The sequence below is a fragment of the Oryzias latipes genome, chromosome 17 (genome assembly GCF_053564925.1).
Source record: "Oryzias latipes strain Hd-rR chromosome 17, Olatipes_Hd-rR_3.1".
NCBI lineage: Eukaryota > Metazoa > Chordata > Actinopteri > Beloniformes > Adrianichthyidae > Oryzias > Oryzias latipes.
This window is the reverse complement of record NC_136253.1, coordinates 31,421,904-31,566,082: the sequence shown is the minus strand read 5'-3', so window position 1 is coordinate 31,566,082 and position 144,179 is coordinate 31,421,904. Positions and strand designations below refer to the sequence as shown.

Below are 144,179 nucleotides of genomic sequence, written 5' to 3'. Positions count from 1 at the left end.
TACAATCACTCTGAGATGCTTAAAAGTACCAAAAAGATATGAAACAGTGCCGCAGGTCACAACACCAGACCGGCTAACAGATTAGCAAGCCTTTTGATGCTCTTTGAAGCCCCCGACACTTATGTCTTTAGTGAAGTCAGGGTTTTCTGGGACGACATGGAATGCATTGTACCATGTAGTGCAGCATTACTCAACACAGCCTTGTTTGCAGCCAAATGATTGTTGTCTCATTAATATTCTATTAGTTTCATTCAATCATTCAAACCTCATCAAACGTCCGTGTCACTGCTGTGCCATCTCAATAACGGCGGTAATTAGACTCGTTCACATAAATTATTAAAGAAAAAATGGACTGCAGATGTAAACCGGCATCCTGGAACTGTATGACGCAGCAAAGCCTTTCCAGAGAACTCAGTGATTCTTGTACATTAAACTAACTTAAAATGTATTTGACTTTGTATTTATGGTCGTAAAAAACAAAACCCCTATTTAAAGAAGTGTCCTGTTGTCAGTTACCTTAAGTAGTTGTGTTGTTGTGGTAGCCTGATATGCCATTTCCAATTCAGCAGTGCTTACAAAGCTCTGCATTATTGGTTCTCTGTCTAAAATACTTCCTCGCTTTACACTATTGTTTGCAGTAGCTGCAATCGACTCCAGTCAGTTGGCAAAGGCTTGTGTGATAAAGCATTCTTTCTCCAATTTCATTATTGTGGCCTGGTCTCACCCCGTCTGAATGTCCAAATGTCCTTGATCATGACACTGAACCTTATATTCCACTTCAGTGACTGTAGAGGAAAATAGATCTGCCCTTACAGAACCTTTAAAGAGCCTTAAATGAACAAAACACTGAATTTGATTTGGAGAGTATAAGTAGAGAACTAATAATTCTAGACTCTCATTTACTTTTTATTAGACCTGTGAGGTGGTTTGCCTGTGCCATAGATATTCATTTGACCAATAAATTCTAACAACACCCAAAGGATTATGAAGATAAAAATTCTCAAGTGGAATGGTCACATTGAGTTTATTCCACCCATTTCAACAACATTATGATAGCGGCTGAATGGACCAACCCTCATCATAATTTCTCTAATTTTGGCGCAAATCAGGAAGTGGAAAATGTTGTTTTTAGCAAAAACCACTAGAGGTAGATTGCAGAAAGAATTGAATTCCTGTTCCTAAAATTTCTGTGTTAAAGATGATATTTTACTTAAAGACGGTCCCGTCCACATCTCTGGGAATTTCTGATGCACTTCTGTCTCTCTGCAGAAACTATGTCCAAAAAAACCACAATTTATTTTTTATTTTGGCTAAAAACCGCATAATCATAATTAAAAGATCATTGGGAACACTAAAATTGATTTAAAGAAGATCTGTGGGGACTTAAATATTGCTTTATTTCACTTTACAGCCTTGTAGCCTTAAACCTTATGAAGGAGCTGTCGTGGTGCAGAGGTACAGCGGACAACCTCCTATCGAAGGATTCACAGGTTCACGTGGCCCAACCATCTTGATGCAGTGTCGCGCAGAAAGGCAGGAGGCTTGGGGCTGGCAGGTTTTGGCTCTTGAGGCTCTGTTAGAGACACGTTGGGGCCACTTGATGTTCTCAATGGTCCTGAGAGCCCGGCTGTCGAAGCCATCTATTCTTGCGGCTAAGCTCTTATTTAAAGGCCATGTCTCAGAACCATAAAGCGGGATGGAGAGTACAGCTAGGTTGTAGATCAGGAGCTTTGTCTTGCCCGTGATGTTTTGATGACGCCACAGTGGTTCTTTGAGCGACTGCAGAGCTGATGCTGCCAGTGCCCTTCTACGGGTGATCTCTGGTTTTAGGTCACCGTTCCTGCCCTGCCCATTCATATGTCAAAGTGACCTGTGGATTGCTCCTGCTGATTGAAGAAGACAGTAGTGTAAGGCATCTGAGCTGCCATCAGTGTGTAAATGTGGCTGCGCATTAGTGAATAGAATTTTGACTGTAAAGCAGGTTGGGCTTTAAAAGCAAGATAGAAGAGAGCTATCCAACTATGTGCCATTCACCATTTACTTTGGACTGCCCATTTACCATTTTCATAAACTGCTGTCAACTTGCCCATCTCACAAGAGGCCTTTGCAGTTCACGATCCTATGTTTGATATCAGAGATGATCCATCCAGTAACATATGGACATGGATTGGACTTTTCTTCCAAACAACCTCAGTGAATAAAATCCTCAACCAAAAAGACTGGAGAGAGGCAGTTTTTAGATTTTGCTTTTATTTTTCTTTTGTCTGCAGAGGGACTATTAACATTTGTCAAAAGAAAGTTAAATACCTTAAATCCATTTCCAAGTCATTAGTGAGGATTGTTCCAGGGTTTATAATTTGAGTCAAACCATAGGTTAAGACTGCCAAAAAAACCCAGACAAAATCCAACATGGCAAACACTTTAAAACAGCAGTTAATGACTCTATAGATTACACTGAACTTGGCCTGATGAAAGGAAGCTGAAAACTCCCTGTTCAAAATATACTTTAAATGTCACCCGCAGAATGCTTCAGTGGACTTGATCTGTTGTTGCCACTGCTGTTCTTAAAGCTCCGACATAAACCTTTACAAAAAGCATCAGGGAACTGTCCTCACTCAATGTGCCTTATCTCAGAACCTTTTAAGGCCCTCTTTCAGGGGGCTGTTATGGACTCTAATAGTGCATAGAGTTGTTGCTTGGGCAGCGTTTCTCCTCGGCGTGTGCAAAAATGTTTAATAAAGGATTAAAGAATGTGAAAAGGCGCATAAGGTTTTTGGTTATTGAGTGAAGCCTAGCTGCTTTTGCTGGAAGCTGTTTATATTTGCATGGCAGCCAAAAGAGTATTGATCAGGTAAAAAAAAATATGATTTGAAGATTTCGTCATGTCACATTTGGAACCTGTGGTCCCTACAAAACAAAGTGTGTGTGGTACGAGCCCTACATGCACAGATTTAACTGAAGATGCTCGATAACGATGGTATTGACAGATCCCTGCACCGTGTGTGTGACTTCAAAATCAGACATGGAAGGTGGAGATACAGGCGCAGAGCTCTGCTGGCTCTCTCTTATTTAAATTCATTATATAGATTTGCCCTCACTTGTCAGGAGTCAGGGAAGTATTAGGACTGCTGATGTAAATCTCTGAAAAGAAAAAAAAATCCTCTTATAAACGTTGTAGTGATAGCAGCATGGAAAAGCAAATCAGTCATTCAGACATGTCACTTGCTTGTGAAGCCATGTTTGCATCTTGCTTACAGAAAAAAATGTGGCATCAAGAAAACGTATATTTAATAACCACGCAAATGAATACAGGATCACCAAGCTCCATCAAAACCACCTGATTGTTCGACTCAGTTTGCTCATGCTGACCTTAAATTTCATAAAATAAGATCAAACATAACCGTTAACGAATGTTTAATCATTTGAGACTGAACAGTAGTTTTTCACCGGAGCCACAGCTGCCTGTGTTTAAAGGTCTATTAATCCTGACCATGACTGCTGACAGATGAAACAGCTGGTCATAAACTATCCTGACAATCTTGCGTGTTGTGTGAAAAAAAAGGAGAGAAAAGGACAACTGTAGCGAGGCTCCTGGATTTTCGTTTCCTCTGTCATCACTTGTGCTGCATTTCCGCCACTCTGCCAGACGCATCACATCCACAGAGGAAGGTCACAGAGAATATTTCATTTTCCGACACTTCACTTAGGACTGTTTCTCAGGATTCCTCAAGGACTGTGGGTAGCCCCTCTTTAAGGGTTTAGTGCTTTCTGTTTGCTTCCACTGACATGAAAAATTGAGTGAATGGATTCTGTATGAAACAGCCAAGACATACAGCATGTTTAGTCTCCTGTCTGGAACTTTGTTAAAAAGCAGTAAAACGCCTGCTCATCAGCCAGATAAGAGCTCATGTGAGCTTTTAGCGAGGCATTTGAACGTCGTTTTCCTTCTTCATCCTGAAGGCAGCACCTCTTGGGGGCAGTAGAAGCACCGGGGCTTCCTTTTCATCTCACCCTGGTTGCATGAAAGCAGCAAGGTCAGAGGGGATTTAAGCTTTGCCCAGCACATCTTTCTTCGCCTGCCCAGTCTCGCTTTAGGCCCAGATTATTAGCAGATACTGTAACAATCTACTTCATGGCTGGGGTGATATGAAACCAAAGCCATTTCCTCTACTTCACTGATAAAAAAGTAAACAAACATCATGACATTTAAAGAGCTCCTTAAAGGATTCCCAGGCAAAATGCACATCAACACTGCAGAGCGAGAAACTGCTTAGAGGTTCAGCTTGAAACATTTTATCAGCCAAGATGACATGCTTCTTCTTATTTGTGAACTCTGCTGCTATTTTCTTTTCTATCACATGCTTTCTAGCTGATATAAATTAGTCTTTCGGGGACTGCTTCTCGCACCATTTATCGGGCTGTTTCTACTCAAGCATTCTTCCGAAGACCCTTTAAGGATTTGATGTTTGCAATATAAAGCTGTGGGTGTACTTGGAGAATCCTTTGATGCATACCCCCTTCATGGTGTGAATTTGTTTCGATTGAGTAGATGTATCAAAGACTCTGCAACTCTCTGTAAATGAATTGCATGTGGTTTGATTGTAATGATGATTTTGTGCAGAGTAGAAGCATCGGAGCATGGAGCATAGAGCATTTCTAACAGCGACCCAGATTAATAAACCAGGATAATAGGTTGTTGCAAACAGCACATGTATAAAAGCTCAATGTTTCAAAACAGAAACAATTTGGTTTTGTTCTTTACTTTTTATTTGCTGACACTTTGCTATGGCCCTGTGGCTTAATGTCACCCCAGAATGGATGCTATTGTATTTTCCGGTTTGGGTAAAGCTTTCTTTTCATCTAAACTAATAAGCTTTCTTTACTATAACACAATTTGCCTCCTAAAATAGCCTCAACTTAGTTTAGTTCCGTATTTTAACTAAACAACAATCTCAACAAGTTAAGTTTACTCTCTCCCTTTCTTATCATTTCTCTATTCAAAGACCTCAGCTGATCCGAAACTAGTAGATGATACCATCCATCCATCCATCCATCCATCCATCCATCCATCCATCCATCCATCCATCCATCCATCCATCCATCCATCCATCCATCCATCCATCCATCCATCCATCCATCCATCCATCCATCCATCCATCCATCCATCCATCCACCCGTGTCACCTCTGATTAACCAATCAGGGCAGATATTCTACTGAAATCTTGTTCTGCCTTTGGATTAGATGGAGCTGTCAATCACTTTTAAAGTGTGACATTTTATGACAGACTGGGTTAACAGAAGGATTCAAACTGAAAGAAATCAAACCATTTTGAATAATTAATCTTTTCCCTGTAATTTCATGTTTTTTTTCTTGCATTCTTTGTGTTGCAACTTGAGACAACCTTGGTTTTAAATGGGCGCTTTTTAAATGAAAACGACTAGAGCTTAATTGAAATCTCTGGGACAAAAGTCTCCTGAAAAAAAAAAAAGTCTCCTGACCTCAGTAGTCAGATTCTGCAAGCCTCCTACAAGGAAAGCACGTTGCTTCAGCATTTGTAAAATGTGAAAAAGCACTGTTGAGACAGGATCTATCTTGCGAGGCTCAAGGCTGACTGAGGCCACGACAAAGTGTGTTTGACCCATCGAGATTCTTCGCAAAGTTGCAGACAGGCTAGAGGGGAACATGATTTACTAAATTGCTCTGACATCTGTTAAAAACGAGCTGGATAAAACTGGAAAAAAAAAAACAAAGAAAGTCATTACACCCTTTTCTTTGTGGAAAATGTAATCCCCGTATTGACTAAAAAGATTTGACAATACATGTTATATTTCTTCTAATTATTATTTATGATTGACTGAAAGCAGCTAAATCATCTAGATACAAACAAAACTATTTGTTTGGTCTGATTATCCATAAAGCAGCTGCTACATCAGAGACCATTTTCACTTAACCCTTTTGAAGTCCCAATCCCATCAGTTTTTGTTCTATTTTTAAAGCGTTCCCAGTGGTCTTTTAATTGTTATTATTCCGTTTAAAGCCAAAATCAAAAAACCTCTGTTGTTTCTGCAGAGCGGCAGTTCATTAAAGATTTGCCTCTAAAATGTGGACATTAAACATTTTATGACTGTCAGTAGTGTAAAGCAGCCCCACCCCCCTTTCCCTTCCCATTTCTGAGAGCTCTCTGTTTACACCCTCTCCCGTCAGCTTCTCTGTATTTTAATAATCAATGTAAAACTTAAATTAGTTTTTGCTTTTGCTTGACTTTTTAAAATTATAAAATCAATGTTATTTATTTTTGATTGGTTGATTTGTTTGTTTCAAGCATTAATTGTAGACAGAACATTAAAAAAATCACACAGATTTAAGATTAAGAGTAAGTTATCATTTGTACATGTAAAACAAGTATATTGGAATTTTTTTTTTTGGCAGCTCTCAAGTCAGGCTGAATTACAGAAGGACAACAAAACAACAAAACTAACAAGGGTCATAAATAAGATGAAGAACAGAATTTAAGTAAGAGTAATAGTAGAGTCCCAACCTTTTCATTATTGCGCTTTTGTGGGTGTTACTGGTCCATTGCTCATTGCACTTAGTGTCCCGGCTGGTTAGCATGTTGTGTGGTTCAGTTCAGTCCAGTCTCCCCACTCTTGTGTCTTGTGCTAGCATTCTGACTGCAGCTCATTACAGAAATGATGAAATGCGTAGGTAAATAAAAACAAACAAACAAAATCAAAGACCCACTTGAGTCACATTGGGTTAATTAAATATAGTGATCGTTAACTAAAGTCAAGTAGAGCTTGATTTATTGCTTGAAAAGGAGTGGGAAGAAGCGAGCTCATATAACCCCACCCCTATTGAGTTAATTCATTTTATAGTTTTACATAGTTTTATAATCTGGTTCTGATCAGATCAAGTATAGATGTTTTTAGAGTATAAAATCTAGTGCTTATTGATGATTGATTATCTTCAGAAAATATTCATTTGTGATTTCAGTAAATAGTAACGTGAATCTCACACCATGTAATAGATATGTAATAATCATTGATTATGATCAGAAAATAATTTCATATTAATCCAGATATCATGGCAACACATTGCTGATCAAGTTATCAAGTAACAAAATCGAGTGCTTAAATAATACTGTCTAAAAGAATTCTTACATATTTTCAGTAAACATTAATGATTCACACTTTTGGTCACCAATATGTAATACTCATTGATTATCATTAGAACACATTTTCAAAGCTATGGCAGCTAGGCGCTAATGGAGATGACAGGCGACTAAGGTGATTGAGCTTAATTTTCTTAATATATGTCATATATTATTTAAAAAAGCCACAAGAACATATTAAAAAAGACAAGATTTTCATCTAAGTGAGTCTTCAATACCAGAGCTGTTGCCTGTGACAGCAAAAAACACTCTTTGAACTGCTGAAACTATTGGAGGAGATGGCGCAAAAGCTGCTTTTCTCCACATCAGTTTTCTTTAAATTATACTGATTACCTAAACATTTTATTACTTTTATCACACATCGGCACAAAGCTACTCTTGTCAGCTGCAGAATTTGTCGGAATTATGTAAATTGCAGAAGCGGTTGAAGAGTTACGGTAATTCAAAGACTGTCAATCAATCCACACTGGAGCTAAAGCTCTGACGTTAAAGGGTTGAATGTTTTGGTAAATGCTTTTGTTAAAAAAAATTTAAATGTTGCTACCATTAAGAGATTTTGAAACACCTATCCAACACATAAAGATGGTCAAATCCTAGCCTAACTTTAAAGATATAACTGGTCGAACTAATAATCATTTTTCCTGTTCCTGTTTTGATATTTGAAGTAACTGCGGCTGGCTTGCCGTTTCTGGCTGCCTGGCCGCTCTGGGAGGGGGGGCGCCTACCGCGGCCGGCTGGGGGGCCGGTCGCTCGGGGGAGCCTTCTCCCCCGGTTGTGCCCATCCGCCTGCTCCTCCCCGCTCTCACCCAAACAAATATTGCACACAGGCACATGGGGCTCCGGGATCTGGATGGGAGGGGTATGCTGGCGGGGCTCACTGGGGATGCCCCTCTCTGGGTTCTCGTTGGCACCAGCCCTCCTCCCCGCTTTTTACTTGCATATTAGACACTCTGATTCATCTAGGGCCTTGTGGAGAGGGTCTGGTGGAGGGGGGCACGGTGAAACACCTTTCGCACCTTTCGCTGGCCCCCCCCACAATTTTAACTTTCTCTGTAGACACATACACTGCATGCTAGCAGCACACACGCAGCAAATGCACACCACTCACAGAGGGACCCCGGAGTGGGGGGCTTTGCGGCTTGGCAGCGGTGGAGCCCCCCACACTGGGGACCTCCTATTTTACCTGCAGCACACACACAGCACTCCCACACCTTCATACATGGGTGGGGTCGAGGGGGGGGCGGTCGGTCTTCACCCGCCTGGTCCTCTCAGGGCGGCCGGGCTTATGGGTATCCTGTCAGCTGCGGGAATGGTCGGGCATACGACGCTGGGGGTCGCCCGATTGGGGGGGGGGTTACTGCGTGGCGGCGGGGGGGGGAGGGTAACCGGATGATTGTGAGTATGTGTGCGTGAGTGCATGGGTAGGACGGACCTGGGGGCTGGCTCGCTGGGACCCTCTGGGGCTTTCCCTCCCCATCACAGAGAGGGGAGGGCACTGAGAGAGTTGGGGAGGGGGGCTCAGATATTATGGCGGGGGGGGGGGGGGGGGGTTGTAGTGTGTAGGGTTGTAGGGTTATGGGGGGTGGCTGTGGGTGCGTGGCGATCCCTGGGTTGCTAAGGTCGCGTGCCTGGGCTGGCTTGCGGAGACGGGGCGCCAGTCGGGGGGTGGCCGACTCATGGGTCCCGGGGGCCCTGGCTTCGTCCCTGGCCTTTGTCTCGGTGTCCGGCGCCCGGTGGCCCCCATGGCTGCCGCCTGGTACGGCTAAGCGCTCCTGTCTCGTGGCCTGGGGGCCGGACACTGGGTTCACTTGTGCCTCTGGGCATTGGGGGGGCCCCTGTAGGGGGGCCCTCTCTGTGCCTGGCTGGTGGGGTGGGCGGTCCCCTCCTCCTCCCCTCCCGGGCTGCCTGGGTCCGGGTGCTGGGGGGGCTTCTGGCCTTGGGGGGCTCTCCTCCCCCTCCTGGTCTGGCTGGTCTGGCTGGGTAGGATCTGTTTCCCCTTATGAACACACGGTTCACGTCGACAGCATGCATGTATCTCCACCCCCACGTGCACGTGCACACTGCCACACTGCTCCCTGTCTGCTTCATCCCTCCTCCTTACCTACAGTGTATTGATGGACAGATTTTTTTTTCGCTCATCTTAGTGTCAGATTTTCACCTTTGATGTAACATTCGTCTTTCCAGCAGATCTGGTATAATTGTTACAGCTTAAAATAATAACTTATTCAGATCAGTGCTTGTATCCCCCACCTTTTCACCTTTCTTCCTTTTACTCTCTTCCACCCTCCCCTCACATTCTTCCCCTCTCCCTCCCCACACACACTAAATGTAACAAATAAATAAAAAATAATACGACAAAAAGGGGTTTATACAAATCTACACTCTGGTTTCTCGAAGCTATATAACCTCTTTTTGTGATAGTAAAACCTGTCCAACACAAAAAGCCTTCAGCTCTAATCTGTTTGCTCAGTTGTTGGACAGAACAAGTTAAAAAAAAAAAAAAAAAAAAAAAAAAAAGATATTTGAAGTAAACATACCTTACCCCCTATGATAACAGATGATAAATGGTTCTTACAGATTCCTCCCATAAGAGACCCTAACTAAAGACCATCAAACTATTATTGTTTTATTTATTTCTCAAGAGGCCCAGGAGGGGGGGGAGCAGGCTCTACTAAGAGTCCCAGCACGGTAAGGTCGAAGTCATCCAGCAGTGGCCTCCGTCTGGCATTTTACCCAGAGCACATCCTGTGGGAGCAGGAGCTTTGGAGCCGGCTGTGCGACCACATCAAACAATGGCTTTTTGTTGTAAACAAAGCCAGGGCAGCTTGCCGGGGGCCCACTCTTTCTGTCTCTCCCTTACCGCTTGTGGCCTGGATCCAGTCTGCCTCCATATTTCTGGACTGTCAGACAAGTATGGACCCGTGCACATCAAGCCATTCTATTCCAGTTTTATTTCTAGCATTCTATAAAGATGATAAAGAGGAGAGCAGGAAGAAGGAAAGCACCTGAATACTTTTGACTCGGTGGCACAAAATAAAATGTTCTTCAGTCTGACAATTGGTACCACTGCTGCTGTTTGCGTCAGGGTTATGAGCTGCCAGCGCGCACAAAACAATTTATCAGCAACTGTTTTGCTCCAGCCCTCACACACAAAGAAAAAGTTATTGTGAGCCTTCACCAAGTTCATTCTGAGGTTGACCTTCTTTATGATGAAACCCCAGACTGTATTCTGAGCTTTAAAGCTAAAAAGAGAAACTTTTAGATTGGCTGCCAAATAGTGCTTCAAAAGAAAAAAAAGGACTGAAAACAATTTGAGTTGCTTATTAAAGACCTATTCCAATTAAAATGGTGTTTTCAACATGCTCCTTTGGCATTTTTCTGATGATGGAGGACATACTTAAAGAAAATTAAGCTTAACATAGCATTTCTGAGTATTTCTTTATTCAAATCGGTGTGAATCAGCAGCAGACGAAAAAATGCTGTTTGAAAAAGAGCTTATTTGTGAAAATACACTGAGCTCTCAGTGATGGTGAGGGGAAGTGGGCAGGGTTTGAAAATGGTCCCACCCACAAACTAAAGATGAATTTCCAAAAAACACCTGCCGCTCTACAGAAATTATGTCCAAGAAAATGCCAGTTTTTTTCTTACTTTGGATAAAATCGGCAAAATCTTAATTAAAAGACCACTGGGAATGCTTTTAAAATAGCTCAAAAGATGAGTGGAGTGGGTCTTTAAACCTCTTTCACTTTGTAACACTGATATTTTATGCTTATATATATTTTACCAAACATTTTAAAGAATTTATGCATAAATTAGAACAGGTTAAACTGCTATTGTGATGATTATTTCAACTTCAGTGAGAACTTTTGTGGTTTATGGACTTACCAGCTCTGAAAATACTCCGTAACAAGAATTATTAATCATTTGTTTCTCTGTTTGGTTTGTAGGATCTGAAGAACTTTTCTTGCAAAACATATTTTAAATCTAACATCAGCAGACAAACCGACACAGACAAGGATTCCTTGTTAAGAAAAAACATCAAGTCACTTATTTCACATCCAAACAGTGTTGTGCAAATATCCTGTCTGTGTATTGAGATACTAATGAGAATCCATTTCACTTTGAATCATAAACATGTCAGAAGTGTTTCAGTTTTTGATAACAGTGAGCCCAAATCAACAAATCAGTGCAGCTCTAGTTTTAGCTAAGGTCTGCAAGCTCTCCCTCCTTTACTGCAACCCAAAATTTAAAATAACTGTGGGGATTTTTTTTCATTACGGCAAAGATCAGATTTGAGCGTCAACTCATTTTTTTTCCTCAAAAATGTCTGAACAGCATTTCATTATTGTAGAGCTCCACCATGATGGAGCAGTTAGCACTCTGACTGGTTTAACCAACAAACCACACGCACCGTGAAATTACACTTAATAGGCGCCCAAAGGTGCCTGCGCTGCAGGTCATGTTAGATTGAAAACTCATTTCAGGATCAGGTAGGATTCAAAACATGACCAAAATGTTGCAAACCCTGCAGCTGGGCGCTGGAGCCGTTGGCCCTCGTGCGTCTGGCCTGTGCTTGATCAAACGTGACAGTGCAGAGTGTTTTCCTAGCGGAGTCTGCACTTATCCCCATTATTATCACCAGGTTATCTGAAAGGGTGTTGACAGCACTTGGTTGATGCAGGCCAGTGATCACGCCTTAGCTATGATAATGAAATATTTTAAACACCCAACTGGTTAAAATGGAGGGGGGGGGGGGTGTTGCAAAGCAGCAGCTGGGATTTTGGCTCAGCTGTTACCGCCACTAATAGTTTTGATTGGAAAGGGAAGCAGGAAAGGGAATGGGAGGTCCGTCTATGTCCCCCAGGAGCCCCACACGCGCTATTTCAGTCTGTATTTAGTCAATTAGAAGTCCATACATATATATTTAAAAAAAAACAACTATGTTCTGTCATCAACTGTCAGCAGAGTGGACTTTGGAAAGCCGGTTAATTGCAGGAATTGACGATAATTGTTTCATTAACTCGAGCTTACTTCCATTGTTTCTGGGCCTGTGTGTTGGTCCAAGTCTGCCATGGGCTTGGCAGCGGTTTTTAAACGAAGGGGAAATGGAACAACCTGCTTCACTGCCCCCGCTGATCCCTCGGGTTTAAGCTAGTTTTTCTTCTCTCTCTCATACCTAGACTGTCAAGGGCATTCCCCAATCCAGGCTTCTGGAAACATGCGAAAGGTCAATCATTCCAAAAGCTGGCGGAGGCTCACAGCGGGAGAGCAGATTTATGTTCTCTCTCAATATTCTCTTTGACAAAGTGCCTCGGATGTTTGTTCTTAATAAATAGTGCAGCTGCAACAGTCCTGTAAAAGCCTCCCGTTGGAGAAAATGCAGCGATTTTCAGACAGAACTTTGTTATAGTTGTCATTTCTATCCCGGTTGAAGCAGATTTAAAAACATGCTAGAGAGCCCCACCGACTGATTGCTGAAGGGGGAAAAAAACCCTCCTATTGACACTATTTGAATCCGCTGCTGAGCAAATGTTCCAGTCTCAACACTGAGGGCCGGGGTTATGAAGTGTGGCCATGAGAAGAACACCAGAGGGCAGAGGCTATTGGCTTTCCTGCTATCGGGATCACTGCTGTGTGTCTTTGAGGTTTGAAAAGTTTGAATTAGATGTGCTTCAGCACTTTTCCAGCTGTGTCCTATGTAAAATGACAGCACTGGTCTTTGCTAGAGAAGCTAAAGCATGTGCAGACAAGGGTACCCGCGTTTTAAAGCAGCTGCATTGAATGGGTCATGCATAAATGGCCAAATGCCTGGAGACTTGTTTTTTTTATTTGGTTGATATTCTGGCTAGAAACATGTGACCAAATCCTGCTGATTAAATCTGTCTGCGGTCTTTGCAAATGATTTTCATTTACGAAAATTAGTCCACAATGAAAATATTGTGATTAGTCCTTATGTGCTCTAACAGAAACATGACACTGAGACCTTTTATTCCACTGCTCAAAAGAAAGGAAGACTTCAATCCAATCAGTGTGAGTCTTGTAAAAACACGTTCAAGGTTTTAAAGTGCTGAATAGTGTCTGTGTGCTGCCTGGGGTTCGTGGCAGCCAGCACAGCCTGCAGACTTTGGTGGTGCTTTACAGTGGAAAACAGCAATTCTCTGTCGTGGCTGGTGGCCACTTCTTCCTTGAACTGCAAAAAAAAAGACTCATAAGGAGCCGGGCCGCCTGTGTGCAGCAGGGAGAGGAAAAAAAACAAAAAAAAAAAAGCAGTCATTTATTATTCAAATGAAATGAAGTCCGGCAGATGGTGGAAGAGAGGCCGTGTGCTTGCGGCAGAAAACCTCCTGCTCTCTACCTCTGTGATTTCACTCAGGCCGTGACAAAATAACAAGTTCAAAGGGAATCAGCCATCGTGACGAATCTCATTACCATATTTCCAATGAGGAACATTAGAGGAAGAGAAGGGGGAGTCGAGGGTTTATCCCAAGCAGGACCTAATCAATTCTCACTGTGTGCACACGATTTGCCAAGTTTCACTTGTACCTACACTTCCTAACACATGGACCAAAACCTTATCGAGTTGTAGCTTTAGTTTATGACAAGATGCAAAGAAATACTCAATTAAAAAAAAATCCAATCATTCTTGGTTATGAGCCACAACAGCAGGACTTTGAAATTTGAAAAATCAAATCAAGCTTTATTCACAAAGCCCATTACATACAACACTAATGGAAAGTGCTTTACTGGCTTAAAACATTTAAAAATGAAATTATAAAATCCACACAATGACCTCCCGGCCCCCCACCCAACATAACCAAACATGAAGTAATGTGTGGAAATTATATGATGACACTTTATTAACATTTCTGGAATAAAAATACCCTCAAACTGTTAAAAAACTATGAATAAATATTGTAAAAGTTGAATTTTCTGGAATAACCAGCTCTACTAAAACTTTTGGTAGTTCTTAAGATATTTTTTTAAACAATAAAAAACATTTGATACATTGTGCTCAAAAAAAATACAAAGATCAACTGCATGTATTTTTTCTTAGTTTAGATTCTAAAACTATAAAAGCAATACATGATTTTGTGCATTTATTTTGCTTTGTTTTCTACATCTCGGTGTAAATTATCTTGAAAAAAAAATTTCAACAGTTTTTTTTAAATCTTTCGTTTGTTTGCATATCATTGTGTTTTTATTTTTATTTTTATTTCTGCTGACAAATCCACAAGCAACTGAATGTCTTTGTCTTGGAATCATAAACAAAACCCAAACAGTCTAAATGCCACCAACTCGAGTGTCTATCCTTTGTTTTGCTAACCAGAGAACGGAAGTCAGCTGTTATACGGCGAGAAGACTCCGGACAGATGGACAGCCTATCACATCAATAACCAGGTCAATTTAGAATCACCAATCAACCTATCGAGCCAATGATTGAACTTGGATGAGGTTCATGCAGCTGTGACAGAAACCAGGAACCTCTCATGCTGTGTGTGTTTGTGTGTGTGTGTGTGGGGGGGGGTGTTCTGTGCTTAATAAAGCACAGAACACCAGAAAGAAAAAGATGGACAAGGCAGAAAAGTGTTGTGTGTGCTGTGTTTTCATATTGGCAGTCTGCAAGGAGCCCAGAGCAGCACCAATTAACTCGTTTTTAAATGCTGTTTCTTAAGTTTTAATTGAATTAAAAATATTTCTAATTATTTAAAGCAATTTTATGTAATAAAATTATGGTATAAACAAAAAGATATTGGAAAATATTGTTTTTGGGATTATTACCCTATTCCAAAATTCCTAATTTGCATTCTTAACTCTATTACATTTCTTTTCCCACATCTAATCAAATCATGAATTGCTCAAAATATGTGTTTAAATGAAGGAAAACCCAAATTAAATCATTTACCTTTGCACATAGCAGATGTTCTGCAGGAAAAAGTGTGAGCACTTATTCTTTGTGCTTCATCGCTGCATAGTTTTCTACGTGTTGCAAACATCTGATCAAGTCTTTATAGTTATTTTGCATTAATGACATAAAGTTTCTAAGGTTGTTGTGGGATTGGTCAAAAGGCAACACAAGGAGATTTTTTTATTTATTTAATGATATTCTTTCCGTTTTTATTTGTGTAATTTGGGCCTAAAGGAAGTTGAACCGAGAAGAGGGAAGTTGATGCTGAGACTTTCATGGGTTATTATATAATAAACACTCTAAATTTAAAGCCGTGTGAAGGTTTCTGGCAGAAGTCCAAGAGGACTCTGTTCAATCTTGCATTATGGAGTGGCATGGTGTCACGCCATTCGCCTAAGCGCTATAAAACACGGCCATGTGTGGGGTCAAACAACCAAGGTTGGGCTTATAAAAGGCAAAAACTTTTAAGCTGCCCTTCAAACACATCTGACTTCAGCACCTGTCAAGGGGTTACTTAAGTGTCGGCTTGTAGCCACGTACACTCAGCAACCTGCAGCCAGCCTATATTTCACAGCACTATGTGTTATTTAGTGCTTTTTTTCCCCATCAAGTCCTTTCTCCTCTCTGTTTAAAACAGAGCACCACTCCATCTCTGATTTGAAATATTGTGCTGGGAGATGCCCGTGCCCTCAGGCACAATTGTGTCTGGAAAAAAAAACAACTGAAATCCAATGAGTTATTCTGAAGTTCCCTGTGGTGCTGTTCATGTGGACCACAACAGCCCACAGATCTGGCAGCAGTTTTTTTTTTTTTTCCCTTTGCAAATTTGGAATCGCATCCACCCATTAAAAAGGCACAAGAGGAAATTTGGTCAGAGAAAGAATGTAATAAAACGTATAAAGAAGGCAAAGCCGAACTTTACGCAATGAATCAAAGAATGTCACTGAACCTAACGGGGGACATGAAGGGGAAAACGGATCACAATCCTTTTATTTTTGGGATATAAAGAAAGTCTGTTTTGATTATCTCATAACAATGGAATGTCCTGCCTGCAGATCTGAAAAACCTCTGCTGCGGTTTGGAGCTGATTTTCCGTTTTTGTACATTTTTTTGGGAAAATTCTTCACTCATTTATGTAAAAGATTCATCATCACAAGCGTGCGATGGATTTACCAGTCTTTTCCAGGAAAAGAAAACAGAGTAAGGGGGTGGAATGAAGTAAGTCTCGCTTCAGAGTAACGGGGGATCTGGCTTCTTACAGCCTCTTCCCGCTGCCAGATAACCAGATCAACAAGCCCCTCTGCAGCTAACCAGTGACATTCTTACGACAGCAGGTTGCGAATCCCCATTCTGAAACGGAAGCACTTTTCAGTGTCACCTTGTAAATTCTTTCCATTTTCCTGCTTTGAAAGGAAGCAGACTGCCATGTGTTTGGAGCATACCTTTGCTCGCAACAGGTTCTTTCTTTTTTCTAACTCCCACCCAAACACTCAGCCACTTACGCCTCTTCACTCTGTTACCAAAATAGAAGCAACAAAGTGACACTGACAAGCCCACTGGGCCTGCAGTGTGACGTTAGCCCACCCTGGGATGAGCCTGGAGAAGGACCACCCCAGCAGATGATCAAGCTCAGGCTGCCTGACACCGTTTATGGCACCTTCAAGACACGATCGCGCTGTCAGAAAGTTACCATGACATGGACTAGTTTTGGTCTTTACAATCCACGTTCATATCCTTGTTTTTCCCACCAATACATTTCTTTACCACCACCCTCTTGATTGTTAAATCCATAGTACAGTAATCATATTTACATTGTCTCACGTAATTATACCTCAGTGCCTCTTTTGTTCACAGCTCTGGAGCAGTTTGAGAATAAACACTTTTCTTTTGTGTTTCTAAGCAGATTTTTTTGCTGAAAGGGAGGTGAATATATATATAAATATATATATATATATATATATATATATATATATATATAATTAACAGCAAATCAGTATCCTCCATTTAACCTTGACTTCTGCATCCTCTACTCTAACACCAGCAACCTTCATGTCTTCCTCCTCTCCATCTTCGACCAACAGTAGTCCAATTTCCACCGGCACCCCGTCAGAAAACAGCACCAATTGCGGTCGTTGTTAAGCCGGGCCTCGACTTTTTTTTTTTTTGCGCATGCCCTTTCTGACCCAATCTTCTGTATTCATCATATACATGTGACCATAATATAATATATTATATAATGGTTGAAAAACAAAAAGTGCTACTTCTAAATTTTAAAGTCACTCTTCTGGTTTGTTATAATATGTTCAGCTTACAGCCACATTTTCTATGTGTTTTTTTGCGGTATTGAATTAAAGTTAAAAGGCAGTTCAAAAAAACCCTCAAACTACACAAAGTTGCTTAAATTTATGGCTAGCACAATTTTGGGAAAGTGTTGAGTTAATTATTGAATTTTTCTTTTCCGTTCTTTGTTTACAAGAATGCCGTATAAATTTTTCTCATTCTGATCAAAATTTCTACCCAAACACTTGTAACTTTGTGTTTAAATAGGTCTATTCTATTTGAGCTCAGGCTTCATCTGACAGTTATAAGCTTTTCCCATGCAAACCTGAAGAACCTATAGAGGTCTAATGTTCTTTTTTGTTTTTACATTATTTATTTGTTGATTTAAATTCTTTATATTCTCTTATTTTATTTTTTTTTGGCCACGGTTAATTGCTGAAACCAAAAATAAAAGGCAGGAAAAGAAAAAAAAACAAAGAATCAAAGAAATCAGAGAAAGTTATTCTTTCTTCTAAAACTGACTGTAGGTTAACTTTTATCATGAGTTTGTTTTCTGTAATCAGGTCCCACTAAAGAGGGAAAAGTGTGAGGTTTTACACAGGAAGCAACATGAAGCTGCTTTGTTGTTGAAATGCCAAAATGTTTACTCTGTCACATTAATGGATGTGGAATGTGACAATAACAGATGCTGAGTGTCATGATACCCCAGGAAGGACTAAGAGACACTGACAATTTTCACCAGAACAGAATTTTTAAAAAGTTCATTTATCAATGTCATTTCCAAAACCTTTGGATCAACTTAGATGAGCATCGCTCTGACAAATCGTGCTCAGACTGTGATCTTGTCATGACTCATTTGATGCACGGTCTAATACAGTCAGCAGAGTGTGTTGAAACTTACGGTAATTGCTTGTGTCTTTATCACTGTAAAAATCCGCAAAAAGATCTTTGTTCCAATACTCGCCTATAGTCATGAGCTATGGGTCATGACTTAGAGATAGGGTGAGAAGCTCGTTCACCCGTGGAGAGCTTGGATTAGAAGCGCTTCTCCTCCACATCGAAAGGAGCCAGTTGAGTTGGTTCGGGCATCTGGTCCGGATGCCTCCTGGACGCCTCCCTGGGGAGGTGTTTCGGTCGTGTCACACTAAGCGAAGGCCCCGGGGATGACCCAGGACACGTTGGAGAGACAACGTCTCTCATCTGGCCTTGGAACGCATCGGGGTCCCCCAAGAGAAGCTGGAAGAAGTGGCCGGGGGGAGTGAAGTCTGGATATTTTTGCTTAGACTGCTGCCCCAGCAACCCGGATGAGCGAAAGAAGATGGATGGATGGATGGATGTATATTATCGTAAGAGCTGATTAAACATTATGCTACTTTCACAGCCCGCTCTGGAAGTTGCTTTCAAGTGATACGCTTGTTTTACTCTTGGGGTCATGCGATACTACGCAAGTTTTTAAGCCCTTTTCCGGCCTTGGTGTACATTGAACACGCGTTGAAAATTGAACAAGGTTGAACTTTGATCAGTCGGGTACTCAGATTTGGTAGTGACGTATGGGTAGCGTCCTTTTCAGTACACAGAAGTGCCAACTGTTTGAAAATGTATCATAAAGGAGAAATTAATAGTTGTGCTTATTTTCCAGACAGAATTATATGCCACCAAGTCTTTCATTAATCGGAATAAAGCTGTGAAAGAAAAAGCCTGGAGCAAGATTTGCGAGATTTGTACTACTTTGACATTTCGCACTAAGCCTCTTCCAACTGTTTGCACATGCGGTATAGTATCGGGTAGCGACAGTCGCGCGTGAACACCATATGCTAAAATCACATGCAAATAACCCGCTTAGCATGTTCTTGAACGCTTGTCAAATGCCCGATGTGTACGTACTTTTTCAGTTCATTGGTAGAATATGTTACATTAAATCTGATGGATTATCTCTATTATTGCTGCAGATACTTTTTTTTTGTGACAGACCAGTGCAGAAAATAATGCTTTTTCCATTAATGTTGACTCCTGACATTTATCAAGTCCACCTTCAAAGGTATGGACAGTAATCAGGAGCACCCTTCCAGTCTGACTCCACAAAAGGGGAAAAATTAGGACCAGACCACTCTGTGGACGCGGCATAATCCACAGCAGATTCCCTCCTTTGCTTGAATAAAGCTTTGCAGCGTGTCTCTCCACTAGGTCTGCCTGCTCTGTTAACAAGCCTCCTCTGTGACTGGGGAATTCATAAGCAAGGCAAAGGTAGGGGAAAAAACCCTCTTCCCTTCCTCCTTGAATGGAGGCACGCTGGTGGTGGTGGTAGGGGAGCGCATGGGAGCCCGTCTCCCCTGCAGTTCTCGGTTTTTAGTTGTGCAGCCTTTTCCCCGACTCAGTGTGCATGCAAGGCAAGCCAAAACAGATAATCAGGAATGTCAGCTTCGAAACACAAAATCACCTCTGCCAAGACCAAACTGTTCCAGAGCCACTGACGTGCTTTTCACGGCAACTGTGAGTGATTTATTACTCCCCAAAACAACAAGTCCCCCGAAAAGACATCGAGCTCCACAGCTGGTTAATACCAACTGGTTGTGACTTGTGATGAGTAATGGCATCCCTTTGATTCGGTAGCTTTGCTTTGTCGTGTCTGGATGATGGATCATTCTTTTAAACTCATTCTCATGCAGTGAATATTACTCATTTTGCAATAATGCTTTTTTTTCAAAGAGCCTACAACTAGAAGAAGTAATTTGCCCCTCTGCTAGGTTAGTTGTGTTATCACGTTTCTGCGGGGTTGAAGCAGCGGTTGTCCACTTTTCACTGCGCTCATCAACAGTAGATCCAGAGTCCATGCAAACCCAATTAAGAATCAATTTGAGCCAGTGTCAGACAGTCTGGCGCCTGGAGAGGGGTAAATGCTTTTAATATGAACATTTTATCGTTGTCTCACAGTCCTCCATCGTCTAACAGTCTGGCATGTGTAAAGTATCTGTCATTAAGCCTTGTGCCTGAATACAACCATGGTAGCACATCCAAAGATCTTAACACATGTGCACATGAAAGGAAAAGGTACAGAAAGATTGATATGTGCTGCAATCCCACCTGAAAGGCGTAAATCACAAAAATACTACAGAAGAAAGAGATCTTGTCGTTAGTCATGACTGGCAAACGCACGCAGTTTGGTTTCGGTTTAGTCCCGAGACAAACTGCCACAGCGTGTGAAATTCCCCGCTGAAACTCAGGTTTGACGTGGGCCAGCAGTGATGTGTTTGCAGCAAAGGGGCTTTGAAAAACCGACACCTCCACCGCCATTATCTGTGCTTCCTCCCACTTCACATCTATCACAGCACGAGGAGACCAACGGAGCCGCAGAGTACATATGCAGATGTTTATATCTGCATAACTCAGCATCAGTTTGTTATGTCTGAAGCTCAATCTCAGCCCCTATCACAAGGAAAACATCATTTTTAAGAAAAATTGTGTTGGTTTTTGTTGTTTTTTTTGGAAGAAGCATAAAAAATCCGAAAGGTCAGGCCAAACAAACAACTCTGCGTTTCACAGCAGACATATGCCATTTAGAGTGTAGCTATCAGACAAATTGCAGACTATATTATATGCCAGGTTTGCAAAGTGCACATGCAGTTTCCATCAGTCTACCCTTTTGCATTACAATAGACTGTGACAAAAGCACACAGTGGCAGAAACCTGTTAAACAAGAGGCTCTTTAGGGCGGATCTCTCCGCGCTGACAAGGCTGTGGCGCTGAAATGCTGTGATTATCACTTAAGGCAATGCTGGGCAGAGATGATGGCTTTTTATAGGCGAGTGGCAGTCAAGAAACGAGTGGTATTTTTTATACACATTCCACCTGAGCAAGAGGGTCCTTTTAACAAGAAAATATTGTTTTCACGATACTGTTGTCTAAAATGTGGAAATGGGCATTTTGGAAGGGCTTATTAATATGCACTGTTTTCTAAAAATTCTTGCAATTCTGTAAAAATATAGTTTAAATGCTTGGACTTGATCATTTTTTAATCTTCATCCAAAGCCCTTTGGGAACTTTGAATATTGTCATTCACCGTTGTGCTTATGATTATGATGTTTACTTGTTATTTGTTTAAATTAAACAAATAAACTAAACAAAAGAGAAAAAAAAAGTATTTTGGAAGATTAGCAGATGCGACAAGTCTAATTGGTGAGACACTAAAATGACACAAATCCCCAATTAGTATGTTTTTTATTCAAAATGTAATACAAAGGTAGGGGTGGAGCTTGAACATTTAATATTGGGGGGCAGAAGACTTTGGAAGGGTGGCAAAACTCCATAGTGGAAGGTCATTGCAGATGAAAGGATCAAGAATAAGTCATTCTAACAGGTTTATTATTGTCATTGTTTCTCATTTCATTTAAAAATACTGTTATTTTTGCAATGCTTAAAGTAGCTTGTATTGATGATTTATTAACATTTGTTAATAATTATACTAATATTGACTCAAAATATGGAGGGAGCAAATGTGGGCCAAAGCTTTTTGCTCTGAATTGAGATTTTTGGACATTTACAGATTCCTTGTGGTGTCATTGTGTGATATGAAGATAAAAAGAGGAAGCAGAGGTTGAACTAAAAAGATGAATATCAATCACTACAAAAAGAGTTTTAAACATGAATTAATAAAGAAAATTGTAAAATAAAAAAATAAGATGAAAAGGCTTCGGGCTACCAAAGGTTAACAATGTGGTATTTTGGTTTTTAGGAATAGAATTTTGATTTTGCCGATATTTGGATTGTCAGAATGCAAAAAAAGAAGTGTTATGGGTTTGTGATGAAGGTTATGACATAGTTTTTTGCTTCTGTTGTTATGGAACATCCTTCAGGAATGAGTTCCTTCATGAATATGAGCATACATAAACGGCTGCTGCTAGGTTGGATCAGCCACAGGGGTAAAATAAAAGACGTGCCCTGTTAAGATTTGGGGTTTCGCTGTACAGATTGGATAAAATACCTTTTGGGCAGGACTCACCTTTTTGTCTTTGAAATGGCTTTGAACTGTTATTTCAAGGTAATTAGACCAAGACCTTGTTTAAATCAACGGGGATTGTATTCACCTGACTACATATTAAAAAGAAAAAGCACGTCCAGAATAACTGTTTTAATTAAATAAAAAAGTGCTAAAAAGGGTTAGTGACTTTGCCATGAACAAAATCAGTAGGTTAAACTTCTGCTACACAAGAGCAACTTTCGTCCTAGCTTCACTTTCTGTGCCCTGAATACAATTAATAAGGTTAGTTTCTGCAATAAGTTAATTATTAAGAGTCTCGGCCTGCTTGCACGCTTTTAAACACACTTTGCTTCTTCAGAATAATTAAAGCAACAACTCCTTTTTCCCTCTACACCCCACCAAGTTGCTGGGAAAATCCAGAGCAGACTTCTATTATAGAGAAGAAGATCTTAAGAGAAAAAGGATCCAAATCCCAACAACAAACTGTCATCTTTTCTGTTTCTGATGAGTGAATAAACAGTTGAGATGATGCGTGAAAACTGTAAGAAAAACTGATAATTCCTTCAGTCTTCGGTGCTGGAAGTTTCAGATTTGTTGCACTAAAGAAAAAAGAAAAAACATCTGTGGAAATGAGCAAAAATCTCCACACGTTCTACACAGCTGTACTTTTTATCTTTAGTAATAAAAACAGACTTTGTTAAGTGTCTTCTGAATAGAACTTGAAAATCCATCAACTACAGTCTTGTCTCTGCGTTTCATTTGTAATGTAGAATTATGAGTAATTCCATGTCCACGCGGCTTTATACATTCCTAAACATATAAGCTGCTAAAGTTAAGTACTTCACACTCTATCAGTCAATTTTATTTAAGCCTCCATCGTGTATTACAGACATTTTTCAATGCCTCCTGTTCTACTGTCATACAAATTCGTGCAAAAACCACAAAAAAAACAAACCAAAAAATGAATAAAAATAAAACAGAAATAAAGAAAACTGACCTAAATAACATAATCATCACCACATTTAGTTACTAGGGATGCAATTAAAAGCTTTATAGACATTTTAATGCAATGAAAAACCTAGTAAAAATAAAAAAAAGATACAAAACATGAATAAAATTATAATAAACTACAATAAAAATACCTAAAATTAAAAAAATTAAGCTCCTAAATACTTTACACTTTAAATAAAACGATAAAATTGGTAAAATAATTCAGATTTATATATGTAATATCTGTTTCTTATTTATATTTAATTGCAAACATTAATTTGGTTGTTAGAATAATTGAAAGTGAATGTTTAAAAAATGAACTCTAAAGCTGGTGCCTCAAATTGAAATGATATTTATTCATTTTTAGATTTTTTAGAAATTGTAGAAGTTATCAGTTTTTTTTTTATTAATAAAGGACCATAGATGAATCAGGATATTGTTATATCTAACATGTCTGTTACTCTATTCCTTTTTTATTTCATCAATAGTAATTCACAAATAAAGAGGCTTTTTTCTTCTTCTTTTTGTTTTTAGTTTTGATGCACTTCCTGTTGAGGTTACTTAGCTTTCTTTGTAAATATTTTCCTTCCAAAAACATGGAAACAAGTATCTGACTTTCTGCAAAGCCTGCTGGCAGCTCAGCCAACACTAATGTGTACTTTTATTTACCCAAGGTTAGATTTTTGTGTTGTTCTCCTGTCTCAACTGCTGAGTGCTGACAAGGAGCAAGTAGAAAGAAGTCATTGTACATTTTTAACGTTTTTCCATTGGTAGGCTGTCAGTTTATGTAATGATTTGAAAATTCTGCAATTTGTCCTCGGTGCACTTTAAAGTTTTTGCACCAGGCCATTTGTCTGACATGTTTCTGATTTATGAAGCAGTCTCTGGGGTTTTCTAACAGCTGTGTTTTTCCTTGTTCCAGAGCAGCAAAAGAAAATTTCTGAAGAGAATTCTTCTCATTTTCAGGTCCGAGTATTTTAAGAGTAGCTTAAAAAAAACATTGCAAAATAAATATATTTACGTCTCCATCAATGTTGCATATCATCAGCGTTATTGAACATCTGCCAGTCGTGCTGAAATATCTGTAAAATGCATTCATCTGTATGGAGGCTGTTGAATTATTCTAACGCAATAAAGGAAATTGGGACTAAAAAATAGGGAGAAATAAATGTTGAGCCTCATGAAAGCCTTTCAGACTAAATATGGGGCATGGTGGTTTTCTCATTGACAGGAATGATGCTTTTTCTCATTTTGTTGTCAGTTATTTCAACAAATATTTATGACTAAATAGAATTTAGCTTGATAAAATCCAAATTTGACCCCATCTTTTTACTAAAAAGTTTAATGTTTGCCCTACTTCCTTTCAAACAGAGTGAGTTTACTCACAGTCAGAAGGTTTAATCAGCCACCCAATGCTATGGGGCTTATTGGAATTGTTATGTCTTGATTAAAATGGTACGGCAGGTTCATTCCAGGCTGCACTTTTTCAGTCAAACTCATAAAGGCAATCTGTTTTAAGAGACAAATCGTGGAGTCTAATCGAGCTGAAGCTTTGAAAAGGGGCGGATGTTGCTTTAATGTCCCATCTCACTTCAATGCTAGCTGTGCTCCTCTCACATCCATTCGCATTTTTGCATAATAGGTCTACGGAGCCCAATTTTCCCCGTGAGCCGCTTTGCAAATGATTGACTTCCAACCAACCCTTGAGTGGATAATATCTTCCTGTTTGGTGCATTTATTATTTATTGCGTCTGTGCTTGTGCAAGGGTTAAACCGTACGGTATGTGTCTGAGCTCTGAGCGCTAAAATTAGACACAATCCCAGAACTCATGCTTGAGTGACAGAGATCTTCCCCCTGGAACACAAAGATGACCCATTTTTTTTTGCCCAAACGTCACCCAGGTATTTCCAACCTATGCTCTGCTTTATTTCCATCCAAGTCTGAGCAAAAGCTGAATTCAGGGAAGCACTTCAAATGGATTTATGTAAAGTTTGGTGTGCTTTCTGTACTTTCAAAGATCCGCACAACTACGAAGAAAACCCAACCAAGCTTAAATCCGCTACCGTTGAACAGCAACATCAGATTCTGGGAGGCTGTTCTTTCCCTTTCCCCCTCTCTGCATTTCATGCTGGAACAATGAGCATCTGTTTCCAATTTTCTGTTTTAGCCCTCTTTGTGGGACAACACAGACTTGTTACACAGCACCACAACACTGTCCAAACACACACACACACACACACATACACAAGAAAAACTCTTAGCATTGGAAACTAAATTAAAACAAATGTTCCCAAGTGCTTTAAAATGCTAGACTACAGATTGTGATGCCTATTTCAGATAAGCTTGATTTTTTGGGGCTGAGACGCAGCGAGGTCTTTGGAGCTAATCACACAGTTGGAGAGCAGTCGCTCTGGTATATATTGTATTTATTTATATGGCGCTTTTCCCCATATCAGAGCCTATTTGCCGACATTCTAAGGTTGAGGGAAAAGAGACCCGTTCTCAAGCAACAAAGGAGGTAGACAGGGGACAAGTCTGGTTCCATGTTGCCTGTCAGATTTTATCCTTTGTATAAAATACTGAGTGCTGTTTCATAGTTTTGTCTAACTTCTTTCAGCAGAATCTGAACTTCATTCAAATCTCAGGGGACTATGCAAGGTAAGTGGATTTTTCTGTGTGTTCCAATCAAACTTACACCAAGATCCGGAAGTTCTGAGCATCCCCTAAAAAGATGAAATAAAAAAATACTATATAACCCAATGACAATGAAAAAAACAACTTATTTTATCGGTAAAAATTCATGGTCAAGTGAATTTAAATAAAAACACTAATTAACAGTATTCAATGCAAAAAGGGGTAGCCTAAAAATAGCAAAAGAACTCTGATCTTAAGAAGAAAATCACTAGAAAGTAGTCAAAATATGTCTTCATGCAGCAGTTTTTTATCTATTTATTAAAATCTAGTAACAAGGAGTTCCACACAAGCATTCAGAAGTGGAAAATAAGCTAAAAAAGTTAACTGTCAGAAAGAAAGACTTTATATTGAATGTTATACACTCCATTAAGTATTTTTTGCTAGTTCTAAGCTAATTGTTTTTATATATTTTTTATTGTTTTTATCTATGTAATTGTAGAATATTTCAATTAAAGTGACAAAAACTAATGTAATCAGTGGAAATGACTTATTTTAGAACAAAATGAGAATCTTAGTAAAGAATGGCCAATCTTACTAAATCCTCATAAAATCTAAAACCGTCACTTATTCTTAGGGCATACCGGGAAATCAATTGACCGGAAAAATTTTTTTGGGTCCAAAATAAAGACAATTAATGCAAGTCTCACTAGTCAACATTTATTGAATATTCAAATAACATCCTTATAATAAAAAAATACGGTGTAATTTGACTTTTATTTGTCTTAAATCATGTTTTTCTATTGTCAAGAGTTTGAAGCAAAAGGATTTTGACTTATTTTAATAATGATTTCCTTTTTTCTAGATCCTATAGCTCTTGATGAGACAAAATGTTCTTGGCGGTGCTGAATTTAAGAAAAGCTGGAAAAAAATGTAGAGCAAAGAGAAAACAACTTAAAACCAATGTTTTGAATGTCTAAAAACAAGGTTTTACATCTTTGCAAGGATCAAACAGTTTGCAGAGTAGTTTTATGGTTTACAAGCCTGTTTCCGGATTATTTTTTAAAACAATTTGTGTGAATTCTGTTTTCAGTTGACCATATCCCACGGTGGACACATCACAAAACACTGATTCATCATGTCATACTGTGCTGTGATCCCCTTTTTTTAGTCGTTCATAAGATGCTTTTATCTGAAGAAACTTGGTTTCTTCCTCTTTCCTCTGGCTTCCACCCAGACCCCATCCACCCTAAACTTTTATGAAAAAGTAATGTGGTTTCTGTTAGTTTACAAGTTTCAATTCCCCCTTGATCAAAAACTACTCTGACAGGAACCGCTCTTAGAATTTTTTCCTCCCTTTTTCTAAGAACCTCACTTTATCAAACAAGGCTGAGCTGCTGCCAATAAGACTGACTGCATATTTCCAAATGACTCTTTGATGTTTTTCATTTGCACCAACAGATTCAGCAGATTCTTTGTACGAAACTGTCTTGTGATGCTGCAATTCCTTTAGCTCCATTTTCATCCCGAGCCCTCCAACTTCAAGAGCAAAGTTAGCTAATATTTCTTCAGAGTGTGTGATAGAAAAAGACACAAATGCAGGTTCACAGGCATCGACTTGCTTCAAAACCAAAAGCATTTGCAGTGAAACAGGAAGACTAAACACAACACACAGCTCTGCTAATTTGCAGACATGACACTTAAGATTTGGCACAGGATGACCCAAATCAGAGGGTTTATGTGTTTGCGCCTGAGCTACTGGGAGACTCATGGCTGCTAAGAGAGTGTGCAGCAGAGGGAGAACAAAGGTGAGGCATGATGGGAAGAACTCAAAGCAGATGTGATGTAAGCAAGGACAGCGGGCTGCATTAACAACCATGCATGATGAGGTAATTTCTCTAAACACAAGACAGGAAGTAAAACAAAAAGATGAGAAAAAAAACCAAATATGATCAAATAAATTTTCTTTAGATTTTAGGAAGCATGGGGGGTTTTTTTTTACGAACAAATGCTGATAGATTCCTGATTAATGTGCTCTTGCTGTAATTTCACTAGGCTTCTTTCACAGACAGCCACAAACTCCAGAGCAAGCTGGAGAGGAGAACAAAACTGCAGGGATGATTAGCATGCACGCTCACTCGCTGTGAAATCTCTGGATATTTCCAGCCTCTGTTCACACACTGTCAGATGTTCCCTTTTTTTCCCCCTTTTCTTGAATGATAGCTAGTTTTGTTGTCTGGAGGAAATTGACACGGTGTGCTCGTCAGGATATTGTATTGACATTTTCAGAAAATGCAGAAATTTTACCGCTGCGTCCTTGCTTGTCAAAGCTGAAGGAAGATGTGCAGATTTCCAGATTGAAAGTTCAATTTTGTTTATCATGAAGCTATTTTTGAAGGACATGCATGTGGGCTGATTTTGATTGGCTGCCCTTGAACATCCACTTAGATGAAAATCGTGTTTTTAACATGCTCTTGAGGCATTTTCTGATAATGGAGGACATAGATTAAGAAGATTAATTACTGAGTTTTACTTTATTGAAATCGCTGAAAATCCAGAGCAGATGAAAAACTACAGTGAGGTAGGTGATGAAGTCAGTGATAACTCTCTGTTCAGCTCCATTCTGATGCCTCCACTTGCAGACAAATGGATCCATAAATGTTTTTTTTTTCTCATCTGAGGTGGCATGTGGCTTACAACTGTATGGCTGGATAGCTCTAATATTGCTCGCTATTATTGTTGCAGCGGTAATGTTAGGTTGGGGGTGTGAGGGGCTGTAAGCTAGCAGAAGAGCATGTAAACGGATGGATTTTGGGAAATGGAGGTGGGCTCACTCTGCACCAACAATTTCCACAACCCAGAGGTGAATTTCTAATGAGCTACTTTCACTCTGCAGAAACGATGTCCTAGAAAACTGAACTGATTTTTTTATTTGGGCTAAAAACAGCATAATTATAATTAAAAGGCCACTGGGAACGCTTTGAAAATAGTTCAAAAGATTATTGGAGTGGGACTTTTAAGAAATATCTGTAAAATCTATTAAATGTTATGCCTTAATTGTGAGATAAACAGCTTGATTACCTATCCAATATTTTAAATTGGGGAGTTATTTTGACTAACATGCTAAACTCACACATTTTTCATGTCTATGACCCCTTTTTTGATGATTTTCACATCAAGTGAAATTACATTAAATAAAAAAAATACTTCAATAACCTTAGTAATAAGGAATTTCCTGCAGGAAGAAATAGAAACCGTCTTCTTGCTCCGTACAAGAGCTTAACAAATCCCATAGAAATCCTCAGGAACTCAAATCCTTTGATTTTTTTCTCTTTTTTTCAATAAATGGTTTTTCCCTTTAAGGTTTTTCGAGTGCCTTTGAATGTGTGGCTTTTGATCTTAATGAGTAAAACCATCTAATAATGACTCAAGAAATATTTACCACAACTTTTCCAGCTCTGTTATTTACCGCATAGTTGTTTGTTCAAACGCCCCACATTATTAGATGAGGTCCCCCTCCACCCCCCACCCCCATTATGTGAGTGGCACATTTGGAGCGAGAACACACAACAGATGAGTGGAACAATATCAAAGACAACACTTAGAGGTGGAGGATCTTGAATGGCTGAGATTGAGTGTCTTTGTGGCAAAACAGCTTAAAGTTAAATAAAAAAAAAAGCTATTATCACTCCCATAATCCATTGCAGTTTCACCAGAGTGGATTCAGAAGAGGGTCTGTCTTTAATGCATGTACTCGCTCATAAAAAACAAAAAAATACAATCAGTAAAGAAGTGAATTTGTTTGTAAATGCACAAAAAAGGTTGAATATTTAAATACAGGATGCATGGTGGAGGAGTACCCCCATAGTGGCTGACTCTCTTGCCTCACAGAGAAGGTTAGAAACCCATGTGGGTCATTTCTGTGAGTTTGCATATTCTCCTGGTGTGTGGGGGTTTTGTCCATGCACTCCACAGTCAATATCTCACCAAGTGTTGGATCGGATTAGATTAGATTAGATTAGATTAGATTAGATTAGATTAGATTAGATTAGATTAGATTAGATTAGATTAGATTAGATTAGATTAGATTAGATTAGATTAGATTAGATTCGATTCGATTAGATTCGATCAGGTTAGATTAGATTACATTATATTAGATTATATTAGATTAGTTCAGATTAGATTAGATTAGATCAGGTTATATTAGATTAGATTAGATTAGATTAGATTAGATTAGATTAGATTAGATTAGATTAGATTAGATTAGATTAGATTAGATTAGATTAGATAATTGTAAGCAATAAAATAAAAAAATTACACAGACATGCCAAACTCATTTCAGAAATGAAGTAATGCCTATTACTGAAAAATCTAAAGTTTCATTTTAGTCATACTATAAGATGATTGCAGTCTAGAAAAAAGGAGTTAGACTGTTTTATACCTTAAAATAGGATATTGTAGAGAGAAAAGTGTACAAATATAAAACCTTTAAAACATTTTGAGCAAAAACGTTTGTTTTAAAATGTCACATTTACAATTACCAGAGCAATAAATATGAGTGTTTATAGTTAATTTCAAGATGTAATCTTTACGTAAAATAGCAGGACACCCAGACTTAAATCAAGAAATCTTACCAAGATACATTCTGCTAGTTCCATTGGGAGTCTTTTTCACCTCTAACAATAAATATAACTTTATTCTACATTTTTAAACTTGTTAAAATCTTTTAAAGATTAACTTATGTCTCTAAATTGTCCTTTAGGTGTGAATACAGTTGTCCGTCTTTTTGCAGCTTTGGTGGACAGGCGGACTGTCCAGGATGTACTCTGCCTTTTCCCTTCAGTAACTGGAGAGGCTCCACCCACACCAGGAAATAAGCTGGTAATTAAAACGGACACTGGCATCATTTTAATCATCCATCCATCTTAAGAATCTGCTGAATCCTTCTTGAGGTCACAGGGTTGATGGTGCCAACCCAGCACCTGGATGAAGGTTGGATGCACTCTGAGCAGGTCGCCAGTCTGTTGCAGGACCACACACTCACACCCAGAGGCAATTTAGAGATATCAATTAACCTATAAAGCATGTTTTTGGAACCATGAGTCCCTGGAGAAAATCCATATGCACAAGGAGAACATTTAAGCTTCACACATAAAGGTCCAAGTCAGGATGTATAGCAGGGCCTTCCACTGTGAGATGAGAGCGCTAACAGCCCCATTTTAATATTATTATTATTAATAAGTGTCATTTCAGAGAATAAACAAATTAAAAAAAAGTCTGAAGATGGAAAATACCTTTTTACCCAAATTTTAGTAAAACCTCATTAACAATCAAACACTGGAAACTGCAGGAGCTGCAAGAAAGAATGGAACAGAGATGACCTGGAAGCTTTCTATCAGACATTACTTCATATACAAACATGTATCAGCAGTTCAGTCTGCAAGCAGTCAATGATGTCCAGCACAGCAAATCACAAAAGCTACAATGGAGGGGGAAAGGCTTTGCATTCATAATAAAACAGGATGTGTGCTGCTATGAATCAAGCCTCTATATAAAAAAAGCAGAAAACTGCATGCAAATGTAAAATATCCTCATAGTGATTCAAATGGTGGTTTCCAGAACTCCTAAACAATAAATGAAACCATTTATTTTCTAAATTTAAGGCAGATTTTTATTTTGACATTAATTATATTAGTAACATCCTTCACTGAATTTCAACAAACAGTTAACACCGAGCAAATTTGTTGGGAAAAATGTTTTCCTGATTGGAAAATGTCACCGTGATGCTTATTGCAGCCTTACATTTAGCTGAATTTGTGTGGAAAGCAGTTTCCTAGCAACCACAAGCAATCACAGGTGATGTCACGTGTTTATGGACAGGAGTTATTCATCCTGTCGTTAATTAAAACGTATGAAGGAGACATAAGTTACGGCAGCAAGTGAGGGGAATGAAAAAAAGAAAAAAAGAAGCCGTGTGCTCCTTGAGGGCTTTGATGACATCGAGGTAGCTTTAAATGATGGCCCCTAAAGGTGTATTTTACAGCGTCCGGTCTGTTTTCAGGAAAAACTTATTTGCCCTCTCGAGATGAGTCAGCACCTTATCTGCGGCGTGCTTTTGGTCCTTTTGTGATATTGCTCTGGGTTTTAACTGCACCCTGAATTTAGACGAGAATGACAGGCCACGGTGGGAAAAAAGCTAAGCAAAGCATTTTCTGACAACTTCATCAGCCTTCACAAAATAAAAAGAGGAAGAGAAAACAGAGACAAGGGCGGGTTGTGTGTATTTACATATATAGTGTGTTGACCACAATGAATAAAACACAAGCAAGACAGGCTCTCCTGGGTCAGTTCAAATGAAATAGAGAGTTTACACTTCCAGCATTAAGCCATACATAAACATTGTTTCTCTAAATAAGAAAATGTGCCAGAGGATCAGCATCATTACATCTGTTTTTCTTTGACTCTATCTTTTTTTATTAGGAAAAACTATGCTTTAAAAATTCATGCAACTCTGCTTTCAGCCTCTCACTTTCCACCTGGTTAATTTAACCCAAATTCACGTTTTACACGTGACCGGTGGGCGGTGTGTTTTCCTTTTTTTTTTTTTTATTTATTTTTTTTATTGAAGCCACATGTAACAGAGACCACTGACCCGGCTATGTTTTTTGGCTGTTGTGTAGAAGATAAGTGACATTTAGAATATTAATACTTGGCGATCAAGTGTTTGCCCTTAGACTGTCTTTTCTTGGGTAAATACACCTCTTGCTTGAATTTTCACCACTGAGGCGGCTCTTTTATTACAATTCTGCAAAACAGAGTCTAAAAATAGGAAGGAGTGTTTGGGAAGAGTGAAATCTCCTACTAACTATATAATATCATGTTCAAAAGAAAGCTGCATGTGGTTGAACTTTAGAAACTAGAGGGAAATGTTATCATAAACCAGCGGCGCAGATCTTTTTTCCTTCCAGCACATCGATTGTTGAGAAAATGACAACACAAACTTCACTTGATATCTAGAGGGAAAATGACAGAGCTCAGGCAGGATATCAAAAAAAAATAAAATTAAAATAAAGCAGCAGCTGTGCTGAGGCGCCTCCACCTGTACGAAGGACACAGCTAAGGTGGGGCCTGCAGTGCTGCTCTGCTCAGGCCCATCAGGGGTCTAATGGTTTTAATGATGGTGTGATTGTGGTTGGTGTATAAATCAAACATTATGATGAAAAAACATTTATTGTTTTGGTCCTTATGGCCCAAGGCCAGCACAGTCAACAAATCCTGTCTGAATAGCTGGAGATTTTGTGCTCACAAAAATGTTGTTCTTGCATTTGTCATTAAAAACATATATTTGTTAGCAAATGACAATTTAATGCAAATCTTTTTTCCTCTTGTGCTGAAATCTTAGGGGGCTTTCAGCTCTGAAGTGGTTCCATGACAAGAGCCTGAACTTGGATCTGGGTTGGAGGTTTTTTGGGTTGCTTATGTGCAGCAGTCTAAAGTCAGAATCCACATTCCTTTTTCTGGTGTTATGAATTCAATAAAAAAAACAAGGAAACAACATTTTCTGCAGAATTCTGACTTCAATAAGTTATGAATTGCAATTAAGACAATAGCACACGTGTTTTGTTTTGATTATTGATCATCACTCTTCATATTTTCAGATTTTTAATACCTGGTATTAATGTCAAATTAAACCAATTCTTGGGTGGGGTGGGAGGTGGGGCTTTCAGCTTTATGGTGTAATTCACAGTGAAAACCTGAACTTTGGTCTGGTTTAGGGTTTTTGGGTTTCTCACAACTCCGTTCTGCAGTCTCAAGTCTAAATCCACATTTCTATGGGGTAAGGTAGGTACTGCAAAAGGTGCGCATGTTCACTTCACCATCAAAGAACTTAGTTTCCGCATTGGAAAATTTACAGTGTTAAAATACACGTCGCAGTGCTGACTAGGATAGCTTATACTTTGATTTCGATTCGGAACAAGGTACATTGGACTTAGCAGACTTTCTCATGACTATGGATCGATTTCACAGCTTCCTGAAAGCTACAAGCTGAATTAGGTCCCCAAATCCATATCCTAAACATTGAGGAAACTTGATGAAATGAGCGACGTTCGTCGTTGCAGACCCGAATCTCACACGTCACATCGTGACGAACAATGTTAATGAGCGGGATAAGGCGTGGTCACAGGCTCAAGCCCTCAATACAGAATAATAAACTGCACTCGGCAGACATAAAGCACGTAATAAAATAAATTGAACGATCAAAATTTGTGGAATAACTTCGATAATGTTCTGTGATAAATAGATGGTGTTTAGTGCACAGATAGGGAAGATGTGGTATAGAAAAAAAACCTTTATATATCTACCTGTGATTACCAGGTTTTCCCATTGTTTTCTAGCCGCACAAGAACGGCCATCAGCAAGATTTAAAATATCAATGACTTGCTTAATGTTAGGTCTATTGGGCTGTTTTATTTATTTCTGTGTTCGGAATTGGAAGCTCTATCATTTGTCACCATTTAAGGTCATCTCTGGACCTTAGAAAATTGTGGCTTCATTTTAGTTTAATAAATAAACTTGAATACGTGCCTAAATTTCAGCCATCGCTCCTGTGAACCTGTGACGTGTTTTTGACAGTTGGTTACCGAGACAAATTTCTTATTCAAAATAAATGTATCAAAACAGACGTGTCAAACATAAAACTAAATGTTATATTTATATTTTTGCAGTCCGTCTTTATAACTATATTTCTTATTGACAGTTATCTCACCCCATTTCCTTCTCCTTCATTCTCTTTCTCTCTTTGTTCTTTTTTTAATTAAATCTAAAAAGGAAACAAACTTTTCCTGCATAATTTTGATTTAAATACATTTTGAATTTCACTTAGAACACATCAGCACACATACTTGTTTATTTATTTGCTTAAAAATTGACAAATACATCTTATGATACCAAATTATTCATCATTGCTGAGTTTTCAATTTCAAAACCAAAACTTTCATGAAAAAGGCTGTTTTGGCACATTTTGCACTTTGTGCTGATATCTCTTTCAGTTTAAAAATGTACCTTAATGCTACAAAACCCTATTCACCTCATTTGCAGGCGCCTGATAGTTATGGATAATTACTACCAATATTTGTATTTGTATTCATTATCATTATTATTATTATTTGTAATAATGATAAGATGGTTATTTCTAGTGTGGGTTTCATGATGGTTACTGCTATTGACTTTTCTAGTACTGTATCAAGAATATAATGAATGCATAGTTCTATATGTCTCGAGCCTTTCCTATCTATCTATGTGAATATTTAATAATGTATCCCTAAATATGTATAGTTAGCAGAATGCATGATGGTTAGTTCAAGCTTGAGGATGGAATTCACTCTTGTTGTCCTCACATGACACACACACACACACAAACACTTTTCCTTTTTATTTATTTATCTATTTATTTTAACCTCCTGTTTTTGTGTATTGATAGTTGTCTTTGTTTGTCAGATCTGTTTTTCCAGTGTATTGTCGTTTGTTTGTTGTTGTTTATTTTCTGTGGTCTCACTTAACTAAAAATTAATAATAAAAAAAAAAGTACCTTAATGACGAGTAACCTAAACTCAATTATGGTTTTGAGTTTTTTAAATACATTTCAATTTTGAAGTAAACCTAAAAACCTAAAACCCTCAAAATTTTCACCATAACTCTGACTTACATGAATTATGAATTACAATTATAACACATGAGCTCAGATATTTGTTTTCCTTATTTTTACTTTTATTTCAAATTTCAAAAACCACTATTCTGATCATTATTCTGTTCTCCTGTCTAAAGTCAGAATTCAAATTTCCTTCTTCTGGTTAATCCAAGACTTTTTAGATTTTGCACATTTTTTACTTCAATTTGACTCAATTTCAAAAGCAAATCTTTCAATATGAAAAAGGCTTTTAGCACATCTTTGCTTGGCCTGTAAAATTCCCTCTGAACACAAAACTATTCATTTGTTTTCTTGTTGATTTCTTTTCTCCCTTTTTTGTTTGCATGGAAAGAGAAAAGATTAGAAGCAGAGTGGTTTGGTTTTAACAGGCTGAGTGGGATTATAGAGGACTGCCTCAAAGAACTAGCATCCAGGAGAGACAATTTATTTCCTGTCCAAACCAGTAGTTTCCAGACTTTGTTGTGTTTTACATTTTATTTCTTTATACTCACTGCCCACTTTTGCTTGTTTTTTTTTAGTTTGGTTTTGGCTTTTAGTCATTTAAAACTTTGGTCTGGTTTGAATAAATCACAGCTTTCAGCAAAATAAACTCGTTTCTGTTTTACGCAGAAGTCTTGTGAGGCAAAAAAACAAGAACAACAAATAACTGTTTAGAACAGAAATGGTTGTTTCATGTAAAAATTCACTTTTTACCAACTGCATGTATGGCGTCTTGTGTGTTCATGGGAAATTAAAAGACATACCAGTGGGTTTGCATGATTTAGCCCTTTAACCACAAATGTTTAAAGTCTGATTAACATCAAAGCTGACCAATTAGCAAAAGAGTTGCGTTTTAGAGAGTTGGACAAACCGAAGACAACCAGCTTTTCCAAGCAACCACTGGCTTTAATTCAGTTGTTTACAGTATAAAATCAGCAAGACTGGAAAAGCACACAACACAGGCCACTCTTCTTGATCTCATCTGCATGAGGGAATGCTGCACAAATGTTTTTAGAGACACACTTTCTCTGCTAAAGTCTTTGATATAAATATATACATATATTTTTGCAGTAAACAACAACAAAACTCTTGCAGCTCTGCAGGATTCTTGATTTTTATAAAAATATTTATGACTATGTTTGTCATATTTTATCCATCAGTACAGCGTACTGATAAATAAATTCAAACACATTCTGTGAATTTATTTTACATTTTCACCCCAAATGGATCCTTTTTGCACCTTCGGATTTAAAGGTTACATATTTTTTTATTCTCATATAGAAGCCTTGATTTGTACAATATGATACAAAAAAATGCAACTTTTGTTGTATAAACCTGATCCAAGTTTCAAAAGAACTTTGTGAGATCCAAAATGCTGTTTTGGATTTTTTGGTGTTGACAGGAATGAATGAAGTCACTGAAATGACATGATTTCATCGCATGAACATATGGATGAAAGCTGAATGTTTGCTCAACATCTGCTCTGAGGCGACGCTGGAACATCACTGTCAGTGTACCAGCAGTTTAGGTGCCATTTTTGTTCACCGTTAGATGTGTTTCTCTCAGAAATTGGGGTTAAGTGAAGAGCTTTGAAGTCTAAACGCAATTTCAGTCACTTTACATAGCAAATACCCACAGATCGGCCATGCAGCCAGATGTGCTGCAAGTTACTGTTCCCAGCAGTTTTTTTTTTAGAGGAAATTGTTGCTGAACATAGTAGAAGTTTTTAAAAGATCCCTTTTAAAACTTACTTATTTTTTCCAAAGTTTTTTTTATCTTGTTGTTGATTTATTTTATCTATTATTGTCACGTTGCTGTTTCTTTCCAGGCCTAAAATGATTTGGTCAGTTTGAAAAGTGTTTCTTCAGCCTCGTTATTTTTATGCTGATGTGCTGTTTTGATTCCTACTGATCATCCAGGTGAAAGCCTCTGCCCACACTCCTGGAATTTTAATGGGGTTAAAATTAGTATTTTATTTACATGAACTGCTTTGAGTTGCGGGGATTTTTGTTAATTAATAGCCTTGCACTTTTTGTTGCCTCCCCTGATTAAACAAGGGGAAAAGCTGATTAAAAATAGCACTTTGTGGATTGTTTACATCACCTGGAGAAAACGCAGCCTGTTTGGGCTGTAACACCTGCGTCACATCTGAAGCAGCAGCATTAGCTGCCTAATTAATGAGAATCCGGTCCGTTCCGCGGCTGCGCTCCGCTCCGCGCCAGCTTTTGCGCGGCGCCATGCACAGCCAGCTGCTGCAGAGCAGGGGACCGGTGCGCCGCCGCTCCTCGCCTTGTTTGCTTCCAGTCCGGCTGTCTGCGCGGCGTGTGGATGAAACGCGGAGGGAGGAACCGGGAGCGCACCCTCAGACGGACTAAAAAAAAAGTCACGCACTCCCCCTTCCATCAGAGACACAGACCGTCGGAGACTTTCGGAGAGAGCCGGCGCGCTCGAGTCGGAGTTGCCAGACTGAGGCGCATCTCGTCTCCTTGAAGTGCTCCCTTTTCATGCAGGCTGTCCATAGCGCTCCCGTCGGAAGGAGTCTGTCTGTGTGCACGCACAGCACAGGAGGCGGAGGAGGAGGAGGAGAAGAAGGAGGGGAAGTAACGATCGTTACTTTTGAACAGATCCTTTCTGCCATGGAGCTACCCGCCTGGTCCCGGACGCTTGTGGAAGCGCAGATACCTGCCTCGTGGATCCGCAACATCTGTCCACAGTGAGGACGGTCGAGAATGCAGCAGAGCCCCGGACGGCTTTCTCTGGTTTCTGGCGGCTCCTTTTCTAAAACTGAGAAGAGGTTTTGGTGGGGGGGCCTCCCGGTGCGCAACTAAATCGGATCCCACTCCACGCCACGCCGGGATCGGTGTTTTTTTTTTTTTTTGGCACAGCACTGTAAGTAGCCTTCAGGAGCGCATGTTTTGAGTCTTTCAGTGGAGATGCTGGGTTATTGCTCGTCCAATCAATACCATTTATTTACACTCCCAAGATGGAATAAGGCAAATGTCACGAAACGGGCCCACGGGCTCCTCCAGCAGTTGGAAACTGATGAGATCAATACACAGCCCGTGGAGAATGAAATTATTTGTGGGGGCTGCATCATCACCAACAATTCAACTTATATTAAGTTGTTTGGCTCCTATGTAATTAAATGTAAAAAGGACGCAGGGTTTTTCCTAATTTAATGGGAACAATTTTTTTTAAGGACACAGTTTTAATTCATCAAATCAGTAACTAAATTTAAAATTAAGGGTTTAAAATAGATTGAAGGGGGAGTTTAAAGAAACAGGGCTGTTAACAGGAGGGGGCACACACAGACATCCAGTCCGGGACACCATGGAGCTCAGCAGTTGGATGCTTACTGTCTCCATTTACTTCTCCATTTTGCTGCTGTAAAATAAGATCATTTCACAGGGCATGCATAATTCACAGACCTGAGCCAGCCATGTGTGATGATGGGACACACACACGCACGCATGTACACACACACTTACACTTAGTTTTTAAGGGCTGGAGGAACCATATTTCAGTCTTCCGTGAGCCTTTTAAAGATAGCAGACCTCGGTAAGAAATCAGTGGAGAGCACGACTGCTGGACTTTAGTGTCAAGATAAATAAAATTTACACATAACACAAAATGTCTGTCCAAAATCAGGAAAGTGGGGAGTGTTAGACACAATTTGAGGAGGTGAAATCCTCCCCTGGTGGGAAAAATATTAGATTTATTAGACTCCAAAAATTCTGGATTACTTTAGAGTTTTTGCTGTTTTTGTTCGCCAACTAATTTTTATTTGTTTCGTAAAAAGTGAATGGACCCCTTTTAAAACTACACAGAGTGAAAAAAACGCATGACGCCAAACATATTCAGTCATATTGTGCTGAATAAGTTTCTGATTGAGGTGCCGGCCATTTTGGGAGCCCAAGCTAAAAGTCTTGGGTTGAAAAGTATCCTCTTCTGCTGACAGGATTCTTTCCTGCCCAATAAGAGATGCCCTATCTTCTAAGAATTTTTGAAACAGTTGGAATTTAAAATGGACAGGGTGGGGTTGGTGGGGACAAATGGTTGCCCCCCTTCCTAAACCAACAACTCCTCCACCCTCGACTCCCATCTCTCACCCATCCAGACATGCTGGTTTGGTGCATTTGTCTTTCTGGGAGGAAGTGCCATCTCATCTCACATTGCGCAAATGGTTTCAGTGCACACTAGTGTGAATTCTAGCAGCTTTTTGTAACTGCCAATTTCCATATCAAAGTGTCTGCATTTCAATAGGGAGAACTTGAGCTACCAGCCCCCTACCCCCCCCCCCCCATTTCCTCCAAGCGGGGCATTGCGGCGGCTTCTGCTGCTCCTGGTTTTGGTGTCGCTGGTGGTGGAGGAGGAGGTTCCTGACAGGATTTCTGGACACGCCGCTCGGTTCTGTGCGTGTGCAAGGACCAAGTGTTTGTGTTGGAAGCAGATTAGGTTTGGGATTTTTTTGTTTGGCCATAATTAAACACTAAAAGCTACACATTTGGTGGTGGTGGTGGTGGTGGTGGGGGGGGGGGGGATTCTAGACTGAGGCAATGTTAAAAACATTTTCTCCGTCAAAAACATTTTCCTCAGCACGAGCAGAAAATGTCATCAAAGGTTGAATGGAAAAGAAAGGGATTATTGTGAAAAAAAAAAGATTAATAAGTTGCAGAAAATCTGTTTCTGCGTTTCCTAATTTTTGCCACAGCAGTCTGCAGTTTAGATGCTCAAAAATGAATTTGTTCTCAAGTGCCTTCTTGAAAACTGAATGGTTTAATTTGACACTGATTGAGTGAAGATGTAAAGACATGGAGCATTCAGGCTTTGTGCGACACTGAGCGCCTATTGGTGTCTGATTGTTTTCCTGTCTCAGAGATAATATTTGTTTCCAATTTTGTGCAGCTGTTGTTTGTTGGAGTAAGAGTGCAGAAAGACTGTTTATTTTGATAGATTCCTATTTTCTTTGCCCTCATTTTGCAGAATTTATCACATTTGGTCAAATTCAAAGGATCAAATTAACAAATAAATGATATGTCGCCAAAGATTGAGGAGAGGACGTGTTCCTGCCACCGTACGTGATCCTCCTTTAAAAATAGGATCAGAATGGGTTACAACAGAGGGAAATGTTATTACACGGAGATGGTAAATACTATTAAAGGTGCTGGAGGGGCCCCTTTATGGTCGTGGGTTCTGGGCGCTAATGCGAGCCAACTGCTCCCCAACAGGCCGGAGAAGGGGAGCTCGCTCTTTCCTCTCCTTCCTTTGTTTGGCCAAAATAACATCACAAAACCCCGGAGAGAGCGGTAGGAGCGGGAGGGCTCTTTCCAGTTTGAAGCACAAAGAGCAGGAAGGTGGAGAAAGGAAAAAAAGAAAAAGAAAGAGCAAGACGTCACCTGCCATCTTCTATCAAGGCAGGTCTGACTGCTGTCTCGTCCAATTTCTTCAACTCACTCGTGGTGGAAAGTTGGACAAACAAATGGACAGAGAGAGGGGGGGCTACAGGAAGGGATGAGTAATCATCGATGGCTCTGGAATCGGATTGATTTTACATGAGAGACACTGGATGCGATGGTAGGGGATTTTTTTTTTTGTGTGTAATTCTCTCCTTCTGTTAGAGGCTTCCTCTGTTTCTCAGCTCTAACAAAGCCCAGAGAACAAGCTGCCCGCATTGTGTATGTGTAGGAGGATAAGGCAGGAGGAACTGGGGTAAGTTTGTCGAGTCGAGAAAAAAGTAAAGGTGGAGTGGAAACCATGCTGCGGCGCTGAGCTTCAGCCCGGTCGTTCAAATTACTAAAAAGCTGCTGAGGAGGAGAGGTACAAGCATTCTGCTCGGTGGAGGCTGCTGTCAGAGAAGTAATTGGCATCAGTGCTCTCTGTAAGATGGATTTTCTCCTGCTTGCTGCATGGTCTGGAGTCCAGAGAAGCAGCTGCATCTGAAAGGTGCACACAAAACCTGACATTTGACTTTATTTACTTGTTTGTCTGTTTCTTGAAAGAAACGACTCATTTCTCGTTGCTTAGACAACAAATAAAAAAAAAACAAAAGGAGGTTTTTTATTTTTAAACCAGTGGTCTCCAACCCCTGAGTCACGGATTGGTACCAGTATGAAGAAACCATGAACTACATTTTTTTCGTCTTGTTTTTAATTAGATTCTCAAGGAAGTTGAATTTATTTGGAAAACTGCTAGATTCTCCACCACATCCTACTCATTCTAGACACGTGTGAAGTCGCTCCATCACGTGTTTCAAACACACTCTTTTAAAGCAACTTTGTCAACCGCTAAGTCTATAACACCACCAAACTAGCAAAGTTAACAAAAAAATGATCATATTTGGAGAGATTTATTTATTTATTTTTTTCAAAAAAAAAGCCACAGAGGAAACGAAAGAAGAGCTTTTGAACTTGAAACAAAATAAACTGCATTTAACAGACATAAAACAAGGGTCTTTACTCCAAATGTGATTTAATGTGTAATGTTGTTTTTTTGAATTGTTTTGTTTTTATCCGTTGCACCTTAAAAGTCAGACGAGGCTGAAGTTGGCGTCTGATTTTTCAATTTTTTATTTTATTATCCCCCTTTGACTGTTATGGATTAAAGGAACACATCTGTGTCACATTTTATGGATTCCTACTCAAAATCTAGTGATAAAAAGTTTTAAATCAGCTGCAGGTATTTTACAGAGGATGAAGATGAACTTTACCTTAAAAATTTCAGGTAAAATGAAAACCAAAAGAAAGGGCCAGTTTGTGAAAATATTGTCTTGACATTACACTGACATTACAATGCTGTAAAGGAAGCCACACTTTGCCTATTTACAGTGTTTTAAGTTAGACAAGTGGAACGAACGATTGTGTGCTGTAAGGCAGTTAACCCAGTTAACAGATGCTTGTTCCTTTTTGTCAAGAAACCACTTTTGAGGGAGAAAAATTCCCCCTCTTAGCACAACCTCCTGCGTCTAAGATGACGGTTAACTTTCCCCCACTGGTTTAAAAATGGATGTTTAATGATCAACAGAGGCTCTCAGCTCAGGCTCCAGCAGCCACACTGGCTCTATGTGTGCACTCGGATAGGAAAGCTGCCCCCTCAGTGTCGTGGGCTGCTCCACTAGAAAAAAAAAAAGGCTAGTTCTTGAGTGATGGATCATCAGAGGTCCCTTTGGGATGTGTGTTAACCCTTTGGAGTGTGTGGATCTCTCCCAGTCGGGGAGCCGTCGGCCGTGTGTGATGGATGTGTCCCGGGTGTTTAGGCTCCATATATCAGAAGATTAGCGCTGACCTGTGGGCTGTCTGGGCCGCCCTCAAAGCTTCTTGTCCAACGTTGGCTTATATTAGCATATAGGACACTGCCTTGTCTCAGGGGATGCAGAAGATAGTGTTCTTTATTCGCCTCATCATAGCACAGGTCACAGGAAGTGTATAGAGTAGAGACTAGAGGTTTTCTGTTGGCATTAGCTGCGTCTGACAAGTCATCTGTCTTCAGACTTTCCTCCATCTTTAAAACACTAAATAGCACTATGCAATTAATTTAAAAACTGATGCTTTACTGCGGTTCCTCAGTTACGGTCGCCTCGAATCATATAAATATGTAAAAGTGGTCACTTGGTCTGAGTGTAACCTTGTTATTTCTCAATGAATTGAAAATAAAGGAACTGGCACAGGCCTGCACTCATCTTTTATCGTCTAAATGAGTAATCTGCAGGGCTGTTGCACGTGATGGACAGCCTCGCTTTTTCTATTAAGTGCTTCCATGTGAACGACACAGACACATTTTGCCACTTGCAAAACAGCTTTAAAGGTTGAATTAAACACTACATTGAGGCCCCCTTCACTCACCCTAGTTTTCTGCAGAGTCTTTCCAATAATCATAAAACCCTTCTGCGTTTAGCACTCTCATGCAACACTTAAATGTCACCTCCCACGGCATCTGGTTCTTGTTGTGTCTTTATGTATAGAGAGAATGCTTCAAATGCCAGTTTTGCAGAGCTGTTGTGTGCATTAAGAAGATGCAGAAAAAAAACACACAAGAACACCTGTAATCTGCAGGCTATTGGGCTGCCATTCCTAATAGCCATTTGATGTCTATTTGTTGTCAGTCGGTACCTTGTGATGAAGCCAATCTATTTTCAAGGTGAGGAGATGTTGTAAAAGCCCTTGAATGTTCCCTGGGCTTTGACTGGCAGGCGTTGTCACAGAGGATAAGGAGGAAGAGGAGTCGCAGTACAAAAAGAATCTATTACCCAGGATGGAGCGTGCTTTCACTGTGTGTCAGTAAAGTCAGCCATCTTGCTCGCTCTTGATGTCTGGGATAGTCTCTTGTCGGTGCTACAAGGGAGCAGCCTTCAGGTTTCATTTTGGTAGTTGCCATAAGTAATATTATTGATGTTTTATACTTTAGCGTAATACTATGATGAATCGTCCTGCAGAAACTGAAACGGTGAAGCGTTCATCAGTGTCAGTGTATAATCTGTTTAGTGATCACTGGCAGCATTAAACCAAAGAAAAGTGTTGCAACATAAATGGCACTCTGGCAGAGACGAATAAAAAAAAGGGAAAAGTAAAAAAGCCAACATAGAAGTGGAAACTCAGCTGGGCCTTTTCTTGCAGAGTTGTGCTGATTTCCGCCACTTCAAAGGCATCTTTAGTGTGGCGAAAAAGGGAGTGCGTGCTCTGTGTGTTGCAGAGAGAGAAGGAACCTTGTTGTTGATCAGCCAACCAAATCAGATCTTGATATTTGAAGAGTGCAGTTGTGATTGCTAATCACTCCACTGCTGAGTTTTAATTAGGAGACTCATAAGCATTCTGTCATTCTTCCATAGAGCATAGTCAAGCATCAGATCACAAAAAAAAATAATTTGATGCCTTAGTAGCTGTGGCTGCAGTAATGAACTGAGTTTTTTTTTTTTATTGTATAGATGAATGAGTGTTTTATTCTGCGCTGATTAAAAACAGCAACATATCTGGGTTTCATGTGGCCGCTTGTGCTTTAACCTAAAACATTTCTTGACCTTGTTGCAGGATGAAGCAGAATTGGTTTAAACCACACAGTCATGCGTAGACGCTGCTGTTTTATGGGCTCGTTGCCCCCCCTTCTTTTTGTTTCTTGCGGATATCACTCGGGATCTGACTGATCTTATTTTCAATGGGTCGGTTTCTGTCCTCAGACCTTTGTTAGGACATTTTAATTACAGCAGAGCTGGGAGTAATTGATCTTGGTTTAGAGAGATTTTATTGTCAGTGAGAATGAGCCTGGGCGCTAATACAGCCGAGCAAACGTCTGCACCTCCGGCCACGCAGACGGCGTGCAGAAACAAAGAGCAGGCCGTCTTTTACCTCAAAGAGGTGTCTGTCTTTTTTATCGGTAACCAGTCACTGCAGGCTCCACTTTCATATATCTGTTTCCAGCATTGCTGCTACCTGTAGTGTTCTCTTACGAAGCACTTTCTTCATGGTTCCATGTTGTCACCCACAATCTTTAAAATTTTATAAGGCTGTTAGATAATGCTTCCCGATGAAGGTGAATTATTGATGGTCTTGTTCCTATGAGTGGGACAGGGCAGGCTTTTAACTCTCTGAGCTGCATGGTCTCTCATCCAGTAACTAGGGGACACCACACAAACACCCAAAGGAATGATGTACTGGAGGAGGAAACAAACGGAGGCAGGAGGCTGAAAATAAAATAAAAAGACGCATGCATCCTTTACGCCGCTTTTGGGCTAAGCCACAGCACAAGGAAAACTTGGCAGCAGGGAGAAGCTTTGCACCAATAAAAGCCTTTTCTGTGTTTTTCGAGCACTGAGAGGTTAGGTGTGCTGGCTTAGACGCAGAGCAGTCTGGCTTGGCTTTTTCCTCATTGTGTAAAAACACGTGTTCAGCTTTGCTGCAATTATTAACCCTGGGTTTTAAAGAGTTCGCAGGCAAGTAAACCTTGTGGTCATTCTGTGGCTACTAGAATTTGTTGATCGCCTCTCAATCGCCTCTGAGTTGTGGGCAAAGCGATTGATGAGACCACCCATAAATGAGAGTTTTCTGTTTACATGCCCTCCTGCCAGCTAACAAACCTTTACAACTCCAACCTATCATTCCCTGTGCAAAAATGGCGAGCAATATTTGAGCTATCCAGCTGTACACTTACCCAGTGTATTTTCAACGACACAAATACAATCTTTTTTTCAAACAGCATTTTTTTTGTCTGCTTGGATTCATCATTTGAATTAAGAATTACTCAGAAATGCTTATATGTATCCGCCATCATCAGAAAAATGCCCCCAAAACATGTTTAAACAAATCCAACAGTAGGACCAGACTCTGCTGGGCAACCATTTTTTTAATGTTCCTAGTATTTTAGAGGTTAAAACCAAGTTAGGAATGAATCATATTTATTGTCAGCCGATGCATTGGTAAGGAAACAACCATTAGCCCTTCAAGCAACAATTAATAGACCGAATGAGGCAGAACATTCACAGCCCATTAGGTTTTAGATGACTGCTCTTTAAAGTGAAGCACATGTGTCCTTTCAAAATTTTCAAGTGGATTTAGGTGGTTGCATAAACACTTTGTGCTTAGCTAAATCCCAGGCAGCATATACAGAACTTTTTCAAGATTTCTTGGCAGAATTTAAAAAAAAATAGCTCAAATATATTATAGGAAAGTAAAATCTGAATTTCTTTGACCTGATTCTGTGTAAGTTGCTGTAGACGGGGATCAGTCATCTGAATTGCAGTTTGTTTCACATGAGCTCAGTTTTGGTAAAACCAGTCCTTAATCTGTAATTCAGCTCTCCCTCACCCTGACAGCTGTCCTGTGTCTTATTGCGTGTGCTCTCATCATTGTTCAAATCCACTCCCTCTGCACTCTCATGGCCCTTCTGTTTGCATTACAATAGAACAAGCAGAGCAAACCCTTGGAAATATTGGTAGATGGCTTCAATTAGCAGGCAGAAATTCAGCTTGTAAAGCTTTAGGCTGACTACCTTTTTTAAACCAAAAAAATGTCTCAAAAAACTCAATTTTCCTTTTTCTATTACTTGACTGGATGTAAAATGCAATGTCATGCAGGTCTTATATTTAAAATTATTCAAAGTTAAAAAAACAAAACTTCAAAAGATCCACATTTCTGTGAGATATGTACTCTTAAATAACAACCCTGACTCTGTCTCTACAAGTCATGGGAAGCTTGAAAAAGCAATTATGCAAGACAAAACAGGAAAATCAAGTGCACCAGTTCCTTTTTCCCAGTAGAAAAGCTGTAGATCGATGCTTTCTATTGAAACCAAGACACAAGCTGCGAGCGGGATGACAAACAAATAGAAACCAATGTTGGAAAAAAAAGACTAATTTCAAAACAGGCGGGAAACCCATCAAAGCCTACAGAATGTATATTAAGACCAAGGCTAATTTCCAAAGCAATTCAGCACAAACACCTGGACAGAAGGCATGAAAAGTTGTATTTTAAACTATAGGTCAAATACTATACATTTCTAAAAATAAAAAAGAATGTTCCAAAGTTGCAGAATAATTTAGATTTAAAACTTTTTTATGAAAACTGCTCAAAGTTGGATAACTACAATAGGGTTAAGAACTAATCAAGATAAAACTAAGTCTAATTATTTGTCAAATGCTATGGTTGCATCTATAAATGTGCATGCATGAGCTACATTTGGTGTGAATGCAAAGAAGATGCCATAAATTCTGAAAAATCACAAAATGAAAAAAAAAAAAAACTGACAATGTAAAAGAGTCTTATTCCAGCTCCCAAACCACAAAAAAAGAATCTGCTAAGAACCGTCCCACCATCAAACACCAGACAAATTTAGTGAGTAGCTAATAATGCAGCACTTAGCAGATTAAGAGGCAGATATTTCCCTCAGGAGTTTTGGAGTCTGCAGTCGAGCTAAAAGTGAGTGGATATTGGCCAGAAATGGGTCTCCAAATGAGTGATAATTCCGTGTGGATCTGCAGAATGCGTAATTAGGTATTTGTTTGCAAAAACTTTATGAAAACACAAGGCCATAATGTATCATTGTTGTGTTTACAGCATAGTCTGCAGGCTCTGATACTAACGTTAATAAAATAATAATCATAAAGATAATAACAGCAAGATTTTTGGACAGTGCTGTTTTACCATGGAAAAAAGGAGAGCTGAACAATTGTTTTTCTCCTTGAGGGAAAAAAAAAACTGCTTGCAAAAGCTAAAGTGGCTCATTTTCATGCTCTTTTCCTTTAATACGTTTTACTGTACAGCTGCACTGGATTAAGATTTTGTCAAATTGACAAGTAATCCTACCGCAGAGCAGATATTCATTTAGGATGAACTTCTTTGGCTGAGTTAAAGACCTTCACTCTGATGAAAAATGTGTTTTGGGTGTTTTCAACATGCTTGTGTGGCACTTTTCTGGTGACGAAGGAGACGTGCAAAGAAAATTAAATTAAAAATTGCATTTCTGAGTAGAGCGTGACGGTGTGGGATTTTTGATCACCGCGGTGATGAACCAGTAGGGGGGGCGGTGTCGCGGCTATCCCCCCCTTGCCAAAATCCCCGGTAGCCGCGTCGCAAATGAATACAATTACAACGCACTATTCTTTATTAACAAATAACAGTGACAACTAACTACTAACTATCTAACTATCTAACTAATGAACTAACTATATAGGTGTTGTAGAATGACTGTGTGTATGTGTGAGCGCGCTGCGTGTGTAGGAGGAAGGAGGGCACACAAGTGTGTTGGGGGTGCGTGTTGATTCTTCTGCAGCGGACTTCTCTCGAGCTGCACGCTAGTTTCACCTGTGCTCTCTGGTACAGACATCTTCTCAGAATATTATATATTGGTGTTACGAAGTGAAGGAGAACAGTAATAACCCCCCCCCCCCCCCCCCCCAACACAAAATCTTCCGGCGGCAGAGTCACGCACTCAAGAGCGTACGTAGCTTGTAATGGAAATGAATTCAATGGAAATTAATAATTTGAACGCAGTAAATTTGTCGTATTTCTTCGCGAAACGAAACTTCTGTTGTAGAATGAGGATGTGTATGTGTTGCTGAAACCGCGCGCACGTGTGTTAAAAGAGGCAGCGCAAGAGGGAGTGAGAGACAGCGCAGGGAGAGATGGAGAACAGTAATGAAAGGTTTCCCCCAGAAACCCTTGAAGTCTGAACACAGGACTAGCAGAAAAAGTAAATTATCAGCAAAGATGAATGCGTTCAATGTGTTTGTTTTAGTTCCAATCACGCACCATAAAGTGAACTTTCAAAAAAAAAAAAACGTGCGGTGATGCGGTTATCGTCACACCCCCTATTTCTGAGTATTTCTCTGTTAATCATGAGTAGACGAAAAAAAAAAGTCATTTGAAATAGAGCTTATATGTGACGTAGCAAATACGCTGGGCAGACCACAAGCTCCCTGCTTGGAGCGCTCAGCGGCTGGAAGAGAAAGGGGGGTGGGGTTGCTCAGTGCCAACAGTGCCACAACTCAGAGACAAATTTGTACTAAACTATGCTGCTCTGCAGAAACTATGTCCTAGAAAATTACAGTTTTTAAAATTTTTTTGCCAAAAAACCTCAAACATAATTAAAATTTAAAGACCACTGGGAACCTTTTTACAATAGATCAACACATGATCACAGTAGAACTTTGAACATAATAACAGCACACACACAGGGTCTCTTTTTTTAATAAACAAACGTTTCTTCATAGTTGCAACATCTTTGATTTTCCTTTGCACTCTTGTGAAAAGTAAAATCTACCTGACTGATTTTGGTGCAGGATTCCTATAGGGATTGAAGGATTTAAAATTCAGCGCCATTCAAACAAAAGTATATGAAAACGAAACAACTGTGCATCACTTTAGGCTTTATTTGGAAAGGTCAAAGAAAAATAACATAGAAAAATGTGACATGTATTTAATAATTGGGAATAGAAAAAAAAACCTTGTTTCAATAAAGATCTCTCCCCTTTAGCAGAAGATTGTTGACTGGTTTTAGATTTGGTGGGATTACACAAAACTCTAGATGTTTTCTGGAAAAATTCAATAGAAGGGGAAAAAATAAATTATGGCATCTTGTGGATTAAGAAAAAGTACAAATTGCTTGTTTGATTACTGGAGACTCAAAGATTCCAAGAGAAAAGGTAAATGTTGATCAAAGCTCAACAACTCGGATCCTCGTAATTCTACTAGCTGGGTGATAAACTGTGAGACTCAGAACCAAATACATTTGAACTAACATCTGTGTAAACATGCTGCCATGAATATTTTTGCAGGTTTTAAAGATGCCCTTCAGAGAAGACTTTCAAGTGAAAAGCACGCTGTGACTGAGACGCTGAAAAATGAATGAGCGCTAAACGCTCCCCTCACAGGCTGATGGGTTTACCTGCAGAGAAAACCAGTGAATATCTGCTATTGGCTTTTAAACATGGTGGTGGGTCCGTAATAGTATTGGCAGCACTCTCGTGGGAGTCATTAACACTGACAATTACTCCACACAGTGCTGTAATGGCCAAAGTGTATGAGGCATTTTACTTATTTATTTATTTCAGAACCAGCAAGCAACACCCCGTTTTTGCTGTGGTTTTATGAATTAATCAACTTTTTGGATTTAGTTTCGAGCTTTTAACAGTTCCAGACGTTCTCATCAGGAAAAAATCCCACAGACTGAGCTTCTATCGTCCCCTTATTATTCAGAAATGTTTGCCAAGTGTTTTGTTCTTCTGCCCTGCTGCAGTCCTGGCCGGCCCAGATTGTTTTCGCAAATCTTTTTTCTTACTGCACCTTCGAGTAAACTTTCGACTCCCCCACAAACTGAAAATCTCAACAAAATGTGCACAGACCGCGTCCCCGGTGAAAAGGAATTTTAGACAAAAAGAAATTGATGTCATAGAAACATCAATGAAGAAACCATCCAAAAAGGAAATGGGGTTAAGATCTCTTATGGTGCTCAAAAAAGAATCCAAAATTCCTCATTAAAGTTAAAACTCATGTATCAGAGATCGGGACAAAGTGTGAACCCCACCCCCCCAAAATATAAAAAACCTACTTTGTGATTTTTCTGGAGCTTCACACACATGCCGCCAGCTTAAGTCCACAATCAAAGTTTTGTTGATCTTCAACCTCAAAAATAGGCCACTATCTTGAATTTTCAAAAAAAAAAATAAAATGAGTATCAGCTACAAATTGAAACACCTCCTAGGGATTTTTGCCTATCGCCTCCTAACGCTTCTAGCATTATTGGTAAGATACTTAAAAAAAAATGGTTTTCAGTTAGAAGTTGTAGATTTTTAATGGCCTTAGTGTGGCAAGCTCAGAAAAGCTAAGCAAAGCAATATGACATATGCTATGAACATATCAGGAATGTGGGCATGTTTGACAAAAACCTCAGTTGCCAAGGAAATCTGAATGTTTAGTTTTGCCAATTCTTCCAAAAATTACATTGACTTGTTCGCCACCCCCAGGCAACCCAAGCATAAAATGGTTGCTATGGAGATATACCAACAGAAATGTCGCCATTTTGAAAAAAGCTTTTTTTTTCAAGTATTTGTCACATGGCTTTAACTTATTGTGAAATTGTTTGCAACAAATAATTGATCCCAAGTGCTGTTTCAGAACTGTTTGGGTTCATTTTTAATTGTTTTGTCTGTATGTGTCAATCTAAAATACATTACTGAATTGTTGCGTTGTATCTTTATTTATCTAACTACATTCTCATTAACCAACACTAGTTTAAAAATTGATTTTTTTGTGCTTTTAGGACTTCAACATGTGTGTTTTATTTTCTCAGAGTGGGAGTTCATGCTTCCAGAATTTATCAGATTTTCTGCTCGTGTGTAGATTTAACATCAGAAGCAGATCGATGCTCAACAATCATTGAGGTAAAGACGCTGCATTAATACAGACCAGGCTGCGCGCCCACAGAATGCAGTCCGTGTGTCGACTCAGGCCTGCATGAGGAATGTTAAGCAGACCCAAGTTTAGACAAACATTTCAGTAAATTTCTGCCAGGAATGTGATGAAACTAGGAGGACGGATGTATCGGTGTATGTGTGTGTGTGTGTGAGGTAAACCACCATGTTGTCATTGTGACAAATCAGTCGCTGCAGGAAATTGTTGCCATGCAGCTGAAAGAATTCATATAACTTTAAATAGCTTCTAAAATCTTTATGAAAATGTAGAAAGCATGAAATGTAGGCAGGACTGGTGGGAGAGGCAGCTTATCTGAGGGATGTAAAACGTCTGATTTATGGATATGTTCTTGAGATAAAAAAATAGGCTGCCTATATGAGATATGTTACAGCTCAGTGAATGCCTGAAATATGTGGTTTATTACACCAGTGGCAGGTATGAGGAATTTATTACTTATTGATTATTGTGACTTTACTGGGTTCCTCCAAAGAAACTTGATTTATGAGAGTAAGATTTAATTATATCATTACTTGACTATTACAATAAAATAAAGTAAATTAACACTAAGAGAATAAAAAATTGATTATTTTTGAAAGAGTCCTAACAATTTTTTTTTTTGCTCCAATCAGAGATTTTATTAAAGACCTAAACTTCAGAAATTAGGTTTATTTAATTTTTTTTAGGGTTTTAGGTCAAATCCAATTTAATTGTGGTCTTTGAACTTTTCTGTTCTTGGATCACTAGTAAGCATTAATTTATAAAGATTTATTGTTTTAATTACTAGTGTTGTTTTTACACGAATAGAGAAAGATGCTTCTTATTTTAATTTTGTTTCACGGTTTCAGTTTCTTTCCTTTGTGTTTTGGTTCCTTTTGTTCTGTGATGTTTGGAATTTACTTCCTGTCTTATTTTGTAGGGTTTCCTGTTTGGTGTTGTATTCGAGTTTTACTTTTGGTCCCCATCTGTCCTGATTGTGTTCACCTGTGCCCCGTCTTGTCTGTGTGTATTTAAATCTTGTCTTTCCCTTCTTCCTGTGCTGTTCCATAGCTTAATGTCCCCCGTTTCCAGTGTGTTTAGTATTTCGAGTGTTTCGAGTTCGCCTGCTTTCCGCAGTGGTTTGTTTTGTAGTTTTGGGTTTATGTTATTAAAAGCCCTTATTTCCCTGGAACCTTCTGCCCCCTCATCCTCCCTGCCCCTGGGTGCTTCCTTCATTCCCCTGTTCGTAACATTTTGGTTATATTTACCACACTCGCTCGCTGGGTTTCATCAGTTTCAAATATTTAAGGGGCCTATATCATGCAAAATCAACTTCTTGAGCTTTTGAGTTATAATTTTCATACTACAAACAACTCCAAAGCAGTGTTTTGATCCATTCACGCATCTCTAAGTATTCCTCTGAAAACCTGGGCTCTGAGCACCAGCCCCTCCCAATCCAAAAAAACAAGCCGGTTTCACATTGTGACATCACAAAGTGAGGAACCGCCCCTTCCAGGAGGAGTCTGCGCTGCCAGCACCACCCCAGGCTAACACACAATTCTACTTTCTCCACGGAGCTAGTGGTGATCGGCAAAACGCGTTCCTTTATGTGCATGATACGCACATCCAAAGTTCGGATGTTGTTTGTTTTAGTGGGTGAAATGTAGACACGCTGCCAAGGCTGACTCTGGCTTGACGTCATGAAATGGGCGGCACTCACAAGGGAACGAATGGCAGAGCCTCAGAGATCCAGTCGTCTTACTTCCGGTTAGGAAAAGAGCTGCAAAAATAAATTGTATTTAATAAAAAACTTTGTTCTTCAGTGTTCCAAAGGTAATATCATATATAGTTTACTCTGAAAGGGCCAAGAAAAGGACAATATAGGCCCTTTAAGATCCAATCACCTCCCGTCTCGCTTCTAAAAGTTACTATTTTTAAATGTGTAACGTCAAGTTTAAATCAAATTAGTCACAAAAACCAACTGGAATCCTATCAGAATCAGAATGTTGAATGAAATGATGATGCTCCCAAATTGTTTGAAAATGTATAAAAGTCAGGATTAGAAATAAAAATCAGTTCTAAATATAACAAAAAAAAATCGAAAATATGAACATCAGGTGTGGCTGGAGGATAATGACCATAAAATAATGAAGTATTGTACTACTGAATACTAAATGACCTTTCATTGCACTTATATAACCATATAAACATAGTATACTTGTTTAATTGAACTGAATAAATTGGTATTGGATATTGCACATTGCTAAACCTAAAATTGCCCTTGTTTGTAAAGATACATTGTGGTTTTTTTTTAGAGTTCTCAGAGTTCAGTCAAAGTCAAACTGAAATCGATGGATTTGGTAATAATTACTCCCTCTGTAACAGAAAAAGGCCCCTTTCTTTCTCATAGGCCTAATTTCTTTCCCTCGTTCATTCATGGTTCGTGAATTAGGGAAAAGTTTTCGATCAAATAAAAACAACTGTAAAAATCAAAGATTTTATAAAGACTTATGTCAAAGGCTATAAAATTATGGTTGACTTTTCACTGGCTTTTATAGAAAATTATCCAACGGAGGAAATAATTGCCCACTTAGTACACTTGATCTTATAGCCTTTGACTTTCTGTGTGGGAATTTATTAAACATTTACACTGTTTCCATTTTTTTATGTTATGAAGCTAACTGTAAGCATGAAACTGTTTCATACGAAGAGGTTTTCCTCCAGGTGGTCACATTTTTTTATAGCTATAAACTTTCATGTTTTCTTCTTTTTTATTTGGTGCAGAATAAGCTTTAAATTATACCTGGTTTACTCCTCAATGTGCTTCTGAAATGCTGACATGGATTGTTGTTATGCTCGAAAATCTTGTTTTGAGAAAGTTTATCCTTCTTGACTTTTTTGAAACGCAAATACTGACCATAAATCTTTCTTTCCGGATGAAGTTGTAAGTTACCTTACTTTGGTGTAAAAGTGATCTTTAATGGAATGTTTTGCATTTGTTAGACATCGTAATCCCTAAATCCACTTTTAATTTCACACTACCTATTTTTAAAGCAGATGCACACTTTAAATTCTGTTTTAGTTGCCAGTTGCTGTCAGTTTGATAGGCCTTTATATTTAACTTTGATCATCTCTCAAACATACTTTTGACAACAAATGAATCACTTTGATTAAGTGACAAGATCCTTTTTAGATGGGATTACTTATCCCCGGAAGAAAGTAAGTGAATGTAATGAAAAAATGGAGCAGGCCTGCAAATTTTAGCTCCATCTGAATCTTGTCGTGTCAGTAGCTGGGGTGTATTTTGGTACTTGGACCTGTCGTCTCCAGCAGAAATAGCCTCTGATAAAACCCTGGCTAGTCCTCTCCAATATGACAACTCTGTGATCGCTTGCACAAAATGTGTCATTTCCTGTGGAGGAAAAGGGATTCTGCAGAATTCCCTGGCTTTCACCTCAAAACCGAGATCCCTCTGGTCCATGCTGTGTTTCTTGAAACGATGTTTATGGTGCAGCCTTTATGAAAGCTGCACAGGGCTGAGTAATGTTGGAGACTGATTAGACAGCTTTTTCCATGTTTTTCATTAACATTGCAGATGTTATGTATTAACTTAATATGCTCTCTTCTGAGCAACTAATCCAGTCTTAGCGGGGCTGGAGTGCATAAAAATTCAACAACTGGCTTTTTCTCCCACAAGGTGTGAACATCAACATATCACTCGCCGTCGACGTGGTGAAAGTGTTGTGTATCGGTATTCCGCTCATGTGTAGTAGAGATCAGGTGTGGCTGACATTGCCGAGCCAGTTATGGCTGCTTGTAAAAAAATGCCGTTAAACACTGGAAAGACGCAGAGGTGAGAGGAACCAGCGTGGGTGTGTTTGTGGATAAATGCAGGGGAGTGTGAGAATTAGGTATGGAGGAGGTGAGAAGTGAGGCTTTCAGAAAATTTATGAAGAGACTGATTGAAAGGAGAAACCTTTCTTTTCCGTGTCAGAGTCAAGCTGCTCTCTCCTCCTCCGTGCCGACCTTCCTGCTTAACCAACTGCTCTGAGGTCAGGGTTTTCAGTTCAGAGTCAAACTGAAAGAACTTCTGAAAGCAGCCCGAATATCAGGTTTTTTTTTGTAGTGATCTTCCTCTTTGTAGTTTTTTTCTTTCATTTCTTTCTCTATGAATCACTTGTGGGTTTATTTATCTTGTTTGTGTGCAGAATCTGGAAGTGTCAAAACAGTAATCCTTGCCAGCTTTGTGATTAAGATAGTTTAGAGCTGATTGGAAATAAAATCAGGCACAATTCTGATCATGCATTAGCTGTTTAAGTCAGTTATTAAGGAAGGTGCCAAACATGTTCTGTTTCGAGCTTTTCAGACGCCCGTGTTATTTATGAAAGACTAGCGAGCACAATCTGCTTCCTGTGAACTATTTCAAAACCTCATTTTTCCGAGTCTTCTTCTTAGGATAGAAGAAAACATGCAATGGAAGGTGCAGACTGGAGCAAAACATGATGTTGTGTTTTTGCTCCCGATGCTCTGAAATTACACATCAACCCCCCCGAAAATGTTTGTTCAGGATATTGTTTTGCTGGTAATAATAAAGGCAGCCCCGCTCTTAAATCTATTCATGACATTTAGAAGCCCCCCCCCTCACTCGCTCGGCATCAGTAAATCAAAGGCTGCCTCTCACTGTGAATTCAATCTCTCTGCGTTTTGAAATGTTTGTGGGGCCCAACAGGCCGTTCGCAGGTTAACTCTGAAGGAAATTCCTTTTTCTGTTTCCATGCTTTTCATTTGTTTTTATTTATTTATCAAAACTACTAAGTTTGGCAAAAAAAAAATATTTTTGAGTTTCTCACAAAAAATAAAGAAGGATGAAGCTTTAATAGTGACTAGGGCTGCACGATATGAGGAAAACTTGCGATATGCGATATTAGAGATTAATATTGCGATAACGATATAATTTGAGGTATATAAAAAAATAGAAAAATGCCAAAAACATCATTCCCATTTTCATTAGAAACAGTTTAAAATTACACTCCAAATGACCTTCATTGACATAGGTGACAAACATCTAACATAATAGGCCTCCATGTGATTGGTAAACAATGGGAAGGCGTCCATCTGATTGGTCAAAGCATAAAGGGATTTATTTGATTCGTTAAAAGCGTCAAGCTGCCATAGGATTGTTTTAACACATTTTGGGTTTACGATTTATTGCGATATTCGCAGTCTTTTGCGATATGCCTATTGCAGAGCTGGATATTGCGATAACGATAAATTTGCGGTATATTGTGCAGGCCTAATAGTAACTGTTTTTGGAATTATTCATTAATGGGTGGAAAAAGTGATCCGAAACACTGGCTTCGTCCGAAACCCAATCTTTTACACTCTTTTTTTTCAGGCGTCTCTGTCCCCCCACACTGCTCCTTTTGAACACGTTCCCTTTTTATTTTGCTCGACACTAACCTGGTTGTTAAGCTGGGCTCTCCTTTGTTCTCTTCACTCTGTCGGGCTGCTTTGCTTAGCCCTCTCTGTTTCACTGTGTCCATTTGCCCGTTGGCACTGTATCTTATCTCCTGTCTCAATCATTTGGCCAAGAGCAGCACAACACACCAACTGTCATGAGCTTTCAGTAAAAAAAAAACAAAAAGGGTGGCCTTTTTTATTCTATTGACTTTTAACCTAAAAAGATTTTTTAAATTGGTTAAAAAAAAAGTCAGATTGAAAAAAGTTTTTCATCTAGTTTTAGTAATTATAGATAACTATGTGTGGTCTACATCTCACTACTTTACACACCCACACATTACTAATTAGGGATGTCTCAATGCGACTACATGATTGGAAATTGGGTCTGATGACATAGTTTGAGACCCAATCAAAATCGAATATTCAATTCGGATCAGGGTCCAGATATTTATTTGACTCTCAATATTTTGATCAGCGCTATATATTTTTAGCTTTTTCCTGCAGATAAATACTCTAGTAGTTGGCAAATAGTGAACGGATCGCTGCATTTTATTGGTAAAGTGCAGCAGAATACGGGTAGCGACAAGGCGCACAAAAGCAGTATCGTAAAATTAGCAAGATATTCACAGATTTGGACTTTTGGGCTCAATAACTCTTTTAAGAAACATTTAAAACTAACAAATTAACTCAAATAAAGACCTAAGAAGAATTTCGAAGGGGAAAAAAAGATTTTTATTTTTCTATTTTATTTTATTGAGAATTTAACAGTGGGACAGTAGTGTGATGGTTGCCAAGGGACCGTCTGCATTGTGCAACCTCCAGGATCAAGAGAAAACCCCAATAATCTCTCAAAAACAGCTGAAATGGATAAATGTTTACATTGAAATGAGCTATCAGCATATTCATGCTACAACAGCAATTTTGAAAGAAAGTCCTTTTATTGAGAATTTTAATTTAGATATGAATCACATTTGATCAGAACTGCTCTGAAGATCCTAAAGCTACAGTCACAAAGCTTTCTCACGTGACTAATTATCACCTTATTTGACTAGTTAGTAGTTAATTATTTTTTCTAGTTGGTAGTTGCTCTGTCTTTTTTTTGATTGTTTAATCTACTTCACAGAAGTGCTCTCAATAATATGATGGGAAAAAATACAGGATAGTAACATTAGAATTGGGGACAACTTGAATCGGTTAATTTCTGCGTTTGTTCATTTGTTTCACGTGTTGCAAAAGTATTGGATCGGGACATTTCTGACGTTAATTTGAAAGAACTTTTCTTAAGATACATTGATCATATACAGCTACACAGTTTACAGCCTGTTCACAGTAATTGCAGTGTGTCTCATTGGCTAAGTGTTGATGAAGCATACTTGGCGTGCTGCTTTCGGTGTTGATGCATTTCTGTTTCTGGCAGCTAGTGGCAACTCCTCTTCATCACTGGTAGAGCCAAGGAAGTGACATAATGTCGCTGCAGGGGCTGAAAGCGCAGCCCTGACAGGACTGTCATGACAAAAGAGTCCCCCAGAAACGTTGGGTCCACCGAGGATGGGAGGGGAGAAAAAAATGTCTTGAGGCAAAACTCTACTGCTTGTGGTCCACCAACCATTTTCTGGTGTTTGAAATTTCCCCCTCGCATGCGTGGCTTTGTGGTCTAGAGTGTGGGTTGTGGGGGTGGGGTGGGGCAGAAACTTTTGCAAATGAGTGCTTATTCAATGAGGGGAGGACAAAGATCCATCTCCACAGAGCCACGTCTCTATTCCACTTGTAGGTTTTCAGCTTACACTTGGACTTACTTGATATGTATGTATGCACTCTTTAACACTCTCTTCTGGGCGTTGACAATTGAAAATAAATTAACATTCCTTGGCTTTATTTTTGTCTCCTCTAAGCCTGTGGAGAAAACGTGGAGGCGAGCCTAGGAGGTCAGGCCGTACTCACAGCCTGTCAATCCTCCCCAGTGACCTCACCACCCCGCCACCCCCTCCATTCTTCTCCGTCTTTGCACCCCCATCTCACATCCATTTGGGCCCTCCCGTCTTAGAAACCCCAAAACTCGCCTCCTTTCCTCGCTCTTTCTTTCACTGGACGCCTCTCGTGTTTGAGTGAGGCAGACACAAGCTTTGTCAAAAGACCCTCGCATTCATTTGGCCGTCTGTTGCACACAGCCCTGTATTTCATATTAAGATATGTGTGCCGTCTCCTTCTGTCCATTAATTTTAATTATGCTTTAATTGCTGGCTGTCCTTTTAAATGCATGCTTATTATTTCTATCACCCTCCTGTGAAAAATTTGCTGTGGACTGTGATTTTCTCCATTAACCTAACTGATGATAGATCTCTGAGCTTGGGTTTCCACTATGTCTGCATGGGAGACGAAAGAAAAACAGATGTCATAGATGTTTGTGAATCATTTTTCATTTCTCTGCTTGTTTCCAAAGGGATATATAGTCAATGAAGAGAAATCCATTGGGAATAAACTGTATCGTCATAATTTTTGTAAGAAAATGAACTCAGATGAAAATGAATTGCTTTTATCAGTAATCCTCTGGTGTACATTTCTTGCATGAGCACATCAGATACTCATTCGGTATAAGGAGATTCAATTTTTGATTTTTTTCTTTTTTACTTGTCTGTGTCACAACTGTCCTTATGGGTGGATACGGGCTGCTTATGGGCTAAAAATAGGCAAACCAGTACAGGTTTGCCACAGGAAATATCAAAGTTGAAGACCGTTTGGTGAGCCTGTAGAACTAAAATGGTCATGTGCCATTTTACAGTGGTGGACAAAATTGTTGGTACCCCTCAGTTAAAGAAAGAAAGTCCACAATGCTCACTGAAATGACTTGAAACGTTCAAAAGTAACAATAAATTAAAATGTATTGAAAATTAAATAATCAAAATCAGCCATTACTTTTTAGTTGTTGATTAACAGAAGTATTTAAAAAAAAATGAAATAGGGCTGGACAAAAAAGATGGTACTCTATTTCCAAAAAAGACTGAGAAGTAATTGTCCAGGGGTCATGATGAACTCAGGTATGTCCTTTAATCGACATCACAGCTGTTTTCAAACCCATAATCAGTCAGTCTGCCTATTTAAAGGGAGACAAGTAGTCACGTTGCTGTTTTGTGAAAAGGTGTGTACCACACTGACCATGGACAACAAAAAGCAAAGGAGAGAATTGTCCCTGGACATTAGAAACAAAATTATAAACAAACATCGTAAAGGTAAAGGCTATGAAACCATCTCTGAGCAGCTTGATGTTCCTGTGATGACAGTGGCACATATTATTCAGAAGTTTAAGACCCGCAGGACAGTAGCCAACCTCCCTGTACGTGGCCGGAAGAGGAAAATTGATGACAAATTGAGGAGACGGATAGTTGGAACTGTATCCAAAGAGCCCAGAACAACCTCCAAAGACATTAAGGGCAACTCCTAGATCAAGGTACATCAGTGTCAGATCGCACCATTCCTCAATGTTTGACCCAGAGTGGACTTCATGGGAGACGACCTAGGAGGACACCACTGTTGAAAGGAAATCATAAAAAAGCCAGACTGGAATTTGCAAAAATGCATGTTGACAAGCCACAAAGTTTCTGGGTAAATGTCCTTTGGACAGATGAGACAAAACTGGAGCTTTTTGGTAAGCCACATCAACTATATGTTCGAAGACTCAAAAATGAAGCATACAACGAAAATAACACTGTCCCTCCTGTGAAACATGGAGGAGGCTCAGTTCTGTTTTGGGGGTGCTTTGCTGCATCTGGCACAGGGTGTCTTGAAGTTGTGCAAGGTCAAATGAAATCTCCAGATTATCAAGGCATTCTGGATAGAAATGTGCTGCCTAGTGTCAGAAAGCTTGGTCTCAGTCGCAGGTCATGGGTCTTCCAGCAGGACAACGATCCAAAACACACAGCCAAAAAACCCCCAGAATGGCTAAGAGAAAAGCACTGGACTATTCTGAAATGGCCTTCTATGAGCCCAGATCTGAATCCCATTGAACATCTGTGGAAGGAGCTGAAACATGCCAGTTGGACAAGACATCCGTCAAACCTGAGACAACTGGAGCCGTTTGCTCATGAGGAGTGGGCCAAAATACCTGTGGACAGGTGCAGAAGGCTCATTGACAAATACAGAAACCATTTAATTGCAGTGATTGTCTCAAAAGGTAGTGCAACAAAATATTCAGTTATGGGTACCATAATTTTTGTCCAACCCTATTTCATTAGGTTTTTTTTATATATAATTCTATTAATCAAAAACTCAAAAGTAATGGCTAATTTGGATTATTTAATTTTCAATAAATTTTAATTTATTGTTACTTTTGAACGTTTCAAGTCATTTCAGTGAGCATTGTGGACTTTCTTTCCTTAACTGAGGTGCGCCAACAATTTTGTCCACCACTGTAGTTCTACGGGCATGCTGCAGACGACAGGTCGTAGTGAACACATAAGGATAAATAAGGGGGAAATAGAAGAGATTTTTCATTTTTTTCAGCGGATTGCTTAAGCAGCCCATTAGTGCTGTTCAAGTAATAAGTGCGCACTCCTTGCACGCAGCCTGACTGTTAGAATTCAGGAAGTTCGACAACCAGAGACTAGTTTGGGTGGACGTTCTACAGGCACTTAGGTATCACCTTAACACCCCATGCGTGCAGCCTTTGCATGCGATTAAGAGCCAGGTCTTGGACCTTACTAACTACTACAGTGTGGCATTAAGGGCATAAGTCCCATACCCATATGTCATGAGTGCGTGCAACTAACGTTACCCTTCTAAGTACTTTACGATACAAATACTGCATTACGCTGTATGCTGCATTTTCATAAAGTCCTCTGAGTTGACCACACAAGCCTCAGGGGGAACTGCAAAACACACCTGTGCTTCACTTAAAATTCCTTCACCCATGCACACACACATACACACTGATGGCTGCTCTGTTGCCTAACATTAGCACCAACCTGTAACCACCTGGAGCAATGTGGGGTTCAGTGTCTTGCCCAAGGACACTTTGACACTTTGGTGGGCAGGGTGGAAAACCAGCTTTGCGATCTTCCTATTAGAGGTTGACCGCTCTGCCTCTGCAGAGTTCTGATATAACCTTTTGCTCGATTTTTTTGTTATTTTCTTATTAATGACTAGAGTGAGACGTTAAGGCACCGTGAGACGATAGGTGCCTGTAACTTACATTATCCTTACAAAAATTTCACGATACGCTTACCATGACGATGGTACGTTCCATCTTCACAACATTCCTTAAAATGGCCTGCTCCATCAGACCCATCTCTTAAGAAAAAGCTGCTCCCGCCTACAACCCTCCAAAAAGTCTCAGCCCCTGTATGTTTCCACCCCTCCAAACGCATGCATGTGACTAAGGCATTAATATGACTATTGTTGTGTTGCAACTGTTGGCTCAGTAACAAATGATTCTCTGGCTTAGAAAAGGCAGAGAATTCCTCTGCTGAAAATTGAAGGGGTTAAAAATGCCTCACTTACCTCATGAAATCATTTTCTGCCTGGGAACGTTGTAGCCCCCCCATCCCCTGGTGTGAAATGATGATGCATCTTGTGCTTGTGTAAGCCAGTGCCAGTGCAAAGCATCTTCATGCTAATCGGCTAATCCTTTTATCTCAAGTCTGGACCAATGCAGTGAAATCCTAACAAAACAGGGTTTTTTAGGAAGATCCCCATGGCTGTGTCCACCAGCTTAGAGGAGGAAGGAGGCATGATCATGAGAGGGAACCCCGGGGTGGCAAGGGCAAGACTTCATCCACAGGGCCGGGCAGGCTCTCGCCCCCTGCCGTCTGGAGGGGCTGAGTGGCTCAGCAGGTCCCACCATTTAGAAGGGCAGGGGCACATCCCCCCCAACAGTTTCCAATCTCGTCCTCTCGTCCACCAATATGGTTACCCTTTGCCCCCCTAAGGCTTCATATTTGGGCCTTGATAAATGGCTGCGGAAGAAGTCCTGCGTGTCTCTGGAGGCTTGACTCTCTCCGATATTGAACCGGCGGCGGTGCTGTTGGAATACTGAGGAGTCAGACTGGCCTCGGCAGAAAAGCAAGATTTCCCATGCAGGAGAGAAAGAGCGCTCCGCTCTTATCTGATCTACTTTGGCGCCACTGTCAGATAAACAATTTCAAGACAAATAAAAGCCCAATTATTATAAAGCCACCCAAGTTTAGGTGATGAATTATCAGTAAGCCGTGTGCTTGTTTCCTTGGCACAGACTTGGCTGCACAGTTTCTTTCTCAGAGAGACTTCAAATTCAAATAAATACTCCCAGGTTTTGGCAGGCGGGATCTCGTAGGTTATTATTCCGCCTCTGGTCACATATAAAATGAATTTATTGGCAACTTGAATAATTGCTCAGTTTGCTAACATGAAGGTTTGCCGTGTTTCCCGGGATTTGATGTGGCCAGAAATATCCAAGTTTATTAGTGCCGACTGGTCTGCCACTCAAATTTAGGTTCATTATAAAATAATCAGGGTGTTTGATGGGTGACGCTGTAGGAGCAGCGCTCAGCAACAGGAAACATTCGGTTTCCTCTGCACAGGTGAATGATGTTGTGTGCATTGGGATGCTGGGCTTTGGCCACGGGAGAATAAACACGATACTTGGGTTTTTGTGGGTGTTTGGATGTTGTCTCTCTAGTGTATTGACATCAAAAAGTCGCACCTTACTTTTGTGTGCCACTTGCATATTGTGTGTGTATGTGAGCGGTCTTCCATGTATGACACACATCCCTCCAGTGTTTGACTTTGGTAAGCGGCTTATCTGCCTGGTGTGGGAGTCTGTTTCAGGCTCTAACCTTTTGCTGCTTTTGCAGACAAAGGACTATTTTTTTGCCGCCCCTTGATAAGGAAAGAGACAAAAGTAGCTCTCAAAGCCGCCGTGTCTCTAATGGCGTCCTGTGTGAGCGTGTTGCCGCAGTGACAAGCCTTCTCCCATGGGGATGTGGGAGTAAATGGGGAAGGTGGAACATAGAGGTGTGAGAGAATGAAACAGTGTCAACATTTAGTCGTAACACGTTGTAGAGTGCTAAAGAAGTGCAAAAGCACCAAGCTTGTGAGTGTATTATTTTTATGTGGGTGCCTTAATAAACATGCAAAAACGAAAGTTCAGTTTTTTTGGGCCAAATGTTGAGGTTAAATTACATTTTTTAAAATCAAAGATTCCATTTGTTGGACATAGTGTCATAAGCAGCTCAAAGATGAACCTTTAACTTAAAAAAAGACAATAAATTCCTTTTTTTGTTTTGTTTTTTAGGTGAAAGATGAGAAGCTGTGCTCCTTCCGACCTCAGCAATCACTGAAGTTGTACAAGTTATCTAACAATCCACCACGAAGGGTTGAATCCCCGCTGCGAGCCATCAGGCCTCTGGAAAGTTTGCATACAACAGCACAATGGCTTCTGCACAGTGGAGGGGTCCAGTGTTTGGCTGCCTCCTGTTCCTTCTCCTTTGCTTTCAGTGTTCACAAGGTAAGTTGCCATGGATTCCTCTTGCAAATATCTCCCCAGAATGTGCTGGATTCATGAACGTACTATGTTGTGGTTACTTTCGAAATGTCAGAGACTCACACGCACTAACGAAAACCAGATTTTCTTCTGTGTTTTACCCTTGAACTTCAAAAAGGTGTTTCAAATTCTTTTTAAAAAACTCAAGTCCGAGTGTCACAGCGACTTTGGGCAGTGAAACACAATTTAAAGTCCGACTCGTGACTTTATTTGAAAAAAAAAAAAAAATTGGCACAGCCTTGATTTGCATTTCAAACAAATTGTTCTGACGGTCAGCGTACTTGAAACCATCAAAAGCAACAGTGAAGGATGTAAAAATTCTCCTGCTCGGTTATAAAAAGTTTGGAATGACCTGTTTTCCTCCAAGTCTGATTGGTGCACTCAGCTCTAAGTGAGTCTTGTGACAAAACGCTGTCAGTTAAATGTCAAGTAAAGCCTCTGATGTTAGTGTCTCCACTGATAATGATCATTTTCCTTTTTTTTTCTCATTTTACCGCCAAACACAGTAAACTAGTGTCACGCCTGTGTGTGAAGCATTTGTTACAGTTAAAGAAGTAAAAAACTTTATTCAATTCTACTTGGATTTGACTTTTCCCCCCACTTTTTCTAAATAATTGAAATCATTTATTACATTTCTTTGTCTCAGGCCTCTCTGGGTTGCACACTTTATACGTAAAGGCAGATTTCTGTGTGACACGTAACTCCTGCAGTATTTCTTTTTTCTTTCTTTCTCCAAGATTCACAGATTTAGATAATGAGGAAGATAGATTTCTTTTGCCTCAAAAGTAGATCTCTGATTTGGTCTGGCTCAAAAACTGAGTTGAATCGTGTAATTTCTAAAGGAGGAATCCTGCTTTGGTATGCAGAAAGTGCAAGTTTTGGGTTTCAGTTGATGTGAGGGCTCTCAGGCTCAAGAATGCATATTTGCCGATCCGTCAATGAAAAGGGCGCATGTGTGTGTGGGTCCATCTGAAAACAATATCTGATTCTATCCACATGCCACTCACCTTCAGCCTGTCCAGCCCTGAGGGCCTGCCTCTCGGTACTTGTGATCTACTTTCCATTACTTCCTGCAATGCAAACTCCACTTAATAATTAACTCCTGTCCCTCAACAGGAGAGGGTATAATTGGGTTATGATTTTTCCCCAAAACACTCCTCTGGCTTTGAAATACTCGCTGACCTACCTGAAAAGATCACTGTGGGAAAAAGAAATGCTTTGTTTTGATAAAAGAGCTTATTCTAATAGAACCCAATATTCTAGGTAATTGCAGGATGAAGATGGGTCAACATCTTGATTCCTTTTTATATCTTTCAGGTTATAAAGTCACCCCTGTTAAATAAACTAAAATATTTAGCGAGGGGGCATCAGTGGGACTTGTCCTTTAAATATCACATTCTGTGAACACTTTTGCAACCAGAGAGGACTTAAAGTCTCACATTTGCGGTTGTAAAAAATGGAAAAGCTTCAAGTTTTTATGTCACACATGCAACCTTTTGCCCACCGATTTCCTCTGCTACAACGTTTTTATGCATAATAAATGGCAGGGCCTTTGCAGGTCCTTTACTTGATGCCCCTTTTTTTGTCTTCAGATGTTTTCCAGAATCTAAATTTAAAAATAAAAGACCCCTGCTACTGTAGGGTTTTGAATTTGCTTTGCAAATATTTGTTGGCATTAGCTCTTCTCATAAAACTGTGAAGGTGTTTTTTTTTATTTTATTTTACTAGCAGCAAAACATTCATTAAAGCCATCCACCAGCAGACTTCTTTCCCTAAAATGCACATTCGGATAGTCATTTGTAAATGTCTGCGGCGAGAATACATTAAGGCTTTCTTCCATTGCCTTTTCCATTAATGTTGCAATGGCTCAGGTGAAGCTGCACAACAGTCAGTCTGTTAATCCTTGCTGAAGGTATTTTGTTCTCCAAAAGAGCCTTTGATTTGCTTTTATCACACATTTAAGACCAATTTTTAGGGGAAAAGTGGGTTTGTAGAACTTTTGCTGTCTTTTTTCCCTAATTAGATAATAAAAATTGCCGCCTGAGCACATCTTATAAGCTACTCCGGCTTTGTGGGTATCCATTATTTGAATCATTAAAATACTTGACAGCTGCTTAAAGAAAGCTTTAGCTGCTTATTTGTAGAGGATAAGTGGAATCACAAAGCAGAAACACTTATGATTTGCAAATAAAAATTTAATATTTCAGTAGTTTATCAAAGACCAAATGTAGAATTTGTAAACTTAATTAATTAGGTTAAAAATACAACATCTGACACAAAGTTTTAGTGTTGATAATTCCAAACAAATGTGGTAAAAACTAAATCTTTCCTGATATTTTTACTAGAGGACAGACCATTAACGATACTTTTACCATTTTACTACTTTGGGAGCCACTCAACCGAACCTTACTGCCGAAAAGTTTGCAGAAAACCAGAAAGGATTATTCCAAAAAAAAAACAATCTTGTGAAATACTAACACAAAAACAACAGTTTTCAAAGAATGAAACAAATTTTAGCATAAAAAGAAACTGATTTTCATTTAAATTGGCCAACAAATTTAACATTTTAGTGCTTCAGAACAGCAAAACAACAGAACATCTGGTAGGAAACTGAAGCCGCAATGACCTCTTAAAAACACAATTTAAACACAAGTATTGTTCAGTCCCATATTTATGAGCTCGTAAAAAACACAGTAGGATCTCAATAATCTGATGCTTTTATTTGTTTAAACAGTTTGTTAAATTCTGTGGTATGATTAGAGAAACCTTTACAACCTGACGCAGAAGTCCTACAAAATTCTTTCTTTTAAGAGATTATCGAAAATCTTACTTTATGCACACATCCAGCTCTTTAAAATTATTTCTTTGGGGAGTAATGCTCTTTGAAATTACACAAAACATTTGGTTGCACGAGTCTGAGTACATATTGTCTGTATTTTGGTATATATGTTGTATTGATTTTATTGGTGATTGTCTGTATCTGCTGTGTGTTCCACCGGTAAAGGAAGAAAAATGTAATTAAAAAAGATTTGATTGGAAAAACTAAGTAGACACATAAAAACATCAGCTGACAAACAAGAAAGTAATTATTTTGCTTTAAAAAATACAGATATTCTTTATAGCTTATCATTAATGAGGAGAATTCTGTGCAAAGATGGCATTCAGAAAAATGTAAGTCTTTAACTGCCCATTATCCATACATTTATGGTAATATTGTATCCACTGACAGCTTAAAAAGGGCATTGCCTGGCAGGTTTAATTCTCATCTCATAGCTTGAGTCTTTCCGCTCAGCTGTGCGAAGCTTTACAACTTAGCGTTCATCTGAACTGTTAACCATCTGTTTCAGAACTTCACTGGTGCATTAAACTCAGAAAAACCTCCAGTAAACACCCCTTTGTACACACAGGCACAGTTAGCATCTTTGTGGTGAGCGTAGTGGTGCACTTTTTTTTCCATGGGAGAGTGAGCTGGAATAACACATATTGTGCAAATATTTATGAATAAAAGTACTTCAGTATAGAAATAAAGACACAAAAACAGGATAAAAGGTAAGGACACATATTTTGGTTCCCCTCGTTTGATAACAATTTTTGATTTTTGTTAAAGTGAGAAATTAGGTGATGTCACTTGACTAGTTGTTTTCTAAAAAAGTTCATTTAAAAACTATAATATTTGATTTTTAATCATTACCATCCTGGCTGGAAATGGCATCACCAGACCCCATTCTTCTCAAAACAAGAAAATGTGTGAGACAATTGTTGAAATGCACCGCAAAAACCCAGGATTGAAGCTTGTGTGAAAACAAAACCAACAGCTGTTTAATCCATCAACACTGTTTTTTTACATATGCAAAGGTTGTACCCACTTTCTCTTATGTATCCTCTTTTATTGAAAACAAATGTATTCAATACTTTTTCACCGTTTGGGCTGTCTACAGTAAATAGATTCCACTGGTACATAAATATTTTCTTAAATGTACCTATTTTTATTGTATTTTATGATTTTTTGCAAAATTGTGTGTAAACAGGGACATTTGACATTCATTGCATATTTCTGTTCTATAACAGTCAGACTGCAAGTTTCACGAAGGCAACTTTAGACCAGCTTATTTACCTATTTTCAGAACACCAGCATGCAGAGAAAACAAACACCTTGCTTTTACATTAGGTCAATACAAGCAATCTTTAACCCCTTGCTCCCTCAGCTTATTTATAAATAATGTTTTTCATTTTTTTCTTCAAAATAGGTAATATTAAATCAAGTGGCTTAATTGGTATGTTACGAATTAGTAACATGGGGTGTGATGGGGTTAAATAATCTTGTCAATCTTTTTTACCGGTTTATTAAAAGACCCATTATAGTTTCAAGGAAAATACAAAACAACAAGAATACTAAGAACTTCAGTCTCAAACAGTTGCCCTTGATGCAAAATCTGGTCTAAGAAAAACAAATATAAAAACCTTTATTTCATCTAAAGATTTAAACCGTTTAGCATTGAAGTAAACAAAAAATGATGCTCTTTCAAATACAAGAGTGGAGTGGCTGCATCTTAAGAGGAACACAGTTGTGTTCCCTTGAGGCTTGTACGGCCACCTCATGGGATGTCATGCCACACACTGATACTTAAGCGCCCGTGGGATGCTCACGCAAACTACTCTTGAATGTCTGATTTCCTCATTTCTAACAGGTCAAGCTGCAATCAAGGAGCGCATAATTATGAATTGAACAGGCTAATGGGTTTCTTGTGGAGTGTGCATGGTGTGGGGTGTTTAAAAAAGTAAAAAATCCTTTCGATACATCTGCGTCTCACCTACTTCCCCCTTTGATGTTGTATAAGTATTTACTGTTACCTGCAGCATGCCCGTATAGGTAAAAAATGTGTATGAACAGTTTCACCCTATGGGTTCACCGAGCAGTCTATGATATTTTGTGCGGGACACCTACGCACCCCGTGCAGGTTTGCCCATTTTTTTGCCCGCAGACAGGTTTGTACCCCCCCCATGGTGGCAGTTTTTACTTAGGCTTTAGGCTTTTAACATCAAGACCCAATCTAAAACTTTCATTTCATTTTAGATCTTTTTGAAAGACTTTTTGGCAATATCTGGTCAAGCAAGCAAATCCTCCAAATAAGAGCAGAATTAAGCGTTAAATCATGCATGTTGCTTTCACAAAGACCTAAAAAAGGAAAAAAGATGTCCTTAACACCTCATTAAACATTATATCTTGTCAGCTAAAGTATAAGTTTACTGTAAGAAATGACAGAGGTTCAGATAAAAGGACACTGTGTTATCAAATATTTGGACTCTGTCAAGATAAAACAGACAGTCAATGTTTTTTTTTTTTTTGTTCTTTTCGTGCCCCTCCAGTTTGGTATCATCTGTGTTTTTTAGCAGCTTAGTGCTTAACTCATTTGACTCCTTTGAGCTGTTGGTGCCTGTAGAAATGTGAGCAAAGACATTTGTTCTTTTTCCCTCCGTGCAATTTGCAGACCATGCATGTTAGATGAGTCATGTCTTGTCCTTCCAACTCGCACTAAAAATGGATCCAACTGTTCTCAAAATGATGACAAATTTAATTAGAAATATTTTAACGGGTTTTGATTTCCATCTCTTTTTTTAAATGTTTAATGTCAATCTTTTGAATGTTTAAAGTTTAGCTTCTAAACTTCTCATATATCTCATGCTCTTTTTAGATTTTTTTTTAACTCCATTTCTCCCTCAGCCTTGTGCTGCTGCAGAACAGACACATGAAATGATGCTTCTGCCAGAGCAAAGTAGGTCATGTGGGTATCCGATTTGTCGTAGATCTTTCAGACTACTTTGCCGCATCGTCTAACGACATAAAAGACGACATCCAGAATCAAAAGTGGCAACGGCAAAGATGGAGGAAGTGCACGGCTACATGTCTTCAGTGGATGAATGAGGACTGTTATGTGGCTCATTAAACTGAAGAAAGACATATTAATGTTGCACAGTCGGTGTCAACACATTTTTTTTTTTTAGGTTTCGGGCCTAATGTTGCACAAAAGTCCTGTGAAAACTGTGTCTGTGGAGGTGGACATTAGAGACATGCTTGTGTGGTTCCGGCGGAAGCATTTCAGAACTATGGGGGAGAAAAACAATCTGCATTCTTTGATAAAAAAAATTCCAGAGGAAAATGTTTGGCTGGAACCCTGAAAAGACATGATTTCAAACTCCTGGCACTTTGGATAACACACTGTACACCTCTCGCTGGGCTGGATTGTGTTAATGGTGAAAGATTCCTCTGTTGAACCCACCAGCTCGCTTGTGTTTCTCCCCAAAAGGTTACAAAGGTTAACGCTACGTCTCTGCACAACATTTGTCTCAAGCAGTGCCATACAGTGCGCTGACGGAGAGCCCTCCCTCGTGCCACGCTGGTATTTCTAGTCTGAGGGTTGACAGAAGAGGGGGAGGCTTTTGTGCTCCAACTCCTCTCTGGCCCAGGGCCATACATATCCAGTCTGTCATCCATTGATATGCTTGGCTTGCCATTTTATAATTCATATTGAATGTTGCGGGTCCATGGTAGGGCGATCATGAATTATCTGCTAAACCGTGGGAGATTCACAGATGACTGGTCAATCTGTGTGGTGAGAACAAGCATAGAGGAATAAAAAAAAAAAAAGAGGGGATACATCAGTCTTTTATTGAAATTGTGCCCAATTGGAAGCATTTCAAAAAAATAAGGCAGGGGTTCATCATCCCAATTGAATGGACTCTCCATCAAAGGAGAAGTTACATGGAGACAGAACATTTTTCTCGTTTTCTCCTTTTTTTCCCTCTTTAATCTGCCAATTCAATATTGTCAGGAATTTTTCCCAACTCCTCCTGCAGCGGCTGCTTTCGCATGTCTGCACAGTGTGCGAAATGTGTGTCTGTGTGAGGCTGCCCTGTTTTAATAACAGCCTGGAAAGTTTTGAATCATAAGAGAACATGAAACAGAAATGAGCCAGACCCACATGAATCTCCAGGATCAGGATTTCACTCAGAGGAAATGAAATACAATATCACCCTCGATGGGGTCATCTTAGATTTACTCCAATAGAAATTTCCTGAGTGCCTTTTTGGAAAAGCAGAAGCAGGGAGGAATCTTTCCATCCTGTACTTTAGGTGGGACTCTTTCCCCTTTGGAAGTCTCCTGCACTATTGTGTGTTTTGGAGCTGATTGCACAGTCTCAGTTACACGGCAAATTGATGAACGAGGTCTTAATTTAATGGGCACACACTGCAGTTGTCCTTAATTTTATTTGCCAAACATGCATTAAATCCTTATTTCTTGAAGCATCTCAAGTCACAGGGCTTACCTTTTTTTTTTCAGGCGTCCTAATTTTATTAAAACCTAATTCCGGTTTCCAAGCAGGGAAAAAGCTGGACTCCAATTCAAAAACTTTTTGGACTGTCTGTTAAAGGCGCTGTTTCACAAGGGGGGGCTTCAGCTGTCATAACAAAGCATTGCATTTAATCTCGAAAGGAAGCAGAGATGTTTGAAACAGAAATCAAGGCCTTGCTGTGAAAGGTGCAGATTCCTTCTGCCTTTCATTGTGTTTTGGGAGGTGTTTGCCAACTCTGGAGCACAGCTAACTACTGAAGCAACAAGAACCTGTCGCACGTTTCGCATGTTTTAACGTTAGCGGGAGTTTAAAAAGGCCCGGAGGCATGTCAGAACTAATTCATTTGAACTGAAGGAACAATAACACAACAAACAAGCAAAACCAAAAGCTAGAAAAGTATAGAACATTTTTGTGTTTAGGCAATGATCGCTGTTATACCTGCAGCCTATTTTTAAAGCACAACATCTGTCTTTTTCTTTGATCCTGACATATATTTGAAGTAGTAATTTTTCAATGAGATCAGGCATGGAAGGAGTGCGTTGAAGAACAGAAATGTCATTTTGACAAAAGACATTTTCAAAATAAAAATGATTAGAAGAGGGAGAATGTAGTTCAACTGTTTTGTGTTTCCTGCTCATTCAGATATGTCATTACAGGTAAGATCTCTGATTTTTTGTTTTGTTTTATGACTAAGGTTGTGACTTGCTCTGCAAATTGTAGACTTAGAAGTTATGTCAACAGTGGGTAAAGAACAGCAATCAATAAAAAACATAGTGGTGGGGCTGATAAATGTGCTTTTTGTTACTGAAATGTGTTCGCAGAGATTTCCAGTGAGAGGGACTGATGATTAAATATAAGCCTGAACTGGTTCCACTGTGGTTCAACAGGCACTGGTTTCTGTTTCACTCACTCTCACAAGGCTAATGGTCATATATGATGTGAGTCAGTGTAATGATGTGTGTAAGGTCCCTGTGTGTCTGCCAGCTAGCCCGTGCTACAGGCCATGAATGTGGCTCTGTTGAATTTGCTGCTTTAGTAATCTCCTCAGGCTGGGAGTCTGTGCCACGGAGCATGACCACACATTTTTTGTCTAGGAATTAAATGTCACCTCAGGGCGGGTCACCTGCAAACAAAAGGCCACCAGCCGATTTGCAGGTATAAACAGTCTCAGATAAGGAAGCCCTCTCCTGCCGGGCAGGAAATTGAATAAGTACGGAGCAAGAGAAAAAGTCGGCGAAACAGCCAAGCACAAAGAACGTTTTTGTTTGCCCTATTCTATCAGTATTGACCTCGTGTAGCGTTTATCCGCATTGAGTGTGTACGGCACAATGGTTTTATCGAAGATGAGGAGCAGGAAGCTGTCTGTCATCTAGATCTCCCCATCTGGGTATCTGTTATCAGCGCTCCTGTTTTTCTGCTCACATTGACCGGAATGCTGGTGGAAGGGAATGAAGCAAGGTCATCACGCTCAAGTCAATCAAAGTGGTCAGCGTTGCAGAGATAGCAGGGGGTTACTGCCAAGGAATGTGATTTTTCTTTTCTGTGAATTTTCTGATAAATCGCTGAAACACGGACAAAGGTGCAAACAAAGTTTACAACTCTGAACTCCATGTATATTTACAACCCTGAAAGGGTAAAAGTCTATAAAAATAATGGCCATTGAACAAGCTATCGCAGCAAAAAAAGGTTTTGGCAGCATGTGCATGCAGAAAGTATTTTTCTAGGTGGTTGTGATCCCTACTTTTCAACAGAGCCGGAGTTAAATCTTAAACATCTAAAGTTGCCGGTGATACCTAAATAATGCAATATTCAGTCGTTGACGCAATTGACGTGAATCAGCTGATTCTGACATGGAAAAAAGCATGTGTTGCAAATCAGCTTTGCACTAATAAGCAACGCATTAGCCTCATTTCCACTGAGCAGTCCTGTTTGGTTTAGAATAGTCCAGGTAATTAAGGTTAGCTTTTCCACTCAAAGTTGGACCATCACAGCGCGTGCGGTGTGAAGCTAACAACAATAATAGGGGTCATCCAGCAGCTCATTGTGTTCCGCTTTTAGTACTTCATTGATCCAAAGCATTTTGTTGTTTGAGAGAAGATTGTGGGCGGCGAAGAGGAATACAGCCGCTTTCTTGCAGCTCTCTTTTGTCATAATGACCTTCAGCCAATCAATGGGTTTCTACAGTAGCTCTTCCCTAACCGGTCCGTTCCATTTTTCTATAGACCTACAACCAAAAGGAGCCCAAAAATTGTACGATTTAGTCCGACTTAATGCGTCTATTTTATAATAGAAACGCTTTAAATCCGGGAGTGGTCCGGTTCTGTTCAGTAAAAATGAGGCTAGATTAGATTAGATTAGATTTGCTTTATTGTCATTGTCTGTTGTACAATAAAATTGAAGCAACACCATTTCAGTGCAAGAACAGCAAGGAACAACGACATACAACATACAGTCTGGGGGCGATGCTGGCTGTGCAGACTCTTCCTGGAAGGGGCGGTTCCTCACTTTGTGATGTCACAATGTGAGGACCCACTCGTTTTCGTTGATTGGGAGAGGCTCGTGCTCAGAGCCCAGGTTTTTAGAGGAATACTTAGAAATGTGTGAATGGATCAAAATATCACTTTGGGGTTGTTTTTTTGTGGGGAATGGTCATTATAATACTTTAAGAAAACAGAGTATGACCATGTGCACTGTGCAAAGAAGCGTTTTAGTGCTGTTCATTTGAATAGTGTGTGCTTCTTGCGCACAGCCTGGCTGTTAGAAATAAGGAAATTAAACTGTCAGATTGTTGTTTCTGTGGATCTCCTATGGGTGTCTGACAAACACTTACATATCACCAGCACACCCTGTGCGTGCAGCATCTGGGCGTGGTCCGTTAAGAGTCAGTACTCGTAGAGTAGAGTGTGGCGTTAGGGCACCGTACGGCAGCATCACCTGTATCTCATAGTGTGTGCAACTTAAATTCTCCTTGCAAATATTTTACCACACACTTACCATGCACACGAAAATGTTCCATTTTTATGACATCCGTTAGGTGGCCGTACGAGTCTCAAGGAAAAGCAAGACACTCGTTCACTCCCTTTAAGATGCGGCCACTCTTCTCTTAAACCCGCCACGGGCAACCCAAAAAGCTGCAATACCCTTATGGGTCAATCCCCCATACGAGTGTATTTGACTAAGGCTTACTAGTGTAAAGGGCTGCTTTTGTCTACTTCAGAATCCACTGGAATTATGTTACTTGTGTTGAAGAGTTACAGTAGTTGCAAGAATGTCAATTCTGGAGCTATAGCCCTGTTGTTAATGGGTTAAACACATGACCTTTTGCTCAACACAGTAATAGTTTACTAAAGCACCACTATCCAATATGCTATTACTGTAATCCATCAATAAAAATGATTTTCTGAAGTAAAGTATTGACAGGAAAAAATCTGTAAAACCTCAGGCACGGTCATGTAGCTCTGAATTCCGGGGTGGCGCACATTGTAGCCTGAATTTCCAGAAGCTTGATGTTGAAGTACACGGCGGTACAACCAACACACTTTTCAAATTAGGTCAAAGCAGAGTTTGCGGTGTGGAAAAGTGCTCCTGGAGGATGAGCGCTCTTAAGCCGGATGCTCACGACATGTCCCGGAGACATTCCTGATAAAAATCACCTGCATTCACTGCCTTAATTGCATTAAAAGTTGCATTTTATTGTGGTCTGAAATTGATACCAGATGAGAAGCATATGCAAAAAAGCAGAAAGAAGCATAACAAAACAATTATGGATGTTTGTGCAAAAATGAGGCACAAGAAAGTCTTGAGATGAAGCCCTGAGAACAATTTCATGAATGAACGCTAATGTTTTCATGTGCCTCAACACAAACAGTTACCCCCTTACCGCATATGGCTTCCTTTAGAAGCGGAAATACCAGCGTGGTCCAGTGGAAAGGTTGCATGTTAAAAGGCTCTCATCAGGTCTGCATTGTCTGTCAAGATAGAGTCCCCGTTTCTTATCAGAGTTGCCTTTTCTTTATCATCTCTGGGCCCTGATCTTTCCTCCAATCACCACTGTAGTGTCTGCCTTATTATGCATGTAATCCATGATGCAGCTGCAGCTTCTGCTGTCACCCTGTCAATGCTCTGTACAGGCCAGGGTGAAGTGAGGTAGGAGATACTTAAGGGAACCGTGCCCTAGCATACAAGAACAGTGACACGCGAATGTGATGGAGACAAAATCATTTCCTGCTCCTTCTTCTCTGCTTCCCCCCTTTCTTTCTTACTCTCAATTCCCACCCTCTGGGGGAGGGGGGGGGGGGACTTGATGCCTCCTTAGAGGTTTCTTGCTTGAAGAATCCAGCTGGGGCTTAAGTGCAAAGGGTAAAAAATGGGCTTCAAGAGGAGTTGGGTATCACTCGGGATAGATCAAACCTGCGAAGCTACAATCCTCCTTCACTCCGGAGGGTTGCTTTAACTTGCCTCTTTCTGCGTGTTTCATCAACTTCCCCAAAGAGACGCAACAGTATGTTAGATATTGAACGAGCCATGAACTAATTCTGTCAAAGTGACTGCCTTACAGGAACGTATAGGATGTTTTTCATCATCAGAGACATAATAGATTTTTTATTATGTTTTGGTATCTCAGACAGCTGCTTGAGTGGACGTTCTTTTTGTTGAAACTTTAATAATCCTGCAAGAAAAATGGTTAATCCATTTTTTCTGGGAGCGTTATGCCATGGTTGGCAGATCAGCAGGGATCCAGCAGGTATTGATGAAAATATATGGTAAGGAAGCAGAAACCTCCATTCATCCATCTGTCTTTTACTGCTAATTCAACGCTGTGAACATCAGAGATGCCCAAACCTCTGTCTCCACGGAGACTTCCTCCAGTTCAGCTTGGGGAACCCCAAGGCACTCCCAGACCAATCAAGAGTCACAGACCTCCTCCTGGTGGGACATGCCCCGATTACCTCCTCAAGGAGGCGTCCAGGAGGCATCCGACAGAGATTCCCGAGCCACCTCACCTGGCTCCTATTGATGTGGAGGAGCAGCGGCTCTGCTACAAGCTCCTTCCAGGTGACTGAGCTCCTCGCCCTATCTTTAGGGTGGCTGAGCATCCTCCAGCAGAGGAAACTCATTTCAGCATCCGGGATCCTATCCTTTCAGTCATGACCCATATGTGAGGGTAGGAACATGGATTGACCAGTAAATCGAGAGCTTTGCCTTTTGGCGCAGCTCCTTCTCCACTGCAGCGGATCAATACAGCGACATAAACATGTTAGATTAAAAAAAAATGGGCTCAATAAACCCACAATTTTCTAGATGATTGTTAAAGAACTTAATTTTTTTAGCCTAAATGCAACAAACAATTCATTGGCGCTCATAAAATGTTTTTTTATTTAAACGCACATCTTCTTTACATTTAGGGGATTACTTGCATTAGAATTGTAATGAGGCAGATCTCTTTCTTTGATGTGCAGCCACAGGGTCAGAGATCATACAATCCAACATTAAAACTGTTTTGCAACCCTTTTTTTCCACTGTGTTTTTAGTTCCTGCTCCCACCAGAGAAACTCTTCATCTTCAGCCATCTTGCAGCTTAGCTGGCTGTTTTGGAGAGCCAGGATAGTCAGCTGTGTCCACTTTGCATCACTTGTGGTGAAATGTCAACATTTTCTGTGTGTTGGCTAATCCCAGGGATGGATTCCTGCTACATCAAGACAAAGTGCTCAGAGAATTTTGATTATTTTGTGTTGTTAGATGCTTTGAGGGAGAATGCAAGTTGGTTTACAGATTTTTCATTTTTTGTATGTTAGGTTTTCTGCCCCTGGAGCTCTCTCTATTTGGCCTTATAAATTTTGCACCTCTCTGTTGGTTGTTTTAATGCAAAAAACATAACTTTGGATACATTTTTTAAGCATTTTGCCTTTGAGTCTGACATATATCATGTCTTTTAAAGTAAAAAAAGCTCATACTTGGCTTTCCCTACCATTCAAAACAACTTTATTGTGTTTTAAGGCAAAATTGTCAAACACTTACTTAAAAAACAACAGCAGCCCAAGTTGTGCCATTTATTGAGCTTGGGCCACTGAAATTTTATTATTTACAGCAGTTTTCATCAAGCTTTTTTACTTCTACCTTAAACTTGCCTAAACCTAAATTTTAGAATAAAAATCAATAATTTAAATTTAATAATTCTTATAATAATAATTCAATAATTTTATTTTGACCACGTTTTAACTATAAATATTTGGAAGTATAATGCTAAGTGCAAAATAATTTAAATAGACTTTGAATCCAATTTTAATTAAATGAAATGCTGCAGCCCACTTTTTAAATGCCCTGAAAATGAAAAATGAAAAACCAAAACATGATGTCAATCAATATGTGCTTTCACTACATTCTTGGAGCTCATTGAAAATGACCTGTAGTGGAAAACAGCCATCTGGTGTGATGCCATGTTTTTTTTTTTTTTTATAAATCGACCAACCTGGGGAGTCGAGAAGCATCAGCAAGATATGTCACACTTACCCATAATAAATGGCATATCCTTTCCTGCAGTGGCTCCTCTGAGACATGCGTCACTGCGGAGTCTGTGATTCTTTCCTTCCCAACTTAAGAAAACATTTAAAGGATGAATTAGAGAAAGGTTTGTGGTCTTGAACACAAATCGCAGCTTCAGAAATTTGAACTGAAAATGCTGTATTCATGTATCTGTGAACAGAAAAGGGATACGACTCAGAGAGCTCCGTGTAACCACAGATGGACTCGGTTCTATACTGCCAGTTTCTATTTTAGAATTCTTATATGGGAATAAAGAGTGTCTGATAGCAGCAGTCTGGGAAAGGCGGGTGTAGCCCCAGGGTTTGTGGTCTTGTCTGACACCGTCTTTGGAAACGATTCCCAGCAAGGTGGACTAGAATGAGGACTAAGGTGTCGAGGGAAATAGTGCTTCATGTCCAACTTGATTTTCGGTGTTTCTCCACATTTTGACAGATAAAATGAAATGTGAGCTTCTGAGGCCCGGGGAGGACTTTGGGATGTTGTCTGTGTTTGAAAATCAGGTGTTACTTTGTGAATCCCAAATCTCCCTTCTAATCTCTCACCTCTCCTGTGTGCTTATCACACCTGATGGACAGTCATGATCCTCATCTGTGAACATTTTGGCTTCCCCTTAAAATTTGTGTAATGTTTTAATCAGTCCTTGTTGCATAAAAAAGTATTTTTTTCTTCTTCTTCTTTGGCAATCTGTCAAGTTTCAATATTTGAGAAGAAAGAGAAGAGCCTGAAAGATGGAAAGCAGAAGAATTCTGATGAGGTTTTTTTTTTTAATGTTAGGAAGTCTAATGTGTTTTTCATGTTTTTGGCTCATTTAACAAGTTCCCTTTACTTCTCCAAATAAAAACCTGATGGCTGCTCTGTCACTCCGGATATTGGATTATGGAGGCATGCCCCACTGCTGGAAGAAAAGCTTGACTCTTAAGATTTGTTCTTTCCTCCAGAGATTTTGGCTACCAGTAGAATCGAGGAATGGGGCAACATAAAAAGACAAACAATCTTGAAGTAGCGCCGCTGTGACCACAGTGGGGGTTATCTTATTTAACCAAGGGCTACACCCTCCTTTATGGTGCAAAAGAAAGCGTCCCTGGCAAACCAGAGCCAGGAACAATGGGGGCCAGCCTCTGGGAAACAGGGCCATTTGCATGCAGCTGTTTGCCGTTTCCCGGACCACAAAGGCCAATCAAAGGAACCTTAATGAGGGATGACAAGCGTCAAAAAAAACGCTTTTGCTCTCTGTCTGTGCCAACCCATGTCAGACTCTCCCCACCCGTCACAAAAAAATAAAAGATTTTTCTTCTTTTTGGTTATCAGACATTCCTTTAGTTTTCCCTCCCAATGTCTGATACCCCGATGTGTGTGCAGTTTGATGGGTTAAAGGTTCATCGTGACTGCTCTCTTGAGAGCTGACGCGGAGCCGCTATGCTGAACCTGAACATATGTGTTATAGTCTGCTGCCAAATAGTGGCATTTCAACACCTTTCCTCTATTATCTTTTCGTTTTTTCTCAAGGGCTTGAAACGCGTCGGAGCGGTAACTCTGCGGATGATGTCACATGCACCCATCTGAGCCACAGTGCCACTTCCAATTTCAAGGGTGTTGATAGAAAACAAAATATGTATTATGAGAAGGATTGTCGCCAGTGAATTACAAGCTGTCAGCTGGAGAGGAAAAAAAAATTGACTAAAATGCAACCTAAGAGGCTTCAGTACTGCGGTAGCTTTGCTCTCTTAAGCTCAGGAGAGGGCTTAGCAGGCAGGTCAGGGGGAGGAATCTGAAAAGCTACTTTCTGCGCAGTCTATCACTGACCAGAATACATGATAAGGCCTCGTGTCAACAAGGGCACAAACGAGGATCAGAGCCAATTATTGCCACATCAAAGTGGTTACCATGGCAGTTTGACTAAATGGTCTACGTCAAACATACAAATCCCATTCTGATTTTGATTATTCTGTGTTAAACTCGGATACAGGGGGGAAAAAAAACACCCTATTCTCTACAGATTCTAACAGCGTGTTTGTGTTATGGATTTTATCGTGAGAGTTTCTTGACAACTTTTCCCCCTACAGCTGGGCTCCGTCTGTTGCAATTTTCAGCTGCTGCAAAGTTGAACAATCAGAAAGGGGGAAAGAAAAGCACAAAGTGTGAGATGAAAAGCTTTTCATGCCTCCCCAAGACGCACTGTGCAAACAAACGACCTTCCCTTCCTTTCAAAACCTTGCAAAACTTGTTTAAACCGAGGAACTTCGCACACAAAAGAATACACACATCCAGAAACACATGTTGTCACAAGGTTTTTCCCTATTAGTTGTGTCTAAATCCTGAGATCTCATGCAACATCCAGTGGACTTGCCACAAAAATTCAACTTTTTGTCCAGTCAGAAAGAAAAAAAAACATATTTAAGTACAGTATATTTTAATGTTTTAGACAGATTTGTCATTACATGCCCAATTACAAGTTGACAAGACAGTCATTAATGAGCACACAACTATCTATAGTTTGGAGAAAAAGCAATTTGTTCTTTAGGCCGCCAGCACAGTCTAGATACTCCCCCTAATTGATGTAGTGTTAGCCTATGACCAGAAAGATCTATACGGGCGTGGGGAGAGGAGACTAGCAAGGCACAAGCGTAATCAATTGCCAGGCTACTGTTGACAACAGCATGCCATCATGCCATAGTGCTCTGATAGATGAGCGGAGCCGCCAGTGGACAGCCAGAGACAGAGTTACAAAAAGGCAGATGGCGTGTGGGGCCGTGAGGGTGTTTTAGCCGAAAGACTGTCTCTCTGCTCAGAATTTTAAAACCCCATGAGATGCATTCTTTCTGCCTGTTCTCTGTTGCTGCCATGATAAACCCGTCACTCCTTCCATGAGGAATGGCAGGCAGGACGATCATTATTCTTTGCAGTAAAGCCGCCGATTTCTCCCTGGGTTTTATCATCCACCATTCTGGACAGGTTTTCTGAAAGGTTTGGGTAATTGTCATGGTTATTGGAAAAGACAGAGTGACCCCACAGCCCTTCACTTATGGTTCAGTTACACAGGCGTCTTCTAATGAGGTGATATACAGTCCAGCTAAGCAGAATCTACTGGCCATTAGATGGATCATGGTTTTATAATGAAATGTCTAGTTGCTAAATGCCAGAGAATTTATACCATTAGTTTCATATTTTGTTCTCATGCTACCTCAACAAGAGTCTGTAAAAGTTTTTCCTAATGTGCTATGAGTTTAACATTCTATTCTGTGGAGGGAATGTTTTGCAGATGTCGATCTTTCTGTATTTTCCTGCAGCGGCGTGTGTTCTGCACAGAATATCATTGTAAATGAGCTGGACGCAGTAGGCTCAAATGACTAGCAGACATGTGGGTTGGGTTTTAAGAGTAGGAATTTCAAGCCGGAATCGTTTCAGCTTTGAGGAGTTCAAACAATGCTAATTGCATCAGGCCCTGGCTGTCAAAAGTGTGAGGATAATTAAAGCAAGAGGGCAGAGCGGACCTGGAGTGGTAAGTGTTAGAACATGACAATGCTCGGGAACCAATGGGAGCGTGGAAAAGGTAGCAGGCAGAAAGGATGGCTAATTAGGAGAGAGCAGTGCACAAAAAATACAAATGGTAGTTGTTCCATCTGGGGCCACCGGTGCTGAAAACGTCTAAGATTATTGACAGTACAGTTCATGCTGAGCCACACTTTCCCTTAATTACATACATTTCAATGTTATGCCAATGATTCTTGCCTACTTTTTTCAGAATTGCAGATTTTTTGTTTTTTCAGCTTGAAGTTTGTTAATGGATTTCTGGCTTTTCTGTTTCCTCTAGTTGCAAAACCTCCATTGAATTCTGTAACGGTACATTACAAAAAGGAAGTAACAAAGATTAGCCTGTTTCACTGTAATTTGTTGCATATCTGGCACAGATATTAGCAAAATTATTTGGGTTATTAAGGGTTATTTGGCCGTTCTCCCATCAGCTTTCTTCCATCTATAGATTAGTCCTCCTGTGTAGAGTCCAGACTTTCCCTCTTTCAATTGTTGGCACTGTAAAATGGATTATATTGCACTTCAATCTGCTGGGATTCTTCCTTTCTTTGCCCAGGAAACAAAGCAAAAGAAACAAGTGATGGAGCTTTTACAACTGTAAAATAAAACGCTCTTCGTCCAAATAGATTTGGCTCCGGACGTTCTCCATTGGTGGAGACCATCTCGAGGCGCTGCAGCCTTCGCTCGGAAATTTATTAGATTACCTCTGGTCTCCAATGAGTCAAAAATCTGACAGCCCTGACCACACAGACATGGAGAAAGGAATTATTTTGTCTTTCCCTATTCTTGGATTGCGTGTAATGGTCCATCTGTTTAAAACGGTGGTAAACACTGGACTGCTGTTGCCTATTTATATCGTGCCAGCAGATTTTTACTGCATGATGTGCGGTCTCGCTGTATTGATGCAGAGATCTCTTAACCTATTAATTTTGTAATGTGCTTCCTTCTCTATCTCTGTGCGTCTCCCTTTGTCAGGTTTCAGCCGTGCGGCACTGCCTTTCGGGCTGGTCAGGCGTGAGCTCTCGTGTGAAGGATATTCAATTGATCTCCGCTGCCCCGGGAGTGATGTCATTATGATCGAGACGGCTAACTACGGCCGCACCGATGACAAGATCTGCGACGCTGACCCATTCCAGATGGAGAATGTCAACTGTTACCTCCCTGATGCCTACAAGATTACATCACAAAGGTAAAGCGCTGGGGGAAGGATCAGGTTTCACAAACACAACCAGGAGCTGGGGAGGAAAATTTATGTTCCAACTTTCTGCTGCACACCAAAGAAATGTTTCAGGCTTTTCAAATGTTATTTCAACTGTAGATGGACTGAAAGGATCAGTTTGCTTTAGTTGGTTGGTTTCAAATAAAATGTCAGCTCATTTTTCATCTCAGGAATGCTTTGAAAGTCTGTTTCATCTCATTCAGAATAGAAAGGTTTAAAGTCCCACTCCGATCATCTTTTGATCTATTTTCCAAAGTGTTGATAGTTGTCCAAAAACCTGTATTGTTTTCTTGGACATCGTTTCTGCAATGTGGGAGGAGTTTAGTAAGACCGCAACACACATTTTCACGTATAAATTTGGGTCTTTCGGGATACACGAGTGATTTACATAATTCATAAGTGTTTCTTGTGATCGAGAAGGATATGCAATTGATCTCCATTAGTTGATGTGTGCAGATGTCCGTCGTGGGTTTCGGCCGATGGGTCTTTACATAAAATTAAATTTATAGCTGTTAAAAAGTTTTGGTCGGTTGAGAATTACGCATTTTATGCATATTATACATAGTTTCTACACAATTATTATGTAACTTTGCAATTGTGCAGGATTTTTGGGGGATGCATACAAAAATGTATAGCTTTCCACCACCGTTGCACATAGGTCTAACAGATTTTTCATGCACCACCGATGAATAACTTTTATGTTGCGTACACGGCGCACATAACATATTAAAATTATGTAATTGAAGCACAAATCACTAATGAATTGTACATCATATTTAATGTTGATTCACATGTTCTTTGCATGGTTAATTGGTACCTCTTCTGTGATTAATTCGTTATACATCTGTGAAAACTTCACGTAGAGACCACAACTTTTCTCACTTTTTCCATGTTTATTCCCGTATGACCAATTTACGTGTTGTGGGCGAGCCCATTGGCTCAGAGCAACCCCGCCTCCCCTTCCCCTCCACATTGTTTAGAGCTCTCTGTTTACAGTGGTCCCTGGCTACATCACAGATTTTTTTTGGTATAATTGTAGATGTTTATTTATTTAACAGCACACTGTGTTCTGAATTTTCATTGAATGTTGACTGTTGTCCATAATACTCAACCTATTTTTCAGCAAAGGTTCGAATTTTGAGTGTTTTTGAGAGCAAAGTATGAACATGTTCATGTCTGTCTGAGAAAAGCTAATAAAATGTGTAGTGAGGGCTTTTAGAGCCTTAAAACAGTTGTAATCCTACTATCGCAGATCATTTTTAGAAAACTTAGCCCCAGCTATAAACGAGGGACCACTGTACACTCTCTCCTACAGCCCCTCACACCCCCTACCTAAAATCACCAGTGCAACAAAAATGGCAAGAAATATTGGAGCCATACAGTTTTGAGTCTGATGCCAGCTCGAACAAGAAAAACAAAGATGTACATGGATCTATTTTTCTAGAAGTGGATGCATTAGAATGGAACAGAGCAGGGAGCTTGTGGCTCTACATTTTTTCGTCTGCTCCTGATTCCCGATGATTTGAATAAAGAAATACTTAATGCACATTTTTGCTCAGTTTTCTTTATATATGTCCTCAATTGTCAGAAAAATGCCACAAGAACATGTTAAAAAGAAAACCAAATACTATTTTTGTCAGAGTGGGTCTATAAAGGCTGGGGTTTGAAAATTGTATACCAAAGAGCTGAAAATGTGCAGGTTAATGTTACACCTTTAAAACTTTTTTTTTTTTTTTAAACCGGCAGGAATGAGTACTTGAAATGTGGTTTATTCCTGACAGGCAGGAAATGACATCTTTGCAGCAGCAGAGCCCTTCACACCAGCTGTGTGTTGTTGCTTCTGTTTGAGTCATAATCAGTGTACTCAGAGACCGCAAGTCACATGAACAGCCCCTTAATTCCCTATCTGGAACACAGCGCTTGCTTTGTTCAAACACTTGTAGTGCATTGAAGAGGTTTTGCCTCAGGTAGTGAACGTTGCCCATCATCGTGCCTTTTATCCTGGTTACCCTTTCACAGGATGCAGCCTCGTTGTCAAACAGCCGCGCAGCAACACTCCAGCTCAACCGCTGCTTGTACCCCAAGACATGTGTGTATTATAAAGGGCACTCAGAAATAGTAACCAGCACTGTTCATTTTCTAACACTCTGCCTTAACCTGCCCCTCGCATAAAGATAGTTTCATCGCCCACCGCTTCAAACCCCTGGGATTCTATCTGCCTCCTTCTTTTTTTGAATTTGCTCCCAAGAGATGCAGCTCTACAGAATATTTTATGAATACATTAGGTTGCACCATCTTTTCTTAACCTGCATACATGCTGCTGCTGTTACATTTAGAAAGACTCAATGTTTAGAAGGTAAACTAAAAGCACGGACACAGTGTGTCCGTGCTTTTAGTTTACCTTCTAAACACCGTTGAAGCTGCACTTTCAGCAGGTACAATGCTGAATCCTTGACCAATAACACTGTAATGATTCCTAGCGGTGGGGGGGGACGTGCTCCTGACCGTAATTATAGTTGTCGTGATAAGGGCGGACGTTAAAGCGCGGCGCTAATCTTTTGGAGGCCCTCATCAGTCCTTCGTCAGTGTGCAGCGGAATAGAACAAAGGTATTTAAAAGCCATTGTAATGCCTCGGTAATACTGTCAAGATTAAGAAAAAAGGCAATAGACCCGCTGATGGATAAACAAACATTAAACGAGATCATTGAGATCCTAACAGCTGGAAGTCTGCTTCAGTCTGTTTTCTTGGAAGATGCTTACAGAAGCTTTTCATTTCACGCCTGCTTTTAAAACCAAGTTATTGAATAGATAATGTTTTGGTTTAAAAGTTGAATGAAAGGTTATATTTATATTCAGGTGAGGATTTCCTCTCAAACAGCTGTAAATGACTGTTGTGTTTGACCTTTACTTGCTTTTTCCTCCCCCTGTCAACCTCCTAAGTCCTCAAAGCTTCTCCCTTACATGATCATGTGTCTGTTTTTCCTTCCTTCCAATGATTTCAATGGTCACTTCTTCTCTGACCCTTAAAAACTAAGCGAATAAATATTTGATCCGGTCAAAGGTTCATGTCTTTGATGGAAAACAAGCAGACTTCGTACACATCACTGCCGTGACATTGTGCTCGGTGCAGTAAATATTACATGCAGTGAGTACCTGCTGTGAAAAAACAGACTGTCAGGATGCTTAGCAGCAACACCTCCTTTTCTTTCAGAAAAGGAGAAAAAGGAACAAAGGTTTTTTTTTTACAACCTGAAGGAATTATCAAGAAAAATGTATTTAGATTCTTAGCTGAAAGTACTGTACACAAATCAATATTTAGTACTTAGAAAAGATCAAATGATCTACTATGAAAGATTTTTGCTTGTAGTGATGGATCCTCTGAGAGTGAACCCCCCCCCCCTCTCGTTTTATCGTCTTTTAACTCATTGCTTTGCTCTTGTGGGCTGCAGCCTACTGTAAATGGTTTGATGTGGTCTCATGGCTCACATCAAACCAACTGTACACAATCTGCAACCTGCTCAACCGCAACACGCCACTGTCTGCCACGGAGAATTCACAAAGAGCCAGAAATGTTTCCCCTCCGAAAATGGCGGATTTTAAAAATTAAGCCAAAAGATGAGTAAAGTGTTTGTCAGACCCTCAGAAAAGCAGCTCCAAATGTGGCTTGTTATTTTTCTTTGTGAGCGTTGGCAGCATGTTGAACCATGTTGTATGGCAACAGTCAGAACCTAATCTTCTTGTTACAGATGAACATATAAAGCAAAGAGAAAAAGATGTTCACTTAGGTAAAACTATAAGCTCAAAAATGTAGGCCTCATTAGTAAAAGAATATATATAATTCAATAAAACCGTATTTTATTTAGATATGCAATAAATTAATTAATTAATATTGCATTTTAGTACACTTGATTGGAGTTATGCCTTAGTAACAACTGCCCTTAAGGGTAGTGAAAGGCTTTCTGTGGGCGAAAAATGGGCAAATCTGTATGGGGAACGCAGGTGGCCCCTATGATAATTTAAAACCTATTTACTCGTCCAGTGTGAACGCCATAGCGATGGCCAAAATGCAAAACCTCTTTTCTGAAAATTTTTAGGTAATGAGTTTTTACATTGAATGGTGAGAACAACAATAACTCTACATTTTAAATGAATCTGAAAGAAAATCTTCCCTTTTTTGTGACATAAAGGCCACAAGATAAAAACCTCCTATCAGCATCGACTGGAACATTTGAAGCATTTTTCTTTTTTCCTGAAAAAAGGGATTTTTTCAGATAGGAGATTTTGTATTTTGGCCATCAATTATGCTGAAATGGATATGGTGGGCTCTTGAACGCATGTCACATGCCCGGCAAGCGTGCGTCGTATGGATATTTCATTTTTTCAAGCATCTTACTAACAACTAGAGTGCGGTGTAAGGAATCCATAAAACAGTGGACGTCATAAGTCCTTAAAGTATACTTTACAATACACCTACCACATGCACGGCAATCGTGGTATTCTCATGACATGACTTAAGGTCTCTGTACGAGCCCGCCTAAAGATGCAGCCACTCCTCTCTATGACCTTCCACGGACATGCCAAAAACCTGCAGCACCCTGTGGGTCAACTCCTGTACGGATGCATGTGACTAATGCCTTCATTAATTTGATTATAATAAAAAAAAGTATTATGATCAAATGATGTTTCATGGGATTGAATCGAAGAGATTGAATAACAGACACAGAAAGTCCTTTCTACATAAAAAATCTGGACACTTTGGAGATGATTGAGTCGTTCTTACCTGGTGACAGCTAGTTCAGCAGTGTGGCCGTGACCCTTCTGCTATTGCAGCAGCTCCCTTAAGCCTTTTCTGCTGCGCAGCCACACAAGCAGACCTCCTACATTAAGTGCTGCTCACATTGAAGCTTAAACCTCCGCCAACGGGTGTGATGCACTTTTTCAGGCCCATTACAGACTTTCTTATTCGTACATAATGTCTGGTCATCCATTAGTCCCACGAGCAAATGCAATGGGATGAAAAGTAGAGTCTTATTTTGGAAATTGTTATTTTTATGAACACGTTATTTTGGACGGAGGCTTCCATTTTTTTGTGCAGTAGTTTGCAGACATCCTGAATCTGCTCTTTGTCTCGTGTGGTTAAATGTGTACGACCTTCAGAAATATTTATCACAGGCAGGCAATTGTTGGATGTTTTTTTCCCCCCTGTTTGCCTTTCTTGTAGCTGACATAATTCTCATTCAAGTGAGCTTGATTGAAGTGAAGCCAATTTTACCCTATATAATGTTTACACAAACACAGCCTTGTGCTGGGCTTTAAGTCTATCCCCTCCCGGTTTTCTTCTTTTTTTCTTCCTTAAACCATTTTAGCACCCAGAGGTATGTGCCAAGGCGCACACGCGACTGAAGGCACACTCAGTCTGTCTTTGCAAGTCTTTGCACACCAGACTGTTAATTCACTGAGGGATTCTGTATCATACTGGAAGGCAAATAACCTTTCATGGAGATGACACATTGGTTCGGTCATACATGCATAGGAGCTCTGTTGTACCTGAGGCCACAAATTCCACTCCACTGCCTGTCACTGCCACCTGTTCTGTGTGTTTTAATGAATGTCCTCTCTTTTAATAGCACTACGAAGGCAGCAATTCCTTACATGCCTTCAGCTGCTTTTTTACTTTGTCATTCTTCCCATAACCTTTATTTTGCTCGCCCTTAATGCTGTCATTCCTCTTCTTGTTTGAGGTTTAAACAAGGATGCGTAAATGACAGTCCGTCCTCGGATCTCATTAATGTCTATGTGACTGCTGACACATTTTCCTCTTCTTTGTTATTAATGTTTTCTCTGCGGAGTGCTCTTTCTGAAGGTAGTCATGATGAAATCTCTGGTCAATCTTTTTTTCCTAGGTGCAACAACCGTACGCAGTGTGTGGTTGTCACTGGCTCTGATGTCTTTCCTGATCCATGCCCTGGCACCTACAAGTACTTAGAGGTCCAGTATGAGTGTGTTCCTTATAGTAAGTATCGCCATCTAAACCTCACACTGAAACTTTACTGTGTGATCATGAAGTGCCTATACTTTTCTCATAAAAAGTTGTTTCCCCTCAGTTACCTGTAAAGTAACTAAATCACTTAGATCATTTTCTACTTTGACAATATTTGTTTTCAAAGCTAAGGTTTCATCTTTGATCCTGACGTGCACTTTCTATTAGGGGGCTCTATAGAAAAGTTTGTCTTGAGGTCTGTGGGAAAATGACTTAACCTCTAACTTGATTTTTGGCCTCAGTAAACATTTTCGTAGCCAGATTCATCTCTCAGTTGCATGATGTTTATTTTGTGAATTATGGTCCCATTTAAGGGGAACTAGACAACAGTTTTTTTTGTATTTTTTGGCAAGGTAAAAAACTATGTATACATAGCAGATATAAGGAGTTTTTACAGTATACATTTGATCTGCTTTTGTACCTTGAAAAAATAGAAAAATTGTCCCTAAGAAAAGCAGTGTCAGTATCTCAGTGGTAGGAAGAGCAAAAAAGGTCAATAAATGGTCAAAAAGAGATATAATATAATATAATATAATATAATATAATATAATATAATATAATATAATATAATATAATATAATATAATATAATATAATATAATATAATATTCTTTTGTTTTTGTTTTTTAATAGAAAAAGAAAAAATATAGTATTTAAAAGCTTTTTAGGTTTTGGAAGCGATTAAAAAATGTTTATAATTATTCAGAAATTGTAAAAAAAAAGTTACATTTCCATTAGTTTTTTTCTGAAATAAAAAAGGCTGATAATCACATAAGTGGAAAAAAAAAGTGCTTTAACAGGCTCAACATATTTTAAAACTTTTTCTTTATCAAATGTTATTTGAACCAAACATTCCCAATAAATTATTTAAGGTAACTTTCATTCTGTCTGACAGGTATATCAGAGCACAACTGTGTTCTGCTGACATCCCAAAATACATTGATGGAGGATTAACTTCCACTAATTAATCTCAAGCAGCAAGATTGCGGTTTGTGTTGCTGTCAGTTTAATAGGTTTTCTGATGATCATCTCTGATGCTGTCAACATTTGCTGTCACTTTTTAGCTTGTTATGAACCTTATTTAAATAAACTAAAGGTTTGATGTTTTATAAAATGTCAACATTTTTACTTAGTTTTTAATGAGAAAATTAAGCAAATGTTTCCATAAAAAGTTCACTTTGCTCAGTATACATTTTTTGCATGTAGGCCCACAGTATTTTGCTGTTGACATGTTTCCTCATTAAATAATTAAAGAACCACTCTGATCCTCTTTTAAACCACTTTAAAATTGTTCCCAGTGGTTTGTTCATTATGCAGTTTTTAGCCAAAATCCAAAAATCTGTCATTTTCTAGGACATAGTTTCTGCAGAGCGGCAGGAGTTCATTAGCATTAGCTTCTGAGTTGTCGGCTGGACCTTTTCATGCTGCAGAGTGAAGCTTGTGGCCTGCCCAGCATATTTTCTACTTAAAAAATACAGTATGCTCTTTTTCAAACTGCATTTTTTTTCTCCTGATTCACATTGATTTGAATAAAGAAATACTCAGAAATGCAATCTTAAGCATATTTTACTTTATACGTGTCCTCCATCATCAGAAAGAACAGGTAAAAAACACCAAAAACACCATTTTCATTGGAGTGGGTCTTTCATAGATGCCCTACTACCAGTTGTTTCTCGTTTGATTTAAGAACCATTACTAGTTCCACAACCTTATTAGAAGTTGTCATTCTTTTGTCAGTTTAACTTTTCTTTGTATTAAAATAAGATCCTCAGCAGTTGTTTCTCTTTATAAAGTAATATTGTTCTGAGACTTTAATATCTCTTTAAATATTGGGAGCAGTTACATTGAAGTTCATCTGCATCACTTGATGTCCCAAAGAGTTTTTGAGAAAATATCTTTTTCTCCTAAATGCTGTCTGACATTTAAAAACATTCGACAACGTTTGATTTTTATATCTTTTCTAAGTGGTGGAAATGATGGTTTTACATTAGTGCAGTGAATTCATTAATACACTGTAGAAAAAAGAAGATTTCTGCAAAAGACGCAGTAGATTATTGTCAGTTTATTCTGTGCTGTGCTAACATTAAAGTCATGGTTCATCACTTTTCCGATGGTTTAATTCAATATTTTTTAACTTCATTTAGTCTAGTCCTATTTTAAAGTAAAAGTGGTTTCAGAGTGGTTCAGGAATATATTTAAAGGCTTTTATTACTGCCTGTAAATGTGCTTTTTGTTGACAAACTGTAGACATTTTCAAAAAAAAAAAAAGATATTCACTCTTCTTTTCTTCTTCTTCCAAACAGACCTCCCTTTTACCTCCTGCTCTCTTCGCCTGACTAACCTCTTTGCTCTTATTTTTTTTTTCCAACTTTCAATCTTTCACATATTGTCTCCAGCCTCTCCCCCTCCACCCAGTATATGCAGCTGCAACAGTCCACTAAAGAAACTCCATATAAGGCCCACTATTCATCACTCATCTCATGTGCTGATGCCCTCGCTGGCTCATTTAAGAGCGGGGTCTGTAACATTAGCACCGTGTCATGTATTTTGTGTGTGGGCGAGTAGGTTTTAAAATCAAGGTTTGATTTGTGTTTAGTTAGGTCTGAGCAAATTTCCACCTTCACTTGATACGTGCCAAAAATAATACCTGTGCTGTTCCTCTAAGAATGGCATCCATCTCAATCTGACCACATCTTTGACATTTTTCCCTTTGTGCCACCAAGGAGAAACATTCTTAGAGGGATTTATTCTGCTTTTGTTGGTTATTTTTGTTGGCAAATAAAGCCAGTAAGAGGTAAAAGTTGAACACAATGGAAAGAATGGCACATATCTTGTCTCTAGTCGTAACGTCTTTGTCTCTTATGTCCTAGGATGAGAGGCCGACGCACTAACAAACACGATCTTTATCTCCTCTAGCTCTTCCTCCTCCAAGACGGTTCATTTCATGGTCATACCTTCCAACTAATTCTCCTTCTTTGTACCTGCTAGTTGACTCATGATAACTTTTCTCTCCCTCTTGCACTCTTTTTTTTTGCTTTCTTTTCCAATGCCTGAAATAGAAGTGGAGCAAAAAGGTAAATGAGTGGTCTGGTCCTTCCCTCCCCCCCTTTACTTCGGCTCCGTGTTCTGTGGTGTTGAGTACAGCTCCCTTCACGTCCCCTTCCCCTCCCCTCCTGATTGCTTCTCCTGTCAAATGCTAAACCCATAGGAGGATTGTTTGCACCCATGGAATTCAAATGATTTGCAGAACAGAATTTCAAACGACAACCATAATCACCAAACTTTACTATTTCCCTGCAAAATGAAAGAAAACACACAAACTTGTCATTGGTGATTTGTTTTTTGGACCCTCTCTTAGCAACGTAACCCTTGATGAATGACTAGTTGTGTTTATACTCTTATTTGGCTCAGTCTTTGCTTGGCCCCAACTTCTGCTGCACGTGATGTGAAATAGCAGTGATGGCTGAGTGAGTTTGGCGTCAACGGAAAAAAAAATTAAGAGTAAAAACAAAACAAAAAACGCTGTTTTGTACACAAATAATTTACTTTAATAGGCAGTTCGCCACAGCCTCACTCATCCATCAGTGGATTTTCCTTTTTGCCACAAATGTAGTAAAAAAATCCTTTACCACTCTTGTTCTATTCTATTCCCCAACCTCCACTTTCATTTTACCTCTGCTTTGCTGCTCCCACTACCATTGACGACCTGTTGTTCACCCTACTCACAAAATGTGAAGTCTGTTACATTTTATCCTTTATTTCACGACTCCAGTCATGTTAGTATGCATGTGCAATGTGTTCACACCTCAATTTGTTCATGTGGCATTTGACATAAGAGACAGACTGCTATTTGAGAAAAAAATTAAAACACTGTGACCTCTTCTTCCTCCATTCCCCTGTCTTTCATTTGCAGGGTTTTTAAATTTCGTTCCTTTCCTTTATTTGGTTTTGTCCCTTTTAACAGTGTAGCGGCAGACTTTTTAGGTGCAAGTTCTCTTAACCTCTCATCTTTCATTCTGAATAATCCCAATGAGACATTCATTTTTTTTCTTTTCTTCCCTATTCATTAGTTCAAAGCACTAGTCAAAAGCTTCCTCCAACGTCACAGTCCCTGATCTTTTGTCTTGCACTTGAGTCACACAGCAGCAAGAACTGTGACAAATGTCAAGTGTGTATTTTAATACTTTGCTGTGTTGTATTTTGTTTTGCTCTCCATCTCTGTCACTAGTTTTCATTTGTCCTGGGACTCTAAAAGGAATCGGAGCAGCCACCTTCCTGTTTGAGGCCGAGCAGCAAGCCGGGTCGTGGTGCAAAGACCCTCTGCAGGCTGGGGACAAAGTCTTTTTCATGCCCTGGACTCCATACCGCACAGACATGCTCTTGGAGTATGCCTCTCTGGAAGACATCAAAAACGGTCGTCCGACGACCTCCTATAAACTGCCGCACCGCGTGGACGGGACAGGCTTTGTTGCGTATGATGGTGCCATCTTTTTTAACAAGGAACGCACACGCAACATTGTTAAGTTTGACCTCCGCACACGCATCAAAAGTGGTGAGGCCATCGTCAACAATGCCAACTACCATGACACTTCTCCCTACCGTTGGGGTGGCAAGACGGACATTGACCTAGCAGTAGATGAGCGGGGACTGTGGGTTATCTATGCCACAGAGCAGAACAATGGACGGATAGTGGTGAGTCAGCTCAACCCATACACGCTCCGCTTCGAGGCTACCTGGGAGACGGCGTACGACAAGCGCTCAGCCTCCAACGCCTTCATGGTGTGTGGAGTGTTGCATGTGGTGCGCTCAACGTATGAGGAGAACGAAAGTGAAGCAAGCCGGAGCCAAATCGATTACATCTACAACACCAAACTGAGCCAGGGCGAGTACACCAACATCCCCTTCCCTAACCAGTACCAGTACATCACCGCTGTGGATTACAACCCAAGGGACAACCAGTTGTACGTGTGGAATAACTTTTACATCGTCCGCTACGACCTGGAGTTTGGCCCGCCGGATCCGGCTGAAGGTCAGAGCTGCTTCATTTTCCTGTTGTCCGTTGTCTTTTTGTAGTTCATCTTTTGTTTGGCTGCAGTGAGCAATGTCACAGATGGCTGTCTTTTAATTTTGGATCCAATCCAGGTGTGATAAAGAGAGGAGGGCTGTGTTACGCTCCAGGAAAAGCCTCATTACTATTTCCTTGCCTTTCGGCTGCTCCCTTTAGGGGTCGCCACAGAGAATCATCAGGGAAAGGCCTCATTTGCAGACCGAAATTACAGATTCACCTCGGAATGAGAAATAGCTTCCTGTGGGGTCGTGCGGCTACAAACAGCCGCTTCTTCATTACGTCTAGACGGGCCGAGGCACTCAATCCAGAGGGTGCTTGGAGCCCATCAAATTCTTCAATCTTGGGCCTTATCAAAAACCATTATGAACACTGCCCTCCTGAACTCCTCTCTCATGCTGGGAACATGTCTGAGAAGTATTGTGCACAGTATGACAGAGGTTATCCACCACCCCCCACCTCTGGATTTTAACTTACGTTTCCATGGCTACCTCTTCAATTTTGCCAAAGCCATTTTTTGTAACAGATGAGGAGATAATCACAAACCTATTGCAGGCTAACATTTTTGAAAGGCTGAAATGTGTGCGAGCTATAGAGCACATGATGCATCTTTGTAGGAGAATGGCTGGAAAGGAACATCTATTACAGCGATGGCGGTTAAAGGTCCTGAATTAATCTGTGGAGTGCTGTGAGGGGACATATGTGTCATCAGACGGCCATGTTATGTCAGCCTGATAATGGGTTTAATTACCTGACAGCAGCCAGTTTATCCCATACAGCCCAGATAAGTCTCTTGTGTGAAGTGGGGAAACAAGAATCTTGACCCGACTCAATGATACGTTGGAGGCTCATGTTGCTCTCCTGAGCACTGAACCAGATTAGGTTATGAGTTTTAACTTCTAGTTATTTGGGAGGGAATGCAGAGGTGGGGGCGGGGTGGGGGGGTGAGGGGGTGGGGTGTAACATGATGCTTGACCTGTGTGCTGTTGGGGGGGGGGCTTCGGCGGGGCCGCATGCTCATGAACTCTGGCCTTGTGTCAACACGTCTGTTTGTTTTCCTGCTGTTCTCTGGAATCTCCGGAGCATGATAACTGGACCCCCAAAGGGAAGGGGTGGTAAGGGACAGGTGGTGCAAGCTGGTGACAGCTTTGCGTAGGTTTGCTCAACGACCAAGGTTTTGCTTAAAAGTTCATTGGAAAAATGATTAAAATCACAGAAACTTTAATGAGTTCACTTACCTCAAACTCTATTGTGTATTTAGGGAAAATTAGCCCCTAAATTATCATAATTATGCTTGTTTTCCTTAAAGAGTCTCAGGGAAAAAGAGGGCCACTTGTCACCAGTGAGCCCGTTTGCACGCACACAAAATTCTTTTGTGTTGTGGAATTTTTCAAGTGACGTGGTAAATGTCCTTTTACCGATAACAACAATCCAACAGTTATCCATCCACCAATGAGGTTTTGGATTAAAGCTTCAGTCACTACTGACCTTATGGGGGGATATAGGCTGTATGTAGGTAAAATATGAAGATCCTAGCCTGTAGAACAAAAATATTCACGCACATTCTTTTTTCTAAAGCCATGCTGCGAGTGACAGGTCGTAGCGAACAACTGTACAACACGCAAGGGTGAAGTAGATGAGATGCAGTCATGTCGTAAAGCTTTTTCATGATTTCAAATCCTAATTATTTTAGTAAAATTGTTCAAACGCAATGCATTGTTATCTCTATTCACCAAACTAGTGAACAGAGACGTCTGGGGAATATTTATCCACTTGATTTTGGAATTGTAGATCCGGACAGCACTAGAAAATGGCAAACGTCATAAAGGGATTTGGACCCAACGATAGACTTCTCCCCATAAAGGAGATAGGGTTTTGCTTTTATTCACTATCATCTAAATATTTTGTAGTTCTGTCTGTCTAAAATGTGCAGAAGGAACCACATCTTACAGAAACTGCACCAGACTCTGCGTATCCAAGGCAACCGTTGTTTTCTTCTTGCTGAGTATAAACGAACTGCTGCAATGTGTTGTCTATTTTACAGACATATTAGTTCTCACATTATCATTGCTAATGCTAAAAGCATTACAGTTATTAACAACAAAAAAAGACTCAATGAAGGTTTAATGTTAAATAGCTGCAGAAAATAGGTTGTTCTCTACAAAAAATTTAACCTTGGACAATGACTTGGATTTCCTGATGATCCAATTTCCACTCCTATTTATCCGATTTTTTTTTTTTTTTGGACACACAAACAGGCTCCCTGATCAATGCTAGTAGCGGGTTACATGCTCTTTCCACTGTCATTTCTGTGTGGACAGAAATGCCACACAAGCTCGTTGCTGCAACTTGATGCAGTAACTGAACGGTGTTTGATTTCAGTCATTACTCTAAGTGCTGGTTTTCTGCGACTTTTCTGTCATTTGGCTCCAATCAAAAAATGTACTTTTGCAACATACATTGTGAAAATGAATCATAAAGTGCGCTTCATGGAAACGATGTGCTCAGGAAGGAAGCACCTCGAAATGCCAAGGCCACTCCACACTCTGCGAAAGGCACTAAAGAATAATTGATTCTGATCGTTTGTTTTTTCCAGGTCTTCTTTAATGTGCTGCTCTTAAAGACTTATCACTGCCCACGACATGTGGAATTTAACAACCTTTTTCTGCAGAAAAGACTAATGGTCCAGGAATAATGTATCACTGTCTAAAACTCAAGGACACTTGAGGCACAAAAGAAATTAATTGTGCCCATAAAGATTCATTGACCACACAGGGAACTGAAGTTGAGCCCCAAATCCAGTGGATCTCCTCTCCTTTTTAGCACTCGAGTAACAACAATCAATGTCCGTGTCCTTTTCTGTCAGAGGCATCAACCTCGGCTGTGATGCTACAGAGAAACTGAAACACCAGCAAGATTGTGGGTTTACATCAAGGGAGTTAATGGCAAAGTAATAAAAGCAAAGAAATAATTGACCTAAGCAAGTTGTCTTTTCCCCTCACTTGTGGAGGGTTTTGCGCAACGCCGTGTGCTGCTAAGTACTGGCCCCAGTTGAAGTGATTAACTTAGATCACTCCTCACATTGATCTTTCGGCTGATGATTATTCCGAACAGATCACACGGGTTTGGGAAAAAAGAAAAATCTTCTCGCCGTTAATGAATTGTGAACCAATATTGAGGGAGTTCACCTCTTCGCACATCTACCTAATAAGAGCTCATGCCAATAAAAGGAGCACATCTAAGTGCCCACGGTTGCAAAACTTGGAGAGACACCGGTAATCTATTCTCTGTGATGTGGAAAGACATTTAACTGATTTCTTAGCTAGTAATTGCAGGGAGCATTTCACACTAACAAGGAGAGAAAGGAGAAAATGAATTTGTCTTTGAGGTAGCATTGATTTGAGACCCTAAAGACGAGAAGCATAAAATTGATGGCTTTGTCCAAAAGGCTTATAGCTGCTTGGAGAAGCTAGCAGCAGCAAGCAGTAAGCGAGCTCTGTGTTAAATTAACAGGGACGGAAAAAAAAAAATAGTTTTTGCATTCCTCACCGCCAAAGTGGGTCATTTTTTTTGCCTTTTTTTCTCACGTTCTTTGTTCTTGCCGTCTTGCAGTTTTGTGGCAAAACCCCATCCGACATGTCTGTGCTGTGTCTAGCTTTTATATCCTTTTTACGATGCCTTCAGGTGAGCCTTCAAAATGAGGACATTTATAGATGTATCATGCACTAAGCCTGCGTTTCTCCCTCTGAAGCATGATCTTTAGCTGCAGAAATTGAGTCTGAAGTGAAGGAGTCTGGGGATTTGGAAGAGCTTTAATTGTTGTGCTTGCTGGATTATGACAAGAAAGTGTTTTATTGGACTTCATAGGTGAACATGACAGAGTTTCAGATATTTCTGTCCCAATATATATATATATATATATATCTGTCTCCATGCATGTGTCTGTTCTGTGAACTGGTTCTCCATGTCCTCCTGACTCCGACTGTCTAGATGTTCCTGTGTTCTGCCCGCTGCTCCTCAGTATTTGGTTTCAAACCTCATAAATTACCCCACACAGACACAAGATATGTCGGGCAGAGCTTTTCTTGTCTATTGCTCTTTAAAGAACAAGTGTCAGCTCTGCAACTGTTTCCTATAACTTTTTTTCTTCCTTTTCGTTTTAGGGATAATGACACATTCTTTAGTGTCAAATTAGAGAGTGCAGAAGAATAGTTTTGCGGCTCTTTACCTTCCCAGCTTCAGTCATGCAAGCCTGAATCAGGCAGAGCAGCATGGGTAACGAAAGACCATTTGATGTACATTTCATGTCCTGTGGGATTTATTTCTCTGTCATTAATTATCAGCATGGGCTACAAGCAAAGATGAAGAAGTGTGACTGTTACCTCATCATTATCCTTTAAGACATTACTGAGTCAAGCTGAACGGTGCAATACATGGATTGATAAAAGAAAAAGCACACAGTTTTTTCAGATGGAGTCAAAACCATGATGATTAGATGCTGAGGGCAGCTTTGTTTGTTTTTTAAACTATTTTTACTCCCCTTTTGGATCGACAGACAAAAGCACAAAAAAACGCTCCCACAGTTTCCAAAGACTTCAAAAAAAAAATCCCATGATGACAGTCTCAGCTCAGCTGCATGGGTGTGTTTATTAGGATTAACTCGAACGTGATTCATCTTCAAAATTAAAACCATGTAACACAGCTTTGACGGCAAGTTCCTCTGCTCTTAATAGCAATTATTTGTCAGCTTTTAATCCATTTATTCTTGTCTCTGCTGGGACAGGTAGTTTTTTTTCCCAGTACTGAAGTGTGAGCTATTAAAGCAAGAAGGAACCTCAGACGCAGACCTTTCATCATCCGGTTACGGTTTAATATTTTTGTCAGCCTTCTCTCAGATGCATGTATGACTCGAAGGCGCTATGAAATGATGAAACTAATTTAGCTCTACCTCCAGTGTTTGCACCGATGATCTCGACGGATAATTCTCTGTTCCCTAATTTACACTCAGCTCTGGTCGCAGTCATCTTTCAAAAGCTCAATCTTCGACTCTCCCATTATTTACAAGAGGTATTATTGGCCATATGGCAACAGTATGCCTTTAGTGTCAAATTTCCTGTAAGGAGTGACTTCACTGCCTCTTGAGAGAAATGGTAGCTAATTGGTGCAGCCCTCTCTTGGATGAGTGCTATCAGAGGACACGAGGCTCTTGCTGGAGGGGGATTTGCTCTTTGCAATCAAAGGAAAATTGTAGCGTGCATAGTGCAAAGGCATCAGGACAAGCCTGCAGAGGCACTGCTATCTGAGCACATTACTTCACATAATATAGGGTAGATGTGTTGCATGTCTGATGTTCTTGACGGTATAGACTCTGATTTAAATGTGGAGATATGACGACTACGAACATCCACATATATGGTAGCATGCCTTTGATTAAAACGTCAGCTGACATCTGAGTGCCCTCCTAATTAAAGCAAAAGGAGAGAGCTTGAAAGAGTGAGCATGAAAGGCGACAACTAAGTATCTAATAGCATTAACAATTAATTAAAAATGGAAGTGTCATTTTGGGGTTGTCAGAAAATGCTTAATGAACGAATGATCGTTTAAAAATGTCCTTGAGCAATCAAAAACATCTATGATTTGCTTCTGAATATTGTTCTCTGACATTCCTCTGGTAAAAACAGCTAAAACAAAGCAGAATTCTGTGGAAAAATGGTGGAACCAATAAGAAATCTTTGGAGAACGCACAAAAAAATACCATTTGTGGATTAGCAATTGAAAAACACAGTAGTACTTTTCAAAATTAAACTCTTTTGCACACCAAAAAAAAGACAAAACTGAATATTTCTTAAACAAGATGATCAATAAAATAAACGTGTGTTTTTAAGGGAGATTCTGGCAGAAATTTAAATAAGGTCTGCAGTAAATTTGCCTGCAGTAAAGAGCTCAAAGCCTTGTAAGACGTTACAACATCCGGCTGATTGACAGGATACATGTCCCCAAAGAGAGAGCTGTCACTTAAAACAATGGAAAGGCATTACAGAACTCCTTCAAGAAGATAATTTAACACAGAATGTGGCAAAAGACGCTGTTTGTTCCCTGTCCGGGGTTGAATATCGTAATGATAAGGTCGCAAGCGGAAAACACAATGGCAAAAAAAAAATGCTTCCCGACAGATAAATTTAAAGTAACGTGCTCGGAGAATGCACAAATAAGAAGTCAGAACAAAAGTCAACAAGGGCAGGTTGGTGTTTGTTAACTGTGAGAAATCCTTCAAAGCTAATTGGATCTAAAAACAGATAAACCCATCATTATCAACCACACAGAGGCAAAAGGTTTATGGAGGGCTAAAGAGAAGCAATCATATATGGATGTAAGTAAGTCAATCCCAAGTCTGCACAAGAAAGAGGATCAGAACTAGGTTTGGTACATGTCTAACAGTCCATCTAAAGAAGACAGCTTGAAGAAAACAATCTGTGCATTGTTTGTATGCCTGTGGATGCCCCATAAGTAAGGCCTAAGTCATAAGCACCCATATGGACGGGGTTGACCAAAACGAGTGCTTTGGGTTTTTGGGTTGTCCTGGCCTGTGGACGGGTCGTAGAGTGAGTCTTGCAGCTTGTGCGGTCACCTCAAAAGACGTTAGGAAAATGGAGCATACTGTTGTCGTGCGTGTGGCAAGTATTTGTAAGGATAATGTAAGTTACATGTACTAATGATGTATGCTGTTGTATGGTGCCCTTATCCAACACTTGAGGCGATAACAGGGGTTTGATTGATGAAAAGCCTGCAACGCTTCTGCATCTCACCTACTAGTGTTCGCTACGACCTGTTGCCTGCAACATGCACATAGAAAAATAAACACACATGAACACTTTTGCTCTACGGGCTCACAGAAGGGTCCACGATCTTCAAATTTCCTGTTCAGGTTTGCCCATTTTTTGCCCGCAGACACTCCGTATCCAACCATAAGGGCAGTTGTGACAAATGCATAAGCAGGAAGGATGTTGGCTGCTAACTTTACTTTAAATACACAATTTTGTGTATATGTTATCCACTGAATGTTTTTTTTTAATTGAAAGCAGATTTTAGTGGTCCATGGAGCAGTTTTTTTATTTTATTTTATAAAAATCTTGCAGCAGAGCGTCAGAACTCAGTGACAGTTCAGATCTGGATCTGACTGAAATGTTAAGCAGAAGAAAGAGGGGAGGGGGGGGGGGGATTACCAGCCTCCACCCTGCTAGTCTGAGCTGTCAGCTGCCTTTGGAGCAATCTTTCATTATTAAAGCTCTTTCTTTAAAGAATTCAATCTGTTCCCAAAAGGCAGAACAGAGGAGGCTGAATGATAAGTCGAATAATCAATTAGTCAATGGACAGAAACAAATACCACATTACACGTATGTTAAAAAAAAGAGGAAAAGTACAAAAATGAGTATTTGAAGAAACACATGTGATCTATTTTTGAATAAGATATTAGTGAATCTTAATAGATTTGAAGATTTTTTTTTGTTTATTTAAAAAGTTAACTGCTTTAATATTTATCTTTTGGTGGGATTCAATGCTGATTTTTCTTCTTTTTTTTGGTTAAAATATTATAAAACACAAATTTGGTTTGAAAATAGATCTATCTATTTTTAAAAAGCCAAACACAAAAGGTAAATTGACTTTTTTTTTGCAAACCCCTACTTGAATAATTTTTTTTAAACCCTCCAATCATCTTTTAATTTATTTTTAAAATTCCCAGTGTTCTTTTAATTATGATCATGCTATTTTTAACCAAACCTGTGTTGTTTTCTGGGACATAGTTTCTGCAGAGCGGCAGGAGTTCATTGGAATTTGCCTCCTAGTTGTGGGAGCGACTGTTGGCATGAAGCAACCCCGGCCTCCTGTTTGCATGCTCTTCTGCTTACTTACAATCCCTCGCACCCTCAACCTACCTTTACCGGTGCAACACAAGTGGCGAGCAACATTAGAGCTATCCAGTCGTACAGTTTTGATACCAGCCTGGACGAGGAAATCAAAAACGTACATGGATCTATTTGTCTACAAATGGATGCATCAGAATGGAACAGAGCAGGGAGCTTGTGGCCCGCCCCGCGTATTTTCTACCTAACAAAAAAGCTCTTTTTTCACACTGCTCCTGATTCCCATTTTGAGTAAAGAAATACTCAGAAATTCAATTTTGAGCTTAACTTTCTCAGTATATGTTGTTGTTATAATTTAAACGCCACAAGATGTTAAAAAACAATTTTCATGGGAGTGGGTCTTTAACTATTACTTTTCTAATAAATAAACTAACATTTTTGGTAAAAATGAAGGCTGAAGTGTTTGTACACTGACCTATTCATTGATAAAAAATAAATAAAAAGATGCCATTGAAAGCCTTTGCATTTTTATATGCTAGTATGTTGTGATCACTTGCACTTCAAAGTAATATATTCATGTCTTGAGTTGGAGAAAAATGGGAGCTGGTTAATCAGGGAATGCAAGCACCCGCTTAGACTCATCCCGCTGGAGTTTATATGAGGCTGTAGAAAAGCAGGCGTTTGCTCAGGTATGGAGAAATGCAATACTCTCTAACCAAATCACACTTGCTTGGATTGCATTATGTGCGTTGAATCAATCAAGTCTGTTTATGACTATTCTTTTCTAAACCAAGAGGTAGAACATTTCCTTCATTAAATAATATATCTAGAACTTTTTACATATATATATTTTTTAAATGTTCCAGTGCAATTATTGTGTTTTATTGCGTCTCGAAGTAAACATAAAATAATTAGAACAAAGCTTATGCACTGAAGTATTAAAACCTGCTAATGAGGTGGATTTCTGGGTATAATTTTTGGAGTTTGTCTTAAACCTCCGGGCCTTTTTGACGGCTGCGAATGCAAACTGCACATCAGCTGTTCGTCGGGTGGCAGGCTGTACATGCCAGTTGGTGTTTAAATCCACAGGCCAACTTTTGAATGTGTGGGTGACAGGCACACAATGACTGAATGAGTGTAAGGTAATTAGCCCGGGCTCCTGTCAGGGGGAAAAAGGTCACCGTGTGAAATGTCACAATTCAGCCCACTCCATATATTCTGCCCCTCTACCCCTACTGCCAGACTTCCTCTAGCTGTGGCCTGACTTCATTCACAAATACCAGCTTTGTAAAAAAAAAAAAACTCAAAACATTTCACCTTAATGAAAAAAAGTTAAACTCTTCTTGACAGGATGATTATGAGAAATATGAAATGTCAGTTCTGTCACTGTTCTCACTCAGGAAATGGACATACCAGTCCAGAGATGGAGTTTTAGATAGCATGATATTGCATTTTCCTTGAAGCACCGAGGAAACCTGAAGGCAACACTATAAAATGTGTCTTTCAGTAAAAAAAAGCATGCATGGTCATTCATGCAGGAGAAGTTCATCGAAGCAGCCGTCAGTGATGCAGGCATGTGTACATTTACACAAACACTAACCGTGTTTCCTCCTTTATTTCTTATTGGCTTTTCATATTGTATTACATTTATGGATTCCCCATCTCTGCTTCCATTTTCCTGCTTTCTTCAGGCTCCCTGCAGCAATCTGTCCGTGTGCAGGGATTTTAAGGCAAGACGCACCTGAGAAATGGAGTAAACACAAGTGCGCTTGCACACATGCACTTTTACTCGCAGATTTGCTTTGGTGGGCGTTGACTGAATACGGTGGAATCACATTATTGCTGATGTATGGTTTTTCGCTCCGGGCAGCGCAATTCTCCTTCTGCACACCAGCTTTATCAAAGGGAAAACAAATGAACAAGTCGGTCTTTGTCTTGGTGGTTGACATTTAATCAGCCCAAAACTGACGCTGCTGAGAAGAAATCACTGCTGTGTCAAAGACTGGCCTGCTGCTGCTGCTGCTGTTTGCCTTATTTACTAGCTTAAGTAAACTAGTAACAACGGGAGGAACATTGACTGAACGTTGACTGTTTTTCTTTTGCTTTGTTTTGTGAGAGACCAGCATTCGAGTTGAGTTACAAGTGTAACCTCCATGATGCTTTTATTTTCAGGACTTGTGGGTGGCTAAGCACAAAGCTCACAACTGTTGCAGGTTCCTCACAGATGGAAACTGCATTTGTGACTCAGTCTAAAGCAGCCCTCTACTCCTCTGTGACTCTAGTGCCGGCCATCGAGGGCGTCTCTGTCTCCTCATTTACACCCAAGACCACCACAGAGTTCACCTCCACTGTTGCCACCATGAGGGGCCAAAGTGACACCACTGTTGGGGGATCAGATCCAAGAGAAGGAAGAGATCCCTTTGAGGGCAGCCAGAGCTCCGTAACGTCGGAGCCTACAGTTCCTGAGCTGCCGCAGACGCCAAGGCGCTTCTGTGAGGCGACCAGGAGGAGGGCTATCGACTGGCCCCAGACTCACACTGGGACCACCGTTGAGAGGCCCTGTCCAAAAGGGACTAAAGGTAGGTATTTTTCTAAATGTATTTCAGTTTATATTTTTGATCTGTTGTTGAACCTGGATACTTCTTTCTTATTTTTTTACAGATTATAGAGAGGATAAAATACCCCAATGCAAATTTCAACAAAAAGTGTTTTACGTTTATACTGTTTTAAGAAAATTTGCTGTTTTATGTGAGAGATAAGATTATCACTTATTGTCAAGATCACTTTACTGTATATAAGAACTGGACTGAGTGACCCCTCCCCCCTGGCGTACCAAACAAAAAGTATCCGCTGGTTCCAAGAGGCCAAAATCCCTTCTATTGAGAAAAAAACTGCTATTATTTTGTCAGAATCTTCTTGCTAATATTCATTTTTTAATGAGATGCTTCCTTATTGCAAGCTCTTCAAGTTATAAACAGATCAATCAGATGTGGGTGGAGCCTGCTGGGCCACATGACGAACATTTGAAACATTTGATTGACAGATTCTCCTAAGCCCACTTTTAAGTGGTAGGGGTTTGGACTTCCGACAAGCTCACTCCTGATTAGTCAGAGTGGTTGGCATAGAAACGTTGACTCAGACCAATCGCTGCTTAATGACGTTGTCTGGCCCCAACAACGTCATCCATTTCTCGAAAAATGGCTTCTGAACTGACTTAATTTTGTTTGAGGCGGAAGTCGGTCATTTTCTATGGGTGACGTCAGACTCACTCGCTCCAGTTCTCATTTTTAGTCAGTGGCCAAGATATGTAGCAGCTAGTATCGCTAGAAATTCCCTCAAAGCTAGAAAAAGACCTCTTTCATCTCTAATGATGTTATTTTCTCAAATTGGAAAATGTAAAAAATAGAATTGTATTAATTCCATTACATTTTAAATTGTGACACCAAAATATTTAGTCCAGTTCTTTGCTTAGCTCACCACCTCTGGAACTTGTTAGTTTCAGATGTTGGTGTAATCTAAAACAAAACAAAATAAAACAAATATTTTCAACTACAACTATCAATTAACTTACTGTGAGTTTTTTGTAAGTGAATAGTGTCACTAGATCACAATTGTCTACTCATAATGGGGCAAAAGCCCAAACAATGAACTCCAAATTAAATCCTTTTATAATTAAACTCATCAGCAGGTTTACGCCTTCCCTGATGATAAAATAAACAACTTTTCAGGTGATTGTATATACCATTCAAACAAAAATACACTTTACATTCCAATGTTAATATATGCATTGTTGTTATTTAATTACAACTTTTTTGAATCACCTTGATTAATCCTTGTTGTTGTTTGCATTAACAAATGAAGTCTAGCAATTATTTTTTTATCATAATATGTGCAATCAAAGCTCCAAATGCCCAGACAAAATGTTTTGAAAGGGTATTTATTTGAATGATGTTATTGTTATTTACATCCTAATTTAAATTTTCTGGGTTTTGTAGCCTTTAAGAAAATCTGCAGCAGTTTTAAGTAGATAAAAAGCAGAAATATTCTGTGGCTACAGCAGTTTCCTGAGAGGAAAATGTGAATTAATGCTGTTTTTTGCTGTTAATTTCAATACTTAGAACTTTGCTGTAAACAAAGGAAGTTTGCACCGAGGACATGTTTTTGTGATGCACTTTAATACGTTGATCTGACATTAATGAGGTTGGAGTGATCACACAGAAATTGCATTTACGGCTCGTCGCAGAAGCCGACAGTACTGTAATAATACGAAGCCGTACTGCTGAAGAATAAAACCAAGAAAGTGAAAATGTTGGAAAAAGAAGGAGATGAATTTTCTGTGTTGTTGTCAATAACTCAGGAAAAGTGTGTTACAGAAATGCTGGCAGATTCTGTGGTTTTAAAGGGGGAGTGTGGATGTGGTTCATGAACAATGACACTTTTTTGTTAAGTGTTTTTATCTGTTACATCTAAACCGTACAGGAATTTGGCACCCCCTTGTTTTAAACGCATACATGATAAGCAGCTCTTCCAGGCTTTAGGATCAATTGAAAGTCGTCCTGCTGCACTGTTAGTTTCCTGCTCAGGAGATTTTGTTTAAATGAGAGATCAGCAGGAGACGCTGGATCCGAGCAAAGCTTTGGCTTCCCTCCAACCGCTGTGTTTTTCTGCTCTGCTGCAGGCATCGCCACTTTCCTCTGCAGTGTTGTGGGGACCTGGTGCTCCAAAGGACCAGACCTGAGCAACTGCACCTCCCACTGGGTGACTCAGGTGGCACAGAAGGTAAAAAGGAGAATTTGTCCAAAAACATGGCTAAAATCATGTATGCACTGTTCTTTATCTCATTTGTGTTGCATTTCAGGGCGTGCTAAGAACGCTGTGATGTGTATACTCTAGTAGCAGCTGATAGAATGAGCAATTTGAAATATCTAGAGTGAATGGCATGATGCTACTGAGAATAGCAGAGGCAGGGCTTCTGGTGTCTGCTGCTTTGATGTTGTGGAGGTAGAAACCTAGATGTGCAGATTAGAGCTACGATAGACGGAATACTCAATAATGCAACAGAGAGAAAAAAAACAAAATGGATAGCATTCTGAGGGAGTGATTGTTAGCCTTGACCAAGGTCATAGAAAACAGAAAATGTATAATATTTATGTATGTAAGTACTTTTGTAATATGTTTGCAGCTGGGTGAGTTGTCAGAATGGCTAAAAATAGCAAAAAGAAGAAAGTAGTCAATTTATCTGCCAATACAGCAAATAATTTGTACTTATTATAAAATGTCAAAATCTAGAAACAAGGAGTTTCACAAAAGCTTTAAAAAAAAGGAGAAATAAGCTAAAAAGCTATCTGTTAGATAGAATTAATTCAATTTAACTGTTATACAGCTCAATAAGCTGTATAACATTTGCTAAGCAAATGTTTGGTAGTTTTTATACATTTAACTGTTGATTACAGTGACAACAAAGTAGTGCAATAAATGGAAATGACTTATTTTAGAACAAAATTTGAAGGTTTACAGCAAAGATTCATTGAAATATTTTTCAAACCTGCTAAAATATCTTGAATATCTAAAAACAAGGTTTTAAATCTTTGCAAGAATCTAATAGTTTGCATCATACTCAGAATTGAATACCAAGTGTACAGTATTTAAGTGCAGTCTTAAAAAATGTACTTATTGAAGACCTCTAATCACACTTAAAGATTTAAAAGGTGGACAGATTACAAATGTTATCGCCTATCTCTTTTAATTTAAATTAAGTGAATATTTGTGGGAACAGAATTGCACAGAAAGGATAAGTGGATGTGAAATGTGTGTATGATGTGTGTATGATGCTTTTCCGTGAAAAAGATAATATATTAGTAAAAGAACAGATTCAGACTGGTGCTTACTATATTCTTTTTATCACTATAGTTTGTGTATTTTGCTTTTACATAAGTTACAAAATCTTTTTTTCTATGGAACAACCCAGGTTCCAATGGATGTACAGGAGATAAATTATTCAAGGTTGATGTTACGTAAGTATGACTTCAACCCTGACACCTACTTTTTTTTTAATGCTGTTTTTAGATCCGGAGTGGCGAAAATGCAGCCAATTTAGCCAACGAGCTAGCGCGGCACACGCAGGGTCCGGTGTTTGCAGGAGATGTCAGCTCCTCGGTGCGCCTGATGGAGCAGCTTGTGGACATCCTGGATGCTCAGCTGCAGGAACTGAGACCCAACGAGAAGGACTCAGCTGGCCGCAGCTTCAACAAGGTGCTGTAAAATCCTCTCTGAACGTCTGTCTGAGCTGGAATCAGCGTCACAACATTCTCTTTGCAGGATAATGTAGTCTGTTCTTTCATACGTCTATTACCACTTCAGGTGAGGGGCTAACGGGCAGATTTAACCCTGAGGGGGACCCCTTTCCCCTACAGCTCATGGGTAATTATGGGCTTTTGGTTATATAAAAAAAGGTTCACCTGGCAGTTCCACCTTAGTGAAGCTAATGGCCACAATCCCCCTCAAGAACACAGAATAACTCTTCATTGCTGACAAGAGCAGAACTGCTGTCTCCTGGAGCTTCTGCAGGCACCCAGGGAGAAAAGAGTGGGCCCAAGATATACCTACTTCAGTCAGCTGCTGGCAGTCCCACAGAGGCTTGACTGACAGTTTGAAAAATTGCATAACTATCCAGGCTTCGGAGACAGTTACAGCACAGTTGCTCTGTAAACAAGGGGATTTGAGCAGGTTTATTTTCCAGTATTTTAACAAAATGCATAATTAATAAAGGGGATTAGGACAAACGAGGTTTCTCTGCAGGAAGTTGCTGTCAAACTCTACAAAAACATTTCAGTTTGACTGAAGACAGATGAACTTTTTTTCTTTTTTTTTGAAATGTGTACTGAGAGACATCTCTGTTTCATGTTGTTACAGCTGCAACAAAAGTACCTCACACATGCGGCAAAACAGGGCAGCGTGAAAAGCTACTTTCATCTGGATATTAAGTTACTCTTGAAGTGGACTGCTTTGACTTTGAAAATGAAATTATTCACTTAAACTGTTTGGTTGGTTTCTCCTGACTTTGTTCTGTCTCTGCGTAGTTTGAAAATCTAGATTTGTGGCTGAAAGGGTTTTGACACAATCTGAAAGCCCCCCCCCCCCCCCCCCCCCCCCCAAAAAAAAAAAAAAAACGAAGTATAAAGTAGAAAAACATCATTAATAACTTTGTACAAAAAAACACAGGAGTTAGTTCGCAAAACAATCAAAGAAAATCCAAAGTATTTCACATATTTCTGATTACTTTTTTAGTTTGAAACTGTTTCCAATCACCTGCCCTGATGGACGACGTTGCCTCTCTGATTTAGACGTTTCCTCCACAAAGTAAGCTGTAACGTTATATGGCCAGCATGTGAACCCAATTAGGCCTTTAGACACGTCAAGGACCTTCTAGTAGACTGATAGTTGATGGACTTGACTTGTGAAATAAATAAGGAAGAAGACATCAGACGAAGAAGACATGCACGCAATTAGAAAAAAAAATTTGTAAACTTGATTTGCTTTTTAAGATAAAAACCACCATGATGGGATGTGGTTATGTGATGCACTCCGTCCTCCACAAATCAAGTGGTGCCCTCCAGCCCTCGACTAAAAAAACACTTTCTTTTTGTGTTTATGATGTGAATACATCTTTTTTTTTTGCAGTTGATATGATAAAATCTTTGTTTTTGCCAACAGAAAGCAATAATCTTTGCAAAAAACTGACTCCATTTGAATTTCTCCATAAAATGAGGCTTGAACGACTTCATTTTGGATAGATCTTCTCTGTGTATTTTGAAGCAGCAACAACAGATAACATCAGTAACCACGTTCAGCATTTCTTTTTCCTTCTCATTGTCTGTCAGTTTCCTTTTTCACCCTTCTCATTTGTACGTAATCCTAAGGATTCTAACATAATTAACATAATTTTCCCCTGGAAGCTTTTAAAAGCTGTTGCATTATTTTCAGGCTATAGTTCACAGACCTGTCTCTTTCCTCCTTTTTTTTCATTAGCTCTGTAACTGATGCTGAGTTGCATTATTTAATGTTTCCTGTTCTCTTCCAACCTTTCTCTTATGCTCGATTCTCTTTTGTGTGGAAAAGCTTCAAAAACGAGAGAAGACATGCCGAGCGTACATGAAGGTATAACTACCACATTGCTCCCCTCCCCACTCCCCCAATCCCTGATGTCTGGCTCTCAGCATGCAGCACACTCTGTCTGTGTCTTTGGATGTGTATGTGCCAGCTTACCTGCTCGTATAATGCTGCTTTTGTTGTTTGTCTCTGCGGTCTTCTCTCCTTTCGATCCTGTCCATCTGAGGACAACCCCCCCTCCTCCTCCTCCACCCCCCCCCTTCCTACGTCAGTATAGTTTTACTTTTTTTCTTCCTCTGTCCTCCTCATCTTTCTTCAACACTTTTCCTCACTCTGTCACTCTTGTTGGCTTTTTACACGTTGTGTGAATAATTGACTTCCCACGGTCATAATTGCACTTCCCTGTCAGCCAGGAGTGTGATCAAAGTGGCACTGGCTCGATTGTCACTTGCTGAGATGGTACAATCTCCAGCCTCCCCCGTCCCCATAGTGATAAATAAAAGAACACATCCTGTCCCACTGAAAACGTGTTTCTTCTGAGGGATTAATTGCAAACGCAATTGTTTTGTTGGCGTTATAGTCGGGTTCTTACTTCACCTCTATCAAATTGGAACAGCTTACTGTCTTGGGAAGGCTCTGTTGAAAGACATAATATTAGCACAAGGGAAAAGATAAATAGCATAGAATAATAATAATTTAAAAAATGTTTTCTTTTTGACTCAAAGACTCATGGGGTGCAAGCCAAAGATGTTTTTACTTTAAGGGTCTAATTTACCAGAGAACAAAAACTGTTGTGCATTTTTTTCTGCTGCATCTTTCAAGGTCATTGTGTATCTCAAACAAGAGTTTCATATTATTGTTCTTTTAGCGTCCAGTTGTACTGGTTAATATCTGGGAACGAGCTAATACAGCATGTATTTCTGGTATTTCTTGCACGCTTAAGTTATGAAATTCTGAAAGTCTAACATTAGTTTGCAAAGACATATTTGTAATGTTGGTCCTTCTGTTGTCAGGCTGTCTATAGTTGGCTTTGAAATATGGCAGCTATGAAGGAATAAGAAAAAGAAAAAAATGTATTCATCTTCTAAATGCGCTTTGTCCCTTCTGGGGTCACAGGAGCCTATACCCGCCACTCACGGGCGAAGGCAGGGAACATCCTGGTCAGGTCACCAGTCTGTCGTGGGGCCACAAATTACACTCACATACACACCAATCACAATGTATAGCCATAGCCAATTAACCAATGGATCATGTTTTTGAATGGCGGGAGGAAGCCGGAGTCCCCGGAGAAAACCCACAAATGCACGGGGAGGACAGCAAACTCCACACAGAAAGGTCCCCCATTGGTTTCTGTTCCAGGTCCCCCAGCTGGGACTTGAACTGGGGGCCTTCTTACTGTGAGGCAAGAGCGCTAACCACTGCTCCACAAAAAAGTACAACATGTGTAAAATATTTTAAAATGACATACGTAAGTGAAATTATTCTAAAAATGTCTCGGAGACAAAGACTTGTGTTTTTAAATAAAATCACAAGTGTTTTGCCTTTGAGCTGTCAAGGAAGAGAATCATATTCTTTCGATGTGTAACCTCACATGTGTGTGATTTTTGTGTCCTTGGTGACGTGGAGCTAACTTACTAGTCAGATTTTTGTAACATTTTACAGAAAAGTTACCAGTAAAAGTTTATTTATGTAGCTTGACCCAGAAAGGTTCACAAAGTTCTTTATAGTGCAGGTTAAATATACTTAAGACAGGATAAAACAAGACAATAATGGTAAAAAAAAAACGTAAAATTACAAAATATTTAAAATTCACATTTATCTAGATGTCCGCTGAAATGAATAGGTCTTCAAAGGAAACGGAGTGATATAGGTGCAACTGCCACATGATGGGTTTTTTTTTCAACTGAAACTTTACTGACTTTTGTAGAAGATGAGGCCCCTATGCTGATGTCTTGACGTAGAGTCATGGCATCTAGACTTAAAATCTTCTTCCTTTAAATATTTCATCACAATTCCAAATGCTTCATCAGTTTCCTGATGTACTCTCATGTCATGTATTTATTAACTAGCATTTATTATTTGACTATTGACCATTTCCTGGTCCATGCTGGTCAGTGCATCTGCAGATAACCCATGTTCAGGAAAGCTGTTCATTCCTCCATTAAGAAACAAAAAAATATATATTTAACACTAAAAAAGGATTCTGTGTTGGCATTTCATTTTACAGTAAAAAGCAGCTATTTGACTTGTTTTTTTTACTGTCTGCTCAAGGTTGAAAATGTATAATCTGCTTGCTAATGCCTCAGTCACAGCTGCAGGTTTTTGGGTTGTTTGGGCCCATAGAGGGTTGTGGAGAGGTAGGGCAGGTGTGTCTTGCAGGTGTGTCTTGCAGGTGTATAGCCACCTTAATTTAAGTTTAAAAAATGGAATTTACAATTGTTGTGCGTGTGTCTATCATGATGTAATCGAAGTTGCATGCTCTTCGTACAAGTGATGCGGTCGAATGGTGCCCTTATGCCACACTCCAGTTGTTGGTAAGGTGCTGCATTTACAGGGTGCACAGGTGAAACCTAAGTAGGACGCCTGTTAGGTGTCCAAAAAAACTACGCACCGATTGTCTAATTTCCTAATTTCTAACAACCAGGCTGCTAGCAAGGAGCGCACACTTATCTCATGATCAGCACTAATGGTCTCTTGTGCAGTCTGCATGGTTCAATGGGAAAAAAATGAAAAAATCATTACAATGGGCCTGTGTCACGCCTACTTCAGTGTTGCCTAAGTGCGTAAAAATTTTCTATCGTACAGACTCACCGAGCGGTCTACGATCTTGATATTTTTAGCCTGCTGACGGTCCATCTCTGCCTGTAAGAGCGGATGTGACTAAGGCATTGTGTGCAGCACTACTTTATGAAAGGTTTAACTTTAAGCAAGAGACTGAAACTCAGTCTGTGATTGTCTTTGATTTCCTGACATTACAGCTGGTAAAAAAGTCCTTATAGTTTCTGTTTTGAACTTTCTGCTCTTAGTAGGTGAAGCTTGAATCGGTGTTGCCTCTGCCCTACAAGTCACTCCTCAACAGACACTCATCCAGTTTCTTTCTGTCTGAAAACACACAAAATAATTTTTCAACACTCAGAGGGAGGGATCCAGGGTGGGCTGAGTACAAGACTTACAAAGTGTTAGTGGTGGTAATGGTGGCGACCAAGTACTCTAATGACGTGACTAACTCACGTCGGTCTGCAGTCAAACGCCTCTTTAATGTGGATTGACGGGTTTGTCACACAGTTCATCCCGTCTGGACTTACACAAACTAGCAAAAACAGAATCTTTAATGTTCAGATCATGTATTTTATTTATGTAGGTTCTTCTTCAGAGTCCATCCAACTACTGTTCACAATAGTTTGGAGGATCATTATTGGTCTGGGCAGCCTCTGTGTTGACCTAATCACTGAACTCTCACCATGTGTTCTTCCAGTTAAAGCCAACCCACACAGGCTTCCTGCGGTTTGTAAACTGACCTTAACCTAGACTTGGATTAAGGAGGACACATTCTGAAGACAAGATCTTTCTTCTTAAACAAAAACTAAAGGCATATGTTCTCTTTTTTTCTGCTGCTTCTGTTTTTTTTTATCTCTGAAGGCAGACATACCTCCATCTAGATACACTCATTGTTGCTAAGGTTACTGCGTATATATAATTATATATTGGTGGAGATTGTGGTTGACATTGTTCCTGCATGTTTTCATAGGTATAATCCTATCACTGGTCAATTAGTCTTCTTTCTCTTTCGGCTTTTCCCATCAGGGGTCGCCACAGCGAATCATCCTTTTCCACCTCACTCTATCATGGACATCTTCTGCCCTAACATTAGCCAACTTCATGTCCTCTGTTAAGACATCCATGTATCTCCTCTTTGGCCGTCCTCTTGCCCTCCTGCCAGGCAGCTCCATCTCCAACATCCTTCTACCAATATATCCACTATCCCTCCTCTGAACATGTCCAAACCATCTCAGTCTGGCTTCTCTGACTTTGTCGCTAACACAGGCAACATGAGCCGTCCCTCTGATGTACTCGTTCCTTATCCTGTCTAACCTGGTCACTCCTAAGGAGAACCTCAACATCTTCATCTCCGCTACCTCCATCTCAACCTCTTGTCTCTGTCTCACTGCTACCGTCTCTAACCCATAGAGCAGAGCTGGTCTCACCACTGTCTTGTACACCTTTCCTTTGAGTCTTGCTGGCACTCTTCTGTCACACAACACTCCTGACACTTTCCTCCAACCGCTCCAACCTGCCTGCACTCGCCTCTTCACCTCTTTTCCACACTCCCCATCACACTGAACTGTTGACCCCAAGTACTTAAACTCCTGCACCTTCTTCACCTCAGCCCCCTGTAACCTAACGCTTCTACCTTGATCCCTCTCGTTCAGACACATGTATTCTGTCTTACTACGACTGACCTTCATGCCTCTTCTTTCCAGAGCAAACCTCCACCTCTCTAGCTGTTCCTCCACTGGTCAATTAGTAGTTTAAGTAATCACAGCTGTGACTAATTGGTTTAGTGAACTGGAGCTTGTTTTGGTTAATTACAATTATTGTGGCGGGTCTTCCAGTGGTTAATGGGAGCCTCGGTTAAATTGTCACTCTGAAACAAACAGCAAGAGCAATCTAAGGGCCAAAGCCTGTTTGGATTAATGAAATTCACTGCATTTCTTCATTTTGCCACTCGAGTGTCTTGAACTCCCCCTGCTCGGGTCAAAAGGAGATGTGGTTTTATCAAAATATAAGACAAGTGTGGGTTTGCGGGAATGTTTTGCTTACTTATGGCTCATCAGAAAGCAGGAAATTAAAGTCTTGCCATTGTAAACAAGTAGGAAACTCCTCAACCCCGCACCACTGTTTTGAGTTAGTGCACAATTATGGTCAAGGATTTCGTTATAATGCCCCCTTTCCTCCAGGAAAACCAAATCAGTGGATTCTATTATTGAAATGAGTGTATTGTTCTTGACAATGATTGTATAACGATTCAAAGCCCTTTTTTTTAATACTGCATTGTTCAAAGCAACAATTCATGGGAGAAAATGGTAACATTTATTTTATTTATATATTGTCTTTATTTGCTTTGCATAAAAACAATAAAAAACATATACCAAACAAAGGTTGAACTTGGTTTAGCATCTTTGGTTTAGTTAAAGTCCCACTACGATCAGCGTTCCATGAGGTCTTTTAATTAGGATTGTCATTTTTAGCCAAAATGTAAAAATCTGTGTCATTTCTTAGGGTATAGTTTCTGTAAAACAGCAGTAGTTTATTAGAAATTCACCTTTGAATTGTGGGGGGGACGGTTAGGGTGGAGCAACTCCGCCCCCCCTTCCCGTTACTGAGAGCTTGGAGCAAGGAGCTTGTTGCCCACCCAGCGTTTTTTTTCTGTCAAAGAAGAAAGCTCTGTCAAAGAAGAAGCTCTTTTTCAAACTGCACTTTTTTGTCTACTCCTGATTTACAATTTGAACAAAGAAAGACTCAAAAATGCCATTTTGTGTTTAATTTTCTTTATATATGTCCTCCATCTTTAGAAAAAAAGCAACAATAACATGTAATAAAAAAACAATTTTAATCGGAGGGGGTCTCTAAGAGTCAGAACTATAACATATATGTTTCTGTTTTCACACTGCTTGCTGCTGTCAGTGTCGGCCGTTCACGGTCTTTTTATCATTTGCTACCCAGTCCTCAGCACTTTGTCATTAAACCCTAGTTATGATGAGAGGCGAAAGCGAGCTGACAACTCTCTTGTCTCCATGGATACAGGCAATTGTGGACACAGTTGACAACCTACTGAGGCAGGAAGCGCTGAAATCATGGAAAGACATGAATTCCACAGAACAAACACACGCAGCCACGATGCTCCTGGATACCCTGGAGGAGGGCGCGTTTGTCCTTGCGGAAAACCTGATTGAGCCTGCGATCGTGAAAGTGCCTGCAGAGAATATCAGTAAGTCCACGTCAAAGAGACAGACACGTTAATCTTGGATGACCTCAGGTTTCCAGCTGCTAAAGGTTTTTTTTTAACATCTCATGTGGCACAATTGCCAGAAATTAGGCTGGGTTTGATTGAATAACACATTTGTTTTAGGGAGCAGTTTATTAAGGACATTATTTCCTTCACTTCATACAGTACAGTCATGTTTCCACTCCTTTGCTGCCACAATTACAGTTTCGTCACTCTCTGCTCATTGCTTTTTAGTCTTTCATTGTGCAGTCCCCTCATTGAACATGTTTGACGAGATGAACTGCCCGGACCTCAGGGGTGGGAAACAAAGCAAGCCAATTGAATGGCTTTGTTCCATTCAAACAGCTCTCCCTATGCTCTCTGCGAGTGTTTTCCATTAAATAGCAGTTAGTCACGCTATTAATGACTTCACTTTACCAAACGCACTGATTAATACAATATAGTGCTGTACATTGACTATTTAATTATTGTATTAATTCAGTGTTCACAAACTCGTCGAGCTCTGTTATCATTAAAATAAACATTCCAGCGAAGGAGAATAACTACGCCCACATAAAGAGAAAACAGCCGTGGAGAGCAGCTTACCTGACTTGCCTGGAGAGTTAAAAAGCTAAATAAGTTAGATTTTTTTTATTGTTTTTTTTCTAATTAGCCGTTTCCTGGGATCCTCCAGGTGAGGATCAAGGACAAAATGAAGCGAAAAGGGAGCTGAGAGCTAGAAAGATGGGGACAGAAAGGGTTGCTCGTTTGTGTCCGTCAGAAGATCTGCGGAAGTGAGGCCTTTTCTGATGTGATGATATATGCGTCCTTATGACCCTTTAGTAATTTCACACATCAAAGGGAGCACCATCCGGCAACTGGCATGCCAGAAAAAGAGGGCTGCAGGAGTTTAAAGGATTTTTAGAGATTTGTTCATGGAGCCCAGAGTTATCTGCACCCACAGGGGAAAGTGAAAGTAAAAGTAAAGCTCAATTATATGTTTGATCCTTTGAATATTTGACATTTATGCTGCAGCAGCCTATGTGCTTTCATTCACTTACTCTCCACCGCAGCCTCTTGTCAATATTTTTTCCCTGCACTTGCCTCTGAGGCTTTCATAATGCCAGCCAACAGCTTAGTGACACGGTTTTTAAAGTAAACGACACCCTACGGGATCTTGCCAATAAGATTTGACTCCTTTACTGTTACAGTGAACATGAAGTCTTTGCAGGCGTGCGACTGGGCCTCAACCACACAGCTCTATTACACCCTTTTTGTGAGGCATTTGAATATTCACATCTCTTTTACCTCTCCCTCACCTCCAGTGCTGGATGTGTATGTGTTAAGCACTGACGGTCAGGTGCAGGACTTCAGGTTTCCACATACGAACAAAGGGGGGGCTACACTTCAACTCTCCTCCAACACGGTGAAAGTCAACAGCAAAAACGGTGAGAAAAAAAATGTTTTACATTCTCTCATCACACGGTGCTCTCAAAGTCTAATTTGACATGTTTTCTGGACACTGACCATGTTATCCCAATACAAATCATATTTGGTACATATGTCTCATTGGCATGGCAGGAAGTTTCATTGATAAATAACTTGGTACATGTGTTTTGACTGTACATGACAAATGAACTAAGTGAACCCCTTATCCCTCAGCGTTCCAAACAGGAAGTGCCTGTTGGCTCCAAGAAGCTAAAATCCGATAGACTTCTTGTGAGAAATAAACAGCTATTACCCAGTCATTATTACCATTTTTGCTCTGCTGCCTTTTCTTACTTTGCTAATCCTAATTTCTTTTCACAATATTTTTTCTCTAGTGCAAGTAATTGAAGCTATAAACTGGCCAATCAGATGCCTCCATAAAAGTATGTGGTCTCACGTTCAGCGTTTAAAACGTCTGATTGACAGATTCTCCCGAGCACGCTTGCAATTGGTGTGGACTTCCAACAAACCCATGATAAGCAAGATATGATGACTCAGACGTATCACTTACTGACAAGTTCTGGTTCTAACATGATGGCATCTGTATAACGAAAAAATGGAGACTTCATTTCGATGGAGCTAGAAGTAAATCATTTTTTATGGATGATATCATACTCTCTCAGTCCAGTTCTCAGATACGATCCATTAGTTCTGCCTTGTAGTTCATTATCGTTCCACTAGGGGCAGTAGAAGCGGTTTTCAAAATGGCTGCTTTTATGAAAACTTAAGGGCCTGTACCATGCTAAATAAAATTAAGGAGCTTTTAAGTCTATTATAATGTTCATTCCTCACTATAAAAAACCCCAAAGTGGTATTTGGATCCATTCACACATTTCTAAGTATCCCTCCATTGCTTTGCTGTGCTCTGACCACCAGCCCTCTGTGGAACTAGCAGTGATCGGCAAAAACACTTTCATTTTTTTTGCACAATATGCACATCCAAAAATTTGGATGTTGTTTATTTTGGAGAGGGAGACGCAGACACCCTGGCAAGGCTGGCTTTAGGGTTGATGTCATGAAATGGGCAGCACCCAACAGGGGTCCTAAGAGATCAAGTCGTCTTACTTCCGGGTGGGAAAATAACTCATAAAAATAACTAATATTTAATACAAAATGTGTTCTTTACTGTGCCTAAAGTACCGGTAATATATTATCATATACATGGATATTGTTTACCAAAAAGGCTTTGGAATAGCATTGTATAGGCACTTTTATTGGGAAAAGGTTTGACTAATTATTAGAACCTTTATGGTGAGAAAAACTCATCTTTCTCTCAACTCATCATCATCAAGTTTATTTATATTTTTAAATGACAACTTGCTCTGTTGAAATATTTAAATTTGGCGATACAGTTACACCATGCAAAAGATGTGTGCGTCAAATTGTGAAATTGGGTAAATGAGGTGTTTTTTACCCCCTGAACACTCATGTCAGCATTTTTTGCATATTAAACTAATATTATGTTCAGCAAAAGCGTACCAAATCACTCAAGCATATCATAACCGATACTTTCTAAATCTCATAAAAAATTATGCTTTTTTGTGGATTTCATCAAAGGACTTTGAACACATCTTAATTTTTAAAAAATGATTTGATGTAGTGGGCTTTACAGCAGTAATTCTGGCTCGCTTGGTTTTATTCTTGTGTAGTCTTACTGTGGATTAACAGAAAAACAAAGTGGACTGCATCTTTCTGTTGCATTGGCAGCAATGTAGAATTGATCTCCATCACAAAGCTAACAGAAACGTAAGACAGAGAAGTTATTTTGGTTTGTTATTCTGCATAAATCTTTAAAAGGTGTGAACTAATCAGCCCCCATGTAACATTTGCACCTTTTGAAATCAGTCTGTTGTTTTTAACTGATACCTACTTGAAATCCTTTAGCTTTATTGGCTGGTGTTCCCATTACAGCCTGTTGAGTGTGAGTTATTTCAAAATGTGGTGGAAATGATCCTTTTTTAATGTGCCAAAGTCAGTTTCACGACTGCATCTTATCATGATGCATAATAACGGTCACACACTTGAAGATGAAAGGCTTCAGACCAGCAGCTTAAGTTCCCTCTTCTAAAATTTTCCATAGTCTGAATTTTAAAGTCTGCTAAAGACAGCATTGGTGCGTTTGATGTTCACAAACAAGCACAGATATGGAGTATTTTATCTCCTTGTTTGTTTCACCACGCCGAAAGTTGAATTGTGAATTTTCCACATATCAGATAAGTCTCTCCCCTTTTGCCTGCAGGTGTGGCCAAGCTGGTATTTGTGCTTTACAAGCACCTGGGTCAGTTCCTCAGCACAGAAAACGCCACGCTGAAGGGAATGGGGGATCTGAACAAACACAACCTCTCCCTGACTGTTAACTCCCACATCCTGTCAGCCTCTATTACAAAGGAGTCCAGCCGTGTGTTTGTGGCCGACCCAGTGATCTTCACACTCGAACACCTGGATGTAAGCCTCCTCCTGAGAATCGCTCAGACCACACTGTAGAGGCAGATTGTGAAAAATACTTTCACTCCTTTCTACAAAGAATGGCACGTCTTGCACTTTGCCTGTGGTGTTGTTGGGGGGGCGGTTGTTATGGCAAAGTTTGCAGTGGGTTATGATTCTCCCTGATCAGACGTACTTTTTCTACTTTTCTTATACATTTAAATTATTTTTAAAGACCCACTCTAGTCATCTTTAGAACTATTTTCAAAGTGTTCCCAGTGGTCTTTTGTTAAATCTAAAACCTGTGTCAGTTTTTAGGGTATAGTTTCAGCAGGAGTTCATTTGCAATTTCTCTCTGAGTTGCGGGTGGGACTGATCTATTCGTCTACAAATGGATGCATCAGAATGGGAGCTTATGCCCCGCCCAGTCTATTTTCCACATCACAAATAAAATTTCTTTATACAATCTTAAATTTTCCTTTTTTTATTTTCATTGTAAATGTCCTCCATCATGAGAAAAATGTAACAAGAACATGTAATAAACACCAAAAACACAATTTTCATCAGTGTGGGTTTTTATATTTTTACACAATTTCGGCCCCAACCATCAGTAACAAAAAAAAATACTGGTTCAAATAAAAGCCTTTACGATCAGACACGTCAGTTCTTTTTGTGATTCAGTGCTTCTGGTCTAAGCTATTTCTTTGTTTTACAGAAGGAAAACTATTTCAACCCCAACTGCTCCTTTTGGAATTACTCGGAGCGAAGCATGATGGGATACTGGTCCACTCAGGGCTGCAAACTGCTGGAAACCAACAAGAGTCACACCACTTGCTCCTGCAGTCACTTGACCAACTTTGCCATCCTCATGGCTCACCGTGGAAATGTGGTGAGTGGCCCTCACCTTGTGGTCTGCAGGAGCTGTTTTCCTTTCTCACCTAGTTTATTCTTCCCCCCCCCGTCCCTCTGACTGGATCTTGCACAGACAGGCAGAACAAGCATGGCATTTCCGAGATAATTAGATAATCTCTGCAGGAGAAGGCATGGTTGGGGAGGAGGGTGGAGAAAAGGCAGTGGGCTGTCATTTTAAAAGAGCAAGGCAGTGGATCTGGATAGAAAGTGGCAAAGCATTATCACAGGTAATTATGTTTTACCTGTGGTCCATGTCTGATATACACCCCCCCCTCCCCCATGGCTGGCTCTTGGGAGTCATGAGAAACGGCATAACCACAGCTTTAACTTATGTTTCCACACTTCCTAGAGTGGCGCAGAATCAATTTGGTGGCAAAATGCAATTACAATCCAATTACAAGATAAGTAGCATGTGAAGGGAGGACCTAACCAGTAATAAATGTAGAGGATAAGTTTGTGGTTTGTTTAATAATATATCCCAGCTCCTGAACTCTCTGCCTGTCATCTACTCTAACCACAATCTTAACCACAGCTCGTAACCAGAGCCAGGAGGCTAGGTTTAACCTCACACCAATTCTCTATAACTCCTGTCCTCTATGAAATTGCAAATATTACTGCAGGATTTGCCCCACGGTTAAGGAACCATGTCTTCAGGTGATATTTCTTAAGGTCAAGTCTTTTTTTTTTCTCCATATTTTCCTGACGCCCATCATGAAACACACTCAGTTATAGGTCCTCTGCCATGCAGCATGATCAAACCTCGCTCGCATGGCTGCCTCTCTTTGAAGTGGTTTTCCTTCTGATGTCACTTTTTACAGCATGTGCATTTAAAAAAAAAAAAGATGACTGGACATGTTTGGCTTGAGTGCCAAATGACATCTGGCTCAATCATGTTTAATTACAGTGTCAGAGTTTGTCAAGAAACACTGAGCTCCCAATCACATTTGGCTTTCTGCTGTGTTTTAAGGAGAAATGCAAGAATGAGTTCTTTTGTCTCAATAAAAATATGCAGCTAAAACATTTACTGCAACGAGATAATGGATAACGCGATGCAAACGTTGTTTAATCGTCAGAAGGACAAAAGCCTCTAGAAGACTTTTCTTGTAAAGTCTATATTTTTTCCACTTTGAAGAAGCCATTATTAGTTTATTTACCATCTACGATAATGTTAAGCACAAATGCGAAAACTCCTCCAATCTTTTGTGTGTTTGTGTCCCTGCAGAGAGATGGGAGTATGCATGAAGTTCTCCTCAGCGTCATCACCAGGATGGGCATTGCTGTGTCTCTAGTTTGTCTGGCCATGAGCCTCTTCACCTTCTGCTTCTTCAGAGGCCTGCAAAGTGACCGCAACACCATCCACATAAACCTTTGCATCAACCTTTTTATTGGCGAGCTCCTTTTTCTCGTTGGTGTCAACATGACAGAAGCAGAGGTATGCATCAAAAAACTCTTCATATCCCTAGAGTTAGGCTCCATTCACACTGAACGGCGGGGCCCATCAAATGCAATCAGAGGTCCTGGTTCGTTTTAGGCGTAAGGAATGGCAGTCAAAATAACCAAACCCTGATCTATCAAAATCATCCTTGTCTTCCATGTAGCAATAAGGCAGCAAACTTTGGACACTAGCTCCTCCCACATGTGGCGAGATCATCAGTTTAAGAACAGGAAGGCGGCAAGCGCAAATTTTTTTTTTTTTCAAATTTATTTTTTATTGAAAAAGCACAGGATAAATTGTACATTGTTTTGACGTGTCACAATGTTCATGCTTTCTCAGTTTTTTAATTGAAAAACAAAAAAAACAAAATAATAATAAATAAAAAAGGAACATGTGAGGAAGCAGGGAGTTTCAAAACATAAATGATATGACATGATTTCAGATGAAATCTGATCTTACCGGCTTAACATATTCTGTCCATATAGACCAAGTAGCGTAAAAAACATCCAGCTGTATTTGTAAAGAGTGTGAGATTCTTTCCATTATGTAAATTCTTTGTACCACATCAATCCAGTCCTCTGTCGTTGGTTGTTCAGGTTTAAGCCATTTTCTGGTTATTGCTTTCTTACTGGCTGCCAGCAGAATGTAGAGTAGTTTCTTATTTTTGTTGTCTAGGCCATCAATTTTACTCAAAAACAGACTTTCAAAAGACAAGGGGAAAACAATAGAAAACACATTTTGCAGATGTTCATGTATGTCAGACCAATACTTCTTGATAATCACACAGTCCCAAAATATATGGAAGTGATTGGCTCCATTATTACCACACCTCCAACATTTACTATTTCCTAGGTATTTTTTTTGAGAGGGTGTAGTAAAAAACCTCATTATGCTTTTCCAACAGAATTCACGCCAAATGTTTGATCCTGTTGTGATCCATTGTTTCCGACATATTTGTTCCCAATCCTCCTCTGTGATAGTGAGCTGTGCAGCATTAGGATCACATTTAGTTAATGCTCCAGTGAATTTTACTAAAATAAACCACCTGCTCAACCAAATGATGGACTACATTTTGAAAACTTATTTTAAAAAGTTGCTGATTGTGTGTATAACCCACCAAAAGCAGACTTCTTTTTACTGTTTTTTTCTCTTGATTGGGTTATTTAAGGGTGAAAAACCCAAACTCATACATAAAACTCTAAATACATATAGGACCTAAATGACCAAAGTTTTAAAAAAATGACCCCTATCAAAAATTATTTTACGAATGTATAAATAAATTTACTGTTTTACTTTTTAATTGTTTTGCCATTTTAGTTGTTGTTTTTAAAGTTTGGCGACACGTTAAGCCACCATATAAAATAAAAGGGATTTGATTGAATTTGTTTATTACATGATCTCGTGATTTCTGTTTTCTGTGTTGCATATTTGCTTTTTAGAATTTGAAACAGAGCTTCATGGAGGCAGAAACAGGGATAATGGCAGACATTGCAAATCCGGCAAAATACTGTTTTAGCACATTTGATTTTTTTTATTTAGCTTTAAAAACATAACGGTGGATATTCTTACGGCCTCTATTGAAAATAGAACTGTAGATTATTTCTAAAGACTTATTTATTTACCAGCCTTCCGAGTTCACTAACACAGAGAATGATTATTGAAAAACAATAAGCATTTTACAACATAGCAGGACTTATAATGTGAGAATGTACACGCCTCGCTGACTACATGTACGACTTGACTGCCATCCACACACAAAAAATTGAATATAGAGAAAATGTCCCAAAAGTTTCATCTTTTAATTGCTCAAATTAAAGAAATGTCTTCAGTCCTTGAACAAGCCGCTGCCTGTGCCTCTTTCTAATTAGTCTTTAAACAGAAACTTAAAATATACCAGTGCAACGTACCATGAAAAGAAGTTCCAGAGCTTGTAATCAATAATAAATATAGAAAAGATTCAAAATTTAAGCTACAAACAAGTTGCGGAAATAAATCAAAATTAAGGTGTTAATTCAAGTATAAACCAATACATTAATTTATTGATGGAGGTATTGGGTCGTTTTTTGTAAAAAGAAAAGAGAGAAAGTGAAGTTAATGTGACGTTTTTTGTGTGTGACTGTCTTTCAGCTGTTATGCTCCATCATTGCCGGGATTCTCCACTTCTGCTTCCTGGCTGCCTTCACCTGGATGTGTTTGGAAGGCGTGCAGCTTTACCTGATGCTGATCGAGGTCTTTGAGAGCGAAGGCTCACGCATAAAGTATTACTACAGCTTCGGCTACCTCATCCCAGCTGTGGTGGTGGGCATTTCAGCAGCCATCGACTACAAAAGCTACGGCACAGAGCGAGTGTACGTGCAGACTCCGTCTCTTTTGCAAACATGGGATAAAACTCTGGAGGATCTCCACTGAGACAAACGCAGAGAGCATCATAGTGTCATATTGTGCTAATGATACTGATATCACAAAGAGCAGTCCACTTCCCCCTCCTGGCAAATTTTCAGTCAGTTACCACGAGCACAGATTACTGTGAGCTCAGCTGCTTTATTAATGACTTTGCTGCCTTTCTGTGCTCTGCTTTTTCTCCTTTGCATGAGGATAATTGCTGCCTCTGTCAGTGTAAAGTTTGTACATTTAGCCATTTTTCTGTATCCAAGCTGCAAGCTTTGTGATCTGTGAGTCTGCAGAGCTGCTACTTATAAAATTTAAGTGAAGTGCCTTGTTCAAAACTCTTTTTCTTGCAAGAGTTTTCATTCAATTTCCTGATAACGGAGCGAGGCGCAGTTCACTGTTGAACTCTTTAAAATTCAGTATATTGTTTACTGTTGAGGGTCCTGGGTACACACGAGCATTTCGCATTTGCAGACGGTGAAGTCAGGAGTCCAATAACCACCGCCTTTTACTTTGCAGTGTCTGGTGGCACGAGGCCAATGCTCTCTTAAGATTGTGTTTTCTTCTCTGCGGTCGGAAGAGTCACTACTCTGCTGCTAGTTCCCTATCATCCAGCATGCTCTCCTGGACACTGATCGATGAGACACAACTATGTTCTGCCAATGAGATTATTTAATGAACTGCGTATTATTATTTTTTTCGGATCTTGCAGATGCTGGCTGAGGGTGGACAACCATTTCATCTGGAGCTTCATCGGACCTGTAGCCTTAATAATATTTGTAAGTGTTTTTTCCTTAAAATCAAAGCTTGGCTAACAGTTTATAGATTTTTCTCTCTTTGTGCTGGCAGATTTTTAGCTCTGCTTTCTTGGATCAATTTGCATGAAAGGAAGTGGTCCCATTATGGCTGACACGAGGACATCGCTGTCCACTCAGCTGTGAAATCCTCTGAAATCAGAATTGTTGAGCAGCAACAACTTAGAGCTGTTTTGGTTGAGTATTCCCTTCCTGCAATCAGGGGGAGAAATCGTTTCAGGCATGAAGGTCGTTTGCTTAGTGGGAGAAACAAGGGTGATGTTGGTGGTGGTGGTGGTGGTGGGGGGGGTGTGGGGGGGGGGGTAAACATGCAAGTAATGAGTGGGTGGGCCAGACAACCATTACCAGAGCTCATAGCCCTGCCGAAGATCATCACACATCCCCAGCCAATCCCTGCGTTTGGACATCTCCATCTTCTCCTCTTAATATTTCATGCAGAGTGCAGGGTGTTCACGATTCTCGTGGACAGACTTGCATGCGCAGAAGCCCCAGCAATTCACAGTATGTATCCATACGGTGAAGAAACATGTAAATGGTCTCAAAGGCTGGAAAATTCTGCAAACGCTTGCAATGAGCTGCATCCGTTTTATGTTTTTTTTTTTTTTTTTGGCAGCAAAAGAAAAAGACACCTGAAAACTGTAGCAGATGAACCCTTAGAGACCGAGCACGTATGGAAAGTCCATAAGCAGGATGTTCTTGCTTTGGGCAGAGTGCCTCCCAGCTATTCTGCCTCGCTGTCTGTCTGTCTGTCTCATTGGATCTATGTCATCGCTTACAGTTGTGTTAAATGCAGGCCCCTGTGGCCCAGAGACAAAACTCTGATCTAAAAGCCTCTTTCTGTTTTCTTAGCCACTCCTTTTTCTCCCATCCATCTCCCTGCTGTTTCTGGATAACATCTTCTCTCCACTTAGACTCCTTTGTTTGAATTTAAAGACCTCTCTCTGCCTGCTTTGAAGTTTTTGAAAACACAATTGTAGGATGTTATCCAAGAAATCTGGTTGCTTAGAAATACAAAAAAATGGAAATAAACCATTTCAGCTACACAAAAAAACAAATATGTTGGTATATTTTGAGTTATTTTTCCATGTACGACATTTTTTTATTCACTTAAAATGCATCAAAGAAATAAAAATTTAGAGGATCCTATTAAAAAGTGCTAGAGTACATTTGAAAAGTTAGAAGTGATTTGTGTTAAAGTGAAGCTCTCAGCCCTCCCCCTCTTTGTGGCTCAGGTCCCTTCAGTGCTTGCAGGGAGAAATCCACGGAGCATGGAAACCTTGGTGGATGCATGGACTGAATCATTTAAATGTTTTTCCTGGCCCCAGTAAAACTTGACTATAAAATGTGGAATCCAGCTCCATATTTTCTTCCTTAAATGTGCCTGCTTCCCTATTTATATTTTTACAGTGATTGGTCATCTTTTTGTCCTTTTTTCTTTTATTCATATATGTATTTTATTAGAAAGTGGTCACAGAGTTTGGGACCATCTGCTGGGAAAATGAGAATAGAGTTGTGGGTTTATAGCGGCTTATGGCGATCCTTGAGCGCCGTGAGGAGCACCAAACCAAAGCGATATTCTCCCCTGATGTTGCTTGTTTTTCCAAAAGTCAGCAAGCTTTATGATTATCACTGTGGCTTCACATTTTTCTGGGTCCTCTTAGTGAAAAAGCTGCTCAATTCACAGACAGCTTCACAACAAGTTCAGCAGCAATTTAGGGGAAGGAAAAGCAATTTATCCAACAAGAAAATGGACAAAATAACAAGTTGAAAGACCCACTTTCATCAATTTTTTAGCTATTTTAAAAGGTTCCTAGTGATCTTTTAATTCTGTTTAGGCCAAAATGAAAACTAAAATACTGGCACTTTGTTGGAGACAGAAACATTTCCTAAAAAATTCTCCTCTGAGTTACTCCACACCAACAATCCCACCCCCCATTTCCCATCATGCATCTGTTTACACTCTCTCCTGCATTTTTCTGGCACAGTAATTGTAGCACCTACGTCACTGCTACAAGCTTTTCCAACTGCAGGTTTTCATTTGCTCCTGATTCTCAACAATTTGAATGAATAAATACTTAGACATGTTTAGTTTAATTTACTTCGTGTATGTTCCCCACCATGAGAAAGCTGCCACAAGAGCATGCTAAAAACACCATTTTGATTGAAGTGGGTCTATAAATCCTTGGATAATCCGGCACATAAGTAACTGATTTCCTCCTTCTTGGCTTCTGGCAGCAGGATCAAATGTCCCTCTTAGTGCAGGCAGTCCTTTAACCCTGACTCACATCTGTTTTGACAGGTCAATGTCATCTTCCTGGTGGTGACAATGTACAGGATGGTGAAGCATTCCACCTCCATGAAACCAGACTCCTCCAGGCTGGGGGGTATCAGGTGAGGGGTGTCACTCTAGAAGATTAAAAGGCTGCTCCGTCGCTGTGTGTCTCTGTGTGTTTTCTTCTGTTCGGAGTAGGCTGGGGAGGTGAGGGTCACTTGTGTGCTAGAATAAAAGTAATATGCACCATCGCAGCTTCTGCTTCCCCGAAGAATTTCAATAGCTGCAGTTGATCTACATTTTTTTTTTTAATTTTCCAACCAGACTGACAGATTTCCCCTTTTAGATTTTATTTTAGTCTGTCAATCACGCCTTCTAGCTTATTTTCAGTATTTGCGCTGCAAAGGGGTATATTGCTTGTTTTATTTCTTCATAACTGCACCTTTGACCTCTGGCATCTTTTTACTCCTATGTTGGTAGAGTTTATAGACAAATTTTTAAGGATGGATCCTAACCACATCCGTTGTGGAATTCAAGAATATTAAGAGTGAAAACTGAAAAAGGCCCTCCAGTGAACGGCTTTACCATGAGAAAATGACTTTTTCAGTCTAAAAGCACAGCGGCATATGTTATGTGGGTGTTTCAACTGCAAGCAGCAACTCTGCATTCTGTCTAGAGACAAAAAAGGAACAGATACATGTATTAAAATCCTTATGAAATTTGTTTAATTGGCTTTCAGGCTTGCTTGTAGAATGTGAAAATTGCCACATTTGTGAAAGCTGGATTTCACACATTTTAATGAGCTACAAAACTCATTAACTTTTATTAATTAGGGTCTAACTCAGATCTGCTGTGGGTTTGTTATCTATGCTGCATATATGAACTTGGCTAAACACCAATAATTTGTTGTAGGGTTTTTTTGTGCAAAAAAAATCACACAAATCACATCTTGCACATAAAACATATGCAGGTTAGTTCAGGGTTCAGGGTGGTTGTTTTTCTTTGGCTTCCTCTCTCGGCTCACTCACTCATAAAAAGCCAGTCTTTGTGACTAAAAGTGGCAGCTTGGATCCTTTAGGCTTTACTAAAAGGCAACACATAGACTCCAAACAAAACAGAAACGGCTGTACGTGTAAAAAACCTAACATTTTAAAGCATTTTTTCTTTTGTTTTGCAGGTCATGGGTTTTGGGAGCATTTGCACTCCTCTGTCTTTTGGGGCTCACGTGGTCCTTCGGCTTGTTCTTCCTTAACGATTCATCCATTGTAATGGCTTACCTCTTCACCATCTTCAACACATTGCAGGGGATGTTCATCTTCATCTTCCACTGCCTACTCCAGAAAAAAGTAAGATTGTGTTCTAGATTGTTCATAATGAGCTGAACTTTCAGCAAACCAAACCCAGTCAGTGATTAATCAGTATTTGGGGTCTTAAATTGTTAAACCGTATATTTTTCCAGTTTCTTGAGAAAAGATCATGTTTAAAAAGCTTCTTCAGCAAAGACGAATCTTTGTTAAAGTGTACCTCTCAAAATGCTGCAAATATCAGTTTAAATTTTGTGGCAATGTAGACAGTTATGAAGAATATCAATAAATATTAATAATAAACAATATTAATAAAAACATGTTACATTAAAAAAATAAACATTTAAAAAGTGCTAAATGGTTTATATTTACAAAAGACTGCTCTATCGGTTTAAAGCGCTTTTTTTCTTTGCCCATTTGCACACCTAGCAGAAAACACTTAACCTGACCCACTGCAGCCGTCTATCAGTTCAATGTCCTATCAAATGGCAGCCAGGAATTGAACCCAGACTGTTTACCAAACTCTGGCAAAATCTACTGTTTTGGTTTTGTTTTTTCAGTATTTTAAAACGGATTAAATTTGTCATGTCTAAAAGCTTCAGTTAAATCTCTGCATCACACACGTGAAATGAAATTTTAGAAGCTTTTTGCCCACTTCTGACTGTTGGATTGTGCCTCGAAATGTGCTGGAAAATGGTGTTTCTGTCAGCTGGAATGCATTAACAACAGAGCGGCAACAGTATCAAAGCCTGTGTCAAAGTGATCACCGGGTTTTGATCTTTTCCTCATCTGCAGGTTCGGAAGGAGTACAGCAAATGTTTCCGTCAGTCTCAGTGCTGTGGCGCTTTGCCATCTGAGGGCTCCCACAGCTCAGCCAAGGCAGCCACCTCTCGATCTACAGCCCGCTACTCATCTGCCACCCAGGTACTCGGAACCATCCCCCCAAAATGTCAGGGTTTGAAAAAACCTTGCACTGTGCATGACCTAAAACTTTGTTAACCCTACCCTTTTTCACTTTGAGAAAAAAAAAAGACAATTTTTTTAAATTAATAGATTCATGTTTGAATAAAACCAATGATTAGTTATTATCAAGTTAATTGCATTAGGAATTTGTTCTCAAACAGAACTCAATGATCCAAATAATATTTCTAAATGCATCAAACCCTTCAGATGATTATTCAACTAAAGATTCAGTAGAAAATTTGCTAATAATTAAGACTAATTGTTGTTGTTTTTTGGCAAGAGAGAAAAAAGTAACAAAAGCAAGCGAGTAAGTGAAAAATAAAGTGAAAAATATGCAGTATTCATTGTCCTCTCCCTTACCTGCATGCAGCATGGCAGAGTTTATGTCTGCAGCTTATTTAAACAATATTTTACATATATATAACATAAATATACATATAACAATACATTATATCATGTTTCTATATATCTATGAATACAACAGAGTTGATAAAGACATGTTTGTATGTATTTTGTAAATGAGCAGTAAATTACTTGTATTTTGCCTTCAGGTTAAAAAAAAGATGAAATATTGAATCAGTAAAACACAAAAAGGGAGCAGCTGATTTTGTTTTTTCTCCAAAGAGAAATAAAAAATAAAAAAAGCCCAAAGCATCATCATACATTTCCTTTCAGACTCGTGAGAAATGAGCGGGATTTTAAAGGCCACAGTCTCTGTTTTCTTTGTGAAGCCAAGCTTTTCAATTCATCCACATAAATACAAAGGTCAGACGTTCAAATAGATATAACAGTGAGACACGGAGGTTGGTGCTATTTTATATTTTTGATACCTTAATGTGAAAACAACTGTAAAACAGGGCTGGGGCCCAGTTTCAGTAATGCTGAAAGAAAGCGCAGCTCGCAAAAACCTTTTATAATGCTTTGCCAGTTAAAGAAGGAACAATTTCAAACTAAAAAATAGAACCACTTGTATGGAGAGCTTGTGTCTTTTGGTATTTCTGTTATTGATTTTTACAACCGTTAGTAAATACTTTTAAAAAAGAGCTTGTGATTAAACCTTACGAGACCAAACTTCACCACACCTCAGTAGAGGCAGAAATGCTGCTTGCAGCAAATGTCAGCAGTACTGCCTGACTTCATCAAACCTCTTAGTTTGAACTTTTACTTTAAAAATACACATTCATTTTCTGAAACTTTTAGCTTTTCCTGTACTCCACGGAGTACAGAGTGTTGAGCTAAACATTTTAAAACCAGCTCAGAAACTTTGTGAGATCCATCCTCTCAGCAGCAGAAGGACTCGCTGCTCAGGGCAGGACAGATTACCCCCTCCAAGACACTCGCACATCCATTTTTAGTAGCAGTCGGATCAGTAGAAGGCTGTGGCGCAAACATGTCACCGTGCAGCGAGGCAGTTCATACATGTACAGGTCTGAATCGTAAGCCCACACAGCGACACAATCCTCAGGCCCAGAAGGCATGCACACACCGCGTGGAGTCCTGATCACCGGCTGCTTTTTCCACACAGAGTCGCATCAGGCGGATGTGGAACGACACTGTGAGAAAGCAGTCAGAGTCCTCTTTCATCTCAGGCGACATAAACAGCACCTCTGCAGTCAACCAGGGTAAGAAACCATTCCTTCTGTCACCGCCATGCTACTGCAATATGAGACCAATTCCCTTTTGTGAAGTTATGAACTCTGCGTAAACTCCTCAGTGGATGAGATCTAACCAACCCTGTGGCAGTTCATGAAAGATACAGATTAGACCTGATTTATTTTAATTAATCTGAAATAAAATGCCTTTGAATGAGAGGAGTTTTTATCTTATCATCTTCATCCCAGAGTGATAGCAGGTTGGAAGAAGGGAAGTTAGATGAGCAAAGTCAGGTGGAGGTCAGAGTGAATTTGGGAAGGAATCCCAGTGTCATGAATCTCTGCCAGAACACATTTGGCTTCATCTATGGGTTAGTTTAGATTCTATACTAAGATGCATGCCAATGGAGACTCTGGGAGTTTTATCCAAACAACACGTCTGTGGATGAGGATACTGGGTTATCCCAAACAGGTCACTCAGACACATTTTGTCTCACATTTTTAATGGCATAACATGTGCGTAGATTAGTTAAAATGAGGAAAAAACAGATTAGCCGACTGTGTTTGCAGGTTTATTGTCAACCATTACAGCTCTGAGCGTTACACTAACATTGACAAAGAATTTAAATGATTTTTAGCTTCGTCCAGTAACAGTGGCTCCTTTGTTTATAATAGTGGGTAGATTTACAACAGGTCACACAGTCAAACAAACAAGTTTTTGTCTGTACTGTTATCCTGCAGTTATCCCACTGCTTCACAGAGAGGTCTTTAATATTTATCATAAATTCAACTGAGACTGACAGAAATCTCATTGCATGATTTTTAAAGGATTTATTCGTATAATGTTGCAGGAAATAGGTATTTAAGATACAAGTAAGCAGGATTGAGGTGCACGGTGGAGCAATGGTTAAGGCTGTTGCTTCACAGCAAGAAGGCCCCTGGTTCAAGTCCACCAGAACATCCATGGGGGACCTTTCTGTGTGGAGTTTGCATCTTCTCCCTGTGCGTGCGTGGGTTTTCTCTGGGGACACCATCTTCCTCCCACCATCCAGAAACATGCTTCATAGGTTAATTGGTCACTCGAAATTGTCCTTAGGTGTGTATTTGAGTGTGCATGGGTGTGTGATTTGTGGCCCTTCAACAGATCTGTTCCTGACATCACCTGCCTTCGCCCACGAGTGGCCGGGATAGGCTCCAGCAGCCCCGTGACCCAAAAGTGACAAAAACAGGTTTAGAAGATGAATGAATGAGCTGCACGGTGATATAGTGGTCGGCACTTTCGCCTCAAAGTGAGAAGGCCTGGTTAAATGGGTGTTTTTTCAGGCACTCCGGCTTTCTCACTCCGGCTTTCTCAGTCCAAAAACATGATTCATGGGTTTAATGAAGATTCTAAATTGTCCCCAGGGATGAATGTAAGTGTGTGTGACCTTCAAAGAACCTGTGCCCCCTCCTTTGCCCAAAAGTAGCTTGGATAAGCTCCAGCAACCCTGTGACCCCTGAAGGGATTTAGAGGGTTCTGAAGATGGATCCTCCACTTCTTACCTGTACTAATGTCACCGGTTTGAACTGGTTATCAGTATGAAAACAGCTATCCACACCCTTAAACAGAACATCTTCACCTTGACCAAGACCCAAGAGCTGTCGAAGGACACCAGGGACACAATTGTCGACCTAAACAAGACTGGAATGAACCAATCTACTATAAGGAAGATGATTTTTGTGTTGCTCTGCTTGAAAATTTGCTTCATAAATAAATAGATATTAGAATATTTATAGAGAAGAGATATTGGAGCAATTATTAGAACATGGAAGATCACTGACAACATCCCTCTAACCGGAGCTCCATCCAAGATCTCACCTGGGTTGGGTTCAAATGATCTTGAGAGAGCTGAGACCACAGGAACAAACGTTACTATAGTAGCACACAACGTTGTCATGAATCTAAATCTTGCGGAGCTCCAAAGGTCCTGCTGCTTCAACCAAAACATGTCAAGGCCCATCTAAAGTTATCCATAGATCATCTGAATCATTAAGAGGAGGATTGGGAGAATGTCATGTGATCAGAGTAGACGAAAACGGAAATCTTTGGTCTAAACGCCACTCACCTTGTTCTGGACCTCAATCAAATTCAACATCTGTGAAAGTTGAAAGTTTGTGTTGCCCTTCAACAACCCAACACATCATCGCTCTTGAGAAGATCTGCATGGAGGAATGGACCAAAATAGCAGCTACATAGTGTGCAAACCTGGGAAAATCTACAGGAATTGTTTAAACTCTGTCTTTGACAACCAGGGTTACAGTACAAAGTACTGAGGTGAATTTTCCTATTGACTATGTACTTGACTATGTACTGTTGGTTTTTTTACACAATTAGATACATGATTTAAAAATGATGTATGTAGGCCAGTTTTTATTTATTATTTTATTTTTTACATTCTGTTTCTTGGAGTTACTTTATCTAAGATAAACATTACAGACCAAACTTATCTTTTATACAACAACTTGCAGAATAATTGACTGACAAATACTTCTCAAAGTCTATTGCTATAATCAGGTTCTGGACAGTGATTATAACTTTCCCTAAAACAAATTATGTCTGCAAAACTCAGATAATGGACTCTTCTTCTGTTGTTTTCTTTTTTTACATCCTGATTTTTCTCTATTTCTGTCTCTCTTCCTGTTATTGCAGGGATGACAGGAAACTACCTCCTAACTAACCCTCTTCTCCGAACCCACGACACTAACCCTTATAACAACCTGCTCGCAGAAACGGTGGTGTGCAACACCCCCTCTCCACCGGCATTTCACTCTCCAGGTGCTCATTTATCCTCCAACCTTTCGCAATACCAGCAAGGTGATTGTTTTACAGCAAGCATGCATCATCTTGATAGATACTGTGTTGTGGAGAAACAGACAGTAACCACTGCAAATTCCAATTTGTTAAAATGGCACTAGAAAACGTCACTTTTTCTTGATAGAAATACACAGTTACCCTAAATTTGGGCAGTAAAAACTCCAAAAACTCATTAATGACCGTATTTTATTCTTGACCCTTTGTTTAATCAGCTCAAAAATAAAAATAAAAAAGCTATTGAAATTGTGGTGTAGATTATCAGCCTAACTGTTAGATCAGAGCAGTTCCCAAGCAACAAGCGGAGGTACATTACTGGTCTTTTTTAAGATCCTGCACTGTTACACAACACTTAAGTATAATTCTTCTATACAGTTAATAACCAAGCAAAGCAGAAATCATGTCAAGGAATGAGTTTAAAGGTGAAAACTAAGGTGTTTTTGTGGCACTGTAGGGCAAATGACTTACCTTCACTGCAGTTTATGCAAATACAAGGCAATGGTAATTCTAGTTTGCTTTAAAGAGATGGAGACTATCACTTCCCACATCTGCATAGAACAGACATGGTCAAAAACATTAACTCTTCCATTAAATTTGCTTGTTAGATATTTAAAAAAAAAAAAAACCTCCAAAGATCTGTGCTGTAATGCAGTATGAACTGCTTGGATAATTGACAGAAAAGACAAACAGGTGGGAGATGTAAAATACAAAAAAAAGTGTTTATTATCTTGTCTATGAATTCCACATGATTTGATTTCTTATGTTTTTTCATGTAGAGAAATCCTAACGCAGAGGCGACATGTCAAAATTTTAGCAATTACTCCACATTTCAGTGAGTTTAATGTCAATAGTGTTTATTGTGACCTAGTTCCTCAGCTGCCGAGCAAAAAGAGAAACCCAATCAAAGGAGAAAAACATGATGCAATGCTGGCAGACTTTACAGGCCTCTTTCATTCAAAGGCGTCTCATGATAAAAGGGAATTCGCAAAAATGGCTGTATGGCGAAAGCATGTATGGAACAGATATGCTGATTAACCTGCTTCTGCCTGAGCCGTGTTGTTTTGTGCTGCGAGCTGGCTTACAGCACAGTGTGCGCGCACTCCACACCTCGAGATAATGATGCAGAGCTGGGACCAAACAACGTCTGCTCAGAAAATGAGAGACGCTTTTTGATTTTATTTGGTAAAGTTTTTTTTTTTTTCTGGGGAGACGGGGATTAGCCGCTGCAGAGCTGTTACTCAAAGGTGCCCAAAAAAAATCAACCCTTCCTGTTTAATCACATTAAAATAATTACCTGTTAACACTACAACAGCATAAGGAAATTAGAGATTGAATGTGAAGTTGCACTTCATTTGAATCTCTTATACCTGTGGAATTTTTATTTTTCCCTGAGGCAAGCTGCTGCAGTTAGCCCTGTTAAAATGCAGGAAATGCTACACACATTTTTAAGCAGTTCTGCAGTGGTAAACATGGGGGGACATTTTAGCATACGGTAAGCAGAGCGATGACAGCGAGCGCAGTGTGACACAAATGTCAAAATCTGGTGTGAAGATCACAAGGCAGGAATGAAAGACTGTCGAATTTAACCCAAGAGGGTTCTGAAATTTTGCCTTTGCAAAAAAGATGAACCTGTCCTGTTTTAGAAATGTATTAATGCTAAGTAATGCTCTGCAGATGTTCATCTAATGCAATAAATTTGGAAAGGAAAGGGGAACTCTTGGATGAATCTCTGCTGGAAAGGCTCCCAGAGTGCAGCTGTCGCTGTGTCCAGTTAAATTCTGTTCACATCATTTCCCCTCAGCCGCTCAACAATACCTGTATGCAATTAAACCAAAGCCTGCACATAAATAAATGCAAATTAGGAAGAAGGGTCTAACCAGACATGTGTTTGACAATCTCTCAAGCAGCTCTGCCTCATTCTTTTCATTCCCGGTTCTGATGTTAGGTTCTTTCTCTCGGTTACCACCCTGCATTTTCTGACACACTCGTTTGAAACCCAAAACCGCAGCTTCCCTTTTTCTCCTGCAAAGACACCACCCTCATACTATAAAAAAAAAAAAAAACTCTTTCACTCCCAAACTCAGCATGCCCAAAAATAAAATCAGCATCTAACAAAATCTGTGTTCTTGCTCTCTTCCTCCTGTTAGTCTAAAATATTTAAAAACAAAATTGCAATAAAATGGAAGAATGTGTGTAGTCTATTCACAAAAAAAGAACACTAAAAAACAGCTTCATCTCTTAACGTTCCTTTTTTTTATTTAAGACTTTCTGACAGAATTTTGCTTGCTGCTGAACCCTTTTCACCTGCAGACTCCTGGATTCAGTTGTCCTTGATTTAGCTTTTTATCTCTTTACCTGGTCAACATGTAATTTCATCCTCTATTCACCCACAATCAATTGTGCGGACACAATCTAAATTACAGTTAATTGCCAACATGCAATTTAAGGTGGCTCAACTGAATCCAGGCTGAATGTTACAAGCTTCCACTTTTGCCTTCTTTCAGTGAATTTGTTGTTTCTGCTGCAATTGAAAAAGCATCTGTTTTCCTTTTTTTGGGGGGGCAAATCAGCTGTTCTTAGGCCAGATAGCCTGAGCAGACACACTTGATGTGAGTGGTGGCAAAGTGAGTCATTGCACGGTGCCTGTCTGTCGTGGTGTGTGGGGGCTGTTGCTGTGCTTTTGGGGCCCCAGTGCAGAGAGGTGGCTGGCCATCTGTGTTTGACATTATGCTTTTGTCTTCTTTTTAACAGGTGGAATGTTTTATTCATACTTCATGTCATAACATTTCCTCATCAGCTTGCGTTCACCTCTGTCTTTAACTTGCATCCTTGACGGTTTCTCCTGCTGCTGTGTTGTTACCCGGCTGTGAGCTGCTTTGCAGTGCATTGTTTTTCTGTATCTTACTGTCATCTTTGGCTCTCATATTTACTATATTGTTCAGGATAATCACTCACTCGGTAGAGAAGGTTGATTGGTTTTTTTTTTGTTTTTTACTTTGTACTATACAAGAATATGCCATTTTTTACTAGCTTTTTTTTCTTTAAAGACCCACTCCGATGATCTTTTAAGCTATTTAAAAAGTGTTCCCAGTGGTCTTTTAATTATGATTATGCCATTTTTAGCCAAAGTAAAAAAAAACTTTCTTTTTCATTGACTGAATATGGTAACTGGACTTAGTAAGTGTGACATCACCCATAGAAAATGACTTGCTTCCAGCTCCAACCAAATTAAGTCAGTTCCGTCACTATTTCTTCTTGATAAGGACACCGCCGTGTTGGAGCCAGACGTCATTAGTAAACAGTGTTTGGTCCAAGTCGGCATGAGTCAATATTGAGCTTGTTAGAAGGCCTCATCCCTAGCACTTAATTCAGGATTAGGAGAATCTGTGAAGTCTACAGGATTTTGGCTTTTTGGGACCAGCTAGTACTTCCCGTTTGGAAGGTGGGGAGGGAGGAGCCACTCTGTCCAGTTATCATATAAAGTCAATGATTGTTTTCTAGGACAGAGTTTCTACGGGGCAGCAAAGGTTCATTAGAAATTTTCCTCTAAATTGTGGGCAGGACCGCTGGTGCGGAACAACCCCGTCCCCCCTTTCTCTTTCTGTTGCTGAGAGCTCTCTGATTACATGCTCTCCAGCTAGCACCTTACACCTCCAACCTAACCTTACCGGTGCAACACAAAATGGTGAGCAATAATGGAGCTATCCATTACAGTTTTGAGCCAGGCACCAGCTCAGACGAGGAAAACGAAGATGTGCATGAATCTAGTCGTATACAAGTGGATGCATCAGAATGGAGCGGAGCAGGGAGCGTTTAGCCAGTTTATTTTCTGCGTAACAAATACCTTTTTTTTTGAAACTCCAATTTTTTTCATCTGCTCTTGATTCACAATGATTTGAATAAAGAACTACTCCAAAATGCAATTTTAAGTTAAATTTATGTGTAATATGTCCTCCGTCGTTGGCAAAATGCCACAAGAACATGTTAAAAACACCCAAAACATCATTTTAATCGGAGTGGGTCTTTAACAAGACTTCATAAATCCAAAAGCATAGGAGTGAAGTGTCCTGAGCAGTATCAAGTAAACGTTGGAATTGTGATTCTGTTTTGTTGTTGGACAAAGTGGGAAGTTGTCTTACCTGCTGCTTTCTCCTTTCTTTCCAGGACAGCACTCCCTCAGCAACAGCAGGGACATCAGCACCATGGACACCCTTCCCCTCAATGGCAATTTCAACAACAGCTACTCCCTGCGCGACGATGACTATGAGGCTGTTGGGGTTCGAGCCCCAGCAGACCTGGGGGGTCTGAACCTGGATGATGCTGCCTTTGAGAAAATGATCATATCCGAGATTGTCCACAACAACTTAAGGCCCCGTAGGGCTCCCAAAGCCCGCGATACCCCGAAGGAGAAGGAAAGAGGACTGCCTCCCCAGACCAGGGTCACGGTGGACCGAGGAGGGGGCGGGAGTGGAAGCGAGGATGACGCCATTGTGGCAGATCATCCCGAGGCCTTATCGCCAGTGAGAGGAGGTGAAAGAGGGGCCCACACCACGCTGGAGCTACTCCTGCATCCCCATCACAAGGAGGTTCTGGAGGCACCCCTTTTACCCCAGAGGACTCACTCTCTGCTCTACAGTGCCCAGAAGGCCCCCAGGCGCCGCGAGGGCCAGAACGGCCACGGCTCTGAGACTGGGAACGCAGAGGAGGACATGGGCTCTCATTCACCAAACAATAACAGAGACTCCCTATACACAAGCATGCCAAACTTGAGAGACTCTCCATCTCCTTCAGCTTCACCGTACCCGCCGGAGGAGGAGGAGGAGCTCTCGCCTTCCCCTCAAAGCGAGAGCGAAGGTGCTTACCACAAAAGCTTGCCTGAGCTCGGGGACGCGGCACAGCCGCTGTCCTACTACCACATAAACCGAGGCACCAGCGAAGGGTGCATCGTGCCGCCCAACGCCGAAGACTGTGCGCAGGAGGGGGAGGCACCCACCGACGGACAAATGCAGCTCATTACCAGCCTCTGAGCAGGCCACGTATGTTTGCACAGGTTTGAACAGATGGGTGCTTTCAGCTGTTGTCCGAAGCGCCCGGCTCCTCACTAGCCCTTCCCGTTAGCACAGGAAGTGAAAGGTTGCTGGACGGCAAAAGGAACGAGTTAATGACCTTTGCACACAGATTTCATTAGCACACAAAACACATCCAACTAAGGCCAGGCAAATGTGGGCGTTGGTGTTGCTGCATTTGGACTAATGAGGTGCAGAGGATACCACCGAGGCTGCAGTTTCCAAGATAAGTCAAGCATTTCTCTTGTACCGAAATTGAAGGATTTAAAAAAAAAACACTCAAAGGAACGCACCATGAAACTCCTGACAAATCATTGGGGGGACTTTTCTGAACCAGGGGCTTTTTAGTCGAGAAGTGGAGAACTAGAAGTAGTGTGGACTCCACTGCATCGTCAGGACTGTAAAGTAAAGAAACCACTAATTCAGACTCAGGCCTTATATTTTCTCTATTGCACATTTAACTATTGTCAAAATAACAGCTAAAGAAAATATATTTTGCTGTACCACTGGTGTAAAAAAAGAAAAAAAGAAAAAAACAAACAAAAAAAAGGAAACGGCAACCGTTCAGTAGTTATGCCCTTTCAATGTTAGGATCTTTCAGACAAGGTTAATAAAATGGTGGAAATGTGCTTTTTCCTCTCACACTTGACTTGCTGTAGTATGTTTGAACATTAAAAAAAAAAGGTTTTGAGAGATATCGGTCCAAATGAAAATCATGCTCACGTCTCTGCTTGTGAAGTGCTTTTGCGTTCATGGATTTTTGCCAGTAGTATCTTTGTCAACACCAGGCCATGCACAGATTTTAGACTGAATTGGATACTCGTGTAAGTTACTTGAAATCGAAAACTTTTGTTCATGTCATTGCAATATAGCCATCATGGGAGACATGTTATATCCTTTGACACTAATTAATTTATTAACTTTTCAGAAGAAAAAAAAAAAAAACAACAACAAAAAGGTTGGGAAGTGTGAAAAGTTGCAGCACTGATTAGGTTGATCTTCTTTCTTTTGTAAGACCCATCATCAGCTGATATTTAATTCAACTCCTGTTTGATATCAAATAAATGTGAATTTTTTCTTGTTCGCAGATGCCTGGTTGCTTATTGTTTGAAATTAAGTTTGGATGAAAAAGCAATAAAACAAACAAATGATGCATTGCGAAATTCCTGCAATGTGCACTCTTAGAAACAAAGATTGAAATGGTGACGCGTTTGTCAAAATGATTCATTTAGCCTGAACTTTTGCTGTTTTCCCTTTGCAAACATTTTCTGCTTAATGTCCAAAGCTGCAGAGCCTTTTATAAAACACCCCAGTGCTGCAGAGGTGGGATGTATTTTTGGAAAATCTCTGCCCAATTTTTATTAAAAAAGTATTTTTGGGACATTAACTACCTACAAAAATCTAGTTCAGACATCTTTGTTAATATTTAAATGTTTGTTTACAGTGTAGGAACACAGTAATAGGAGTTTTGCTTATCAATGATGGTAAATACAACCTTTAACGTTAAAAATAATAAATATAATAAAGTTAGTGTGAAACTTTATATATGAAGAGACTTAAAAAGTAACTAAGATCTAATGTAAAAAAATTACAATCAATACCCTCTGTATTTTACTCATTTTGTATTTCAGCTTCTGATCAGATAATTAAAAGATGTGTGGTATTTGCTGAGGATGCAACAATTCACTTTCCCCACAACTCAGTTCAAATCAAGATTTTCTTTGTCATAATTTTGTTTTGGTTTGATGCAAGATTTGGGTAATTCAAGGAATATCATAAAAATCCAAATTTTCAGATGAATCTCTTGTTTCTTTTTGCTTACAAGGGAGTAACATTGATGAAAAACCCTTCACAAATCAGTGTGTGAATGTGTGTGTGCGTGGGTGAATGGAACTGGCTGTAAAGAGCTTTGGACCTTCTAAGAAGGTAGTAAAGTGCTATATATGTATATGCCATTTACCATTCAGTTGACCTACACTAAGCCAGCTCTAATGTAATAAAACAATAAATATTAAATCCTTCATTTAGCTCAATGGGTCTTTGGCCCGTTTAACGTAAACATACTAGTATGCAGTCTGGAAGCAACGATTCACTTTCCCTATGATTCAGTTCTCTAGTGTAAAATCTGATTCACCTTTCAACTAAGCATCCCTAGGTTTTATTATAGAAATCATTTTAAAACATGTTTGTTATCTGAGTTTGACATTCAGACATTTAGTACCAAGTTTTTAATTCCTACAATTACCTCGTATTCTGCATCGTCTTGACTGCAAAGACTTGCAATAAACAGTTAAAAATGATAATTGTTTTCCAAAGATTCATTTTATTTTACTTTTTTTGTCATTTCAAGCAGCAGTGAGTACACATTAAAACACATTCTATTTTCTTTTCACTTTTTTGTTTGTTTAATTTTTGTAAAAATATTTTTAATTTAAAATAACCAATTTTGTTTATTGATGACATTCAATTTGTGCAAGAGGCAAGAAAAAAAAAGCTAAAATAGGGTTTTTTTCTGCATTTTCACCAGCACTTATGGTATACAGTTTTTAAAAACAAAAGAAAAAATTATGTATTTGTATATAATTAAAAGAGCTGAAACATACCTATCTTCTCATATTTCATCATCACAACTCTTCTTACTTTTCTTACTTAACTCTTTTTACTTGAATTTTGTTCCTTGTGAAAATTTGTAAGTTGTGTAAACATTTCCATCCATTCATGCGAGTTCTTGAATTCAATTGCTGGGGGGGGGGGCTGATGCAGAACAGATGTAGAGCCGAGGTGGGCAGCGCCTGCAGTCAGAGGTTTGGTGGAAGCTTTTTTTTTTGTTCTTTCTGTTGTGCGTTTGTGAAAAATCGATCCATCCGAATGTTTGTCTTTTCAGACTTCTTTTTTTCTGTTTAGTGTCAAAGGAAGCAGCAGCTGTAAAAGGCATCGACAGGTCAAAAGGTGAGCCAGGTGACCATTAAGTGGATATTTTAGGTCTCATATGTTAATGCCACACTCAAAAAACTTTACTTTAACAACACAAATGTTTTAAAGTACTTAAACGAGGCCACAGATGAATCTGCTTGTTTTAGAAAGTCTTGCTGCACTACATTCACCCTAAAACACCCTGAAAAATACTTTTGTACCAACTTTTGCTCAACTTCTTCCACACATCCCATCCAAACAGAAAATCCAGTTGTCAAAAAGTAAAGCACATTCCTCCATATCCCAGATTTCCATCTTGTTTCCTCAGTTTTGTGTTGCGCTTGTACCTACAAGTACTTACTGGCACGTACAGCACACTATGCCACAAAGCCAGCACTCCACATTTCAATTCTCTGTGCGCTGTATGTTGTAACATAAAGCCAACCTTTAGGCTTGACGTGCCGAGAGTTGGCTCCGGTATGTTTCACGGGAGCATTTTTACATCAGGCATGATGATGATGTTGACACATATGAGGATATCACTGCAGCGCAGTTTAATCTGTAATGACAAACAGATCCTCCAAGCTAATCCATCACTTGGATAGTTAGACTCTGGGTGAACTGAGGGGGGAAATGAGATTGAGAGTTTCAGACTGTTCTCTTTTGTCAATCATGTCTAATCAATCCAGACAAACGGTTAATAGTTTTTGGAGACCAATGGCGATCCATGCTGGAGAGGCAGATGATTGTTCTTTTCTCTAGACTTTGTCAGCAAAAAACTAAAAACCTCATAGAGTTTGGTTGTCACGACAAGAAAGCAGTGTTCATCAAGGAGAATAGAGACAAACTCCCATTCCAGATTTGGAAGATTTAGTGTCACATATTCATCTGAGGGTTTCCAGAGGATTACACTCAGACTGACCACACACACATACGCTGACGGGATGGGTGGTGGAGTTTATTAACCGAAAATGTGGCTGCCAGTTTGCTGTCAGGAGACAGAGGTGGAGGCCAAGGCAATGCTTTGAGCCCACTCTGGCTCTTCGCATTGTTGTTCGAATACCAGACTCTCAGTTTACACAGCCCCCTTCAAGAGCCCACAGGGACACAGAGCCAGGCTTTAAATCATGCCAAATCTTGGCTTCCCTTCACTTATAAATCAAATCAAATTCACAGCTGATGGCCTGCCCAAGGTTCCCCACAAATAGGCCGGTGTTGTCAGAGAAAAGTTTGTTTTTTTACAAACTCGCATTAAGCCCCGCATGAGGCGAGCCCAGCAGGACGTGTGTGATGTTTGCTGCGAGCGTGGCTTCCCCTGTCTGTGTGATGAGTTTTGTGTTTCATAACAGAGAAAATTGTGATGAATGAAAGTGCTCAGTTCTCTTTGCCAAGCGTAAAGATCACTTTTGGAAGATGCATATATATTGGTTCATTATCGCTAAGTCACCTGTGCCCTGTATTAGCTCTCTCAACACGTTATCTTAAAGAACATTAGATTCCAAAATTGAACAATAAAAAAAAAAAAAGGATGTGACCTCCATACTTTTCCTAAAAAAATTCTGGG

The 144,179-nt window shown here is 39.8% G+C and overlaps 1 protein-coding gene across 21 annotated transcripts; it reads left to right on the top strand.

Annotated features, from left to right (window-relative positions):
• Positions 1 to 37,880: 37,880 nt before the first annotated feature.
• Positions 37,881 to 140,789, top strand: adgrl2b.1 (adhesion G protein-coupled receptor L2b, tandem duplicate 1). 21 transcript variants are annotated; one of them, XM_078934016.1, is made up of 23 exons: positions 37,881 to 38,532; positions 64,237 to 64,449; positions 82,887 to 83,100; positions 89,035 to 89,144; positions 93,399 to 94,199; positions 104,380 to 104,676; positions 106,776 to 106,876; positions 108,164 to 108,349; positions 110,216 to 110,254; positions 116,012 to 116,195; positions 117,518 to 117,640; positions 119,920 to 120,125; positions 120,820 to 120,993; positions 122,239 to 122,448; positions 124,579 to 124,799; positions 125,552 to 125,618; positions 127,954 to 128,045; positions 129,104 to 129,272; positions 130,026 to 130,154; positions 131,719 to 131,815; positions 134,475 to 134,600; positions 137,207 to 137,245; positions 138,801 to 139,957. In XM_078934016.1, the coding sequence occupies exons 2-22, from the start codon at positions 64,374 to 64,376 to the stop codon at positions 137,242 to 137,244; spliced, it is 3,660 nt and encodes a 1,219-aa protein (XP_078790142.1). In that variant the 5' UTR covers positions 37,881 to 38,532; positions 64,237 to 64,373; the 3' UTR covers position 137,245; positions 138,801 to 139,957. The 21 variants fall into 21 exon arrangements, with proteins under 21 accessions (XP_078790142.1, XP_078790141.1, XP_078790140.1 ...); XM_078934015.1 differs by having other exon boundaries at positions 137,207 to 137,260; XM_078934014.1 differs by having other exon boundaries at positions 134,475 to 134,639.
• Positions 140,790 to 144,179: the final 3,390 nt, after the last annotated feature.

What these genes read in the sequence shown, in the direction of transcription:
- adgrl2b.1 (XM_011486950.4), top strand. Translation starts at nt 64,374, where the DNA reads ATGGCTTCTGCACAGTGGAGGGGTCCAGTGTTTGGCTGCCTCCTGTTC. An exon ending in TGACTCAGGTGGCACAGAAG is followed by an intron (nt 106,877 to 108,163) that starts GTAAAAAGGAGA and finishes TGCTGTTTTTAG; the next exon opens with ATCCGGAGTGGCGAAAATGC. An exon ending in AGCTACGGCACAGAGCGAGT is followed by an intron (nt 124,800 to 125,551) that starts GTACGTGCAGAC and finishes CGGATCTTGCAG; the next exon opens with ATGCTGGCTGAGGGTGGACA.